Source organism: Choloepus didactylus, chromosome 3, assembly GCF_015220235.1.
Source record: "Choloepus didactylus isolate mChoDid1 chromosome 3, mChoDid1.pri, whole genome shotgun sequence".
In the NCBI taxonomy this organism is placed as follows: Eukaryota; Metazoa; Chordata; class Mammalia; order Pilosa; family Megalonychidae; genus Choloepus; species Choloepus didactylus.
Window position 1 is genome coordinate 170,739,555 of NC_051309.1, and position 144,179 is coordinate 170,883,733.

Below are 144,179 nucleotides of genomic sequence, written 5' to 3' on the forward strand. Positions count from 1 at the left end.
CTTTCTACCCTCAGAGAACTGGCATTTTAGTGGAGGAGACAAACAAGAAAACATATACAAGATAATTACCAAATGTGATAAGGATTATGAAGAGACCAAACAGGAATATGAGGAGAGAGTGACATGTACTAATTTTAGATAGGCGATGAGGAAATGCTGAGCTAACATTTGAGGTGAAGGATAAGGAAGTTCCAGATGTAGGAAGAACTTTAAAAACAGCAATCTTGATAAAATGCACAATAAATATAAAGGCCTAGAAGTGGGACTAGGTTTGACTTGTTTGAGGAGGAGAATACAGGCCACTGGGCTGAAGTGAAGTGTGTAAAGTGGTAACTGGTACAAGATTATTTGGAAAATTGGGCAGATAATGATGCTTTTATTGAAATTCTAAACTCTGGAGTATGGGAAGTTTGGAAATATTTGTGGAAGATTGGATATTTACTATTTGAAATTCTTGTAAGATATCCAAGTAGAGATGTCTAGGAAGCAGTTATTATACAATTCTGGAATTCCCAGAGAACCTGGGCTAGAAGAGATTTAGAGGTCATCTGTGTAGAGAGATGGTAACTGAAATGAACAGAGAGAATATGTAGAGTGAGAAGAGCCAGAGGGCTTACAAAAGAAATTTGAGAACTAGCAGCATTCAAGGAATGGATAGAGGAAAAGGAGCGTATCAAATGAGATGGAGAAGAAATAGCTGAAGAAGCAGAGTAGAGAAAGTCAAAAGAAGAAAAATTTTCAAGAAAGAAGAAACAGTTTACAGTATCAAGAGATGAAGAGAAGTTAAACAAGATAAAGACTTTAGAATATTGAATTCACTGGTTGCTCCTAGTTTGAGCAGTTTGGATGAAGTGGAAGACAATAGATTACAGTATGTTTGTTAAGAGTTGAATAAGGAAACAAAGACAGAATAAACACTTGAAAGTTTGGCTGTGAAGGAGTAAGAGGGAAGCTGAATGTGGAGGCTGGGGAAGAAGAAGGTTTTTTATTTTTTAATGTTAGGAAGTCGTTAGTATGTTTAACGATGGAGTCAGTACAATGTGAGAAGATAGGAAAGGGAGAAGGGAGGGCGATTGATGTCTCTGGTCCCTAAAGATATGAGCAGTGATAAGATTCAAAGCAGAGGTGATTAAATTGATTTTAGATAGAAGAAACATAGAGGAATAAATGTTTTCATTGTAACTTTGAAGGAAGAAGTATAAAAAATTTCATAGCGTAAGTAGGTTTTTTGAATGGACATTGGGGAATTTCCATTCTATGGCTTCTATTTTATTATCTCTTGAGAGTCAGTATAAAGAGGGATGCTTGCAGATTTGAGAAGAATGGAGAATGTATAGAATAACCATGGAAAAAAAGAGCAAACAAAGCAAGATTGCTGGGCATATAAAGGGCTTAGCAATTACAAATGTCATTTAAACTCTTTGGTTGGGTAATATTTCCATTGACTCAGTTTTAGAGAAAGCAGGCATTTGACTTCATCCAGGATTAGAAAACCATCAAGGGAACGTAGCAGAAGGACAATGAAGCACAATGTAGTTCAGGATAACAGTAAGAATGTGATTGTTTGAAATTTCCTACCCACAATTTATATTCCCTTTCCTGCTACCAAACTGAAATAAAACAAAACAAAATATACAAGCAACAAATAACTACCCCGTTGTGCCTAAATTTTAGCCATCCTCATACCTGGTTATGCCATCTGTGATGGTTAAGTTCATGTGTCAACTTGGCTAGGTTATGGTGTCCAGTTCTTTGGTCAAGCAAGCACTGGCTTGATGGTTACTGTGATTGTTACTGTTACTAATTTAAATGATTAGTCAGTTGATTCCATCTATGGCTGATTACATCTACAGTCAACAAAGGAGACTGCCTTCAGCAATGAGAGAAGTCTCAGACAATCAGTTGAAGGCCTTGAAGGGAGAACTGATGATTTCAGCAATCAGAAAGAACAATTTCTATCTCTAATTCAGCTAGCCAACTTCTCCTGGGGAACCCATTGAAACCTTTACTGGGGTTCCCAATTTGCTTCCCAACCTACAGAATTTGGATTTACCAATCCCTTTGGTTGTGTGAGCCAATTCCTACAACAAATCTCATAATATTTACATAGATGTATATCCTGTCAGTTCTGTTTGTCTAGAGAAACAAACCACCCACAAACTGCCATTTTCTATTATGCATTCTGCAGCACCTACTCATTGTCAATCCTGGGGATTTTGCTTTCATTGATAGTTCTTATATTCTCTGGCCTCTCTCATTTTCCCAGGACTTTGCCTATGTTCAGGTCCATATTTTTGTGTGCAGACTTTTGCAACATCCGCAAGGGTCTTCATGCTCCTTGTTTGGTCTCTCCAATCAGATTCTCCAAATGGCTTCAGAAGATCATTCTACAAAACAAATCTGATCATGTAATTTCCTTTTCTTAAAACTGTTCACAGCTTTTGTACAGTATATAAAATAATCATCATTGTAGATGAGGTCCTTCATGATCTGCCCCATGCCAACTCTTCTGGCTTCATTTTCTGTCACTCTCTCCTTTCCTCACATTACTAATTCTTTATGTTCCAGCAAAATAAAACTTCGCATAGCAATAAGAATGTTATTCCATTTACCAGGAATTCCTTTTCTCTTTGGTCAATCTGGCATATTACTCTGACAAAACCCAAATCAGACATCACCCCAATGAGAAGTAGCAACCCTTCCCTCACCCTGCCACAAGTCAGTTAATAACTCACTCCTCAGGAAGCCATGGATATCCTGTACACGGGTCTTCTGTTGTAAGATTAAATATGACTTGTATAGAGAGAAAAAGGGAAAAGGATGAGTTTATATTCTCAAGACTTATGCTTTAAGGCTATTTCAGTGGTGGCAAAAATTCTCATGTCATGAGAACAAATCATTTAGTAAGAATAATCTCTCCTCTTCCAATGTTTGATTTATTAGTTTAATACAAGATAATTAAAAGCTATTTAGGTGGAATGACCCTGTGTAATAAAATTAATATATGTTTGGTCAAGTGAAGCTGGCTGCACAGGAAGCATGGTTTCTAATGTTTAAGATCAGTCTACAATAAAGGAACAAAAAAGCAGAAAAAGGCATAAATAGAGTCCAATTATTTAAAAATCCATCATTCTTTTAAGCAAATGGAAAAAAATTAAATGGAGAATAATTAATTTTGGCCTGCCTTCTATGTACTAGAGATTTAACATAAATTAATCAGTTCAATTCTCACAATAATCATTCATGTCATTTTCATTTTACTGATAAGGACACCTGAAATTTTAAAGAAGTTAAGTAACTTAGTCAAGATTGACTCATTCATTCAACACTATTCTAGGTACTTGGACAACATAAATGGACACAAACATACAAAAATCTCTGCCTTTGAAATAAATACATTAATAAGTAAACTGCATAACATATGTTCTGGTTCGCTAATGCTTTTGTTTGCAAAATACCAGGAAATGGATTGGCTTTTATAAAGGGGGTTTATTTGGTTACAAAGTTACAGTCTTAAGGCCATAAAGTATAATAAGCACTGTGGAAAAAAGAAAAAAAAAGCAGGCTAAAGTGGATCAGAAGCCCTCAAATGGGGGGCAGGTTGAACTTTTAAATAACACCGTTCAATAAATCTTGGAAAGATGACATCTGAGAAAAAACTTGAAGATGTGAGAAAGTTAGACATGTGGCTCTCTGGAGGGAGAGCATTTTAGGCAGAGGGAAGAAGTGGAACAAACAACTTAAGGCAGGGCCATGCCTGGCATTGACTTGGAGAAACAGCAAGACCTGTGTCACTGGAGCATAGAGAGCAAGGCAGAGAGCAGAAGTCATGTTCTGGCTGCTGTGTGGAGGCAGGAAAACCAGCCAGGAAGTTACTGCAATTAGATGAGATGATAGTGGCTCAGTCCAGGTTGGTAGCAAGAGAGTGAAAAGTAGCTGGATTCTGGATACAGTTTGAGAATAAAAAGATATCCTCACAGTTTGGATGTGGTCAAGAATAACTAAAAGATTTCTGGCCTAAACATCTGGAAGGATGATGTTGTTATCAGTTGAGAAGACGGTGGATGTTGGGGAGAAGAAAAATAGTTCAATTTTGGACATGCTGTTTTAAATGCTTATTAAATATGTAAATCGAGATGTTGAGAAGGCAGTTGGATATATGAGTCCACAGTTCTAGAAAGAGATAGAGTCTGTAGAAATAAATTTTAGAATCATTAACAGGGTAATGATATTCCTGAGAGAGTGAATGTAGATAAAGAAAAAATGAGAGAAAAGTGGACCAACACTGGACAGAATTGGGGAAAATGGCTTATTTCATTTCATCATTTAGAAAGTTCCCTTTTCACAATATAATATAAAATAATACATAAGTAAGCAGACCTTATTCATAGAAAATGTTGCAAATTCTAAGTTTCACAGGTCTGGAAGAGGTCATTCAAGGTCAACTGTAATTCCTAACTTTGGACCAAAAAAATAAAAAATCCAAACAGCTAGATGTGCTGCTTTTAAGAATAACCCAAATCTCCAATATAATATTCATAATGGCACAGATACAGATAATACTAAAGAAGGTGAACAAGTCAACTTTTAGCTATTTTCAGCATAGAAGTCCTTCCAAATATATCCCTAAAGATAAAATAAAAGTTTCATGACAGGAATCTGAACATCCAATTTACTAAAACTCTTGATTTCTCAAAAACTGGGCTTAAGATTTTCTTCACTTTCTAAACTCCCTAGGTTGCATGAAATAATTCTTTTATCATTCTTCATATGACCTAGTCTCAAAAACTTACATTTATAAAACTTATATTATCAGTATAGTTATCCTTCACATATCTTTAAAATCTGAAGTCATTGCCTGATACAATTGGATCAATGCTAAGCTTAGGCAACAGAAAATCTTGTGAAGATTATAGAACATGGTTACCTACAGGGAATAGTCACCCCTTTACCATATTCTATGGGTTAAAAAAAAATCTATTAATGGATATATCTGTAGGTCCACAATACAAAGCTAACTGATGCTCAACCTGAGACCAATGCATACTCCAAGTGCTTCCTTAATCAAAAATCAATTAGATATACATGCAAGTTAGGAAAGACTAAGGCTATCTGAGCGCTGCATGACCAAAGGAAGAGGGCTTCTTCTTAAATTAAACAAGGACAACAGCAAGGAAAACGCTTTGTTACCAGAAAGCACAGACCATAGCTGTCCCAGAAACGTAAAATTCACCATCTTTTAATTTCTACTAAATTCCTTTCTAGATTTGTAACCCTAAGTAAATCTCTTAGTATCCCTGAGCTTCAGTTTCTACATCTATAACATGGGAATAATGCCGTAAAACTTTCCCAAAGGATTGTTGTGAGAGCCAAATGAGATAATGCCATTGAAAGTACTTGGAACACCGCAAAGTACTATGCAAATGTTAATTATGTGACATATTAAAATAATATTACCTGCACGTCTATGTGGTTGATAATTTTGAACAATTCAAGCTTGCTTAGAAAAGTCAGGCTTTTAGAAATTGCAATTAAGACTCAGAGAATATATGAAATGCCAAGATTCTAGATGAATGATGAAATCACAGAAACTGTGATTTTAGTCCACTTAGGTCCACGAAGGTCATCTGTCGTTCTTTTTGGTTTTTGTTGCTAGCAATCAAAAGCTGACCCTAAACAATCCGGGCTCCTTGTAAGCTTTTTTTTTATCTTCTGTACTAACACTGTTCCTTGGACCCCAACCCCACTTTTGTACCCTACAGCTCAGAAACACGTGCAATACCAGGAGGGAACGTGGTGTGACGTCCTTCCTCGCTCCGTCCGGATACCTCTTCCCTCCCCCCGACCCGTCATCCCAGCTCCCCGCCGCGCCGCCCGAAGTCCTCGCAGCTGCCGGACACGGCACGCCACGGCGCAGACTCCGCGGCCCGAGCAGGCGCGTCAGCCGAGTTCGGCGGTCGCGCGGGCGGCGGGGACACATCTGTCCCCGCTCTGCGGCCGCCGCTCCCCCCACATCCTCCGCCGGCGCGGCCGGGAACCTTCGCGTCCTCGCCTGGCGACTGCGGGCGGGGGCGCCTTCGGGTAAGTGCCGGGGGCTCCATTGAGGAGGGAGGGGCAAGAAAGGAGTAGGGGGAGGGGATTCGCGCACGCGGATAAACGCCTCTGCGGAGAGAGCAGGTCGAGGCTGGGGTGCTGGACGCGCGGGGAGCACTGCGGCGTGCCGCGGGAGAGGGGCGCGGGGCGCGGGACATCTGCAGCCACAGCGCGGGTGCGGTGGCGTCCGTACAGACGTTCGGGATGGAGGGATGGAGTGGGTTGGGGAAAATTAGAGAAAACAAGATAGGCGGGGAGGGTTCCTTGCGTTGTCTTCTTTGTGGAGATCCCCTAGTCACTGCGGCTGTTCCCTTTGAGAGATTTGGGGTGAAGACAGAGAACATAGCCTTGAATTTCTCTCTCGGTCCCCTCAAACCATTAGGACGGCTGCCCTGTTTTCCTTGGGGGAAGGATGGAAGGTGGGAGATGTACCTGCTGCTGAGGGCCAAGGTGTCTGGAAGCAGGTGACGCTGTAGGATGGGGGAAGGGAGCGTCCAATGCTATAACTTGGCCGAGGAAAGCCCACTGCTATTGCTGTTGATCTTATAAGCCCCCTCGGTTGTCTTCAGTTTAAAGGACCAGGCAAGAAGGCCTTTTGGCTTCCCTGGGTTGTATAAAGGATTAAGAGTGAGAAAAAAGAATTCCTGGCAAAAAGGGAGTGATAATAGACATAGGAAAAGCAAATTTATAAGAGTGAGATTGGAATTAAGTTAGTGTTGAGGAATATGACAGGTCTCTTACTTTGCAGAAAACAATGAAGGAGAACCAATTTATGGCTTAGGAAATGAAGAATGAAGAAGAGGTTTAAATATTCCAGTGGTATTTGACACGGTTTTTTTTTTTTTTTTTTTAATGCGTCAGACTTCGTGGCAAAAATATAATTCTTATTTGGAACATGGAAAACGTTCTTAAAATGTGGCTAAGGAGATTATTTGACTACACTCACTGTTTTTTTTTACATATAATGTTACCTAAAATTTCTAGAGTAATCTTTTTGATGATAAATGTTAGTATCGCCTAAGTGGGAAAGCTTAAAAAACTAACTTTAATATGCACCTTTTTGAGCAAATGGTAGTTTGCAAATTTAGTGTGAATAAATAAAATCATAATGAATTTAGAGTGTAAAACTCTTGGATTCTAGTTTTTTTCTTTATGTGTCATGACTTTAATCTTAGAATTTTTCCCTTTAAAATAGTTTTCCTGTTTATGAAAAAATACACATGCAGAATTCAAACAATGTAGTCAAAAAGAAAAAAAAAATATCTAGAATGTACCAGAGATAAGCATTTTAAAGCTTAAACACCCTTCCAGCTGTGTGTCTAAACTGTGCAACTCAAAATAAATTTACAGTTTTATAGAACTATAGAATCAGAAATTTTGCATAGTAACGTTTTAAACCTCATTGGGGTCTTGTTTTCTATGAGCCATTATTTAAAGTAACTTTCATTACTAAAATCACAAAAAAATCTTAGGTATGTTGTTGAACTGCAACCGTGTAAGTTTGAGCAATCAGGATTTGGTATACAAATATTCCTGCCCATTGGGTAGTGATGATCATACTGCTTAAAAGTACAGTCTATAGTTACCATTTGCTGTATCAATGTAAAAATTTTCTTTTTCTTTCTTGTAGATCGATCTTCTGAAATTTAAGTATTCAAGATGAAGTTCTTATTGGCCATTGCCTTTTTTATTTTAATTTCCTTGTGGGTTGAAGAAGCCTGTTCTAAAGAGAAGTCTTCAAAGAAAGGGAAGGGGAAAAAGAAGCAGTATCTGTGCCCATCGTACGTTCTTCATGCCTTATATTCTTATATGGAGAAATAAGTTATTGTGTTTTTTATAAAAGTAAGGTGGTTTATTAAAATACATGTCAGCAAAACTTTTCATATGAGAATATTCGCCTATTTGTGGAAAGTGGGTGAAGAGAGGTTTAGAATGTTTTAGTTAATTCCTGGTGTTAAAGTTTGACACAGTTTTGTTTGTGTCAAAGTCTTTTATAATTTTATACTTTTACAAACATAGAAAAAATTACTGTTTCTTATCCTAATTGTGCAACTTTAATTAGATACTGAGATTCCATGTTTTGAGCAATAGCATTTTAAAAAGTTGATTTTTAAATATACCTCTCAAAATGAATAGCCATTAAAAAATCAGAGAACTGAACTATGGTCTTAAGGTCTATTTAGTTTATTTTGCTACATGGTAGAAAAAATACAAATGGTATATCAGTTTTCTCTTTTAGTATTTGTTCTTTAAAGGATTTATATTAGGAATTTAGCACATTTCTCAAAAAGCATGTAATTAAATTTGATATTCATTGTAAACACAAAATCTAAATGAACTCCCCCCCCCCCCCCCCCGCCACCCAAATCTAACTAAGAGACAAAGTTCTGTGTTTTGGACTCTGTTTTTGAATAGGAAGGGTTAATATTACTGGTAAATGATACTAAGTATTATTCAATTCTTAAAGAAATTGAACAGTATATAAATAAATAACTCACAAAATGCAAGGTTTTGAGGTAACAGTGCAAAATGTGCAGTGAATCTGGTGTCAAATTAATGTGTTTTTACAGGCCACTTTAACATTAAGATTTGTTAATGCCATATTGATGATGGTTAATATATTTTTCCATCATCATCATTTTTTAAATGTAGATTATTGTAGTTTAAAGTTGTTTTGGGAGAGATATTAGGATACATTTTGGGCAATATATATTGTAAAGAAGGGATATTAGAAATGATATTTTGGATACTTATATGAATACGTGAGACTAAAAGTCTGGAGACATTATCATGATCCACATAAAATCTAGCATTCAATAAAGCTCTGTATTAAGGGATATTTCTTGATATTCAGGTTTAATAGTCCTGTTTATTCTAGTGTTGTTCAATCTGATGTCAGAGACAAATTTTTGGGTGTATGACATGCTTGCTCTGGGTTATATTCATGTGGCCCTTCTTGGCTAGTTGCCAGTGGGGTATCAGGTACCTGATAGGGTGGGTTCAGGAACAAACACAATATGCAGCTATTACAGCTCTTTCCTCTTACTCTTTTTGTGCCACAGCCATGAGATTAGCATTTTTAAGGTAACAGGGCATTGTTGAGCCTTACTCTTCCCCAAATAAAAGGGTACATATTCTTGATTCAGATCTTCTTTATATTAACCTTTTATGAGTGTTGAAAGCTGGTGTTCATGTCTTTTATTCATGGTGATTCTATGTGTAGAGTCAGGCCTTCTTTGATCAGGCAGATTTCTCTGTATGAGGATACCGATAGGCTCATGTCCTCTTTCTCCCCCATCAAATGTCAGGAAGCAGAGTTCTGAAGATGGGAACAGCAAGTTTTATAATTACAGTTTATCTTACTAGAGTCTTAGAGAATGTTCTATCCCTTTTCAGTTCAATTGCCTTATATCCAAACTGACTGTGTATATATATGTATGGTGTCTATCATTTTTAAAACAGAGTTTTTGCTTAAGTTCATTTAAGAGTGAAACAATAAAAGTTCTGTTTTGGTGAGCATGCAAGTCTTCAATTGGAAAGCCCAACATATACCTTTAAACCCATATCACCTATTTTAGTATGAATATTTCATTGAAATTTTATCTGTGAAATTTTCTATCATAGTTAGAATGTATTTTATTTTTTTTATTTATGAAAGTAGGTAAAGCTTAGATAAGATAACAATAGTTACATTAATGATGATGCAAAAAATCTAGCTTCTTTAAAGGAGAGGTAGGTGTACCTTGGAGAATTTGATTTGTATATATTTTTATTTTATTGAGAATTATTCTGATTTGATTATCACTGAATTATGAACTTCAGAAGGCATGGGTTTTCCCTGTCTGTGATTGGACCCATTATATAAAATTTCTTGGGACATCCAGAGTAAGAAGCTCTGATATAATATTGTGCTGTGAAAGAATATGCAAACTATTTGTATCTTAGAGAATGATTCAGTTTGCTCATCTTATGTACCTTGATTAAGTATTCATCTTGATTAAAAAGAATAATTGAGATTCCAGAACTCAGAAGTTAGGGAAAGACTACCATAATACTTTTCAAAATGGTGAAATTCTTGGCTAGTAACATTTTCATTTATTTAAAACTTTTTTTGAATTGAATTGATAAGGCAGTGGGGGAGTTAATGTGCATTATAAGTATAGCAAACATGAATGAAATCAAGTTTTACTGGTACAGCATTTTTCCCCCAAAGACTATAAATAAGATGAAAAATGTTAAATGTAGGAGAAATAAAAGGCTTGGGTTGCTTGACAGTCTAGCATATAATTTTGATGTTGAGCTTGAGTCATATCATAAGCATTTCCTGGCTCTCTACAGTTTTAAAAAATTCATTGTCTTGAGATTCCAAAAAAACTATAAATTTGTGCTATTATTGACTATATTTTTGACGTGTAAGTAAAACAACTGTAGCAGGTTGATAAACTACGTACCAAATTGATTTTGAACCTTATAAGAAATTTAATGTATTAATAAATAAGAAATAAACTTTAAAATGGAAAAAAAATATTTTATATAAGTCCTTGGACACAATCATCTATTTATTTTATAGCTTGAGTTTAACTTTGACTTAATCTATTGGTCTCTTCTCTGATTTTCTATACATTGTGCTTGTATGATCTTGAAAAAATCCGTGCCTGTAACTACTATTTATTCATTGTTGACTAAGTCTGTGTGTCCAGCCCATACCTCTCTGAAGAGCAGCCCAACCATACATCCAGCTTTTCAATTTGGCTATCCCATAATGAGCTCAAATTCAACCCAAAATGATAAAACCCATTCAGAACTCCTCCCCTCCTGATAGAGTTCCCTTTCTTAGCAAAAGACATCACGACTTCCCTTGCCATCTAAGCTAAAAACCTTGGGGTCACCCTAGACTTCTCTTTCTACCTTAGCTTGTGAAATTCATTCATCACCAAGACATGTAAATTCAGAGTGTTTACCATCTCTGGAATGTGTCTTTCATTGTCATTCCTATGGACACTGCTTTATTTACCACCTCCTCCCTCCACCTCCCCTGCAGTGGACTGTTAATTGGTCTCTCTGCTTCTTGTCTCCCTCCCTTCAACTCATATTCAGCAGTGACTTCGGAGTGTATTTTAAATCTTAAATCCATCATTCCAATGCTTAAAGCCCATTAAGAGGTCCATAGCTTTCTGGATAAGGTTCTGATTTCTTAGCTGAGCACACAATGGTCTTGCTGAACTGTGCTCTGATATGTCTGGCAGTATCTTCCCCATCCTAGTCCCCTCCATCCATTCCACAAATAAGTAAATCTCATTTCACATTTTCTCTTTCACACCTCTGCAGGCGTTCTTCCCTTTTTCTAAAATGCCCATCCACCCCGTTCTTTCTTTAACTCCTGCCAAGTGGTCTTGTTCAAATCCATGGCCATAACTGCCATTTATTCACTGTTGGCTCCTAACTCAATATGTCCATTTCAGATCTGTCTGATAAGCGCCACACCCATACACCCAACATTTCAATCTGACTGTCCCACAGTTACCTCAAACTTAACACAGTTTTCTCCCTTAGGAAACCTTTCCTAATCCTGGTAGTCTAGACAGTCTAATTTAGAAAATCATACTGTGTGGTGCCATGGTTCCCTAATTGCCTATCATATTAATAACACTATATGGTAATCATTGGTTGTAATTGTCTGCTTTCCCCACTAGATTGTAAGCTCCTTGAGAGCAGTGTCTTATTTGACTCAGTCACCAGACACCAACATAATGTCTGGCACAAAATATACATATAAGAAAAATTTGTTTAAAGAATGAATAAAAACCTAAGGAACTTTGGTTATCCCTTACAAGTCACTGTATCTGGATTTTATTAAGGTATTTGAAAATAACTTACATGATCCATTTGGACAATATGTATAGAAATTGTCAACATAAGGAAACACAGGAAAACTAGGTGAATTAGCAACCAGGTAATTAGTGGAACATTTTCAACCTGGAAGATGTTTCCTGGTGAGATTTTGGCCTCATCATGTTCAACATTTTATCAATGACTAAACTAAGACTATACAGAGGAAATACTCATCCAAATTGAGGACAATGGGATATTGGGACATAGAGTGTATATATAAGACAGAATTAGGATCCAGTATGATGTTGAAGGGCTAAATCTCGTAAGATTAAAATATAAATTGCAATTTGTCCAGAAATCACTTGTGCAGGTATAGGATGGGAAAAGCACGTTTGGAAAAAATATTAAATAATATTGTAACCATGATATGAAAGAACATAGATGTATAATTAGTTGAGAATGAAATTAGTGTTTTTCTTTTATCAATCTTTGTTAATTATATTACTTTACATAATAAAATTATAGTATTTAAAGCAAGGGCTACAGAGATTTCCATACTTTGCTGGTGAGAATATTTTCTGATGAGAGAAATAAGAAGAGTTGAGATAATTAAAATCATGTCATATTACGAAGAGTTGAAGGAACTTGAAAGTTGTCTTCAAATTTTTGAAAAACTGTGATGTTAATGAGAAAGTAGACTTTGTGGCTTGACAGCAAGAGTTAAAACCAGGACTAATGAGTAAGAGCTATGGGGAGGGATGTTTCTGGCTCCAGTAGAGTTCTGCCTAAATATAATTGGCTGGGAAGGGAGATAATGGAGTTCACTGAGACTGGAGGCACTCAGGCATGTGAAGTAATTACTTGGCAGGCAGGCATATTTTAGAGGAAGTTTAGTTTGAGCATTGAATAGGTGGCAATGTTTAAGGTTGTTGCAAGTTGTGGAATTTTTCAGATTCTGTGCTTCTAATGTATTGTTCCTAATCATCCAATAGCAGAATAATACAGAGAGAATAATTTTAAAACTAAAATCTCTATCCAGATATAAATAGATCTGACTTCAGTTTTGGTTCATATTCTTGAAATGCTCTACCATATAAAATGAATATATCGTGTTTTTTTGTTAATAAGGGTTTAAAAGCCATCAGTAACAGAATTTCTTCTGTTTCAATAATGATCAATTTTTTTGCATATCTTAAACCCAGAAAACCCTTTTTTTTTTTTCTTACTTAAACCAGTGGGAAGAAATATGTCAAGCTAATATTCTTTTCAAGAAATAATGATTGAAGGATGACAAATATAAATGATCTAATTCATGTTTGCCGTAATTTATAAAAAGAAGGCATAGGTATATGGATTGCTCTTGTATATTATGTATGAAACCAGAATATACTCAAATCTGCTTTCAGAATTTTTGATAAAATAGCAATGATGAAAACAAAGCAAAATAGAATTATCTCAACAAAAAATGAAACAAAACAAAGCAACATTACTTGTCATTCCTGTTTTTGCTCATAATAGATGTATAACCCTTTAAATATTGAATTTGTCTAGGCTGTAACCCTTTGACACATACTGAGCTAGTCAGCCTTCTGCCTTTTGTGGCAGACTTTTTGAGTTTTAAGAATCTGATAGTTTACAATAAGTAGACACTGATAGTTTACAATATAATAAATACAAGCTTACATATACAAGCATATGAATACATATATCTTATAAGTACATGTAAATACATATAGCTTACATATCAGTACAACCAATATGTTTCTAAATATCATTTGAAATCTTTCCTCCTATCTCCCACTTTTGGCCCACACTTGCATCTTCGGTATGGGGGAGAATAATAACAAACCTTAATTGATACTTGATCATGGTTGCTATTATTTATATTACAGTATGATCATTTTAGGATGCATTCATCCTGTCTTCCAAATTACCTTTCCTTCAGACTGTTGGCATTCTAGTTTTAAAATCATGACATAGAGAACTTTAAATTTTTTAATCTGGGTCTATGTGCTTGATGGGAAACAATATGACTTCTTCTTAGTAGTTATTTTTTCCACGAAATTAAAAAAAAAGTGCGCATGTAAAGGTGGGTTTTTGATTGTGATAACACATATATAACATAAAAGTTCCCAACTTAACTAATTTCAAGTATACAATTCATTGGTGTTAATTATATTCACAGTGTTGTGCTTACTGTTACCACCATTCTTTACCAAAATATTTCCATCACTCCAAATAGAAACTCTGTAAAATTAAGCATTAACTCCCCATACCCTACCCCATCCTGGTCTCTGGGAACCAGTTATACTTTCTGGCTCCAAGAATTTGCTTATACTAATTATTTCATACCAGTGATACCACACAGTATTTGTCCTTTGGCCAGTATATTTTTGACAATTGTGCCAAGTCCACTTAATGGGGAAAGAATAGTCTCGTCCACACATGGATATATAATGTATGTCCATATGCAATAGAATAAAGGTGGATCCCTACCTCACGTTATGTATAAAAATCAACTCAATATGAAATAAACACCTAAATATTAAAAACTCCTTTACCAATGGATGGTGGTTATGAGAAAGTGTTTTGTCTCCTTCTGAAAGGTGTCATTTAATGATAGCATGTGTACACCTCGTTTCTCTGTGGTGAGTGGATAGGAATATCATAAATAATCAAAACCATTAAATGTGTCTAAGTATTATTTTAGCCATCTCCTTCCTATTCTTATTCTTTTACCTACTATTAATTGATTGGATTGATGTTTAGTTAGCTTCTGATTTCTTACTTTCTAGTGGAAATGTTGAAGATAAACATATTGGCCAAAGAGGAAAGGCTGATTGGAAAAGGATATGGATAATCTATAAAATGGGTACACTTAAAATGGTCTATATTGTTATTACTATAACATATCTAGATCTAATTTTTAACTGATTTTTAGTCACATAATTTCCTGTTACCCATTGAACAATTCCACTTTAATGACATGCTATTATTTTGCAATCCTTTGAATTCATGATCTTTTCTTTCCAAATAATTTTCCAGGTTTTGAAATTGGAAACCTCATTATTCCAGGTACTCAAACATGACACTTAAATGGATCCTGCATTTCTTTCTCTTAAAATGATATTTGTTATGTTCAAGTTTTTATTCATCTACATTTCCTTCCACCATCACTCTCAACTTTGTTAGAGCAGGGTTTTTTTTTTTTTTATTTATTTATTTTTTTTTCTCTGCTCATTGTAGTCCATCTTAACATACTGTTTCCATTTCATCTTCCTATTCCTATGCTGAAGAACCACTGTGTCTCCTTTTTGCTTCATGGAAACAGTACAAATTATTTCCCCTGACTTTTAAGGGCCTCTCTGATTTGGTTCTACTTTCTTTCCAAACTTTTATGTGAGGCATTCTCATTTTACAAAGCTGATCTGTCCTCAGTGCCTAACTTTCCCTTGTCATTGTTTGTGCTTAGGCAGGTTAATGTTAAGAATGACAACTTCCTGCTAATACATCCAGATCTTATCAGTCCTTCAGGACTCATTTCAGATATTACCTTGCCTTTTTTAATAATTAGAAGTATCAGTTGAGAATAAATTAATATGAAGTAATAGCACACTTTGTATAATTCCTTGAGGTCTTGGACATTGATAGAAATACAATGTTTAGAAAGAAATAAGTGTTAATCTCATAGCGGTTATACATTAACTAGAACATTGTGTTACTTTCTGGTTGCCATAGTTTATGAAGGTTAGAATTATAAGGGAATTTGTTCAGAGAATTATGAACAGGATTTGAAGGAACTTGAAAGACTGTTACATATTGTTTTATTGAGGGTACTGTGGTTGTTTTCTTTGAAAAATAGAAGAATAATCATCTGACGATATTTGAGAAGTGGTAATATAAAATAAACTAGACATCCTCTGTATGACCTCAAAGAATAGAACCAAGACCAAGGAGAGATCATGGAAGAAGAGTTCAATTTTAAAAGATATAATAGAACTATCTAAAGAGAAAATGTGTTTCCTTGGGAGGCTTTGTTGCCAGAGTGATTGAACACCGCTTGTGTAGGGGACATGTAGAGAGAAATCAAGCATCACTGGAAAGTTAAATTAGAGAATTTCAAACTTTTCATCCCAAGGATTTCATTAGCCTATGACTATGATCTGAGCTAGTACTAACTCCCGTCTTCCTGATCTCCCAGAATCCTTTTTTGTCCATATCCATACTGTGTTTTGACACTTGATTAGATTTAATACTCTTTATAGGATGTCTTTTATTTTCTATACCATGAATAAATTTTTAACTCTCCAACAAAACTGTAAATACTTTCCTTTACTAGAATTTCTTTAAATTAAGCAAGATTTACCATTTAGTCATTCTATTAAATTTGACTTCTTATATCACCATTCTATTGAAAATGACTTTTTATGAAAACATGTATTTTGTTCCTTTTAAACACATCTAGTGACTTTAATTTGAGTCCTTATATAACTTGATAAGGACCACTGACTACTTTCTGTATCCTGAAACAATCCCCCCACTCCATCCACCCCAACTTTGGCTTCCAGAATTTTGCTGCCTCTTGGTTATTTTTCTGTATCTTCTGGCTGCAATTTATTAGCTACCTTCACTGGCTACTTCTTTTTTAAATCTTTCCTGAAATATTAGATTTTAACAGATATTCATCCTTGGTCTTTTTAGCTTTTTAGCTACTCATCAATTTTCCTCTAAGTAATTTCCACCTGCATCTGTAGATGCTCACACATCTTTATCGCTATGTGTAACTATTCCCCTGAGCTTCAGGTACTTATTTTCAACTTTCTACTGGACATTATAGCTCAGATGAAACATTGAATCATCAGAGTTAATGTATCCAACATATCAAACCAGCATCACCATGTGCATTCCCCAGTTCTTCACCTAGCCTTATTAATGAGAAACATCTGAGTTATCTTAAATTCATTCATGCCCTTTCATCTGTTCATCTCATCAGTTATTCATCCTGTTCATTTTTGCTCAGATGTGACTCTTGGATCTGGCATATTCTCCCCATCTCCACTGTTTTGATCTTTGTCAGGCTGTAATCATTTCATATTGAATTTGTTTTTGCAATTACTTATCTAAATTCCAGAACTCTATCCTATCTTTCTATTTTACTTCATACTGGAGAAAAGTGGTTTATTCTCAAACTGTTACTCTCAGAACCCATTTATAGTCTTGAACATTTTCAAGGATTTAAAGAATTTTAGCTTATGCTGAATTCTCATATCTGCTTCTACATTTAGTCTGTTGTGATATGTTGCCTTGGTTGAAGGATAAGAAGAAAGTCTGACTTTAGACATATAATTGGAAAAGGGAGAGGTATTTTAATAGCCGCCTCAGATGATTGTGAATATTCTTTAATGTCATGCCAAAACTCAACAAGTGGTAGTTCCTTAAAATTAGTTGCCATGTGAAATCTGAAACCACCTCAGTGAACATTTTGTTCTCTGTTGTGTTAAAATCCATTAGTCTGCCTTGCACTTTGAATGGCTCTTTTTCCCAGACATGCTTATTTAACATCATACATTGGACATTTGGAAAATATTGGTTTGCTGGGGTTTGCAGATCTTCCAAATGTTGCATTTAACTATGCAATATCAAAAATTCACATCTGTTATTATCACTACTGATATTGGGAAGTTTTCAAGTTCATGGTGGTGAATTCAAGCATTCTGAAATTCTCATTTTTGTTCAAAGGCTCAGATTTAATCACTGGCCAAAGAAACCTTTCAGTTGTTTTTCTTAAAGATACAAGCTCTCTTTGTTCACTTTTGAAAAAAATTCTGCCAGATATCCAAGACTAAATTACCATAGTGTTTCTATCAGTCATTCTTACAAATAAAAATGGTATTCCATGAAAAGTGTCTAGTTCAGCTAGCATTCACCCAAGTGTTTTTTCTTGAGACAGTCACCGTAGTTTTGGGTGCAGCAGACGTACTTTATGTATGCTTTCCATCTTTTCACACAGAATGTTAATAAGATGTGGATTCAAGTTTCAGAATTTAATAAAATTGTTTTTATTTAATACTTCTTTAAGAACATACTTAAGGAATACTTGTTTTGTGTTTTTATGTTGGTATGCTTATTTTTTACTGACTAATATGTGTTGGTGAAGAATACACTATTAGTACATTTTAGTGCTGATGTCTTGGCTTGTGCCAAGTCACCAGCTGTTTTACCCACTATTACTTTTGCACCATCAGTGAAAATGTCAACACAATGAAAATAAAGTAAATAATATATTATTATGATGATGAAAATAACTTTCATTCTGTAGACCACCCCCCAAAGGATCTTGGGAACCTTAAGGGCTGAACGGACCACATTTTGAGAATGCTGTGCTATAGTGTCAACAGGTTTGCAGTCCTCAATATATATTTCAATTGTTTACTTCTCTGGGTTATGGCCAGCCTCTTCTCTTTTCAATTCTGTTCCCCATATCCAGCATCTTCAGCTGCCATGGTGAACTCTCAGTGTTCCTGGATAGCCAGAACCCTTTGTCTCTTCTGTTGTATATGCTGAAACTGCCTCCTTGAGTTTGTCTGACAGATCTCTCCTTATCCTTCTTGCTCCAGCTCAAAAGTCAGATACTCTATGAAATCCTTCAGGCAGTTAGGTGATTTTTTGTTCTCTCAGAGCCCTTTCTTTATTACCTCTGCCAGGGACCTGTATATTTGTATTTCAATGAACAAGTCTGTCTACATGTCCATCTCCCCACAGAGTTTGTGGTTGGAACATGGTTTCATTTTTGAATTCCTGGCACCTGGCACAGAGAGCTGTCACCCAGTATGTGATGCTGAATGACTCTCAGATGTATTTATGCTTCTAGTCATAGCTTCTAGTAAAACAATCATAATTAAATTGTAAAGAAAAACATTAATAATAATGATAATTTTAAGGTGAAATGGGTTGAATTAATAGAGAGGAGAAAGGATTGGCTTTGAAATTCAGGAGAAGAATTTGTTTCTATTTCGCTCTGTCACTACCTTATTGTGTATCCTCAGACAAATCTCTTTAGGCCTTAGTGATGTGGTCTGTAAAATGAAGGCATTAAAAATATGTTTTTATAAATTTCTCAGGGTAATTGGAGGAAAAGTTTTTTCTGGAATTTTTACATGTGAAAATAGTGTTGTCTTGAGTGAGAAAACAGTTATTCTCTTCTAGAATCCTTCACTTAATAAATTTGTGACTTGAATATGCAATCATTTTACCTCTCCAAACTTAAATTTTCACATATGCAAAATGAAAATTATAATTTCTACCTATTTCACAGGGCTTCTCTGATAGTATAATTTGAAGTTGTATACAAAAGCATTCTCTAAAATGTAAAGGTTAAACAGAGTGGATTACATGTATTTGTAATAATAGAATTTTCTTTCAGGAGTTCAAAGGAATTTCACGTATTTCATATTTCTGGTCTCATTCTTCTATCATTGCTCCAGCTAATTTTTACAGATTAAAAACTTAATCATGGGAAAAGTATCTAAGTTACCTTATTACACACAGCTTTCTTCTCAGATGTAGAATGTTAAGGCCGAGGTGAAAATAACATTTGTGGCACACCTCTTTGTGACAGTGGGTACCAGATACTTGACATATGATGCATCATTTAATCCTCATGATGAATCTGTACAGCAGGGAGTGTTATTTACCCTTTACATTTGAAGAACTTGTATGTGGAGATTGTTTGTATAGTTTTCCTAAGGTCACAAATTTAGTCAGTAGTAGCTAATATCTAATCCAGGTAGGTGTTAGGCTAATTATGGGTCATGCAGCACATGCCATTCCATTCTGTTTATTTGGAAGATTAGAAAACTGAGGTCACAAGAGGTAAAGTTGCTTCCTTAAGGATACAGCCAGCTGCCTAGTGACAGAGCTGGGACTAAAACTTAGGTCTTCTAGTTACAAGTCCAAGTCTTTTTATTACATTTGCCACTGTTTATATTTACTTAGTTATTACCCTCACCAATAAGAACACATTTCTTTAGCTTGATTGTCACACTTTGTATATTTTTATCATTTTCAAGCAATATATTGGATTTAATTATAGACCGTTGCTGAAATTTAAAACTCATTGAAGTTCTTTCTAAATAACAGAATGTAACTTACTTAGCACCCAGTCTTACCATCTTCCTGTTCATGGACATATGTTCCACTACATAAAAACTAGCCATTAGTTTGATTAATAGCATTCAAATTGGATGTTAGTTACCATTAGTTTTGTGAATAAGAGCTCATTCTGAGCTACTGTTGCCAAGAAACAGGAAAAGATTTATTCGCTCTTCATACTGTATGTCTTCACAATGAGATCTATAAAGTCATACCTAAAAAGGAAGTGAAGTTCAAAACACATGGTTCCTGCTGTCTCTGCTTTCAAAGTATAAAATGCGATAGACTCATTATTCAGAGATAGAAAAATGAATTATCTTTTAAACCACTGTAACAAATTTAGGTATATTATTTACTGTCTCATATAGGATATTAAATAGAGAATTTTAGTCTTAACTAATCAATGAAATCAATATCTTTTAGTTGCTTTGCACAGTTTATATCCCTCTCTGTATATATATGTGTATGTGTGTGTACATATATTTTATATACATATATAGGTATATATACATACATAACTAAACACAAAAGTTGTTTTGTGTATATTTGTTTTTAAGTATTTTCAAGTATAATATGCATACAGAAAAGTGCACAAATCATAAGAATATAACTTAATAAATATTTACGTGTAACCATGTAACCAGCACCTGCATCTAGAAATAGAACATTACCAAAACCTTAGCAGTCCCTTCATGTCCCCTCTCAATTACTCACTGCCTTCTCCCAAAATTACCATACAGAGGATTAAGATTGACTTTTTCTGAACTGCATATAAATGGAATAAACCAGTATATATTTTTATGACTGGCTTCTTCTTATAGCTATGAGATTAATCTACAATGTTAAATGTGAGAGTAATTCACTTATTGTATTACATTACATGAACGTGTCACATTTTATTTTTCTATTTTTTTTCTATCCTACTATTGAAAGACATTTAGGTTGTTTCCAAATCAATATCAAGAAAGACTCATATTCAAAATATATAAAGAACTTTTGGAAATCATTAAGAAAAAGACATACAACCTAATTGAAAATGATGAAGAGAGGATAGCCAAATGGCCAATGAACATATGAAAAGGAGGTCAACTCTTTAGTCATCAAGGAAATGCAAATTAAAATCACAGCATGATAGTATTACATATCCCCTAGAGTAGCTAAAATGAAAAAGAAGGAAAATACCAACTCTTCATGATCATGTGGACAGCTACAACTCTCATATTGGTGGTAAAAGTTTAACTTGGCAGAAGCATTTGCTAAACCATTTGGCAGTATTTATAACACTGACATTCCATATAACCTGTGACCGTGCCTTTCGTGCATATTCATGTTTACGAGACATGTATAAGAATGTTCATAAAAGCACTATTTGTAATTGCCAGAAATATAAATCATTTCTGTAAACCTGGATGTGCTTTTTTTGATTCAGATGAGTCAAGATTTTTCAGACTACAGTAATACTTAGCATCACATGGTTAGGGAACTAGAACTTTGGCAGTGCCGATACAAATTCAGTTGGCTAGAATACGAATCATATGAAAAATGTATATTGACATTTGACACTATAATTAAAACATCCATGATAAAGAGTAAGTCCTTCTTTAGGTTATTTCTGGCAATACTGTGCATTTTCTTGCCTATCAAATTGAGGATGTGTGGTCAGTTCTTGATTATCAATGGAATGAAAGGAGTAGTCCTATACATAGCTCTAAATAAAAGACCAAACCATTAGTATTTTGAGTGCACTTGTAATTTTATATTTTAGGATTTTGGAATCCTTAATCAAGGTTCCAACTTAGAAGAAACAGAAATCTTTTTCTGACCTTTAACTGACTTACTGATTACTTGTCATCTCATGTTATAAAAGGACTCATTTAGTTCATTCAGTTATTACTTACTGAGCATCTACCATGTACCAGGCCCTGTTCTATGTTCTGGAGATACAGCTGTCAACAAAATAAAATCCCTGTCCTTAAGAAGTTTAATACCAGTAGGAGACAGAAAATAGACAATTAAACAAGTGCTGTATGCTTCCCACTATAGGCATGAGAGAAAAATGATTTTCCTTATCCTTGAACCTACACTTTGAGGGGCTCTTGTTGGAATGGTGTCTGACTCCCATTGGAGAAGTCAAAGGCATGGCTGTACTTATTGGCTACAGACATTGGTGCAAAGAGAAGAGGCCTGCAGTGGGATGGAACCATATTTTCAAGATGTCAGGGAAAAGAATGCCTGAGTAGTTACTGTGACTCAGATGTGGAGAGAGCAGGTGAGCGAGTGTGTATTCTGCCCTGGAGTTTAAAACATATGAACTTTGCCCAAAAGAGCTCAAGAAGGTGGTGGAATCTCAACTGTGAATCTGTGGAGTGGGGGTTGGGTTTGTGGTGGACTGCAGAATAATTGGGGCTGAAGTTAGAATCAGGAGTTGCCAGCTGGAGACTAGCCACAGATGGCTATTTCATAGTAATTGAAATTAGAGGTTCCTGTAGAGGGGATTTTGAGAAATCCACAAAGATATTGTAAACTAGCAAGGCAGGGGAACAGAGCAAAAGCCAGTCATGTCAAGCCCTCTGTGAACTTCCTTGTCTGAGGAAGGCCTGGCTGGAGAGGGAGGAGGTATCACTTTTTCATCAAGCTCATAGTTTTGGTTATTACTCAGTACTGTACATCTTAATTATGAAATGAGAATTTTAGTGGATCTGAAAGTGCCATGGGGGGCTTTATATTATCTGAAAGTGACTCAAAATGTTATGAGATCTGCTGGAGATTTCACCCAAATACAGAGCAGATTTGGAGGATGGTGGAGAAAAAATTCATAATTGATTCCTCCAGCTTGTAGCTCATTCAATAAAATGTTACACTGGTTTCCAAAGGCTGGTTCATAGGGAGTGAAAAATCTTATGTTTCACAATCTGTGTATCACAGATTATAAGGATGCACTTCACCTCTCAGAATGACGTTCATAGCTGTTGCCTCTGTATCTTGTAGTGAGATTTTTGTCCCGTATACATATCATTGATCAGTTGCATGCCTATGGATATTTAAATGAAGATATAATTCAAAAGAGATAGATTCCTTGTCTCTATGTTATAGTAATTTTACACATAATAAGTTTTGCAAAGAAAAGCTGCAAAGAGTAGTTAAAGCAGAAACACGTTCTAAAGATTATTAGTGGCCTTTTTTAGGCCTTGACTCATTAAATTCCTTAACAATAGCAAGTCACTTTATCCAAAGGCTGTCTAGTGTCTCTTGGAATGTTTTACTCTAAAGGCCCATGACACTTAAATTATTTGTTTCAGTTCTCAATTTCTTGTACAGCCTTTCTTAGTATCTTGTTTTAAATTTTTGGATTATAGTAACAAGGAATATACTCTCTTTTTAATTAAATTGGTACCATAAAATTTATAGTATAATAGACAGAGTACTGATTTAGAAAATAGGATGTATTAATTTACAATATGTATATATTTAAGAAATCAGGATAGTCTACATATTTGCTTAACTGAATTATGTATTGAAGACTTACAATTAGTTTTGATTTCACAACTTTTTTTCTGACTAGTTGTCTTTCTTTTTAACATAGATTTCTCTTCCTCTGCATGCAAAACAGATAGGTTAACTATGAATTGGTAATTATATCACACTAAGTGTTAGCTGCTATTTGTATATATTACCTAAACTCTTTGCATATATTACCTAATTCATTTCTGAAAACAGGCCTGTTATGAAGACTTACTTGCTCAGATTATTATCCCTGTTTACAAATCAACTAACTGAAGTACAGAGATTAAGTGTCCAAAGCCGCACTATTTAGTTAGTGTTAAACCATTGTTTCAAAGCCAGGCAGTCTGGCTCCAGCATTGGTGTGCTTAATCACTAATGGTGCCTCTCGATTTAGTTTATTGGCTCCCAAAGAAAATGTCATGCAATCAATTGGCTTAAACAATTAGAATTTATTGGATCATTGTTTCAAGGCTAAGAGGAGTCCAAAGTCACGGTGCCATCAAGGCAGTGGTTGCTCTCTGAAGACTGTGGTGTTCTGAGGCTGGTTGCTGGTGATCCTTGGTCAGCTTTTCTGTCATGTGGCAGTGCACGTGGTGCTCTCCTGAACTCTCCCTTCGCTTCATTGTTCCGCTGACTTCAGGCTTATGGCTGCTCCCTCTGTGGCTTTCTTTCACTCAGTCTGAATTTCATTTGGCTTATAAAGGATTCTAGTAATAGGATTAAGAGCAACCTCATTGAATTGGGCCAACCTTAACTGAAGTAACCTCATCAAAAGATCCTACTTGCTTACAATGGAAAAGAATTAAGTTTAAGATGGTGTTTTTTTCTGGGGTACATAGCTCCAAACCACCATGCATCTCAAGTTAGGGAAGCTACGTACTTTTTTTCTTTCAGATGAAATGGAAATCATGCCTTTTGTATGTGGTTTTGGAAGTCTCAAAGTAATATGCTGATAATTAAAAACCAAGTAAAACAAAACACCCATGTACCCAGCCTTAGAAATGGAACATGACTAATGTTGTGATTTTAACTGCACAAGGCATGTGTGTATGTATTTGTCGATAATAATTAGTATCTACTGTTCTTTTTTATAGAAAATTTTATGGTCTGTTATATACTATTGTTCATAAAGTTTTCTACTCAGGTATTATTCCCATTTTTAAAAATTTGTGGTATAATTAACATTCAGCAAAGTATATAAATCTTAACACATAATTTAGTGGCTTCTTACATTTGTATGCACCAGTGTGTTCACCACTCAGATCAAGTTACAAAATGTTATTAGTACTCCAGAAATTTTCCACATGCCATATCCCAGTCAAAACACACTTGTCCAAAATGTCAAACACTGTTCTGACTTTTATCACTTTAGAATGGTTTTGCTTGTTCTTGACCTTCATATATGTTTCGGTTTGCTAAAGCTGCTGAAATGCAATGTACTAAATATGGGATGGCTTTAAACAATTGAGATTTATTAAGTTACAAGTTACAATTTTAAACTGTGAAAATGTCCAAATCAAGGCATCAACAAGAGGATACCTTCTCTGAAGAAAGGCCATTCACATCCAGGGTTCCTCTGTCAGATAGCAAGGCACATGGCCAGCATCTACTGGTGCTTTGATCTCAGGTTTTGTTGCCTTCAGCTTCTGATTCCAGTGGCTTCCTCTCTGAGTGTCTGTGGGTTGTCTCTTAGCATTTCCAGTGTGTTTCTCTCTCTCTAAGCTCTCTCGGCTTTTCTATTCTTTATCCTCTCATGAAGGACTCCAGTAAAGGATTAAGACCCACCTTGTGTGGGCTGGTTCACAACTAAATTGAAACAACCTAATCAAAAGGTCCCACCCACAATAGGTCTGCACCCACAAGAATGGATTTGGGTACATAGCAGCTCCAAACCAGCACAATATAAATCTTAGTCATCCCAGTGTTCTAAGAGCACAGGGCTCAGGTGTAGTTCAACATTGTCATTACTATTGATGGACCTTCAGAATGTTTCAGTTTGAGGCTATTATGATTAAAGATGTCATGAAAATTCTTATATTTGTATTTTGATGGACATAAGCATTTATATCTATTGATTACATCCCCAGGAGTTAATTTGCTATATCATAGGGCTTATATATATATTTAACTTTCGAAGATATGGACAAACAATTTTCCAAAGTTTTCCTAGTATACTCACATCATCAATGTAGGAGAGTTCCAGGTCTTTCATTCTCACCAAAACTTGATATTATTTTCAGTCATTTTAATTTCACCATCTGGTTGGGGTATAATGATATCTAATTGTGGTCTTAATTTGCATTTCCCTGATGACTAATGCCGTTCATCACCTTTTCATGTGTTTTGGACTTTTCATTATCCTCTTGCAAAGTGCCTGTTCAAGTGTTTTGCCAAATTGAATTTTTATTTTTGGTTGTTTTTCTTTTTCTTTGACATTGTGGTTGTGATCCTTTATCTGATATGTGTATTACAAATCACATCTCCAGTCTTTATTATGCTTTTTCACTTTCTTAATGGTGTCTTTTAATGAACTGAAGTTCTTATTTTTAATGAAGTTCAATTTGTTAATGTTTTCTCTTAAGGTTAATGCTTTTTGTGTCCTGTTTAAGAAATCTTTCCCTCCTTCAAGATTATGAAGATAGTCTATTTTGTTTTTTTCTGGAAGCCTTGTTATATGTTTCACATTTAGATCTGTAATTCATTCTTTAAAAAAAAATTTGTATGAGGTTTATAGTAGGGCCAAGCCTCATTTTAAAAGTGTGCATATCTGATTAATGAGCACATTGATTGAAACAGCCATCCTTACTCTACTAAATTGCAATTGTGCCTTTGTTTTAAATCAGTTTCTTGATTCTGTTTTTTATTCCACTGGTCTAATGTTGCTTGCCTTGTGCCAGCAATTCACTCTTTTAATTACTGTGGCTGAATGCCTAGTAAGTTTTGTCCTCTAGCCTTGTTCTTCTTTAGGATTATCTTGGTGATTCTAGGGCCTTTGTATTCCATATAAATTTTGTCTGTTTTCATACACACAGACACAAAATGCTGGGATTATCATTGGCATAATATGGATTCAATTTTGTTTCTAATTTGTATTCAAACATTAAATACAAAAGTAAACAAGCAAGAAAAAAAAAGAAATCATGCATGGGAAAAAAAGGCAAAGCAAATATAGAACAATTGGAAATGGAAGATTTTTACTTTAACATTGGAATAGCCATCTCTCCATAAACATGGCTAGACTTGGGATAATAGTTATTTGAAGGCATACCAAATGCAGACCGTACCACTGAGTATTATTCTTTCAGGAATGAGAATTTGGGACTTTTGTATTCCTACTCTTCAGGCAATTTTTCTTCTGAATCTGGGGCTTAGCTCCGTGAGCTCTGAAACTGGAGTAATTTTCTATGTTTTGTTTACTACTATTTTCTATGACCTGGAAAACTGTCTGTCCATAGTAGCCACTCACTAAATATTTGTTGAATGAATGGATGAATCTACACGTCAGTATTTAAATTGTGTAATTGCTATTTAAGTATGAGTTCTGTGAGAAGAAATAGTTCAACTCATGAAAATTTGCATTCAAGGAACATTTTTTTCCCAAAAGCACTGCTACACTTCAAAAAGGTAGGAATGATAGATGATATTAATAATGTCACTAATCATTTGATAGCAATACTGGATACTGTATCATAATACCTTTAGAATATCCTTTCAAAATTAGTCTCAATGTATTTTTGCTTACCTTTAAGGGCCTGAATTGTTTCAAAATACAGTGAAGTTTATTTTGTTTATTATTTACTTCTAGATTTTCATGTAGGTATACAAAAAAGTGTTCTTGATTGTTAGCTTGAAACTTTTAAAGAGGAAATTAAGTCTGTCTGACTCCATCTTCCATTGCCAAGCATACAATCCTGCCTGTACTTCTGGAATGGAAGATCATCCATATTTCTAGCTTTCCCACTCATCTGGATGTTTTATAATATACTCAGGTTTACCGTTACAAACAAAGGAAAATAAAAATGTCCACACTTAACTCCATATCTGTCTCTAGTTGTCCCTCTGTCCTTTTCCTTCTCTGGAGTTTACATAGTCAGTAATTTAAAAAAAAGTTAGATGTACTTCCTCACTGCATTTCCTTACCTCCTCCTCACAGTTTTGTCCACTCCAAACTGGCTTTGGTCACTTTCTCTGCTGCAAAACAGCTTTCCCTTTAATTCAATCCCATGGAGAATTTTCATTCCTCAACTTAACTTCTCAATAGTAAACTCTTCCATGAAACATTTTTTCTCCTCGACTTTTGTTGACATTACACACTTCTGGATTTCCTCCTTCCTCTTGGGCAGTCTGTTCTTTGACTTAATTGTCTTACCTCCTTCTCTATCTGTTCATTAAACGTTAGAGTTCTTCCCATTTCAATCCCATGTCCTTTTCTCTTTTCATTGTAAACTTTCTATTCAAACACATGCTTCCTAAACTGACTGTCCATTAGAACCATCTGAGGAGTTTTTTTTTTCTTTTTTACATTTTTTATTGTGAAATATAACATATATACAGAAAAGTGATAACATTCAAAGTATGATTTAACAAGTAGAGAGCAAACTTCAAAGAATGTTATGGGTTACAGATCCACCATTTCAGTTATTTTCTTATTGTGAAATATACATACAGAAAGGTGATAATTTCAAAGTACGATTTAATGAGTAGCTGTAGAGCAAATTTCAAAGAATGTTATGGGTTATAGATCCATTTCAGTTACTTCCTTCTAGCTATTTTAATATCCTAGCAACTGAAAAACAAATTAAAAAAATAGAAAAAAAGCATTTATATAAAGATTCAGTATTTGTAATCCTTTGTTAAATCCTATCTTGTCTGTTGCTACCCCATCCTCTCATTTAATCACTTTCTCGATCTTCAGGTATGTCTAGGCAGTGACACCCTAACTTGTTCATATTATAAAGGGGTGTTGATATTATGGGAAAGGGGGATGCATCTGGTTGATGTTCTTGAAGAGGCTATTGCCTCTGGGTATTGGAACTTATATGACATAGGAACACTCTGGAGGATTTAAGTTTCTGAAAAATAAAGTTAGTGAGTGAAGCTTTTATAGAGTGTGAGGAGCTTTTAAAATCCTTTTGCCTGGAGCACATCCCAAATTAATCAAATTCAAATCTGACGGAGGTGTAAGGGGATTAGGGATCAGTATTTTGTACTGAATCCAATGTACAGCCAAGGTGAGAATCACTAGACAAAATCATGTGAATGCACAGCTTTAAATACCACATCTATATCAAAATAATGGACCTATGTGTTTCATTGTTAAATGCATAACCAGCATATGGCACAGTGATGAGTGCTCAAAAACTTTATTAACTGAATTAAAGAATGACTAAAGTAAAAAGAGACATTTAGCGTATTGGTGTTTGCATGAAGGTTAAGCTTTTGTTGTTCTTTAAAGGATCATAGTATTCAGTTGACGTTGGTTGGGTTCTCTGGGAAACAAGCTCTGAGATGGACTTTTGTGGGCAGAATGGTTTGCTCTTGGGAACAATACCTCTCAAGGGGTAAGGAAAGTAGATTCAAAAGGAAGGAGTTGAACTGTAAAGCAGTTGTCACTGAAGGCCTCAGCTGATGCCACAGGGAGCTCTGAAGCTGGGATGGTCCTTCAGAGTTGTCCTGAATTGTTGCAAGGAAGCCAGGTGCCTTTGTTTCCCCATATCAAAGTCATTACATGTGGGTTGCCTCCAGCATGAGGGCATACCTTCAGGCAAGACACCTTCTTTCTTCTGAAGTCTATCCCAGAAGAGACCCAGCTGTGAACCTTCAACAGCTGTTTTAGTTTCCTAGGCTACTTAAAGAAGATACCATGAAATGGTTAGGTTTAAACAATGGGAACTTATTAGCTTACAGTTTGAGGCCCAGAAAATGTCCAAATCAAGGCATCATCAAGGTGATGCTTTTTTCTTGATGACTGGCTGCTGGCAATCCTTGGCTCCTCTGTCACATAACAAGGCATGTGGTGGCATCTGCTGGTCTCTTCTCTTCTGGGTTTCATTGATTGCATCTTCTTGTTTCCATGGCATTCTCTTTCTCTGTATTCATTCCATTTATAATGAACTTCAGTAATAATTAAAACCCATCCTGAATGAGGTGGCTTACACCTTAACTGAAGTAGCCTCATCATAGGGTCCTACTTTGAATGAGTCCACACCCACAGGAATGGATTAAATTTAAGCACATGGTTTTCTGGGGTACATACAGCTTCAAACCACCACAGTAGCCAACATTCCCGGCAGTGGCCTCAGCTCTGAAGAGGCAACCTGGGTGGTGCAGCATCAACTACAGGTAGAATCCTAGAATCTCAACTGAATGGAATCATAGAGACCACTTAGTTTAAACCTTTCATTTTAAGACGAATATATTGAGGCTCAGAGAGTGTAGGCAATTTGCCCCGTATCATGTGGCAAGCTTACAATCTAGCTGGGGCTAGAATAGCAGTCTCTCAACTCTTAGCTAATTGTTTCTTCAATTATTCCCACACTGATACTCAACTTTATTATGTGTATGTATCATTTATCTTATCGACATTTCTGTTAGGCCAGGAGGGGAAAATTATATAGAATATATTATATATGTAAAATTGAGAAAAGATAGATAATATCCAGTTGAAGTTGGTGGGAGAGTTAGAGGCATTACTTTGGATTCTTGTTTTCTGGGTCAGGATGTAATCCTATTTCTGCATGTATGGAAAGTAATTGCAAAAATATTATGTTTGGAATGAGGTTTAAAGTTTAATTCCTTATGTCATAATGTTTGTATCTCATTAATAAGCCAATTAGGGGTAGGGAGAATGTATAATGTTTTACACTGAGAAGCATATAAATATAAAAGATATTTATGGTATTCATAGAATGACTAATTTCACATGTAATATGAAGCTGAAAATGACCAGTATATAGCCTTTGATAAGATTTGGAGATCACTCATATCCAAAATCCAGCATCTCTCCAAATAGATGCTTCTACTTTGTGAAAAATATTTTTCCTTGAACCATGGATGATGTAATTGCATAATTTGAGATAGACAAGATTTGAAAATATTCCACAGGCTCCAACAATTCCTTGAGTCCAATTGCAGGGATAAATGATATGAATGTTGTGGAACACTGTTCTTAATTATGATTCTTGGTCCATAATAATATGACAGACTTTGCCACACACATACACACATACCCATAAACACATTCTTTTCAAATAAATATAAACTAATTAAATTCAATGGATCATGTAAAAGATGTTACTGCATTCATAAACTTTCTGTTTATAGTTTAAGTTGTGAAAATATGGAATGGAAAATAAATTCAGAAACTGTCAAGAGAGGTGATAATAAATTATTCTATGGTTAGCAAAATAAAAACAAATGAAAATACTGTCTTAAAACCCCCAAATTATCTGGATTCAAAACTAACTCCTGATTTATTATCTGACTATATAAAATATTTGTCTTTGTGTTTCTGCTTATTTTTCTGTATGATTATCTACCTGTCTATCTAAAATTCCTCTGTAGGTGGTAAGGAATGTTAAACTTTTAATGAATTGCTATGTACAGACTTGTCGCAGTGTTTTCCCACAAGTGTAGGCTTAATTTATGATCAGGATGTCAGTTTGACATCATATATAGAATTTGCTTCCAGTTATGGTTGTGGATTTTGGAATAAGAGCTTATGATTGCTTCTAATGAATCTTCCAACTTCTTTCCTGCTGTTTTTTTTTTTTTTTTAAATAAACATATTGTTTTAGAACAATTTTATATTTACAAAAAAATTGCCAAGATAGTATAGAGAGTTCCCATATACCCTGCACTGTTTCCCATATTATTAACATCTTACATTGTAGGTATGGCACATTTTTTACAATTAAAACATCAATAGTAATTCATCATAATTAACTAATGTTCATACTTTATTCATAGGTCCTTAGTTTTTACCTAATGTCCTTTTTCTGTTCCTGAATCCTGTAGAGGATACCACATTGCATTCATCATGCCTCCTCAGACTCCTCTTGACTAGGATGGTTTCTCAGCCTTTTTTTTTTAAATTCAATTTTATTGAAATATATTCACATACCATACAGTCATCCAAAGTGTACAATCAACTGTTCACAGTACCATCATAACACCCCAATCTATTTTTTGAACATTTTCCTTGTACCAGAAAAAATGAAAAAAAGAATAAAAAATAAAAGTAAGAGAATACCCAAATCATCTCCTCCCACCCAATTTTTCATTTAGTTTTTTGTCCCCATTTTTTTACTCATCCATCCATACACTGGATAAAGGGAGTGTGATCCACAAGGCTTTCACAATCACACTGTCACCCTTGTAAACTACATTGCTATTCAGTCGTTCAGTCATCTCAGACTTGTTTTTGATGACCATGAAAGTTTTGAGAAGTACTGGTCAGGTACCTTGTCAAATGTCTCTCAACTGGTATTTGCCTGATGTTTGTCTCATAATTAGACTGGGCTTATGCGTTATGGGGAGGAAGACCACAGAGGTAATGTACTGTTTTCATCACATTGTATCAGATTTACATGTTATCAACATGACTTACTGTTGATGTTGAACTTGATCATGTGACTGAGGCAGTGTTTGTCAGGTTTCAACACTGTGAAGTTTACTCTTTTGCCCCCTGTTTGGGGTTGTCTCATGTCCCCCACAAAAGACATCTAACCCCCAGTCCTGTGGGTGTGAGCTCATCTTTAAATAGTATCTTCAAATATGTTATTAGTTAAGGTGAGGCCAAACTAAATGAGGGTAGACGTTAATCCATTATGACTGGAGAACTTATAAGGAGATAAATGAGCAGGGGCAGTAGGAAACCAGAAGAGGAACAGAAAGACATAGATGTGCATGGTGGAGCCAGATATCGAGCCACCACCAGAATGCTGAAGAATTTGGAGGAAGCCTGGCCTGTGGATACTTTGATGTTGGACTTCTAGTCTCCGAAACTGTGAGAACAACAAATTCCTGTTGTTTAAGCCAACCCGTTTTGTGATTTTGCCATGACAGCCCTGGACAACAAAAACAACCCCCTTTCCATGCTGTATTCTTTGGGAGGAAGTCACCATGCGCAGCCTACACTTAAGGAGTGAGGAGTATCTATATAAATTATTTGGAATTTTTCTGCACAAGAGATTTGTCTCATTTCTCCCCGTTTATTATTTATTAAATCATTTATTTGTATCAGTATGGTGTCATGGATATTTATTTTATATTTTGTGTTAAAATCCAATATGACCTTATTTATATTGTTGCTCAAATTATTCCAACTTTGGCCATTCAGAGCTCTTTCAGTTGCTTCTTGTGTCCCTTTGACATATTGCCATTGTTTTTTCTTTTTTGAGCACTTCCTTACTTTCTGTCACTACAAGATGTCTGCTCCTTTGTTTGTTTGTTTTTTTAATCTTTTTCCTCCCCTTCAGATGAGGATACCAGTTTCTTCAAAATTATCTGACTAGTAAAATGTTCTTGTAGCCATTATTTACAATTGAATTGTTTCCTTTGATATAATTCCTTTCTGAGTCCTTTTCTTGTAGTAATAAAAACGAAAGGGAATCTGTCACCTTAAGCCTTATCCAACAATGATCCTTTGCATTTTCTTCTTTGTTACTTTGGCTTGGGAAGGAGAATTAGCAGTAATCAGAACATCCACAGAGTCTGAGAATCCTTTGCTCTAGGAGGGAGAATGATTGCCTTTGTTTACATGAAGGAGAGTTTCTTAAACTGGGTTCCACAGCTCCATGAACCCTCAGAATTGTAAACTTTGTATGCATTTTTCAGGGAAGAATGTACATAGCTTTTATCAGATCCTCAGAAGTGTCTGCATCCTAAGGCAGCTCATCAATGCCACAGAGTAAACAAAAGAGAAAATTCAACCTATACATTTTATATACCTCTTCCCTTGTGTCTGCTCCTTTATACTTGCTACAGTCTGTGTCCAGCTGAAAGCTGTGCAGCCCTCACACCCAGATTATTTACATTGGCATGTGCATTCAGGTCTGAGAAGACCTTTGATCATTGTCATTGTGTTTGCAACTCTGTGGGGAAACAAAAAAATCCCTTTGGACTCAGAATCCTGATTTGAAAGAGGAGATCAAGACAATATGCTCATACACACCTGTTTTGAAATGGAACTGGCTATCTGTGTGCTGACAGTGTGGTCACCAAAGGGTCATGTTAAAATAAGAAATTGTTCTTCAGTTAATGGAAAATTGAGCTTCCCTCTTTGGAAATAAATTCCTGGATTTTTCCTTTATGCTGGAAAAGATTATAGCATACAGCTGTATAGCTTGATGCATTCCTTGCATAACTTTACTTATTAGTAATGACATTGGTTCAAGTTTAGTCAAGTGAACAAAGAGGACTGGTTTGATAGAAAGCATTATTTTCTCTAGTCATTTGATCACTTTGCCTGAGTAGAGTGAGTTATTTTCTTAAACTATTACCATATTTCTAAGAAATGCATCCTGTCATATTGGAATTATTGATAGATATCTTGAAGTAAAACAAAATAGCATAGTCAAGTGAATATAACATTGGACTGATAGACAAAATATGAAGATTCTAATATTGATATTAACATTAAGTACATGACCAATTTGACATCATTTAACCTTTTTTACTCCTTCTTATTTTGTATAAATGATAGTAACTCTCTTTCCAAATTATAGTAAAGTGCAGATACAGGAAAATATTCTACATGCAAATGGTTTTGGCTCTTTATATATCCATCTGAACTCTTAAAATAAACATATTTTAATGTGTAGAGCTGACTTTAATGTTATTATAGTATTGATGAAGCTAAACATATAATTCTAAGTTTTTAAGGTGGGAAAAATCTCTGAATTTATGCATGTCAATATTTAAATTTTAAAATATCTCTAATTTATATTACGTAAAGTTCACCTTTATTAATTAAATATTCATATTTGGTTACTTGCAGCACAGACATGAAAATATATTTTGACAAAAATAAGAAGAAAAGGGGCTAGAAGATACTTGATATATTCCCAGCCTTTTTTTTTTTTTAATCATTTTATTGAGATATATTCACATACCACGCAGTCATACAAAACAAATCGTACTTTCGATTGTTTACAGTACCATTACATAGTTGTACATTCATCACCTAAATCAATCCCTGACACCTTCATTAGCACACACACAAAAATAACAAGAATAATAATTAGAGTGAAAAAGAGCAATTGAAGTAAAAAAGAACACTGGGTACCTTTGTCTGTTTGTTTCCTTCCCCTATTTTTCTACTCATCCATCCATAAACTAGACAAAGTGGAGTGTGGTCCTTATGGCTTTCCCAATCCCATTGTCACCCCTCATAAGCTACATTTTTATACATCTGTCTTCGAGATTCATGGGTTCTGGGTTGTAGTTTGATAGTTTCAGGTATCCACCACCAGCTACCCCAATTCTTTAGAACCTAAAATGGGTTGTCTAAAGTGTGCATAAGAGTACCCACCAGAGTGACCTCTTGGCTCCTTTTGGAATCTCTCTGCCACTGAAGCTTATTTCATTTCCTTTCACATCCCCCTTTTGGTCAAGAAGATGTTCTCCATCCCACGATTCCTGGTCTACATTCCTCCCCGGGAGTCATATTCCACGTTGCCAGGGAGATTCACTCCCCTGGGTGTCTGATCCCACGTAGGGGGGAGGGCAGTGATTTCACCTTTCAAGTTGGCTTAGCCAGAGAGAGAGGGCCACATCTGAGCAACAAAGAGGCATTCAGGAGGAGACTCTTAGGCACAAATATAGGGAGGCCTAGCCTCTCCTTTGCAGCAACCGTCTTCCCAAGGGTAAAACTTATGGTAGAGGGCTCAACCCATCAAACCACCAGTCTCCTATGTCTGTGGTCATGTTAGCAACCATGGAGGTGGGGTAGGCGAATACCCCTGCATTCTCCACAGGCTCCTCAAGGGGGCACTACATCATTTTTTTTCCTTGTTTTTCTTTCTTTCTTTTTTTTTTTTTTAACTTTCCCTTCTTTTTTAAATCAACTGTATGAAAAAAAAAGTTAAAAAGAAAACAAACATACAATAAAAGAACATTTCAAAGAGACCATAACAAGGGAGTAAGAAAAAGACAACTAACCTAAGATAACTGCTTAACTTCCAACATGTTCCTACTTTACCCCAAGAAAGTTACATAATATAGCAACCTTTCTGTGAACTTGTTCCTACTATATCCATCAGAAATTAACAGACCATAGTCATTTCTGGGCATCCCCAGAACGTTAAAAAGCTTATCTGTTCTTCTTGGATTATTGTTCCCCCTTCCTTAATTACTCTCTACTGCTAGTTCCCCTACATTCTACATTATAAACCATTTGTTTTACATTTTTGAAAGTTCACATTAGTGGTAGCATATAATATTTCTCTTTTTGTGCCTGGCTTATTTCACTCAGCATTATGTCCTCAAGGTTCATCCATGTTGTCATATGTTTCATGAGATCGTTCCTTCTTACTGACGCGTAGTATTCCATCGTGTGTATATACCACATTTTATTTATCCACTCATCTGTTGAAGGACATTTGGGTTGTTTCCATCTCTTGGCAATTGTGAATAATGCTGCTATGAACATTGGCGTGCAGATATCTGTTCGTGTCACTGCTTTCCGATCTTCCGGGTATATACCGAGAAGTGCAATCGCCGGATCGAATGGTAGCTCTATATCTAGTTTTCTAAGGAACTGCCAGACTGACTTCCAGAGTGGCTGAACCATTATACAGTCCCACCAACAGTGAATAAGAGTTCCAATTTCTCCACATCCCCTTCAGCATTTGTAGTTTCCTGTTTGTTTAATGGCAGCCATTCTAACCGGTGTTAGATGGTATCTCATTGTGGTCTTAATTTGCATCTCTCTAATAGCTAGTGAAGCTGAACATTTTTTCATGTGTTTCTTGGCCATTTGTATTTCCTCTTCAGAGAACTGTCTTTTCATATCTTTTGCCCATTTTATAATTGGGCTGTCTGTACTATTGTCATTGAGTTGTAGGATTTCTTTGTATATGCAAGATATCAGTCTTTTGTCAGATACATGGTTTCCAAAAATTTTTTCCCATTGAGTTGGCTGCCTCTTTACCTTTTTGAGAAATTCCTTTGAGGTGCAGAAACTTCTAAGCTTGAGGAGTTCCCATTTATCTATTTTCTCTTTTGTTGCTTGTACTTTTGGTGTAAAGTCTAGGAAGTGGCCGCCTAATACAAGGTCTTGAAGATGTTTTCCTACATTATCTTCTAGGAGTTTTATGGTACTTTCTTTTATATTGAGATCTTTGGTCCATTTTGAGTTAATTTTTGTGTAGGGGGTGAGGTAGGGGTCCTCTTTCATTCTTTTGGATATGGATATCCAACTCTCCCAGCCCCATTTGTTGAAAAGACCATTATGGCTCAGTTCAGTGACTTTGGGGGCCTTATCAAAGATCAGTCGGCCATAGATCTGAGGGTCTATCTCTGAATTCTCAATTCGATTCCATTGATCTATATGTCTGTCTTTGTGCCAGTACCATGCTGTTTTGGCAACTGTGGCTTTATAATAAGCTTCAAAGTCAGGGAGTATAAGTCCTCCCACTTCGTTTTTCTTTTTTAGAGTGTCTTTAGCAATTTGAGGCATCTTCCCTTTCCAAATAAATTTGATAACTAGCTTTTCCAAGTCTGCAAAGTAGGTTGTTGGAATTTTGATTGGGATTGCATTGAATCTGTAGATGAGTTTGGGTAGAATTGACATCTAAATGACATTTAGCCTTCCTATCCATGAACATGGAATATTCTTCCATCTTTTAAGGTCCCCTTCTATTTCTTTTAGTAGAGTTATGTAGTTTTCTTTGTATAGGTCTTTTACATCTTTGGTTAAGTTTATTCCTAGGTACTTGATTTTTTTAGTTGCTATTGAAAATGGTATCTTTTTCTTGAGTGTCTCTTCAGTTTGTTCATTTCTAGCATATAGAAACATTACTGACTTATGTGCATTAATCTTGTATCCCGCTACTTTGCTAAATTTGTTTATTAGCTCTAGTAGCTGTATCGTCGATTTCTCAGAGTTTTCTAGATATAAGATCATATCATCTGCAAACAATGACAGTTTTACTTCTTCTTTTCCAATTTGGATGCCTTTTATTTCTTTGTCTTGCCGGATTGCCCTGGCTAGCACTTCCAGCACAATGTTGAATAACAGTGGTGACAGCGGGCATCCTTGTCTTGTGCCTGATCTTAGAGGGAAGGCTTTCAGTCTCTCACCATTGAGTACTATGCTGGCTGTGGGTTTTTCATATATGCTCTTTATCATGTTGAGGAAGTTTCCTTCAATTCCTACCTTTTGAAGTGTTTTTATCAAACTGGGATGTTGGATTTTGTCAAATGCTTTTTCAGCATCTATTGAGATGATCAATTGATTTTTCCCTTTTGAGTTTTTAATGTGTTGTAATACATTGATTGTTTTTCTTATGTTGAACCATCCTTGCATGCCTGGAATGATCCCCACTTGGTCATGGTGTATGATTTTTTTAATGTGTCTTTGGATTCGAATTGCAAGTATTTTGTTGAGGATTTTTGCATCTATATTCATTAGGGAGATTGGCCGGTAGTTTTCCTTTTTTGTAGCATCTTTGCCTGGTTTTGGTATTAGATTGATGTTAGCTTCATAAAATGAGTTAGGTAGTGTTCCATTTTCTTCAAAGTTTTGAAAGAGTTTGAGTAAGATTGGTGTCAGTTCTTTCTGGAAAGTTTGGTAGAATTCCCCTGTGAAGCCATCTGGCCCTGGGCATTTATTTGTGGGAAGATTTTTGATGACTGATTGGATCTCTTTGCTTGTGATGGGTTGGTTGAGGTCTTCTATTTCTTCTCTGGTCAGTCTAGGTTGTTCATATGTTTCCAGGAAATTGTCCATTTCTTCTACATTGTTCAGTTTATTGCCATAGAGTTGTTCATAATATCCTCTTATAATTTTTTTAATTTCTTCAGGATCTGCAGTTATGTCACCTTTTTCATTCATTATTTTGTTTATATGGGTCTTCTCTCTTTTTGATTTTGTCAGTCTAGCTAGGGGCTTGTCAATCTTGTTGATCTTCTCAAAGAACCAACTTTTGGTGATATTTATCCTCTCTATTGTTTTTTTGTTCTCTATGTCATTTATTTCTGCTTTAATCCTTGTTATTTCTCTTCTTGTACTTGGTTTAGGATTGGTTTGCTGTTCATTTTCTGGCTTCTTCAGTTGATCCATTAGTTCTTTGATTTTGGCTCTTTCTTCCTTTTTAATGTATGCATTTAGTGCTATAAATTTCCCCCTTAGCACTGCTTTTGCTGCATCCCATAGGTTTTGGTATGTTGTGTTCTCATTTTCGTTCATCTCTATATATTTAGCAATTTCTCTTGCTATTTCTTCTTTAACCCACTGATTGTTTAGGAGTGTGTCGTTTACCCTCCAGGTATTTGTGAATTTTCTAAGTCTCTGATGGTTATTGACTTCTAATTGTATTCCATTGTGGTCAGAGAATGTGCTTTGAATAATTTCAATCTTTTTAAATTTATTGAGGCTTGTTTTATGTCCCAGCATATGATCTATTCTGGAGAAAGTTCCGTGAGCACTAGAAAAGTATGTGTATCCTGGTGATTTGGGATGTAATGTCCTGTATATGTCTGTTAAATCTAATTCATTTATCAGATTGTTTAGGTTTTCCATTTCCTTATTGGTCTTCTGTCTGGTTGATCTATGTATAGGAGAGAGTGATGTGTTGAAGTCTCCCACAATTATTGTGGAAACATCAATTGCTTCCTTTAGTTTTTCCAGTGTTTCTCTCATGTATTTTGTGGCACCTTGATTGGGTGCATAGACATTTACAATTGTTATTTCTTCTTGCTGAATTGCCCCTTTTATTAGTATGTAGTGGCCTTCTTTGTCTCTCAAAACATCCCTGCATTTGAAGTCTATTTTATCTGAGATTAATATTGCTGCACCTGCTTTCTTTTGGCTGTAGCTTGCATGAAATATTTTTTTCCATCCTTTCACTTTCAGTTTCTTTGTGTCCCTTTGTCTAAGATGAGTCTCTTGTATGCAACATATTGATGGTTCATTTTTTTTTGATCCATTCTGCGAATCTATATCTTTTAATTGGGGAGTTTAATCCATTTACATTCAACGTTATAACCGTGAAGGCATTTCTTGAATCAGCCATCTTATCCTTTGTTTATGTTTGCCATATTTTTCCCCTCTCTCTATTAATATCCTTTATTGTACCCATACCAAATCTCTTTAGTACTGAACCTTTCTCCAAGTCTCTCTGTCCTTTCTTTGTTTCTCTGTCTGTAGGGCTCCCTTTAGTATCTCCAGTAGGGCAGGTCTCTTGTTAGCAAATTCTCTCAGCATTTGTTTGTCTGTGAAAAATTTAAGCTCTCCCTCAAATTTGAAGGAGAGCTTTGCTGGATAAAGTATTCTTGGCTGGAAATTTTTCTCACTCAGAATTTTAAATATATCGTGACACTGCCTTCTCGCCTCCATGGTGGCTGCTGAGTAGTCACTACTTAGTCTTATGCTGTTTCCTTTGTATGTGGTGAATTGCTTTTCTCTTGCTGCTTTCAGAACTTGCTCCTTCTCTTCTGTGTTTGACAGTGTGATCAGTATATGTCTTGGAGTGGGTTTATTTGGATTTATTCTATTTGGAGTTCGCTGAGCATTTATGATTTGTGTATTTATGTTGTTTAGAAGATTTGGGAAGTTTTCCCCAACAATTTCTTTGAATACTCTTCCTAGACCTTTACCCTTTTCTTCCCCTTCTGGGACACCAATGAGTCTTATATTTGGATGTTTCATATTATCTATCATATCCCTGAGGTCCATTTCGATTTTTTCAATTTTTTTCCCCATTCTTTCTTTTATGCTTTCATTTTCCATTCTGTCATCTTCCAGGTCACTGATTCGTTGTTCAACTTCCTCTAGTCTTGTACTATGAGTGTCCAGAATCTTTTTAATTTGGTCAACAGTTTCTTTAATTTCCATAAGATCATCCATTTTTTTATTTAGTCTTGCAATGTCTTCTTTATGCTCTTCTAGAGTCTTCTTGATTTCCTTCATATCCCGTACTATGGTCTCATTGTTCATCTTTAGTTCTTTGAGTAGCTGCTCTAGGTGCTGTGTCTCTTCTGTTCTTTTGATTTGGGTGCTTGGGCTTGGGTTATCCATATCGTCTGGTTTTTTCATATGCTTTATAATTTTCTGTTGTTTTTGACCTCGTGGCATTTGCTGAACTTGATAGGGTTCTTTTAGGGTTTGTAGACCTATTGAAGTCCTTATCTCTAATTTATCAGATCTACAGCTTCGTGGAGTACACTTTCTCTAACTAACCAGCAGGTGGCGTCCACGAGCCACCTGTTCTCCACAAGCCAGTTCTCCCCTGCTTAGCCTTTTTGGTGAGTGGGGGAGTGAGTCTTGTGGGGCCCAATTGGTGTACCAAGCTTGCGTGTGTAGTTGGTGTTGCCTGCCCTGTATGTGGAGCGTGTTTCTGGGCAGTCGGGGAGGGGGGGTGGCCCTAACAATCAAATCTCCCTGGTGATCCTAGAGTTTTAAAGCTGGTGAAATAGTCTAATCCTTCAGTTCAGTCCTGCCACAGTTTGTCTCTGCCACTGACCCACAAGTCCTTGGTATTGGCGTATGGCTCCTGAGACTTGCAAGTGGGCCCCTCTTCCAGGCTGTGCACCCCGGGTCCTCTGTTGAGGGATGACTGTGCTATGTCACAGGTGAGTGCCGTCCCCTCAGGGCAGTTCTGGGCTGCTGGGCTGTGTAGGGAGGCTCCCAGTCTGCTCAAATGATGGCTGAATGGGGCTTTGTTAATTCACACTGCTCCACCTTCCCAACTCTGAGACAATCAGCTGAGGTTGCAGGGAAGGCTAATGTCCATGCCCAGTTTTGTGGTGTGTGCCTGTTATTTGAAGCCCTTCCGTCACACTGGGTTGTCTGGGGCAGCTCTGGGCTATGGGGCTGGCGATGGGCAGGAGTGTTTCCTGTCCACCAGGATTGTGGCTGTGAGCGGACACCCCCGTTTTCTTGGGAAGTTGTGGTGTTTAGTGAATTTTCTCAGCCACTGAATTATTGCCTTTTGTCTCAGAGCTCTCTTAGTTCTGCTCTTGACTTGACGTGCCCAAATTGAAAGTCTTTGAAGCTTTCTGTATTGGGCTTTTAGAGTAATTGTTTTAGAAAAAGAAAAAAGGATTAAAAAAAAAAAAAAAAAAGGGTCCTCCTCAGAGATCTAATGCGTTATTGAAATGCTAAGAGACAAAGCAACCAGGGCCATTAAGGAAAGGTCCACAGGGCAGAGAGATCGGCTTTTCTTCGGGATTTGCATATGCGCCTTAGGGCCTGAGCTCCGCCCTTCCCCTTTCTGTGTTCACCAGAACTCTAAAAATCCTCTGCTTTTATTTTGGAGTTTTTCGTGTTGTTTTTTTTTTTTCTATGGTTGTCTCCTCTCTGCTGGGCTGGCTGCTCTCAGATTCTCTGGTGTCTGGTCTCAGTCTATCTATGGTTGGAGTCTGGATCAGTAGAATGAGTTTCCGATAAGAGCAGCTACTGCAGTTCTCCCTTCTCCTTCCCGGAGCTGACAGCCCCTCCTCCCACGGGACTGAGCCTGGCAGGGAGGGGCGCAGGTCCCCTGGCCGCAAAAACTTACAGATTTCGCTGATCTCAGCAGTTCGACATTTTCATGAGTGTTGTATGAAGTATGCCCAAAGACAGATTGCTCTGTGGTGTCCAGTCCACGCAGTTCCTGGCTTTCTACCTACTTTCCTGGAGGAGTAACTAAAACATACAGCTCACCAGTCTTCCATCTTGCCCCGCCCCCAGCCTTTTTTGATTTTCAAGAGATTTTTTCAACCAACACTGAGTTTGCATTCTTTACAAAATAGGAATGATATTAATTAATTGATTAATTAATTTACTGTGGAGAGAAATGAAAGAATATGGAGATGGCTAGAGGGATGAGTGACACTGGTAAATTGTAGAAATAGCTTGCTCATATTTTCCAGGACTAATGATTTTTAAAAATGATTGGTAAGTCTAATAAAACTCAAGACTTAGTATATATACCCCAAAGGAAATATACACTGATGATACTTAGAAGATAGATAATATTTAACTTCCAATGTGGAAGGCTTATGATGGAATGAAAAATTTAACTAGGAATTGAAAAAAACAGTCTCTATTATCATCTTTGATAAATCTCTTGACCTTGCTGTGCCTTACTTTCCTTATACACAATGTTCTCTATCACTCTGTCTTCTCACCTCCTGCTCATTTGTCCACCAATCTCAGTTTTCTCTCTCTCAAATGAAAAGGAGCTTTCTGTATTGTTAATATCTCTCCTATTTAACTACAAGGGTGTTTGTGAGTAGTAAACAAAAGAATGTAGTAGACATTATTTATGGATGATTCACCATATCCATTCCCTACCAGATGATTGATCTTTGCCAATCGCAATAGTTTCTTCCTTCTTGCCAGTTATTGTTCAGCAATGGCCAAGGCTGGGAAGTTTCTAAGGTTTAAAAAGTTCCTTCCTTCTTCCTCTGGAGGTGATGCATGGAAATGTTACCACTGTAGAGCAGGCACCCTGAGGCTGAAGTTCACTTGGAAGAGCTGGCAGATGGGAAGTGCTGGAAATAATGTGTATTTAATTAAGCAGTTATCGGGAGCTACAAAGATACGGAAGCCATGATTCCTTCAAGAATCATCCTGCCTGCATTTATTCTAGTTGGAAATATACACATAGATCTGAAGAAAAAAAGAACTACAAAATAATTGCCAAACAGTTTATGTATTAATTTGTGTTCATTAAAGTTGGTTGATAGCCAGAAGATTTTAGAAAGAGACAAAATTTAAAGCAAATATTAAAGGATAGCTTGGGTTTAGATTAGCAGAATGGGGAGTGGAAGTTACAATATTCCAGGAAAGGGGACTGATTTTGAACCAGTGAATGGAGATGGGATAAAATTTGGTAGTGAGAGGGTTAGAAGTAAATGGATTCATTGACACACATAGCTTAGAGCTGGAAGAAAGCAGTTTCCAAATGACAAAAATTAGTGTTAATTGTCATTAAGTTGTCATATTGTTACTTAGGAAGAATGTATTTATACAGTATTTTATACCAAGACACAATATAACAGCCCTTAATTGATCCAATACAAGTGTATTTTGTAATCAATCAATTCTGTTTTCCTCCCTTGAAAGAGAAAGTTTGCAGATAGGTTTGAACACCAATTTACTTCCTAATTACCAATTTTCCCGCAGACTTTCATTCTCTTTCCATTTTCCCATTGTTTGAAAAGGAATGAAAATTGACTTGAGGAGGTTATAATTTTATCTGCAATGAAAGGGAAAATCTCATTACCAATCCCTAAGTCTCTGATGCTGTGCTATTAGAATTGATAATGCTGTGACAAGCAATTTAAAAAATCTGTATAATTTCCTGCACCTTTGGGAGTTCAACTAATTGATTTTCATTTTTTTCTTTAATGTTTTGAACTCTGACAGATTTCTACTTGAAAAGACTGTATCAATTCATGGTATTTTTAGATTTTTTTTCATGAACTTCTTAGCATCTGTACTACCTCACCTATATGGGTTATCTCTTATCAGCAGATTATAAGATAATTAATTCAGAACATAATTGCCAGATAGCCAAGAGTTAGGATATCAATACAAAGCCAAGCCCCGTGCATGTAGCATGTAAGTTTGCTGTATGTAAATTAATTTCATTTACAAAATTGAGACTTTTACCACTTGAATACACAATAGACTGTGCTAAGAAGCTCTAAATATAGTTTTAATCTTCTTTGTGATTGTTGTGGATATTTGTTATGTATTAGGAAAATGATTATTGATAGATAAAACTTGCATGGTAAACCAAACCAAACCAAAGAAAAATCAGCTCAACCTTTTCAGTTGGCTTTTAAGTATGTGTGCCCTTTTTATAAGTGTTATTAAGCAACTACTAACTTAGTGAAGATTCATTGTTAATTAAAATAGCAAAGCACAGGTTTTTTTCTTATTGATAAAGCAGTGACATATATACAGAAAAGAAAAAAGTAGTTGTATTGTTTAGCTTTGTAGAGTATTTTACTATTTTAGTTGATGTGATAATAGAAGAAATTGTTTCACCATTTTTTCCTGGGGTCATATTTAAGTTAACTCAGAGGGGAGAGTATTTGCTATATATTTTTTTGGGAAAATAATTTTATAATTATCAGCATGACCATTTATTAATCCTTAAACTTACTCTCTGGTCATATTTTCTTGGAGTATTCACATACTCCATTGCTTAGACACAAGGTTAATAGGTTAATATAATATATAATTCAAATAATTTTCTTTTTCTCTCTTTGTCCTACTGTTTGCACTCCCTTGTGACTGTCTAGATTTTCAATTGCAGGCAGCTTCAGGACAAGTAAGATGTCTGCTTAATTTTATTTGAAAGAAAGTAACTTGGCATATTTTAGACAGTGTTTCATGCATTTAGTAAAATTAAATGCTACAACAATTTTTTGTTTGGTTTTATTTTTATGACAAATATCTTTTAGGCTTATGACAATATCTGCTACTGGTCATTAAATTGTATTTGAAAGGCCATATTATGGTTGTGGGTTTGTCTCAAAACAAAAGTCTTTTCTCACAGTGAAAATTATTCATTTCTGTTGCTTACTATTTCCAAATACTCATCAGGTTTTTCTTTTCTCGTACAGCCAGCAGTCAGCAGAGGACCTTGCCCGGGTGCCTGCCAACTCCACTAGCAATATCTTGAATAGGCTATTGGTCAGTTATGACCCCAGGATAAGACCAAATTTCAAAGGTTTGTTTTTTTCCCAAAAACATCTTCATTTTTTTTTGTAGTTTAAAAATTAAGTTTATCTTTATAAAAGTATGTTTTGGTGATATTCAAAACAAAAACAGAAAGGAAGTAAGATTTCAGATTCACATATAACCATCCTGTGATAATTTTCACTTCAGAGTAATTTAATATAAAAAACATTCAAAGGAAAGCAACATATTAATTCTAAGAATTTTAAATGGTTCCCATATTGAAAAATAAAACAGAGTCTTCAGTGAATTAATAAGCTAACCTCTGTAATGGCTTTTCTCAGTACTGAGTATTCTCAACTGTAGTTGTTTAAAATTTAGGCTCTGGATGCAGATCTAGCATTTATTCACAGACACTAAAATTATAATTTGCAGGAGAATAACAATATTTTCTCATTTAGGGAGACAACAATTGTGATTTCATTTAGATTCTTTTTTACTTTGTGCTGGTATTTCACATTGACAAACATTTCCTTCTACTCTTTTGCTGAATAAAGGTGGCCATATGATATTTAAAAACATGTCAACTTTGTAAATAAGAGTGACCATGTTTTAATCACAGAGTTGTGCATTCATCACTACAATCAATTTGAGAACATTCTCATTGCTCCCAAAAGAAAATCCCATACCAAGAGCCATGGATAGTACAGTTTGGATGGATTGTATGTGTTTGAATAAAACTGTTTTAAAAAAGTTATATTAAGTCCATTCAATGGACTACTACACATTTATAGAAAGAAACAAATATGATACCTGCAGGCAACATGGATTAACCTCAGATACATTTTGCTAACTGAAAAAAGCCAGAATCAAAAAACTACATACTATAGAATTCCATTTATATAATATTCTGGAAACTGCAAAACTATAATATTGGAACTTAGTAGTTGACAGAGGTTGGGAATGCAGGGAGGGGCTTACTACAAGGGACCACATGAAGAAATTTTGAGGGTGATGTTTAGAACCCATCACCAAAAAGACTGAGGTTTACCGTATGTAAATTAAGAAATAAAGCTTAAAAAAGTGACTTTGTTTTCTACAACAGAGACTATTTCTCTGCCAACAAAATATTACCATTTATCACATCTTTCAAGAACCCCGGACATAAAATAAAAATCAATAAAATAAAAATCATGAGCAGATTACATAGACTTTTTTTTTTTTTTTTGTATTATTCATGAATTAGGAAAAGCTATATAAAAAATGAAAAATCTCCTGGAAAACTGTAATCCTTGTTGCATGGTTAAGGACAATTACTAATGTATATACGATTAACATTTTAAGACTTGATATTTTTTTCCTTTACCAAAAAAAAATCTGCAGCTGCTTCTAGTCAAATGAAGTTATACAACTATGTTGTAAAAACAAGGGATTTTGTTCGTTAGTAGAACCTATTCTGTTACTTTCAACAACAGACATGGTCTGTGTTGTCACATGTCTACCATATATTGATTCTCCACCTGTTTCTCATCAGTGGTTATGTAGCTAAAAGGCGAACTGCATATTTTCCCTTTGTTACCTCAACCAGCAGCCCATAATGAGTGAAAAGAAAAAAAAAAAAGGTAATAAAAAGAAATTTGCAATATTATACCTTGGTTCTCACTCCATGAACTTTCAAATTATTTTCCAACAGGTCAGGGAAAAACCTTTAAATGCTCTGTTATGTGTCTTATTAACATTGCATTTTCACAAATTAAAAGAGTGGTTTATTATTAAGAAAATAGAGTGATAATGTTAAATAAAAGTTACTGAAGATTGCTCTACAACTAAAGGAAAAATTTTAAATATGATTAGAAAAATTTGCAAAAAGTTGAACCATATTTTTAAAATTACATCTTTAGACTAATTTACATTTTCTTAAAAATGTAGAAATAAGTAAATGCACAATTTAAAGTTTTTTGAAAAATGTGAACATATTTTTCTAAAGTTGTTACAATCTAAGAAATAAGTATTTCTACATTGAGAACATTATAAAATATAACAATTCAATTTTCATTTGTATTATGATTGCAATTTAGAAAAATAAGTCAATGCCAATTGTGAGCTTATGATTTTATATCCTATGTGGACTGGGAAAAGATGAAAATTGGATGCATGAACTATGATAATATGAATATACTTGCCAAATTTTTTACAACTATTAAATGTATCTTTGATTTTTATTCACAGGCATTCCAGTTGATGTAGTAGTCAACATTTTTATTAACAGTTTTGGATCCATTCAAGAGACAACAATGGTAAGAATACAATTAGTTTAATATTTTCGATTGTCAGAATTTTTACCAGAGGATAGTGCAAATAACATTAAAACTGAAAAATAAGGGGTAACTTTGAGGAAAAATGCATGCTCTCTCCTAGTATAAAATATCCACATTCCAAGGTATTATTAAATTGGTGATTTTGTTGCTTATGTGACTTTGCAATCCAAACTTAGTCTTAATGCTGCATTAAAACATCTAGACTTGGAAGAATTGATGTACACCCACTGAACATCTAATTGGATATTATCTGGGAAAAATTTATGCAGTGAAGACTCTTCAGCAACTGTTGTTTCTGATGTTTATATGTATGAGCATTAAAAAATATTTAATTATTCACAGGTTTTTCTTCTTCCAGTTTCCTGTGGAGGTCCTTGTATTCTCTGTTTTTTGCTAATTTTGTGATGTGTAGAGCAGAGAATTGTAAGAAAAAGGAAAATTGATTTTCACAAAATAGGGCAATAGAGCTCTTTGAAAAGACTGTGCAACAAAGGAAAAGGGAAAGGCAAGTGAAGAGTGGGAATGAGTGACAGGCAGGCCATGTTTTGATAGGAACAGAAAAGAGAGGTTTGGGGGAGTAACTGCTATCCATGATGAGTTGGACTTTAGGTACAAAGATGTCTGTAAAGTATCATTAGTAGAATTTCCGTGGTGATGTGTGATGTAATCACTCCTCTTGGCTTTTCAAAAAAACCCTCAAATAAGTCTATTTGCTTTTCAATGTTTTATATTGTAGGATTTGTGCCCTTTTTGACAAACCATGTACTCCAATGGTAATTCATTTGGGAGAATTACCAGCTTTTTTTTTTTAGATACTTATATTTTATTATGTAATAATATAACATTTGGATTTCAAGCCTGGTAATGATTGTAGCACAGTATAATTTCTCAGGGAATATTTCAGAATAGAGAAATAATGATTTAAAATATTTACTCCTTTATTCCTGGTAGCAACACAGTGTGTTATAAAATCAATTGCATATTGCATTTAATTTTTGACAACTATGGTGGTTTGGAGCTGTGTACCCCAGAAAAAGCCGTGTTCTTAAACTTGATCTATTTCTGTGGGTGTGAGCCCATTGTAAGTAGGACCTTTTGGTAAGATTACTTCAGTTAAGGTGTGGTCCAATCCAATCATGATGGGTCTTAAACCTATTACTGGAGCCCTTTATAAGCAGTATAAAGGACAAATTCAGACAGATAGAGAGAAAGCCCCGGAGGAAGCAGCCAGAAGCTGAAAATCAATGGAAAGAAGGAGAAGGGTGAGGCCAGGAAAAGCCTTCATGTGCACTGCCATGTGACAGAAAAGCTAAGGATCAAGGGTCACCAGCAGCCAGCCCCAGAACACCACAGTCTTTGGGAAGAAAACACAGCCCTGATGATACCCTGATTTGGACTTTTCCTAGCCTTAAAACTGTGAGCCAATAAATCCACCTTGTTTAATCCAACCCCTTGTCTGGTATTTGCTAGAGCAGCCAAGGAAACTAAAACAACAACTATCTTTGTATCTAATTGTGATGAGAAAGGCATTTTATTTATTTTTAATAGAAGCATGCATTTAATTTTAAGGAACTGATTTTTCTAGCCAGTATGTGAATATTTTTAGAGAATTATTTAAAAGAAAATTTGGGGATCAAATTCAAAATTCATTTCCAGTGATTTTTTAGCTCATCTAATGACATTGGCATGCACTATATATCACTAGAAGACTCCTTTAGCGACAGGTGCTTTTGTTAATTGAAAGCATGGTAAGTCTTCCTAAACATTTTACTCTGAAGAGTTAAGAGATGTCATTTTCTTAGTTGAACTTTAAGGCACTCTAGATGGTCTCTATATTTTTATCTGTACCCTTTTTATATTCCGTGAGACCACTACCTTAATCCTTAAAACCACTATCAAGATATTACTGCCTGTTGGAAACATCCCTGCTCTTTATTTTGCATTCAAGGCCATCTGTAATCTGATTCCAGAGAGTTTGGGAAAGCTATTGCAAGGATCTTTTTTCCTCATTTGAATAAAGGCTACACATGTTATATAGCCCAGTAGGTATCATTTAGGTATCTATTATTTAATAAATATTGAATCCTTCCAAGTATCAGACGTCTAAACTTCTGTAGATCTCATCAGTAGTTACTTGATTATATTGAGTTAAAAATCCTGGAGGAAAGGGAAGTTTAGTTACAAAAGAGTAAAGAACTCTTTTACAGATTACTTGAGGATGATCATTTCCAAAATTATTTCCTATTTTCTCCCGCACAGTCCCTTCAAGTAGCTAGTGGGACACATTCAACCAGTCCTCACCAAGGAGTGGAGTTTTTGCCCCTGCTGTTTAGCCTGTTCTCTGATCTCTTATCTTTTAATCAGTGCCTTTTAAAGTTGCTTGGACTCGCTTTGTGCCTCTTTTCAATCCAGATTTGTCTTTTCATCTCTATTATTGATTTGTTACTTCTGATTGTTTCTTTATTGTAATTTAACTATTATTTGTATGAATTCCTTTTATTCTCTAAAGGACTAAATTCCTTAAGTAAGGAATAATGTATTTTACTTCTTCATTTTCCATAAAATACAGAAAACAATAGTCACTTAACAGAGAACACATAAAGTATTTCTTATATTAGCTAATATTGAATGAATAAATGAACAAATAAATTCTGATATTTGCTTAGTTAAATAGAAGGAGTGGCAGAGCAAATTTAAACACAGACTAATGTGGACTACAAATTTGGTTAAACAACAAACTGAATAATGTTATTGTAGAGTGTTAATTTTGGAAATTTTGGAGGGGTTTATCTGTAGGAGCCAAATTGTTTATATTGATTATTTCTTTTGATCAAATAACCTGGATAGATACCAATACGCCCTTCACTTTGTGTCATGCAGACACAGCTTAAACGTTTAGAATCAGCAGCATAGTCATCAAATCATCCAATTATCCAACATTGTTGTGTTTTTTTTTTTGTTTTTGTTTTTTTTTTTTTTTTGCTTTCAGGAATATTTATTCATGTAACTATAAAAGAGAGTTTAGTAGACATTTCTTTTGAGGCTATCATATTTTGTAGATTTGCTTAGAATTTTGGAGGCAAATGCTCTCTCTAATGCTTTGTTGCTTAAAAGTTAGGAAAGGCAGAAGCTACTGTAGATATATAGATAACATTAAGATGTCCTCTAAGGAAAAAAATGAATCTAGAGAAAACTTGTTATTTACAACCTATAAAAAATCCAGGTCAGAAATGACAGTGATGAATCAGGAGAGCAACTCAAAGGAAAATCATGTATGGATAGGAATTATAAGAAGATATTTCTTTAAAAAAAAAAGCCCCCAAACTGAGAAGTTGGGAAAGCATAGAGTGTTAGATTTGTCTAAATACAGGATGTATGTTCAGTGGCAGCGTAATAGTGGACAGTGTGTGAGTTGTGGCATCAAACAGGCCTGTTGTTGAATTCCAGCTCTTTTGGGTACCTGCTGGTTTGCAACCTGAAAAGAATGAAAAAAATTCCTAAAGAAAGCAATAGTATTTTGCCTGGCATAGTAACTACTCAGTGATGGTAACTCTTTTGCTGTCATGTATTTGCAGTTTAATGTAATATTCTGAAATATGGACTTGTTTCACAAAAGAATCTCATCCTTAAGTTGCTAAAGAAAATTTATTAGTAGACCCATTAGACAGTTGTGGATTTCTTTATTATGAGCCCCTTGGAAATTTCCTCTACAGGGTCTGCTGGAAAGGAATTCCTAACATTTAGAAAGCTTGTTTCAATATTGTCTAACACCTTCCTCCCCAGTTCAAACCTCTCTACCTAAACTGGCAGTTGTTTGTTCCAGAAAACTCAATGTTGAATGCAGCAGACAGGTGTAGGGGACTTGGAGTGGGTCCTTCCGGTATATAAAATTATTTTTTGAAAAAAGAAGCAATCAAGTTATCAGTGTTAGCATTGTTGTCAGAAAACTTTAACTAATTCTATTAGGAAAAAAAAATCTTCCTGCTTATTTATTATTATTTTTATTTAATTTTTTAAATTAGAGAGGTGGAAGGTTTACAGAAAAATCATATAAAAAAGACAGTGCTCCTGTATACCCCACCCCATATCCTATTATTAACACTTTGCATTAGTGTGGTACATTTGTTATAATTCATAAAAGAAAAGTTTAATACCTGTACTATGAACTACAATTACATTGTTCACAGTGGGGTTTATATATTGTACAGTCCTGTTTTATCTTTTAATTTTTATTCTAGTAATATATATGTGGCCCAAAATTTCCCCTTTTAACCACATTCACATGTATAATTCAGTGGTGTTAATTACACTCAAAATGTTGTGTTACCATCATCACTATCCATTTCCAAAACTTTACCATCAACCTAAATACAAATTCTATACAAAGTGAGCATAAACATCTCATTCCGTGTCCCCAACCAGCCCTTGGTAATTTATATTCTAGATTCTAACTAGTTTGCTTATTCAAATTATTACATCTCAGTGAGATCAGACAGTGGTTGCTCTTTTACATATAACTAATTTCACAAAACATAATGTCTTCAGGGTTCATCCATATTGTCACATGAACTAGAACTTCGCTCCCTTTTACACTGAATACTGTTCCATGATATCTATATATCATATTTTGTTTATCCATTCATTGGTTGATGGTCAACTGGGTTGCTTCCATCTTTTGGCAATTGTGAATAATGCTGCTGTGAACATCGGTGTGCAATTATGTGTTTGAGTTCCTGCTTTCAATTCTTTGGGTATATACCTAATAGAGGGATTGCCAGGTCATATGGTAATTCTACATTTAGCTTTCAGAGGAACTGCCCTACTGTCTTCTATTTTACATTCCCACCATCAATGAATGAGTGCCCCTATCATATCCAACACTTGGAATTTTCTGTTTTTTTTTTTTAACAGTAGCCATTCTAGTGAGTGTAAAATGGTATCTTATTGTGGTTTTGATTTGCATTTCCCTAATAGCTAATGATGTTGAGCACCTTTTCATGTGCTTTTTAGCCATTTGCATGTCCTCTTTGGAGAAGTGTCTATTCAAATTTTTGACCATTTAAATATTTTGTTGTTTATCTTTTTTTGAGTTGCAGGATTTCTTTATATATTCAATCCAAATATTTTCTCCCATTTAATAAGTTGTCTTTTCACTTTCCTGATAAAGTCCTTTTATACACAAAAGTTTTAAATTTTGATAAAGTACCGTTTATCTAGTTTTTTCTTTTGTTATTTGCGCTTTGCGTGTAAAGTCCAAGAAAACGTTGCCTAACCCAAGATCCTGAATACGCTTCCATACATTTTCTTCTAGAATTTTTAAGGTCTTGTCTCTATATTTAGTTCTTTGATCTATTTTGAGTTAAATTTTGTATAGGATGTGAGATAAGGGTCCTCTTTCATTCTTTTGCAAATGGATATCCAGTTCTCCCACCACTATTTGTTGAAGAGCTATTCTTTCCCAGTTGAGTGGATGTGGCAGCCTTGTTGAAAATCAGTTGTCCATAAATGTGCATGTCTATTTCTGAACGCTCTGTTTGATTCTGTGGGTTGATAGGTCTGTGCTTGTACCAGTACTATGCTGTTTTGATAACTATAAATTTGTAATAAGCTTTAAAGTCAGAAAATATGAATCCTCCAACTTTGTTCTTTTTAAAGATGTTTATATTTAACATTCTAATCCATGAACACAGAGTGTGTTTTCATTTATTTAGATTTCTTTGATTTCTTTTACCAATGTTTTGTAATTTTCTGAATCAGGTCTTTTATATGCTTGGTTAAATTTATTTCTAGCTATTTGATTCTTTTAGTTGCTATTGTAAACAGAATTTTTTTCTTGATTTCCTCCTCAGCTTGCTCATTCCTAATATATAGAAACAGTACTGACTTTTGCAGGTTGTTCTTGTATCCTGACACTTTGCTGAACTCATTTATTAGCTCTAGTATCTTCGTTGTCAATTTTGGGGGGACATTCTAAATATAGGATTATGGCATCTGCAAATAGTGAAAGTTTTACTTCTTCATTTCTGATTTTGATGACTTTTCTTTCTTTTTCTAGCCTAATCATTCTAGCTAGAACTCTTAGCACAATAGATAATAGAAGTGGTAACAGTGGGCATCATTGTCTTGTTCCTGATATTAGAAGGAACGCTTTCAATCTTTCACCATTTTGTACAATGTTAGCTGTGGGTTTTTCATATAAGCCCTTTATCATGTTGAGGAAGTTTCCTTACATTACTGTCCTTCAAAGTGTTTTTATTATGAAATTATTCTGGATTTTGCCATATCCTTTTTCTGTATCAATCAATAATATCATGTGGTTTCCCCCCTTTGATTTGTTAATGTGGTATGTTACATTAATTTATTTTCTTGTGTTGAACCACCCTTGCATACCTGGAATAAAACCCACTTGATCATGGTGCATAATTCTTTTAATGTGCTGTTTATTTGCTAATATTCATTGAGGATTTTTGCATCTGTATTTATAAGAGAAATTGTTCTGTAATTTTTTCTTGTAATACCTTTTTCTTGCTTTGGTATTAGGGTGATGTTAGCGTCATAGAATAAGTTAGGTAGTGTTACCTCCTTTTCAATTTTTTGGTAGAGTTTGAGCAGGATTGTTATTAATTCTTCTAGGAAATATTGTTAGAATTCACCTGTGGAGACTTCTAGTCTTGGGCTTTTATTTGTTGAGAAGTTTTTTTTATTTTTTCAGTTGTGATACTTTATTTATAGTGAAGCATATCTCCGAGTGTGGGACAACTGCACAAGATAATGACTTTAAATCTTGAATGAAAGTGACATTAAATAACATAGAATCACATAATGAAAATGTTGTTTCCTTCTATTTTTTTTCTGGCCTGGTTAAATCAAGGAGAACATATCAATACTATTATGGTTGTAGCATCAAAACTTCCTCTTTTTCAACATAAGCTTCTGTCTCCAAACCCTTGGCAAGCCAACAGTAGCTATTTACGAAATAACATTGTTTTGTTTTTATTGTATTTGTTTTTTTTTCTGCAGATTTTATGGAGATATATTCAGGTACCACATATTCTATCCAAAGTATATAATCAGTGTCTCATAGTATCATCACCTAGTTGTACAATCATCATCAGACTCAATTTTAGACCATTTTCATTGCTCCAAAAAGAAAAATATTTGACATACATAAATAAAGAAAACCCAAACACCTCATATTCCTTATCTCCCCTATTATTGACCCTAGTATTGGTGCGATACACCTGTTACTGTTGATGAAAGAATATTCAGATATTACTATTAACTGTAGTCCATAGCTTGTAGTAGGTAAATTTTCCCCATATTCCACTCTATTATTAACTCTTTGTACAAGTGTCATACATTTGTACTAGTTCAAACAAAAACTTATTTATATTTCTAGTATTAATTGGTGACACTCATTACTCTAAACAACCCCTTTCAACCAAATTCATCTAAACACAGCACTATTACTTATAATCCTAATAACAGCTACTTTCGCCTCTATCCATTTCCAAACATTTATGTTCAACCTTGTTAAAAATTCTGTATATGCTAGGTAGCCACTTACCCTTTTCTAGCTTCTGTCTATCTCTAGGTATATTCTATATTTAAGACTCTGAGTTTATATATTCTAGTTATTTCATATTAGTGAAATCATACAATATCTGTCCTCTTTCATCTGAATTATTTCACTCAGAATTATGTCCTCAAGGTTCATCCATGTTGTTGCTTGCTTCATGACCTCATTCCTTCTTACTGCCATGTAGTATTCCATTGTATGTATGTACCATGTTTTATTTATCCACTCATCTGTTGAAGGACATTTGGGTTGTTTCCATCTCTTGGCAATTGTGAATATTGTTGCTATAAACATTGGTGTGCAGATATCTGTTCGTGTCACTGCTTTCAGATCTGGGTATATACCGAGAAGTGCAATTGCTAGATCGAAGGGTAACTCTATATCTAGTTTTCTAAGGAACTGCCAGACTGTCTTCCTGAGTGGCTGAACCATTATATAGTCCCACTGTGATGGTTAGGTTCATGTGTCAGGTGATGGTACCCAGGTATCTGGTCAAGCAAGTGCTGGCCTGTTACCACAAGGACATTTGTGGCTGGTTAGTAAACCAGAAGGCTGGTTTGTTAAATCATCAGTCAATTGGCTGCAGCTGTGACTGATGATGTCAACGAAGGGCGTGTCTTCCACAATGAGCGAATGCAGTCAGCTGGATTAAATCCAATAGCTGAAGACTTTTAAGCAAGACAGATAGAGGACCTTCACTTCTTCTTCAGCTGACCAGTGAAATGTTTCCTGTGGAGTTTGTCGAAGTTGATATTGAAACATTTACATTGACCCAAATAGGAACCCTCTAAATTTTAAGCTTCAACTTCTAATTCCTTATCCCTACCCTGTGCCCTGGTAACCTATTGTTTTAGTTTCCTAAACTGCTCAAAGTAGATATCACGAAATGTGTAGGCTTTACATCTTGAAGCTTACATTTTGGAGCTGTGAAAATGTCCAAATCTACGCATCAGGAAAATGATGCTTTCTTCCTGACACCTGGCTGCTGGTGATCCTGGACTCCTCTGTCACATGGCAAGGCAAATGCTGGCATCTACTGGTCTCTCTCTTCTCTTCTGAGTTTCTTTGCTTTCAGCTTCTGCTTCTGTGGCTTTATTTCTCTCTTTGAATATCCCATTTGTAAAGGACTCCAGTAAGAGGATTAAGACCCACCCTGGGCCACACTTTGACTGAAGTAACTTAACCAAAAGGTCCTACTTACAATAGATTTATACCCACAAGAATGGTTAAGCTTTTAGAACATGGTTTTCTGAGGTACATACAGTTTCAAACCACCACACTTATATTCTAGATTCTGACTCTGTGAGTTTGCTCATTCTAATTATTTCATATCAGTGTGTCATACTATACTTGTGCTTTTGTGTCTGGCTTATTTCACTCAGCATATCTTCAGAGTTCATCCATGTTGTCACATGTATCAGGACTTTATTCCTTTTTACAGCTGAATAATATTCCATTGTATGTAAATACCATATTATGTTTATCCATTCATTGTTTGATGGGCACTTTGGTTGCTTCCATCTTTTGTCAATAGTGAATGATGCTGCTATGAATATCAGTGTGTAAATATCTATTTGAGTCTCTGCTTTCAATTCTTTTGGGTATGTACCTAGTAGTGGGGTTTGGGCCATAGGCAATTCTATATTTAACATTCTGAGGAACCCTAAACCGTCTTCCACAGCAGCTGCACTACTTTACATTGCCACCAGCAATGCGTAAATGTCCCTATTTCTCTGCATTCTAACAGTTGTTGTTTTCTTTTTTTTTTTTTTAATAGCAGCCATTCCAATGGGTATGAAATAGTATCTCATTATGGTTTTGATTTGCATTTCTTTGATGGCTAATTGTATTGAGAATCTTTTCATGTGCTATTTATCCACTTGCATATCTTTTTTGGAGAGATGTCTGTTCAAGACTTTTGCCCATTTTTAAATTGGGTTGACTTTTTGTTGTTAAATTGAAGGATTTCTTTATATATTCTGGATATTTAAACCTTTACCCAGATATGTGATTATCAAATATTATCTCTCATTGTATAGACTGTCATTTTACTTTCATCATAAAGTCCTTTGAGGTACAAAAGATTTTAAATTTGATGAGGTCCCATATATGTGTTTTTCTTTTGTTGCTTGTGCTTTGGGTGTGATGTGTAAGAAATGATTGCCAAGCATAAGGTCATGAAGATGCTTCCCTATGTTTTCCTCTAAGAGTTTGGTAATTCTGGCTTTTATATTTAGTTCTGTGATCCACATTGAGTTTTTTCTTGTGTGTGTGTGTGTGTGTGTATGTGTGTATGTGTCAGTTGTTAGGTAGGGGTCTTCCTACTTATTTTGCAAATGGAGATCCAGTTTTCCCAGCACCATTTGTTGAAGAGTCTATTCTATCCCAATTGATTGGTTTTGCCCCCTTTTTAAGAAACCCAGTTGGCCATAAATGTTAGGGGTTGATTTCTCAGCTCTCAGTTTTATTCACTTAGTCTATGTATCTGTCCTTGTGCCAGTACTATGCTGTTATGATTAATGTGCCTTTGTTATATGTTTTAACATCAGGAAGTGTTAGTCCTCCAACTTGATTCATCCTTTTCAAGATGGCTTTGGCTATTTAGGACCCCTTACACTGTGTATAAATTTGATAATTGGCTTTTCCATTTCTGCTAAGAAAGTTGTTGGAATTTTGATTGGGATTGTGTTGAATCTATAAATCACTTTGGGAAGGATTGATATCTTAACAATATTAATCTTCCAATCCATGAATGCAGAATGTCCTTCCATTTACTTAGGTCTCCTTTGATTTCTTTCAGCAATATTTTGTAGTTTTCTTTGTACAAGTCCTTTATATCCTGGGTTAGATTTATTCCTAGATACTTGATTCTTTTAGTTGCTATTGTGAATGGATTTTTTTTCACCTGATTTCTTCTTCTCATTGTTCTTTGCTTCTGTATAGAAACACTACTGATTTGGGGATGTTCATCCCCCCCCCCCCCCGCCGACCCCCAAGTTTGTTGAATTCATTTATTACTTCTAGGAGCTTTATTGTGGACTTTTCAGGATTTTCTGTATATAGGATCATGTCATCTGCAAGTCCTGAAAATTTTACTTCTTTTCCAATTTGAATGTCTTTTATTTCTTTTTCTTGCCTAACTGCTCTGGCTAGAACTTCCAGCACAGTGTTGAATAACAGTTGTGGCAGGGGGCATCTTTGTCTTGTTCCAGATCTTAGGGGGAAAGTTTTCAGTCCTTCGCCATTAAGTAGGATGTTAGCTGTAGGTTTTTCATATATGCCCCTTATCTTCCTGGGAATGTTACCTTTTATTCCTAGTTTGCTGGATTTTTTTTTTAATCAAGAAGTTTGCTGGATTTTTTCAAATATCTTTTCTACATCAATTGAGATGATCATGTTTTTTTTTCCCCTTCTTTTTGTTAATGCGGTGTATAACAATAATTGATTTTCCTAATTTGAAACACCCTTGCATACCAGAGATAAATCCCACTTGATCATGGTGTATTATTTTTTAAATATGCTTTTGGATTCTATTTCTGAGTATTTTGTTGAGGATTTTTGCATTTATATACATGAGCTATTCCTCTATAACTTTCTTTTCTTGTGGCATCTTTGGCTTTGGTGTGAGGATATTCTTGGCCTTGTAGAATGAATTAGGGAGTGCCCCCCCTTCAATTTTTTGGAAGTGTTTGAGCAGAACTGGAATTTAGTTTTCTTGGAAGTTTTGGTAGAGTCCTCTGTGAAGCCATCTAGTCCAGGGATTTTCTTTGTTGGGAGGTTTTTCATTATTGATTCAATCTCTTTACTTTTAGGCATTGTCTCCTATGGTCTTGGGAAAGATGATTTTTTTTTGTCCCTTTCTGTCACCAATGAGCTGTCCCCAGGCTGGATCTCACTGCAGCCTATTGTGAAAGTGTGGTATGGGTGCTGGTAATGTGGAGAGAGAAATTTACTGGTCTTTACAATAATTTACCAGCCTCTTCCTCCCACTCTTCTCTGGATGCTGTACAGTGTTCTACTCACCTCTGGAGTTTCAGAATATTTGTTTCAGACATTTCCTGCCTGTTTAATAGTCCTGGTAGAAGGACTGAATCCTGAAGCTCCCTACTCTGCCATCTTCCTACAATCCTCTACAGTATTCAATCTTAATATTAAAATATCATTAATGAAAGCATCTGTCTGTAATGTCTTGTGAAATGCTTTATTGCCTTGAAGAAATGTTTTAATTTGGGTTGCAACAGATACTGAAGTTTTTTGGAAACATCCGTTTTCTAGATAATGACTACTAGTTTGCTATTTAGAATGAATAATGAGTAGTATTTGTCACTAAGTACTTTGAAAAACAATTAAATAATTTCCCACTGAGAAAAGAATTCTGTTTGGGAAGAGAATTTGTTCATTGCAAAATAAGGACAGAGCTGTAATTATTGATTAAATAATTGAAAATGAAAATAAATAAGTTCCAAAGATAGTTATCTTAATGTGGAACATTTGAAATTCTAATAACTAGCAATTATTTGGAAACACTTATAAAACATTAACCAAATAATACTAACTAATGAGCTTTTTATCTTTTAATGAATGTTGAACTGAAACTATTAATTTAAGTTGTAAACATGTAAAACATTGTTTTCTTAGACAACATGTAAGTTTACTGCCACTTGTATGGAATTATCATAATATTTTTAAATATCACTACATAAATAATAGAAAAGTATCTTTGAAGGACTTTTATGATGAAATAATAAGATACCATGAGCAACAGTGATGCATTGGCTAGAGTAGTGAGGCAGGCAATTTTCAGTGATGTTTGTTGGAATACAACTCTGATGAAATTCTGTTATTTAAAAAACTGTCCTTAAGCTTACTTGGCATATTGAGCTTACACTAAAGCAACTGAAGACACAAAGGAAAGTTCAGGAGATGCTAAAATAAACTTATTCTCACATTGTTTCAAGAGTTGTGATCTGGAAGTCTATTACTGTGAAAGAATAATTGTACGTTGAGCAGTGTAGCAAACAGGGTAAGCTATGCTATTTGCAGAATTTTTTAAAGCAAAAGCCACATATTAATCATTATTATCAGCATTATAAAGGAATAACAGTACATAAAAATATGTCTTATTAAGATCAAATACTCATCAGTGCTTATTATGGTTAGGTACTCTTCATATAAATTATATATATAATATATATAATATATATTATCATTTAATCCTCATAAAAACCTATGTTGTTCATGTGTTATTATTATTATCCACATTTTATAGATTATAAAACTTTGCCTTCTGTTCACTTATTAAATTCTCTGTAATCTTGCTTTTGATATACCACTCTGCCAAAATGTTTTTGCAGAAACCTTCAATGGCCTCCTCGTTTGCCGAAGATACTCAGTTTCCTGTACTCACACTTCTGTGGCATTATGCTTTAGACCATGACAAAGCCTTTTGCCACTTTGGTTTGATGAAATCGCTGTCTCAGGTTTTTCTTCTTTTTCCGAGTTTTCTGGCCAGCCCAGCTTTTATCTTGGCTTTGTGTTCCCACTCTTATAACTTTGAATGAACTCATTAGTGGTCTTGGTTTTAACTCCCATCTTTCCACAGATCACTCCCAAATCACTGTCTCTTGCTTGGGTTTCTTTTAGTGCTGATCTCAATTGTTTCTGCCATTTTCTGTATCTTGATATTTAACAATTCTTTTGAGTATTGGAGAAACTGCTTAAGAAACAGTGACTTCTTGCTTCCTTCTTTAATCTCGCCCTTCCCTCACATCACCAGCTGCCAGTGTTCTGCCCATTCTTCAAGACCCTTCAGAGATTCACGGTCTACAAGCCTTTTCAGGTATCTGGTGTCTGAATCAGTTATTCTCTCAATTAGTGTACCTTTTTGTTCTTATCTCCCTTAGAGACTTTACCAATTATTTCCTGACTTGTTGAATCATCACTGCCTGAGGACCTGGGTTGTAAGTTTTTATCTCTCTCAGACTGCTGACTCAGAGTTTTGACCCTAGGATGCCTTTATTCTGAGTAACTGTTGAATCAATAAACAGAAAATAAAGGCATGAATATTTAAGTTTACACAGCAAAACGGATTGTTAACTGAACTTCTTTCGCAATCCTTAAATTTAGTCTGGAACTTAATAACAGGTAGTTGTTATATTCTGTTAGTCCACAAAACAAGTTTGCCATTGTTAGTCAATTTACCTTAGACAGGTAAATCTAAATAATGGTCCAGAAATCTCAGATTTGTTTTCTAAAACTCTATTGTGTTGATCTCTGTGCTGCTAGCACCTAACATAGTATGTAGTCTAAAAATTGGTTTTTAAAAGCTTTGGAATGGTTAATAAAATTAGTGTTAATTTTGATAATTTTAAGCAACTGATTAAAATACTAGACAGCATCTTTACAGCAATAGAAAAGGAATTCGGTCAATAGTAATCGTCAATGCTAAAAATACATATAATAAATTTAGTTAACTTTTTTTGACCGTTCATTCTGGCTAGTTTTCATGCTTTAGATATAGCATCTCATGTAATTCTTACAAATAACCATGACTAATTTTGTTCTTGAGGAATCTGAGGCTCAGAGATGTTAAATAACTTGCCATAGACCATATGGCAGGAACGGAATTGAGACCCCAGATTTTTCTAACTTCCACGGTCTTCAGTTCTCAGTTAAGGTGCCAGTTCATTCAGTTAGTTTTAACCAATCCCCAGAGTCTAGATGAGATTCCCCATTGTAAACTGTTTCCCTTTACATAGCCTTTTTCTAATTGTTGATTATCAATATCTCCCACAGTTATTTTTTTAAGGGCAAGGAGTTCTCTTAGCTCTGTGCTTAGCAACCAGAGCATGGAAAGGAATATATCGTTTATAAATCATTTTTTTTTATCTTCATTTTATTGAGATATATTCACATACCACGCAGTCATACAAAACAAATCGTACTTTCGATTGTTTACAGTACCATTACATAGTTGTACATTCATCTCCTAAATCAATCCCTGATACCTTCATTAGCACACACACAAAAATAACAAGAATAATAATTAGAGTGAAAAAGAGCAATTGAAGTAAAAAAGAACACTGGGTACCTTTGTCTGTTTGTTTCCTTCCCCTATTTTTCTACTCATCCATTCATAAACTAGACAAAGTGGAGTGTGGTCCTTATGGCTTTCCCAATCCCATTGTCACCCCTTATAAGCTACATTTTTATACCACTGTCTTCGAGATTCATGGGTTATAAATCATTTTTGGATGAATGAATAAACCAACTTACTCACCTAGGGATTTCAGTGGAATTTAAATAAATGTTTTCTGAGAGTAAATGAAGCACTCTGTGGGTGCATTTCCAAGGCTGTAAAATGGAAAGGTAACTAACTGATTCATATGCCAGGTTCTATATTAATCTTTTACATTGAGTATTTTATTTAATCCTCATCATATTTGGAGATTAATATTCCTACTTTTTAAAATATTGAGAATCTGAAACTCAGAGAAGTTAAGAAACTTGTGCAGAGTCACAGAGTTTCCAAGATTCAGAGCTGAAATTTGAATCGGGGCATTTCAGAGCCCATGCTGACTCCATTATACTAGGCTTTATGCATTAGATTAAGATAATTTTTGAAAATTTATTGGTGATGGTATACAGAAGAAGGGGGTTGTACTATAAGTTAAAGTATTCTTACATCATTTCTAACTTTTCTCACAGATGAGTTTTATTTTGCCAAAGCCCCTGATGGTATGCAGGGCTTTTGTCTGCACTGAACAGTCTTCTGATGATTAAAATGTTTTGAACTTGATATATTGATAAATGGTATAAATATATTATTGGCATGTGTGGAAACATTGATTAGACTTCATAAAAGCTTTAGAAAAAATAAACTTCACATGGAGGAAAAAATATTAAAATTGCTGTAAAATTTTTAGAAGAGCAATAATATTGCTATATAATTTTAGATGAATTAGCCATACCATTGTGAAATAGGTGGAACTCAGAATAGTGCTCCCAGATGTGTGTGTATGTATGTGTGTGTGCATGTGTAGACATTTTAAGGGGGATTCAGTATAATGTAGGCTTAATTTCTTCAGTTCTAATCAAAACTTTGTAAGATGGCTTTTTAAGAAATTGTGCCAAATATACTTAAGTTAAAAAGTTTAGCATCATTTTAATTCCTGTAAGATAATATGTTGAATATTATTACAGATTATTGTTATAATGTCTTTAACAAGTAATTGCCTTCATCAGCAAACTAGTATACTTTGCAAAATGTGGTTGTTTTGGTCTGGATAAACAGTACCAATGAGGTCTCAGTATATTTCTATACATATACCTAACGTTCTTTTAAAATAATGTTAGACTGAAAAAAAACATGCCAATTCTGGAAGCCACATTGGTAGAGTTGTGTGGGAGTTGCACCCAAATAATGCTGAAAGACTCTAATGAAGTATAGGATCTTTCAACTCTTCTTTATTTTGTATCCATTCCTATTTCTATAAAGGATTTGAGATGTGCAACAATAATAACAAATGCAATGAATAAGTGAAGTAAGACTAAATGTGTGTTATGGGTTCAATTTTGTCCCCCAAAATGATTTCATCAAGTCTAGCTCATGGTCTTGTGAAAGTGATGTTATAGTTAAGATGAGGCCAAACTGAATTAGGGAGGCCTTAGTTAAATATGAGGGGTATTCTTATAAAATGGGGAGAAGAGACACAGACAAGGACAAAGCAGAGAGCACCACGAATGATAGAAAGCCATTTGGAAGCAGAGATGCATCTACAAGCCAAGGAACACCAAGGATTGCAGGAAAACTCCAGAAGCTAGAAGAGGCAGAAAGTTCATATAACTGTATAATGCAGGTCTTTATTTCATAGGGTTATAGGCCTCCTTTATTCCTTCCTTGATTCCATGCTCATTATCTTTTCTTTTCAGTGATGCTACCAAGAAGGAAGATATGTTCAGTGTCAACTTAGACAATCCTTAAGGTGTTTGAGTCTGGTACTTCAAAACTGGCTGCATATGATTTTAAAGATTTGATTTATATAGTATGTTAAAGTTTTTTTAAACGTCTAGTTTAGAGAAGCTGCAAGATGTATGTAGATTAAATCTTACTTCACTGCCTGTAGTTCAATAAATACATATTGTTATTATGTGCCTTATTGTTCTCCATTTGCTATACAGAATTTGGATATAAATACAGGATTACATGAGAGAGAAAGTAAATTCCCAAGCTTTCTAGAGTCATTGATCTTTGCTTCTGCTGTATTTTATGTTTCATACATGGATAAGGTGTGTATTTATGTCCCATAGAGATATATTAGGTCTTAAATTTAATAAGAGGTGGTCTCTCATCTCCTGTTTATTTATTTGAATTTTGATATAAATTTTATGATCTAATTAATTTTTACCATGTCAACTTTCAATGAAGAGTGTTCTATGAAATTTAAATTATTGACAACAAGGAAATTGAAGCATTGTATAATTTGTATCAGTGAACACTGGTGTGCACATTATGAGTTTGGGGGGAAATTTTTAAAAATGAAAGTTGTGAGCATGATGCCTCAAAGCTGAATGTGACCGTACATTCTAACAACCCAATAGGTGCCAGAACCCCATTTTTTACTGGCAAATATAAAATATATAAGGCTATTTAAAATGTTCCTAGGTTCACATAGTCTTAGAAAGAAGCTATATGACTTAATATAATTCAAGATTTGCCAGGTTTTACAGTTGAAGTTATTGGTGACAGGCAAATAACTGAAGTAAAATAATCACCTACTCAGTGGATTTGAAAATATTTTTCTATCCTATAGTTGGATATCTATAACATAAGACTTACCGTGTATCTACTCTGATCTGTATTGCGTAATCAAAATCTCATTTGAAAATAACAGACTTTTTCTACACTCATTTACATGTTAGAGTGGTCAAGGACATTTTTTCTTTTTCTTCTCAAGAATATTTGTAATTATATTATTTTTGTAGCCTGCTAATTAGTAAAAGACATGTAGAAATATTTTCCTTTTGTTTTTTTTAAACCTATTTTTAACTAAATTTCATTCTACTTTTTTTGGTAGAATAATGGCAATATTTAATGGTTCTCATGCTTTTCCAATACTACCTCCTAACCAACTGGAAGAATCAGTGTTTGTATAAAGGTAAAGCAATTATTGGTAAAGTTATATGCTGATATTTGAGCTGGCAAGTGTTATGGAAATGTCTGTAGGGAGTAATTAGGGAGACACAATGGACTTCTTATATTGCTGACCAGAGCTGTTGTGATACTGCTCAATATTGGAAGAACAAGATATTTGTGCTGCGAATCATTGAAACTCTTTTAATTCTGATGCTGAACACTTTCTTTAAAATAGCAAAAAAATGTGCACACACATACACTCGTATTTTTTTTCCACCCCCAGGACTATAGAGTTAACATCTTCCTGAGACAAAAATGGAATGACCCCCGGCTGAAGCTCCCTAGTGACTTCAGAGGCTCAGATGCACTGACAGTGGATCCCACAATGTACAAATGTCTGTGGAAACCTGATTTATTTTTTGCAAATGAAAAAAGTGCCAATTTTCATGACGTAACCCAGGAAAATATCCTCCTCTTTATTTTTCGGGATGGAGATGTTCTTGTCAGTATGAGGTATTCTTTGATACTTAATATTTGAATATTTATGTTTTTCTTTTAAAATGAGGTCATAGGTATTTTAAATGATTGCTAAGACTCCTGTTTCTACTTTTAGGTTGTCCATTACTCTTTCTTGCCCTTTGGACTTGACCTTGTTCCCCATGGATACACAGCGCTGCAAGATGCAACTTGAGAGCTGTATGTAAATGAAATTATAAGTGACTATGGGAATAAAAATGCTGAAATTTTTTAGGCAATATATTCCAATATCTTAGTAAACTGAATGTTTTTGATTACTAATAGTTGTTAGAGTATTTCTTTGGGGAAAATTTAGTTATTCTTTTACTGTATTAATTTGTATTAAGATAGACAAATCGTTATTGTATTAGTTTTTTATTCAGTTCATTTGATGTGGGTGTACATTTCTACCTCATTTCCAATTAGCATCCTCATTTGAATTAGTAATACAGGCAAGGTAAAGGAGAAAATGATGCTGTAATTTAAATGACTTTCTGATATTAGAAAACATATTTTCATAATAGATCATTTGGGAAACATTGAAAAATATCTCCTAAATTCTAGCAAGCACTCATTTTCTATGGATGTATAGAAAGTAAACTCCAGTTTGGAAAAGAAAAAGAAGCTATGTATTAGAAATTAAAAAAACATAAATAATATTTTTTATAAAATTGGGTTTTCTATGTTTCCAAGGTCATATCTTTTTTAGGGTTTTTGATGCACTAGATGTATCAATTCAAATTATTGTTTTTATCTGTAAAACTAATTTGCTATTATGCTTATCTTTTGAACATAAAATTAGGAAATAAACCTTGGAGAATTAGCATTATTGTTGGATCTTCAGCCTGGATACCTATATACTATAACCTATTTCTGCGGAGAGTAAAGAAGAATAATCTTGTAAAACATGTTGTATATGATTGCTAAATGATATAGCTTAAAGTTATCTAGTGGCTGTTATCTTTTTAAAATTTGCTAAAGAGGATCCTAAATTTTAACAGTGTTTATTACTTTCTAACTCTAAAATGATTTTGTGTATGTAAGTATATGTGTGTATCTCTCTATGTATGTGTTGTATATCTGTCTGTATATGTTTTTTAACAAAATTCCAACTGTGAATTTACATCCTAATTCTATTACCAGATGCATTGAAGTATTGTCTTAAAAAATGCATACTCTTTTAGAGTTGAGCAATAGATTACTATATGCTATAAAACCACATAAGATCCTTGAATTGTAGCTGCATTAAAGCTCAAAATATGTGCTCCAGGAAACTGAAATGATGCTGTAATAATGTCCATTTGAAGGATTGCTTTATTACTATTCTTAGGTCATGCAGCTCCTGTAGAACAGTTTGCAGTTATTTCTTCAAAGAAGTTTTTAAAACTTCCTTTAAATATTTCTAAGTAGCATATTGCACTAGTGTAAATGAAAATATTTAGAAAGCATCACTTATTTCTTTTTATTGATGATTATTTTGAATTCTGACATAAATGATCTACTGTATATGACACCATAAGATTTTAGCTATTTGCAAAATGTTGATTATTTAAAACTGTTCCTTCTTTAAGATTATTATCTCTAACTCTTGTGTTAATATGGTTATAAGTAGCCATTTTTTAAAAATTCAGTTTCATTGAGATATATTCACATATCATGCAGTCATCCATGGTGTACAATCAACTGTTCACAGTACCATTATATAGTTGTGCATTCATCACCCCAATCTATTTTTTGAACATTTTCCTTATACCAGAAAAAGTAAAAATAAGAATAAAAAATAAAAGTAAAAAAGAACACCCAAATCATCTCCCCCCTCCCACCCTATTTTTCATTTAGTTTTTGTTTCCATTTTTCTACTTGTCTGTCCATACACTGGTTAAAGGGAGTATGATCCACAAACCTTTCACAATCACACTGTCACCCCTTGTAAGCTACATTGTTACACAATCGTCTTCAAGAGGCAAGGCTGCTGGGTTGCAGTTTGATAGTTTCAGGTTTTTACTTCCAGCTCTTCCAATACCTTAAAACCTAAAAAGGGTTATCTGTGTAGTGCTTAAGAGTGCTCACCAGAGTGACCTTTCAACTCTGTTTGGAATCTCTCAGCCACTGAAACTTTATTTCATTTTGCATCCCCCTTTTGGTTAAGAAGGTGTTCTCAATCCCACGATGCTGGCTACAGATTCACCCTCGGGAGTCATATCCTGCGTTGCCAGGAAGATTTACACCCCTGGGAGTCAGATCCCACATAGCAGAGAGGGCAGTGAGTTCACCTGCTGAAGTGGCTTTCCTAGAGAGAGAGGGCCACATCAGAGCAAGAAAGAGGCACTCGGGGAGACTCTTAGGCACAGTTATAAGCAGATTTAGCCTCTCCTTTGCAGTAACGAGCCTCATAAGAGCAAGCCCCAAGATAGGGGGCTTGGCATACCAAGTAGTCAGTCCTCAATGTTTGTGAGAACATCAGCAACAATCCAGGTGAGGAAGTCCAACATTTCTGCATTTTCCCCCAGCTCCTCAAGGGGGCCCGGCATATATCTTTTTATTCTCTGCCCAGATTACTTTGGGATGTGTTGCTATTTCACACAATAACCTGTACAAACCTACCAGGTCTCACTTCCTATTCAAAGTTCCATGTAATTATGGTATTTGAACAAACTGTACAACCATAGATTTTTAACTCTTTACATTGTTGTAACAATAATTTCATATAAGAAAGCCCAATTTTGTCATGTTTGCTATGTTTAATATTTGGATTATTAAAATATGAAGAAAGCATTTAATAATTACCTGTATTTTAAGCCAACATTTTAATTTATTATTTATTTTTGTTTATAGTTGGTTACACAACCGATGATTTACGATTTATCTGGCAGTCAGGAGATCCTGTTCAGTTAGAAAAAATTGCCTTGCCTCAATTTGATATTAAAAAGGAAGATATTGAATATGGTAATTGTACAAAGTACTATAAAGGCACGGGTAAGTGGTATTCTTTAAATTAAACAAAACTAAGTCCTATTTAGAAGATTCACTTTCAATATTACTATATGTTAAAGATAGACTAAAAGAAAACTAGTTAAAAATAAGTTTATCTTTACATTCATCTATTAAATCTTTCACAAAATTACATTCACTAAATTTTTTTTGAATTCTATTACTAGATAGTTATGCTTTTATTAATGTAAGTCTGAGTGGCAAGAAATTTTCAAATTTTTGTTTTAGCAATGTGTATTCTCCCAGGGAGTGTTTTCATAGATGTTGTCAAGAAATTGGGCTTCTGGCAAGATTCAATTTGGGAACATACCTTATGGAAATGAACAATGTAATACAAGCATATTTATCCAGTGATTTTGGGCAGTTTTTAGCTGGTGGTGGACCCACATTCTTAATTTTAAAAAGTACTGATCTTTATGCTGTGCTGGAAAAAATAAAAATGTGAAGTATTTGGACATCAGTAAATACTCCCTTTATAATCTTTTTGTCCTACGTCACAGAAGCAGCAATTCTTGAACAAATTAACCATATTCATTAAATTACATCAAGCTTTTGCAGAGATGAAAAAACAGTACTCATTATTATTTAGTCATATTTAGTCGTAATATGTCATAATATATTAGTATTCAACGTTAAGTCTCTACTGGTAGTTACAGGTTATTGAGGGTTTTAGATACTGAATACAGTGTTATTTCACTTAGCACTACAAGTAAAAAGATGACTGAATTTTGATCATTACAGTAATTTTAATAATCAGTTCAACTTGTAAATTACTATAAAATTTTAACTCTGTATGAGGAAGTAAATCATGACAGACCTATTCAGGAATAGATATAATTAAAGTATAAGTTCATTTTAATGTTTATATTGACCTTGCAATAATAAAAATACATAGTTTGTGTAGAATTTAGAGAGATCAGATGTTTGAGTAAAACTGCTCCTATATCATGACATTATCAGGGGCCCAAATGTAATTTAAAACATTCCTGTTGTCATTAAAAATAAAAGGTAGAGTGAACACTTGCATATTTGAATGGTTTAAGCATCTGTTTTTGACCTTCAAATAATTATAAATTATATATATGTGTGTGTGTCTATATATATATATTCCTTTCTCTTATAGATCTTAGAGTTTACTAAGACAATAGAGATAATAATCAAATGCTCATGCTGGTAAAGGAATTCTCAAGTTTTTTCAAAGTAAAAACTTAGTGCTCTTAAAAATTTGACCATTAAAGGACTCAGTGAGGGAATCAGGGATACATAGCATGTTAGATATGGAAGTAACCATGTTGGTAATTCTGAGTCATCTCTGTTATTTATTTAACATGCAAAATAACTGATGCTCAGGGTCACCGAATGACTTATTGAATGTCACCAGGCAAGTTAGTGTCAGCTATGGACTGGGCTTAGTATTCCTACTCCTTTCTTTGCTCCTCACTCATATTAAGATTGATAACCATTTTTAGTGATTTTTACAGATTACCTAGCAATGAAAAAAACATTTTAAAAGTCAACAAAAGTACTCTTTTTGAATTGTGTCAGAACACATATTTAGTAAATAACATTTTGAGTGCTTGCTGTGTGTTAGGCATTGCTTTAAGTGCTTTAGTTAAGCATTTACATGAACCATCACATGAATATAAGTAAAACAGATTTTAATGCTTGGATGCTATTTAGAAATTATACAATGTAATCATCATGACAGTCCTATGAGTTGAGTAATTTTATCATCCCCACTATATTTAAAAATGAATAGTCTCTAAATTGCTTTTAGAAATTTAAATGAGACCCTATTCAAATTTCATCTGGAGGTGAAAATAAAACTGGTAATTTTATTTCTCATTCATGTAATAAAATAAAATTATGTAATGGCACTTAAAATCTTAGAGGGTATTCACTTTTTCACTTTTAAGTCCTTATTTTCAAAATTTTCATTTGAGGAAGCAACAATGAATGAAGACCGGTAGGTCCCTGGCCTTAACAGAACCTTAGTCTAGTGTGGTAAAGAAGTAACCAAATAAGCAAATTAATAGTTTACTTTAGTTCTAAGAAGGAAATAAGGAGAAGTGCTGTGGGAGAGAGTATTTGGGGTATTACTCAAGAGCTATGATAGATCAAGGATTTTTTGTGACATTTTTTATCATATCTAAGTCACTATCTCATTAGCTTCAAAACTAACATAATATTTACTGTGCATTTAGTGTCTTAGGTACTTTACCAGCATTTACATGAACCATCATATGAATATAAGTAAAACACATTTTAATGCCTGGATACTATTTAGAAATCTATTTAGAAAAGTAGGACATTCAAAATATGTAGAATGCTTAACAATATAGAATAGTGGAGAAGGTATATAGAGCAATATATAAAATGATAGCTGATACTCTTTAAAATTTGTATGGAAATGTTGACTCAGCTTAATTTTATTAAAATTATGCCTTTTTATGATTGTGAAAATTGCAAAGGTATAGAAATATATGGGGAAACAAGTATACGAAAATACTAAAATTGGAAACCTCAGTGAATACTAATAAAATAAATCCTCACAGGAAATAGAAAGTAAATTGAATTTGACCAATGAACATTTATATCAGTTAGCTGCCCACCTGTCTCTCATAAACATAACAGTACTAGGAAAAGATAAAAAAAGATCAAGAAATGTTTGTCATAAAAGTTTATGGAGCAAATCACTATAATATTAAAGCATGTATTTTACTGCTAAATGCATCCAAGTCTTATGAAGCTCCCCCAGTAGGTGCTTTCATAAAAGGGATATGGTAAAACCTGCTTCAGAACACAGGGCTCATGTTATTTAGGCTGCCATTTAAACATAGTGGAAGGAATACAGAAATTCATTTTAAAGTGAGTAACTTTATAGTAAATTTGTGATGACTGAGGCTGCCTAAAGCGACAAGTTTTTGAGGAGTACGTGTGTGTCATTCTCCCTTTCATATGCAGCAAGTGAATACAAAATTACTCCAGTAAGTGATGCTATCAAAAAGTGAGGTACTTCAGAATAGTTTTAGGAAAGACTGTAAGGCTTCTTAGTAGCAGCAGTTTGAGTTATGAAAGATCATATTTAAGAAATATTATACATGATTGTTAGGTACAGACATATATTTGTCTTTGTCTTGGCAGGAAGTTAAGATGAGTATGGGGAAGTGAAAAGGGTGGGAAAGTTTTCGTTGTTTGGCTTTTTGTGTCTTTTTAAAACTTTTGAAAAATTTAAATGCATTACTTAGTTTTAATGAATTTAAATTTAAAGACAACCTGCATTTCATTTTGGACATAACATGGAAGCATTTGGCATAATTTAGAATTTACTTTAGTTTGTATACCTCTCCTTTTTTTCTTTTCTTTTTTTTCTTTTTTAACATACTAGCCCTAATATCTTTCTAATCTCTCAGAGGCAGCAATGATTATAAATCACATTGGAAAAAGAATAGATTTCTAATCTAGGTTATTTGATAAGAGGATGTGAATAATCATTCTTTTATTCAACATTTATTAAGTCCCTATTGTGTGGAAGCACTGCTCTAGGTATTGTTACAATGAACATGAAGATTATTCTAGTGCCAGAGTATATATATTCTTTCCAATTAGAAAGAAAAGATAAACATAACATATAACCTATAAGTTAGTAAAAAGCAATATTGTCCTTTTCTCCATAATTACTTGATTTATTCACTGTTAGTTCATTCATTTATTCAACATCTTTTGGTTATGTACAGTTTGAACACAATTGAAAATATATTACATTTTTTATATTTACACATCACTTTATTTTTGTTAAATGGTAAATTACATTCTTATCTAAATTAAGCTTGGAAGGCATTAAACTTTGTATGCAAATTGCTAACAGAAAGGACTAAACCATTTAAAAAATTTTCTTGAACACCTGCAAGTGCTATGAGCATGTTTGTGCCACTATTTTCAATTTTAAGGCAGAAAAACCTGTTATGAGGCTGCCCATAATTTGTGATTAATTTTAAAGTTTCTCTTTCTCAATGGAGAGAGGTTGATGTGTCTGCAGTTCTAGAATTATGTTGTAAAGCAATTTCTGTGTTTGTCCCAGCTTGTAAAAATGAGACCCCTTTTTCTCATTCCCCAATTAGAGTATGTTGAGGGCCTGGAGTATGGAAGGGGGGGAATTGAGAGGAGTGTCAGATGATTGCTATAGGATCTTTTATCTAAATAGACTGGAATACACTTATGTCTTATTCTTGCTAATATTTGCTTCCAGTTCTTTCTTAATTTTTAGGATTTAAATATACATATGAGTTATTGTATACTGCCATCCGTTCTAGATAAGAAGTGGTACGTGTGGCTGAATATTATGCTGACAATGTATAGTTTGAGTGTTCCTTTTTAGACTTGTACTTTAATTTACTGCTTCCTATATAACTTCTTTAGATCATGTCCTGAGAGTGTCCCCAGTAATGAAAAGTTTGTCTATTGCAAATTCTTTGAATGAAGACTTTATAAAACCTAGACACTGACATAATAGAGCAGCATGTGATATCTATTTCTCAGTGTCATTCTGAAATTGTGAAAGGTCAGGTGAAACAAGTTTCATAATGTCACATTTTTAAATTACATAAGTTATATATATTGAAAGAAAAAACTTTCTTATGGAGTTTACTTTGTGAAATTGCCCCAAATGGAAGTAACATAATTTATAGATACATTATTGATTTTTGAAAATCTCTGTGGGAGAGACTCTCATTACCATTGATGTGATTGTTTCTGAAAGGCTATTACACGTGTGTGGAAGTCATCTTCACCCTACGGAGACAGGTTGGGTTTTACATGATGGGTGTCTATGCACCGACGCTGCTGATTGTGGTCCTCTCTTGGCTTTCCTTCTGGATCAACCCTGATGCGAGCGCAGCCAGAGTGCCCTTGGGTAAAGTGTTGCATGCCTCTCTCTCATGTCCAGAATTTCTTGTATCTTTGGCCTAAGTAATCAACTATTTGGAAACAATGAGTTTTTAAAATTGATGACAAGCTGTTTTTTAGGCTTCCTTCAGAATTTGATAATGAACTAGATTTTCTCAATATTTATGCATTCTTTAATTGAGTTAGATTTTTCTTTATGGGTCTTTGGGTTATTTTAAAAAGTCATACCTAATTTATCCTACCTTGTCTGTCATGAAATAATTATTATTCATGATTTTCATAGATAACTAAACTCTAAAATCCTCTCTAGTGCCAAAGTTAAAGATAAATAACTATTTTGATGGAATTCTTTCTAAATAAAGTTTCTAAATATTTCTAAATAACATTATATATTATTAAATATATAAATATTTCTAAATATTATATACTACCCCAGACTCTTAATCGTGTAATATAGGATATAATTTATATTTTAAAAATTACTTACCAATTTGTTTTTGTTAATACTCTGCAATACAGAAACACTGTTAGCCAGCCTTTTGAAAAATGTGTCTGTTTAAGAGTTAAAAAGTCTTTTCTTGAAGAAACAACCATAAGCCCTTCCTTATGGGTAAAATGAATATACTTCAGAATCAAGACATTGTGATAATAAACTTTGTTTGGGGTATTTAAAAAATTTTTATTACTATGTTTTTGCATGTTTGTGTTTTCTGAATATCACCTGGAACTCATAAGTAAACCTGTGATGTATCTGACCTCTTGGAGAATGAGTGGTTGTTGCATTTCATTTTTTTCTTTCATCAAAAAGGCCTAGGGCAAATCTCACTCCAGACTTATTGGAGGAATTAAATGAAATACAGATTTTAAAGAGTAGGAAACCAGGAAAGAAGCAATGAAAATGGAAATTTTATCTGAATAACAAATTTGGTGGTTTAAATCTAATAAAAATCAAAAGACCAAACCTTATCTTAACCAAAAATGTGGGAAATTTCATCCTAAGATTTACGTGTCTGTAATGAAGAAAATGACTACTGATAGATTAACTGATTTCTGCAGGGGATAAGAATTAACTATGTTGTATATTGTACTGGAAAAAAAAAAAGCCAAAAAACTAGATATAAATTCTCAGACCTGTCAAAATATCATGCATTTTACTTAGTCAAAGTTTTGTTTATTGGAACTATCTTACTTTCATGTAGTGACATAAATTTAAGTATGAGGCCCCCAAGAGTACTTTGGAAACACCCAATCCCTGAAATATCCTTGAAGGATTTTTCTCTGTATATCCCATACAGTGCAGGACTTCTGATGTGAGGTAGGTCCCTGAGCTGTGCCTATTTTCTAGTAGATGTGTTTTATGGTGCAGCATTGTTTCATGGTTGGAAGTAGATCTCTAGAATCAAACCTGGGTTTTAATTCCAGCTCTGTGCTTACTTGCTATGACACCTTGGATATCAAATTTAACCTCTTTAAGCCTCACTTAGCTGAAATGTTAACTGGGATGATAAAAGTACTCCAGGACTGATTGAGATAATGAGTATAAAAGCCATATTATACATTCAGGAGTTAATTCACCACATTTATGGATTATTACAGTTTTCAAAGCATTTTTACACATTTTGATTCATCCAACAAATATTTGTTGTGTGCTTACTATATACCAAGTACTGTTCAAGAAGCTGAGAATATAGTTAACAAAATAAATATTTAATAAAATAGATTTTGGAAATGTGAATCCTTACATATTCAGGAGTTAATTCGCCACATTTATAGATTATTACAGTTTGCAAAGCACTTTTACACATTTGGGTTCATTCAACAAATATTTTTGTGTGTCTACTATGTACCAAGTACTGTTCAAGAAGCTGAAAATCTAGTTAACACAATAAATACTTAATAAAATAGATTTAAAAAATCTTTAGCTTCAATGAGTTTATAGGCTTCTGGGAAGAGACACCAAATATGATAAGTAAGTCCACTGTATAATATATAAGATGGTGATATGAGCTATGGATTAAAGAAGAAAAGGATGGAAAATATAGGGCAGGGTATTTGCTTGTCAGGAAAGGCCTCAGTGAGAAGGTGAACTTGAATAAAGACATGAGGGAGGTGAAGAAAGGAACACATAGCTATCTAGGGAAGAGAGGGCCTGGAGAGTGATCATTAAGGGCAGCGTTCCAAGGCAGGAGCATGCATGGTGTATTTTGTGAACAGTGCATGGAGGCCAGGCTGGGTAGAGTGGAGTGAGTGAAAGGAGGAGAAGTAGGAGATGAGGTCAGAAAGGTAATGATGGTGAGGGATAGGCTTGTAACACCTCTCAAGGCATTCTAATTATTTTGGCTTTTATTCAGAGTGAAATATGAAGCCCTTGCAGAGTTTTAAGCATGATCCGACATATGTGTATATATATATAATCTTTTAATTGAATAATCACATGTATATGGAAAAGTGCATGAATCTTAAGTGTTTGAGTCAATGAATTTCCCAAACTGAATTCACCTTTGTAACCAGTATGCAGACTATGAAAGGGAACATTTAACAGAACCAGAATATCTTAACAGGAATGAGTTGAAACTTAAAGTCATCCCCCCCCTTTTTTTTATTAGAGCAATTGTAAGTTTATAGAAAAATCATGCAAATGGTACAGTGTTCCCATATGCCTATGCCTTACACACACAGCTTTACCTATTATTAACATTTTGTACCTTTGTTCAATTGATGAAATAATATTATTATAATTATACTATTAACTGGTTTACATTAGGGTTCACTGTTGTACAGTTCTATGTTTTTTTTAATTTTTATTTTTATTCTGCTAACTTATATACAACTTAAATTTCCCACTTTAACCACTTTCAAATATACAATTCGGTGGTGTTAGTTACATTCACAACATTGTGCTACCATCATCACCATCCATTACTGAAACTTTTGTCACTCCAAACATAAACTCTAACCAGTTAAGCCTTAACTCCTCATTTTTTTTTAACAGGATCAGTTTGATTGCTTCATTGAGAATAGACTGAAATGGGGTAAGGAGAGCAGTTAAAAGGCTATTGCAGTAACCCAGATGAAATGATCATGGTTGGGCTAAGATGGTAATAGTACTGGTGCTCATAAATATTAGATGATGGATACATATGGAAGGTAAAGAAAGGTGATTTGTTAATGCATTATGTGTGGGATATGATAAAGTAGAATTAAGGTTAACTCCAAGGTATTTTGGTCTGGAAACTAAAAGGATGAAATTGCCATGAACTGAGAGGGGAAACACAGCAAGTAAAGTGGGTTTGAAGAGGTGGGCAGACCAGGAGCTTGGCTTTGGCTATGTCATGTTTGAGATATCTGTTAGGCAGACATATCAGATGGGCAGTTGGAAATACAAGTCTGGGGCTTCTTGATGAGATCAGGGCTAGAAGCAAGAATTCAGGTTTTGTCAGAATGTAGGTGCTCTTCAAACAATGAGACTGGTTGACATCACAGAGGAGTAAATATAAATAGAGAAGAGGTCCAAGGCTGAACAGAGAATATGAGAACAGCCAGCATGAGGTGGTTTCCTAACTGCCAGCAGAGAAGGTGGTTCTAAGTGAATGGAGTGGTTAACCAAGCTGCTTATAGATCAAGTAAGTTTAGGGCTAAAGATTGACATTGAATTTAACAATATGGGGGAGACTTTGGTGTCTGTCACAAGGACAGTTTCCATGGAGTTCAAGGAAAGGATGAAAGCCTGACTAGAGTGGCTTCAAGAGAGAACTGAAGAGGAGGAATTGGAGACATCCAGCATAAACAGCACACTGGAGTGCTAACTGTAAAAAGAAAAAGTGAATGGAGAAATAGCTGAAGTGGAAAGAAGGTAGAGAGGTTTTATTGTTTGTTTTTTTACAGTGGACAAAATCATATTTTGTTTATTTGTTGATGAAAAACAACCAGTAATAAAGGAAAAATGGAAAGCTAGGGAGAAGTACAGGATCAATGTCCTAAACATGAGATTTCTGGGTTGTATGGTAAAAGTACAACAAGTGAGAGGGGATGAGACCCAGGAAGTGGAGAAAATGGCCTTTTTAGGAGCACATTGGGTTTGTTCCAGGGGTCAGCAAACTTCTTCTATATCAGGTCAGACAGTAAATATTTTAGGTTTGTGAGTCATATGGTTTCTGTTGCAACTACTCAGCTCTAAAGAAGCCATAGACAATACATAACCAAACAGGTGTGGGTGTGATTCAATAAAATTTTATTTATAAATGAAGATGATGGGCTAGATTTGGCCCACAAGCCATAGTTTGCTGCCCTATTCTTTAGTATAAGAAAGAAGGCAAAGTATATGGGTACAGGTGGAGATAGTTGGGTAGATATGGTATGGGGGCTCACAATTGTTTTTGTTTTCTCAATAAAAGAAAAACCAAGGTCATGGGTTTTAAGTGAGATGGAGTAGAGTGTTATGGGTTTGAAGAGAGTGAAAGTAGTGCTGGACAAGGGAAATACATTCTGATTGTGTGGCAGGATTGTGGACTACTTTGGGTTAATGATTATAAAGTGAGATCAATCAGCATGGTAGCATGTTTTCCTGTAGCTGTACTTACTAAAAGAAAATTAGAAGTTAGGGACATATTTATGTTTTTGAGATTTATCCATGTTGTTAATTGTATTAATGTTTGATTATATTTTACTGAAGAGTAGTGTTTTCGTATTATGGATATACCACAGTTTATTTTTCCATTCAACAATTGATGGACCTTTGGGTTGTTTCCAATTTGAAGATATTATAATAATGTTGCTATCAATATTGTGTACAAGCCTTTGCTTGGCTATATGTTTTCAATACTATTCAATGAACACCTAAACATGAGACTTCTGGGTTGTATGGTAAAAGTACATTTTACTTTTACAAAGCAGTGCCATACTGTTTTCCAGAATGATGGTACCATTTTGCAATTCTACAGGTTTTTTCACATCCTCACCAACAGGTTTTTTTCTTTTCTTTCTTTCTTTCTTTTTTTTTTTTTTTTCTGTTTTTGGCCTTATTGTGTTGACTTAGACCTCTAGTGCAACGCTGGACAGAATTGTTGAGAGATGCCTTATTCTAATTCTAGGTAGAAATAATTGAACCATACACTATTAAGTGTAATGTAGTAGTAGATTTTTCATAGACATCTTAATCAAATTGAGGGGGTTGCTTTGTATTTCTAGATTGCTGAGCATTTTTATCATGAATGACTGTTGAATTTTGTCCAAAGTTTTTTATGCATATGTTTAAATGATTACATGGTTTTCCTTCTTAATTTTATTAATATGATGAATTATACTGATTTATTGCCAAATAAACTCCACTTAGCCATGACATACCATCTCTTCTTCTTCTCCCAGTCTGTTTCACATGTCTCTACCAGATGAATTTACTTAAACATTGTTTATGTAATATCATTTTTCCCCCCAAGTTTAGTTTCTTAATATTTTCTATGAAATATGGTATAAAATCCATTAATGCCCTCTATAATTTGGCACTTTTCTTCATTTCCTCATGAAGTTCCTAATATATCATGATAAAAATTCAGGTATATAATTAAATTAATTTTAATACAGTTTGATACATTCTATGTTATTTATAAACATGAAGTGCTATGGAAACACAGAAAAATGTCAATATATTTTATCCTAAGGAATTAAGTAAGGCTTATATTTGATTGATAGGTTGACTCATAGTATTTGACTCAGAATAGAAATACTGACTTTGAAAGATGTTTTACCAAATTAATGGTATAATTAACTGTAGTTTAGGGCAATAATTGATAAGATCCTGGATTTTTACATTACTGTAAACCTCAATGTTAGAAAACATTGAGGACTGCTTTAAGTTTAAAAATATGGTACTATTAATTAGGTTTTAATTTTCCTCAAGACTCAGGACAATTATGATAATAGTAATTTAGATGCTTATCAGGTCATTACATGTCTAAGTAATATTGTTTCCATTTGCAGAAGTCTTGTTTTGCTGAAAGTCTTTCTTTTCAACAGAGTCACTTAGGCTCTCGAACACTTGAAAAACTTGACTCTTCTCAGAAGCTCTATTGCCTCTAACATGATGCAATTGATGGAATATACTTTTCATTGTATTATGTCTGATTATTAATATTAATATAGTGGTTTTACCATTTCAAAGGAAGGAAAAGTGAGCACCAACTACATCTTTAGTTATTAGGCAATGTTTCATTAATGCTCAGAGGTCGTCACATCTAAGAACAAAAACGTGTTCTCAGCCCAGTAAGTGAAATTCACAGAGCCACAGCCAACCTGTTTCCTACTTGACACAAAATGAGGCTCCCCCGACACTGAGTGGGGTGTCTCCACAGTTGGTGTGTCACTGGCAGTCTGTACCTGTTGATCAAGCCCCTCCATCTGCACCCCTGAGAAATACAAACGGAGTCAGAAAGAAGGAGAAAGGTAGGATGGGAGGCAAGCATGACGAGAAAGAAAGAGAGAGACAAATTATTGTCATCTCCTTTGGGGTTTTACAAATATTTTTAATATTACATATAGCAGAATTTCATTTCTTTCCTTGAAAAGACAGAATCATTTATTTTCCCTGAAATGATCAGGAATGTTCCCTATTTTGTCTTCTCTGTTAGATTTTTCTTACTGCGAACCTTATCAGAAAATGGCTTGATGTGTTCCATTCTTGTTCTGATTTAGTTGTTCATGTGATAATATTAAGCTCTATAACTAAAATCTGTCTAAAACATGATGAAAAATGAAATAATCTCAGAGTTTTCCAGCTAACTCAGAGATACTATAAAAGAGTTTAAATATCTTTAATGTTTAAACCAGATCCAAATTGTTGTCAAGCCTGATTTAAATTCCTTTTTATTTTAAAATATGGTAAGTATATACAAACATCTACAACCACCATCAATAATCCTTACATTAAAAGTGGACCTATTAATTCTTCTGCTCTTTGAGATTTAAAGGGATCTGGTGAATTGTACATGGTCCATTGAAGGTTACTAGGAGAAATTTAGTCAAAGAGGGATGAACGAAGAACATTTTTTAGGGGTAAAAGTAACTTTATTCTCATTTCTGTTTTTGTAGGTATCTTCTCAGTACTCAGTTTGGCATCTGAGTGTACAACCCTTGCTGCTGAACTTCCCAAAGTATCCTATGTGAAGGCACTTGATGTTTGGCTCATTGCTTGCCTTCTCTTTGGGTTTGCCTCACTGGTGGAGTATGCTGTTGTCCAGGTGATGTTGAACAACCCCAAAAGAGTAGAAGCAGAAAAAGCCAGAATTGCTAAGGCTGAGCAAGCAGATGGGAAAGGTGGAAATGCAGCTAAAAAAAATACTGTGAATGGTACAGGAACTCCTGTTCACATTAGCACTTTGCAGGTAAGAATGAATAAAATTATCCAACTAAATAATTTCTCCCATTCTCTCTGCAGCAACAGGAGAGATATACTTTTCCATGGGTGTGAAGGTTTAATAGAGTTGGTATTTACTTGTTTTTCTCTCACAGATGTAAAGGAACTGAGCACAACATACTTTTTCGGAACACAACTAAATATTCGGAACACTTAGGTCAAACACTTCTTAGGAAAAAAAATTTAACACCTTATTTAATTTCCTCAGACTTTCTACCAAGTTTAAGAATAAAACTCTGCTTTGATGGGCAACATTGAATGTGGCTATTTTTCCAGAAATACATATCTCCATATTTTTTTTCATTTGGCAAGCCTTACCTAATGGCCAGAGAACTAATAGAGAAGTACTGACCTTCTGCCAACACTGAAAATTGGGGTGAGCCCGTGATCTTGATTAAATCACCTGCCTGTTCCCCATCAGGTTAGAGAGCTTTGCATATAACTTATCAGGCAGGATGCTTATATACTGGATGCCCAGAGGGAAACAATACCTATTATGAAAAAAGCTACTCCAAACCTTCATGTACTGATTTTTGTGTGAACATAAATCTTCATTTTTCTGAGAAAAAAGCCTGGAAGTACAATTTTGGGGTCATATGATAGGTGCATGTTTAATTTTGTAAGAAACTGATAAACTGCTATACAGAGTAGCTATACCATTTTACATTCTCACCAGCAGTATGTAAATGATGTAAGTTCTCTGCGTCCCTGTCACTATTTGTTATTTTAGCCATTCTGATAGATGAGTTTTGATATCTCATTGTGGTTTTCATTTGCATTTCCTTAATGGCTAATGATGTTGAACATATTTTCATGTGTTTGTCTTCTGTATATCTCTTCAATGAAAAGTCTCTTCATGTATATTGCCCATGTCTTAATTGGATTGTTCACTTTTTACTGTTGATTTTTGAGAGTTCCTTATGTATTCTAGTCCTCTATAGAATATGTGGTATGCAAGTATTTCCTCCTATTCTGTAACTTGTCTTTTCATCATGTTAGCATGGTCTTTCACAAAGCAAAAGTTTTAAATTTTGATGAAGCCCAATTTATCAATTATTTATTTTCTAGGTCATACTTTATCAAGTCTAAGAATAATTTACCTAGAAAGATTTTCTCCTATTTTACTTCTAAAAGTTTATAGTTTTAGTTTTACATTTAAAAAATATCCATGATTCCTTTTGAATTAATTTTTATATAAGTTATGAGACTTAGGTCAAGGTTCCTTTTTTTGCCTATGTGTGTCTCCTTGTTGCAGCAGCCTTTGTTGTAAAAGGTATTATTTTCCAATTGAATTGATTTTGCACCTTTGTCAGAAGTCAATTGGGCATATTTTTGTGAGTCTGTTTCTGGGCTCTTTGTTTTATTCCACTGTTCTATGTGTCAGTCATTCCATCAACATCAATTTTGATTAATCTACCCATATAATAAGTCTTAATTCCTCAAGATTCCTCTTGATTCCTCAACTTTATTCATCTCTTTAAAAATTGTTTTAGCCATTCTAGTTCCATTGCATTTCAAATAAATTTTCAAATAAACTTGTCTATATCAACTAAAAATATTTCAGAGATTTTAATAGGAATTGCAATAAAGAATTGATGTATTTACTAGTTTGCCTTCCAATCTATGGGCCTGCATGTTTCTTCATTATTTAGATCTTTGATTTCTTTCATCAGTTTTGTGTGATTTTGAGCATACAAATCCTTTACATGTTTTATTACATTTATATTTATACATAAGTATTTAATTTTGAGTGATTGTAAATAGTATGGTATTTTAGTTTTGAAGTCCACTTGTTCATTACTTTTATATCAAAATGCAATTGATTTTTGTATGCTTATCTTATATTCTGCGACCTTGCTGAAATCACTTATTAGTTCCAGGAGTTTTTATGGTAGACTTCTTGGGATTTTATATATAGACAGTAATGTCATCTGCAAATTGGGACAGTTTTATTTCTTCCTTTCTGATCGATATGCTTTTGTTTCTTCCAGTACGGTTTTGAATAATAGTGGTAAGAATGGAAATCCTTGCCTTGTTCCTGATCATAAAAGGAAGACATTTAGTCTTTCAACATTAAGTATAATGTTAGTTGGAGATTTTTGGTAGTTGTTGTTCATCAAGTTGAGGAAGTTCCCTTCTTTTTCTATTTTACATCCTCTTGAAGGTAGAAGTAGAGGTTCTCTACTTGGTGCTGGCATGCATGATGATGGGACCAGAGTTTATTTGGTGTTTATTGTCTGCAAGATTCCTGTATTGCTGTGCTGCTCCTTTACTTTTTCCATGACTTAGAGAGATCAGGCTTTGTTGGGGCTTTTTGACCCGCACTCATGGGTATTTCTAGTTGCCAGTTTCTTCAATTCCATATCTGGAATATGTGAGGCAAAAAGAAAACCCAGGAAATCCTTCACTGTGTTATTCCTTGGGTCTTACCATCCCTAGCTTTTCTGCCTTCTTCTGTTAAACTTGCAGAGCCTTCTTGTGTTTGTTTTTTATATAATATCTGTGGTTATTCATTGTACTTTGTGGGAGGAATAGGGAACAATATGTATACTCCATCTTACTGGAAGCAGAAGTCCCATACATGCTTTTCAGGCCCTCAACATCTCATTGTACCTGTACCATGCCTACCACACTCTGATGTTCAAATTGACATAACAGTGGGCTATTCTTAACACCTATTAATGTTCCAACTGATCTATCTACTGGGCCATTCCTATTGTATTTCTGTACCAGGAACACACTGTTCCAGAGAAATCATGGCCCCTTTCCCAATATTTTCTCTCTGTCTCTGTTACCACCAACATCTTAGAAGCCAATTAGTACCTTGAAGAGCTACGGTCTGCACACCAAGGAATTGGTATTTGAAGTATACTACCTCTTTGTAAAAAAAAACTCTTGTTTCTTCTTCTGAAAAATATGCTTATTTCTGTATGCTAGAAATGGAAGGAGGATGTTTTAGTTTCCTAGGCTGCTGAAAGCACATACCATGAAATGGGTTGGCATAACAATGGTGATTTAACTTGCCATTTTGAAGCTAAGATAAAGGTCCAAATCAAGTCATCATCAAGGTAATGCTTTCTTCCCAAAGAATGGCTGCCAGTGATCCTTGACTCCTCTGTCACATGGCAGGGCAGATGCTGACATCTGCTGGTCTCTCCCTTTTCTTCCAGTTTTCATTGCTTTCAGCTTCTTGTTTTCATGGCTTTCTCTCTTTCTCTGCATTCATCTGGTTTATAAAGACTCCAGTAAGAGGATTGACACTCACCCTGGGCCATGCCTTTACTGAAGCAACCTCATCAAAAGGTCCTACTTACAATAGGTTTACACCCATAGGAATGGATTAGCTTTAAGAACATGATTTTCTGGGGTTCATATAGTTCCAAGCCACCACAAAGGAATAAGTGAGACCTTTGTATTATATGGAGGTGTTCACTCGCTTAGTTTTTAACTCCGTCCCTCCACTGACCTCTATCTTTTACCAGTTCCTCATATTTCTAGCCCACTAATCCTTCCACTCTCCAATTTGAGCTCTAAGATACCTGGAGACAGAAAGCAAGGTGTTCTTCAGAGCAGTTGCTTGATTTCCAGTGGTGTCACAGTTGGCTCTATTCTCTGTTGTGTTAAGTGGCCTTGATAAATATAGAAATTTTATAGCACAGAACACCAATGTGCAAATGATTTTGTAATCATAATTTATTCCAGTAAGTGCGATATTGATGGAAAGAGACTCATTAAAACCACCTTTTCAGAGCATTGTGAACACATTAAGATTATTTATGAATATGGACATAAAGGGTAAATAAGATCCATGAAATATTAGACTTAATTATGGTATTTCAATTTTAGTTTTCATACTTGGAAATAATTACAGAATAAATAAAAGTTCCAGTTATTTAAGAAATTATGTATTTCAATTCTCTACTTTTTATAGCTGCTAATAGAAATATACATATATGGGTTCTGAATCTGATTGACATTTTGCTGGAAAAGTCATAGAAAGATCTTTGGAGAGTCTGAGTTGACTAGAAATGTCAATAACTTATTATTCCTTAAAGACAAAAAACAATTTTCAAATAAACTGTATGCATGTAATATTTGTATCCTACTAGAGGCTTCAAAATGAGACTGAGTCCATATATACTTAGTTTTAATGTACATATCAAACTTGCATGAAATGTGAAAACTTCATAAATTATTAAGATTGTTACATATTCACATATGAAAGAAAATATAAAAATACCTATTAAAAGATTGTTACATTTATTAATTTGGTGACTGTGCTGTGGAAAATATAATTATATAATTATAGTTTTGGGTTTTAAAGTATGTATGTTTCAATGTATTTTGTTTTTCAAAAGACTACCTTTGCTAATTTGAATCAGAAGTTATGGCATTTATTTTTAGAAAAAGTATGAATAGTAATTAAAGCCTGAAAGTATAATGGAGTTTAGACAGTGGAAATTTTTTTTATTTTTTTTGAATTTTTTATTAGAGAAGTTGTGTGTTAATAGGACAATCATGTATAATATACACAGTTCTCCTATGCCCCCCTATTATTAACATCTTCCATTGGTGTGGTACATTTGTTACAATGCTGAAAGCACATTTTTTTTTTTTTTTAATTCAGTTTTATTGAAATATATTCACAAACCATACAGTCATCCATGGTATACAATCAACTGTTCACAGTATGATCATATAGTTATGCGTTCATCACCACAATCTATTTCTGAACATTTTCCTTACATCAGAAAGAATCAGAATAAGAATAAAAAATATAAGTGAAAAGAGAATACCCAAACCATCCCCCCATCCCACCCTATTTGTCATTTAGTTTTTACTCCCATTTTTCTACTGATTTTTTTTCAATTTTTTAACTTTGTTTATCAAAAAATTAAAAACAAACAGGCAAACAACAACCAAAAAAACCCCACAACATTTCAAACAAAGCAATGGATTAAGGAAAACAAATAACCTAAAATAACTACTTTGCTTCCAATATGTTCCTACCATACCCCAAGAAAATTAATAAACCATGTCCAAACAGAGGAGTAAGAAAAACAAATAATCTAAAATAACTACATTGCTTCCAACATGTTCCTACCATACCCCAAGAAAATTAACAACCCCTAAGAAAACAAAGGAATAAGAGAAAAAAAAAACCTAAAATAACTCTATTGCTTCCAACATGATCTTACTATATCCAAGAAAGTTTACAAACCATAATCATTCCTGAGCATTCCCATAACATTGAGATTACCCTCCATAGTTTATCTGTTCTTATTACATTATCATTCCCCCTCCACTAATTGGTATATCTAGGTCCCCTACATTCTACAGTATAAAACATTGTACATTTTTCACAGAATTCACATTAGTGATAACATACAATATCTCTCTTTTTGTGCCTGGCTTATTTTGCTCAGCATTATGTCTTTTTTTTTTTTTTTTTTTTTTTTAATCTTCATTTCATTGAGATATATTCATATACCACGCAGTCATACAAAACAAATCGTACTTTCGATTGTTCACAGTACCATTACATAGTTGTACATTCATCACCCAAATCAATCCCTGACACCTTCATTAGCACACACACAAAAATAACAAGAATAATAATTAGAGTGAAAAAGAGCAATTGAAGTAAAAAAGAACACTGGGTACCTTTGTCTGTTTGTTTCCTTCCCCTATTTTTCTACTCATCCATCCATAAACTAGACAAAGTGGAGTGTGGTCCTTATGGCTTTCCCAATCCCCTTGTCACCCCTCATAAGCTACATTTTTATACAACTGTCTTCGAGATTCATGGGTTCTGGGTTGTAGTTTGATAGTTTCAGATATCCACCACCAGCTACCCCAATTCTTTAGAACCTAAAAAGGGTTGTCTAAAGTGTGCGTAAGAGTGCCCACCAGAGTGACCTCTCGGCTCCTTTTGGATTCTCTCTGCCACTGAAGCTTATTTCATTTCCAGAAAGCACATTTTTATAATTACACTATTAACTAGAGTCCATGGTTTAACTTAGGGATCTCTGTGTAGTGTAGTTTCACGGATTTAAAAAAATTTTTTATTCCAGTAACATATATACAATCTAACATTTCCCTTTTAAACCACATTCAGATACAGCTGAATAATTTTCCATTGTAGATATATACCACATTTTGTTTATCCATTCAGCGGTTGATGGACATTTGTGTTGCTTCCATCTTTTGGCAATTGTGCATCATGCTGCTATGAACATCAGTGTGAAAATATTTGATTGAGTCCCTGTTTTCAATTCTTTTGGGTATATACCTAGCAGTGGGATTGCCAGGCCATAGGGAATTCTACACTTAACTTTCTGAGGAATTGCCAAGCTGTCTTCCACAGTAGCTGCACCATTTTATATTACCACCAGCAATGATTGAGTATTCCTATTTCTCTGCTTCTTCTCCAACACTTATAATTTAAAATTTTTTTAAATAGTAGCCTCTCTAATGGTTGTGGAATGGTATTTCATTGTGGTTTTGATTTGCATTGCTCTGATGGTTAATAATATTGAGCATCTTTTGGTGTCTTTTTGGCCATTTATATATCTTCTTTGGAGAGATGTATATTCAATTCCTTTGCCCTTTTTTTTTAACTTTTAAAATTCATTTTTTTAATATTCATTTTATTGAGATATATTCACATACCACTCAGTCATACAAAACAAATGGTACATTCGATTGTTCACAGTACCATTACATAGTTGTACATTCATCACCCAAATCAATCCCTGACACCTTCATTACCACATACACAAAAATAACAAGAATAATAATTAAAGTGAAAAAGAGCAATTAAAGTGAAAAAGAACACTGGGTGCCTTTGTCTGTCTGTTTGTTTCCTTCCCCCATTTTTCTACTCATCCATCCATAAACTAGACAAAGGGGAGTGTGGTCCTTATGGCTTTCCCAATCCCATTGTCACCCCTTATAAGCTACATTTTTATACAATCGTCTTCAAGATTCACGGGTTCTGGGTTGTAGTTTGATAGTTTCAGGTGTCTACCACAAGCCACCCCAAATTTCATTAGAACCTAAAAAGGGTTGTCTATATTGTGCGTAAGAGTGCCCACCAGAGTGACCTCTCGGCTCGTTTTGGAATCTCTCTGCTACCGAAGCTTAATTCATTTCCTTTCACTTCCCCCTTCTTTGCCCATTTTTTAAACAATTGTCTTGTTTGTCATTTTGTTGTTAAGTTGTAGGATTGCTTTGTATATTCTGGATATTAATCCTTTATTGGATATGTGGTTTCTAAATACATTCTTCCACTGTTGAGATTGTCTATCTAATTTCATGATATAGTCTTTCGAGGCACAAAAGTTTTTAATTTAAAGAGGTCCCATTTATCTATTTTTTTTTTCTTTTGTTGCTTCTGCTTTAGGTATAAAGTCTAAGAAAGCATTGCCTAACACAAGGTCCTGAAGATGCTTCCCTACGTTCTTCTAGGAATTTGATAGCTCTGATTCTAATATTTAGATTTTTGATCAATTTTGCGTTGATTTTTGTATAAGGTGTGACATGGGGCTTCTCCTCCTTTCTTAGACATATGGAGATCCAGTTTTTCCAGGACCATTGTTGAAGAGGCTATTCTTTCCCTATTGAGTGGCCTTTGTGCCCTCATCAAAAATCAGTTGGCCATAAAAATGAGGGTCGATTTCTATTCTCTAAGTTGGATTCCATTAGTCTATATGTGTGTTCTTATGCCTGTACCATGCTGTTTGCTTACTGTGGCTTTGTAATAAATCTTAAGATCAGGTGTGAGTCCCCCAACTTCATTCTTCTTTTTCAAGATGAGTTTGGCTATTTGGAGCCTCTTACCTTTCCACATAAATTTGATGATTGGCTTTTCCTTTTCTGCAAAGAAGGTTGTTGAAATGTTTATTGGGATTGCACTAAATCTATAAATCACTTTGGGTAGGGCTGACAATATTTAGTCTTCCAACTGATGAACATGTACTGTCATTCTATTTAGTTAGGTTTTCTTTTATTTCTTTTAGCACTATTTTGTAGTTTTTCTGTGTACGGGTCCCTTATGTCCTGGCTTAGATTTATTCCTAGATATCTGATTCTTTTAATTGCTATTATAAATGGGTCATATTCTTGGTTTCTTCTTTGAATTAGTCATTGCTTGTGTATACAAACACTACTGAATTTTGGGTATTGATTTTGTCCTTCCACTTGGCTGTATTTATTAGCTCTAGGGGTTTTATTGTGGAGTTTTCACAATTTTCTGCATATAGGTTCGTGTCATCTGCAAATGGGAAAACTTTACTTCTTCCTTGCCAATTTGGATGACTTTTATTTCTTTTTCTTGCCATATTGCTCTAACAAAGACTTCCAGCAATGTTAAATAGCAGTAGTGGGCATCCTATTTTTTCTTCATGATCTTAGAAAGCTTTCATTCTTTCACTTTTAAGTAGGATGTCAGCTGTGGGCTTTTCGTATATGCCCTTTGTCATGTTGAGGAAATTTCCTTCTATTCTTAGTGTTCAAAGTGTTTTTATTAAGAAAGCGTGCTGTATTTTATCACATGCTTTTTCTGCATTAATTGAGATGATCATGTGGTTTTCTTCCCTTCTTTCTATTAATGTGTTGTAATACATTAATTGATTTTCTTATGTTGAACCAATCATGCATACCAGAGATAAACCCCTCTTTATCATTTTAACATGCTGTTGGATTTGGTTTGCTGGTGTTTTGTTGAGGATTTTTGCTTCTGTATCCATAAGGGATATTGGTCTGTAGTTTTCTTTTCTTATGGTATCTTTATCCAGCTTTGGTCTGAGGGTGATGCTGGCCTTGTAGAATGAGTTCTGTTATGTTCTTTCCTCTTCAATTTTTTTTGGAAGAATTTGAGCAGTATTGGAGTTAATTCTTCTTGGAATGCTTGGTAGAATTCCTCGGTGAAACCATCTAGTCCGAGGCTTTTCCTTGGGAGGTTTTGGTTACTGATTTAATCTCTTTACTAGTAATTGGTTTATTGTGATCTATTTCTTCTTGAATCAGTGTAACTAGCTTGTATATTTCTAAGAATTTGTCCATTTCATCTAGATTATCTAGTTCATTGGCATACAGTTGTTCATGGTATCCTCTTGTTGTCTTTTTTATTTTAGCAGGTCGGTATATTAATGTCCTCCTTCCATTTCATGCATTTGTTATTTGTATCCTTTGTATTCTTTGTCAATCTAGCTAAAGCTTTGTCAATTTCACTGATCTTTCAAAGAACCAACTTTTGGTTTTGTTGATTCCTCTGTTGTTTTTGTTTGTTTGTTTTGGATTTCATTTATTCCACTCTAGTCTTTCTGATTTCCTTCCTTCTGCTCACTTTGGGTTTAGTTTGGTCTTCTTTTTCTAGTTCTTTCAATTTTGAGGTTAGGTCTGTGATTTGAATTCTTTTGTCTTTTTAAATATAAGCCTTTAGGGCTATAAATTTCCCTTTCAGAACTGCCTTTGCTGATCATATAAGTTTTCATATATTGTATTTTAATTTTCATTTGCCTCATATATTTCCTAAATTTGCGTCTGATTTCCTCTTTAACCCTTTGGTTGTTTGCAACTATGTTGTTTAATTTCCACATAGTTGTGAATTATCCATTTCTCCCTCTGTCACTTGTTTCTAACTTCATTCTGTTTTCATCAGAGAATACACATTGTATGATTTCAATATTTTTTAATTTATTAAGACTTCATTTGTGACCCAACATATGGTCTGTCATGGAGAATGATCTATGAGCACTTGAGAAGAAAGTATAATTTGTTTTCATTGGGTGCAGTGTTCTATATATGTCTGTTGGGTCTAGTTGGCTTAGTGTATCATTCAAGTTTTGTACTTCCTTATTGATTTTCTGACTCTGTTCCATCCACTATTTAAAGTGGCATGTTAAAATCTCCTTCTGTTAATGTAAAACTATCAGTTTCTCCCTTTAAGTCTGTCAGTATTTGCGTCATGTATTTTGGGGCTCTGCTGTTAGGTTCATATATATTTATAATTGTTACATATTCCTGTTGGTGGCCCCATTATCAGTATATAATGACGATCTTTGTCCCTCTTAACTGTTTTTAACTTAAAGTCTTTTTCATCTAATGTTAGTATAGCTGCCCCAGCTCACTTTTGGTTACTATGTACATGGTATATCTTTTTCCATCCTTTTGTTCTCACCCTACATGTATCTTTGACTTTAAGGTGAGTCTCTTGCAGACAGCATAAGTTGAGTCATACTTTTTTTTATCCATTCTGCCAATCTCTGCCTTTTGACTGGAGAGTTTAATCCATATACATCTAAAGTTACCACTAACAATACAGGACTTTCTTTTGCCATTTTGACATTTAGCCTTTGTAAATCTTATAACTCTTTATATTCATCTCCATTAAAGCCTACTACTTTTATTTATTTGCTTTTTTGTGTTGTACCATATTGAGTGCCTTCCCACTTTTTTCTGGATGTATTTTTTCATCTGTTTTCCTTGTGATTACCCTGGGGTTAAAATTTAAATATTCAGCATTTCCTCAGGGTTGAAAGAAACCCTTAACTAAAGAGCTGCATTTGCTGGGCCATCCAGGAAAACTCAGCTTTGGGGAGCTGTACCTTGAAGTCTCCACTACCTCCACCCCTGTCCCAGGAGGGTTGAAACAATAGCTGTGCCTGCCCTTGTCTGGGCAGGGTTGAAACTACAGCTGCCCTCAGAGCCAGGAGCCAGCTATCCAAATTCGCTAATCAAAAGCCATGGTCAATGATTGGCCGTGCCCACTCCTGTTCATGGGGAAGAGGATTTTTACCTTCCTTTCTGTCACCAGCTGCTAGCCTGTGTCGACCTGCTGTGAGAGTGGGGATTGGGCACTGGTAGCCACTGCTCAGAGAGAATAATTTATGGTTCTTTACTGTAATTATCTTTCTCTTCCTTACACTCTTCCGTGGGTGCTGTACAGTGTTCTTTTGGCCTTTGGAGTTTCAAAATAGTTGTTTCAGACAGTTCCTTCCTGTTTAATAGTTATTTTGGTGGGAGGACTGAGTCCTGGAGCTCCCTTCTCCACTGTCTTTCCCAGAAGTCTCCCCCACCCCCACTTACTAGGAGGAGTTTTAATAAATTTAATGTCTAATAATTTAGTACAGTGAATTTATAGCTTTTTGGAGTGCCTATTCATGTTATTGCTTTAACTTTAAGGAAATTATTCTCTTATTGAAACATTTATAGTATTTAAATAATCTCTCTGAATAACCAAAACATCCTGTCTCCATTTTGAATAAACTGTATAGATAAAATCTAAAATTATGCAAGTGACTGGCAGAAGTAAAGAATATGGTTATGTAACCAAAATTTTAGAATGTTTGTGTGTTTATGTGTGGCTTAGGCTATAATAGCATAGAAATTTGGCCACTTGTTCAGTTACTTAGAGATACTAACCCACACCTAAAGCCACATATGAAATATGATTTATAGTAAATATCTTTCTATAGTAAATGCATTTGGCCTTGTTTGTGAACAAATAAAATTAAGTGACAGGGAGTTCTTCTATAGGAGTTACTAGAGTATGCCTTTGTTTTGAGAAGTGTCTAAAGCACAGTTAGTGCACCTGAGTCCTTGAGGAATTCTAAGGAGAGAAAACAAGAATAGGATACCTACTGAGTCCCAGATTTTAAATATTTTTATGAGAGTCTAATGATAATCCAAAGATTTAATGATGTAGTGTCTGTTCTCAACATCTGTTCCAATCAAGGTGGTGATTTACTCTTTATAAAGTTCACAGATACATGCTGAGACTATGCATTCCTCAAAAAGCACCAGAAAACTGGAGCTTAAAATGTGGTCTCTTCTTCTGTTTGTAACAATTATAGGGTGGTGCTTGCATGGGTACATGCAAATGTGTGTGTGTGTGTGTGGAGAGAAAGAGAGACAGACAGACAGCACCTGAGTGCTGAAAGTGGTCTTTTTAAAATTCAGTTTGGGGAATTTAAGTGGGGAGGGGAGTGGAGGTCTGGAAGTAAATTTTAAAAGTATATGATCTTCCTAAAGTCACATTTAAAGAATTTAGATTTTACTTGCTTCCATGTTTCCATTGTTCTGTCAACCCCTTAACCAGTTCCCTTTTTTTTCACTAGACTGTATTGAAATATGTATCTGAATGTGATTAAAATGGGAAATGTTAGATTGTACATATGGTAACAGAATTTTTTTTTTAATACATGGAACACAAACAGTTAACTCTAAGTTAAACCACAGACTCTAGTTAATAGTACAATTATAAAAATGTGTTATCAATTGTAACAAATGTTCCACCCCAATGTAAGGTGGTATAAGGGAATCCTGTATTTTATGCCTGATTGTTCTGTAAACCCACAACCTCTCTAATAAAGAAAAAAAACCTATAAAAATTTGTTCTCAAACCTTGTTATATAGGTAACATATTAGAGCCCTAAATGTCCAGGCAACCCTGATGGCTCAATCAGTTGATTATTATTTCTGTTAGTTCTTTGAAGCATAATTGTGGAAAACAGCAATTAAAAAAAATCCATTTGAAGAGATGTGTTTTACAAAGAGAAAAATTCTAAATATACTCTGTTGTTAATTATTTTATTCTCAGGTTGGTGAGACCAGGTGCAAAAAGGTTTGTACTTCTAAGTCTGATCTAAGATCTAATGACTTCAGCATTGTTGGAAGCTTGCCGAGAGATTTTGAATTATCCAATTATGACTGCTATGGAAAACCCATTGAAGTCAACAATGGACTTGGGAAATCTCAGACAAAGAACACCAAGAAGCCACCTCCTGCCAAACCCGTTATTCCAACAGCAGCAAAGCGAATTGATCTTTATGCAAGAGCATTGTTTCCTTTCTGCTTCTTGTTCTTCAATGTTATATATTGGTCTATATATTTATAATAAATCCTTTCCATTTATATAAAATAAAATCCCATTTCATTTCATAAAAACCAACCTGACCAACCCCATTCATAAATGGCAATCTGTGAAAATTTTTGCATTTTCTTAGCAATATATTGCATTTGGATGCCATTTGATTGTAATAAAAATGTGGCATCTTAATTTTGAGTGGCAGCATGACCCTGTGATGTCTGTGCTCTAATAATGCATATACATATATAGCATACATATTGCTTTAGGAATAAATGAAGGACAAGCGTACTACATAATAAAAATCCAAACAACTATCTTCAGTTAGTGTAAACTGCAAATACTTCAGATAATTCTGATAATAAAATGATGTGCACGCTGAGTCTTGTTATGGTCACCATTCTAATGTATGCAGTGTTTCAGATTTCCTTCCTTGTAACTTTCAGAGAAAGCCGTCTTATTCTTGTATAATTTTAGGTGGTATTATCACAGATTAAACTAAGTCATATTACATGTTGTTTAAACTTTGTAAGTAGAAAAATATCAGTTATAATTATGTGGGCTCTGTGGAGAAATAAAGTTCAGAGAATGACTAATTGGTAAAATCAGCTCATTATAAAGTGTGCTTGTGTTGTCAAAATGCCAAATAATAAAAACACTGTAAGCATTTTTTACACAAAGGGAAATACTAGATTTACATAAATGCATACTGAATCTTGGCTTCTGATAAAGTAAAAATAAAGGATAGATGCATTGATTAAACATATAAGAGAAAGGAAAAATCAACTTAATCCACCTTAAAATCTAAATATATTTTCATAGATTTCATTTTGTTGATACAGAGTACACAAAAGCATAGTGCCTTAAGAAGAGTAATAAATATTTTAAATTGTAATATGGTAATAGATGTGTGATTTCATACCATTTTTAAGACATCAAGAAGAAAATATTCTATTACTAAAAGTAACTTAAGTTACAAAAAATATCCCTAATCATTAAAGGATTTTTAACTTCATTTTATTAAAATAGTTACATTTTTTGTAAGTATAATTTAAATCTTTTTCTCTGAATCCACTTATTTCTTTTTTTCATATTTATTTACTATTTTGGGATTAGTTACAAAACATTTAAAGGATAAGTAAATAATAATTTTTTGTTCTTTTTACCTAGGAGGAATCAAAAGAATAAAGTTAGATTTCACTTCTATGGGTATTTTCTTTCCTGCTAAAATTCTAGATAACTGAGATTTACTTATTTGATCTTGTTCCAAAGTGAAAATAAGCATTTTCTAGTTTATGAGACCCCCATTTCCTAATCGATATTATGGCCAATACATCTTTTTGTTTCTGCCACAGATGTAATTAGAACTATCAATAAGTCACATAATGTAAATGTAAAGAACAAATAAGCATATTTACAAAATTTGGAGGGTTTTATTGTAGCTGAGCATTTGTATGGCCAATTCAATAATAAAATGTGTTCAAAAATACTGTTTCTGCAAATTGCCATATGTGATTCAATGCTATTCGATTTATTGAAGACTTTTTGTTTAATTTTTTAGAGGCTCACTGCTCACTAAGTTTTGAAATAGTATATAATCTAATCTTCTGCAGTGCTTCACCTCCCTCTAGTTAAAGAAACATAGCCATCTAAATAGTTTTAAAATGCCACAAGTGATGCAATTGTTGGGTTTCAATAGCTTGTCAATGACAAAAGGGGCACAGGGCAATAATATTTTAATGGATAAAAAGGTCTTTAATAGGACTTTGATCATTTAAAATTTTCATTTGTAATAATTTTATTTTTTTAGAATCTGTCTTCTTTGTCTTGGCAAAGTCCCGTCATATCAGGAAGTCTGATCTAGATTCAGAATTTGAAGTGTAACTATCCCATATGGGAGACAGGTCTCATCCTATAGGAATTTATTTGTAGAAAATAATGTGAATGGATTCCTTTTGTATACTATAATATTGTAGCTTCTTAAGATTAATTTTAATACCCAATTATATATAAATAACTACCCCAGGATTAGGTGTGTGCATATATCTACAAGTCAAACACTGGAAAATGATCGTAGCAAAGAAGCACAACGTGTCTAACAGTTTGTTTGAAATTCTCTTAAGAGTTAATTCACTTAACCCCAGAGTAGTTCTGATCTGTGTACTTTAATTGTGATGTATTTCCAAGCAGCCTGCAGTATGTCTAACTTGGATGGTGTGCTGATACCTCAAATTCAATGTCTCCAAAATAAAAATTATCATCTTCTCACAAATCAGTACATTCTCTTGCATTTTTCTTTTTCTGGTAAAGTCATCACTATTTCAGTCACCCATACTAAATCTTCCTTCCTTTTGCACACTCTGCATCCTTTCAAGTACCAAGTCCTATAAATTCTCCTCTTTACGTGTACCACCTCCTTTCCATTCCTGCTGATACCATCCTAATTCAGTTTCCCAGTCTTAATCAGACTATTACAGCAGTCTATAATCTCACTCTACTGTAACCCAATTTAATTCTGAACTAACCTTGTGATTTTCAATTTTTTTAAAATTACACAAATAGTACCTGAGTATGTTGGTGGATTATATAACAAACAGATATACTTAGACTAAGCACTTCAAGTTCCTATCATCAAACTGTTCTCTGTCTTCCCCAGAGGTCAACACTGTTTTGTGTTCCTCCAGATCTGTTCTAGGCATTTACAAACTCTATCAATTTATAAATATAAAAGATAATTTAACATATGGGATTTAACATAAGTGGGATTTTACCATACGTATAGTTGTGCAATTTTTTTTCATTTAATATGTCTTGGAGATCTTTCCATGTATCGACATACTGGATGTCCATAAATCTGCTGCCTCCCATTATTTTACAGCAGGAATGTACCATAGTTTAACATCTTTTCTAATAGGGATTTAGGTTGCTTTCTTTCTAATACAAAATAATATGCAATAAACATCTTTGGGCACTTATGTGTATATTTCTATAGGCAGATGCCCAGGAGTGGAGTTGCTTAATTGAGAGGCATAAACCTGTTAGATTCTGATAGGTTCTCCCAAATTTTCTTCCAAAACACTCCTAATGTAGACTTTCAGCAAGATTGCAGATGTGCCCAAGCTCAATAACACATGCTTTATTATTCTCCTCCATTCTATGTGTGCATTTATGTGTGTGTGTGTGACATTTTTAGTGCATTTAAAATATGATTAAAATGAAATTGCAGATAGGATTTCCCTTTAAATCTAAACAATTTAGTGTGTATTTCCCAAAAAAACCAAGGACATTTTCTTTCATAACCACAGTAGTACAATGTATTCGTATTAGGAAATTAACTTTGATAAAATTAACTTGGATACTGCTAGAGACCTTATTCAAATTTTGCCAGTTGTCTTGCTATTTTTTTAATGATTCCAATCCAATCCAGGATCATGTTTCATTTAATTATCATGACTTTAATTTCTTTAAAATGGAGCTGTGATTATGTCATTATCCTGCAAACAGGCTCAGCATCCTTTATTGCCCAGTGAATTAAGTAAAATAATCCTCTTTGTAACACATAAAACTATCTCTATTAAAAATTGTTATGCATTAAAAAATTAACTTATACCTCACATCACTCCTCTACTCATACCCTAAACTCCAACCAAACTAATTTTGTGTATCACATTTATTGGTGATTAAATATTAATTTCAGCAGGTTCCTTTCCTTTTAAATAAGTGGTTAATTTTATTTTTCACTATTTCTTTTACATGGAATTGTCTTGGATGTCAAGTTTCTGTGAATATTTATTTTTATTCAACATTAAGTGTTTTTTAGGCGTATGCTTCCATCTCTGCCAAATAATGAAGTTAAAATATTTCTATTACATATACAGTGCTCAAATTAAGCTGCTCTAAAAACAACTCAATTTATCATCTATTATATTATTGAAAAATGTCATTTTGCATAAAGAGTTGGATATAAAATTTTAAAGTACCCAGCCTAAAATCAGAAATAGTTTGAAATATTTTTCCGTAATCTTTACTTGAGACTTTCTAATGGAATATATTATTACATTGCTTTAGAACAGCAGGTTTATTCAAGTTATGTTTTAAAATTAAATATATATATATAAATAGTATATCGATAATTTTGCATTCACTCCTTTCCTTTTTCTTTTTTATTTTAATTAGGGAAGTTGTAGGTTTACAGAAAAATCATGCAGAAAGTACAGCGTTCCCATAACCTCCCTCCCATTACACATGCAGCTTTCCTTATTAACACTTTATGTTAGTGTGGTACTTTTTTACAATTGATGATACAATATTATTATAATTATACTAACATCTGTAGCCCATACTTGGCACTACACTTTTTCTTTTTAATGAGCCTATAATTAACCTTTTATGAGGTTAGGGTCAAGATCTTTTAAAGTATCAGCCAATTGCTAGTGTAAGAATACAGACTTTCATGTGATTTATATTAGTAGAAAATACGGATATCATATTCAAGGTTAGTTAAACTCTTAATGCTGACATTTTTATATTTTAATATCTTTTGTGCTCTTTCTACCTATATATAAAAATGTATATTATACACATATGAGTATAAATAATATATTTTTATTGTGTTCTTAACTATCAAGAACAGTTAGAATATTCACTCCTATAAGTATTTTTAAATTCCTTAAATCTCACAATCAAAACAGTCCTTTCTAAGCCCTCTCAGAGTAAAATACTAAACAAAAAATTAAGTCAGTAAATGTTTATTGGCCACTTAGTATGTTAAAGACCCTATATTGGCCAAAAACTGTAAAGATGAATAATGCATAGCCTGCACCCTCAAATGACATACAGTTAGTAGTGTGAGAAGGAAAGATATGACAAATTTACAGATTACTGTAACACAATCAGAATGTAATGCCTATTATTTAAAAAACCATAATAAGGTGGAACAAAATCGCTTGTCTAAAAAAAAAGACACATTTTGAAGAATACATGATAAATATTTTAATATAGTTAAAGGTCATTTTACAACATGTCAGTATTTTGGAGCTAGAAGTTAACGAAAGTAAGAAAATATAAATTGTAAAGTACAGATACATTGCAATAAAAATTCTTTAAGTGCTATTTGAATTTTCTTGGTTAATATTGCCAAGGAAATAATGAGCAGTAAAGCAAGTTTTCCTTAGTTGATGATGTAATGCACTTTAGCTAATGTTTGTTTCTTAACTAAAACTCCCATCTGAAATAGTTTTCGGTAAATCCCAATTTGCAGCCTGAGGCATCTGCAGTTCAATTAATATTGACAGTGAAGTGGCCATAAAGAGGGCAGAGCCCTCCACGTTTAAGCAAGAACTGCAGTGGAACTACAAGTCCTTAACCAATTATCTCATCGAATAGGAATTTTATTAGTCAATTAGCATTGCCTCGCCCTATGCCACTGATGACACAAAGCAGAAATCCCTTTTGTGAAATGGTAAACAAGGCAAATTATTTTAGCTTTTGAAAAAGTTCAGCCCATGGCACATTCTTTTAAGTGTTTGTAAGAGTTGGAAATATTAGCAGGAGGAAAATGGCATTTAACAATAGTAAACACTTGGTTTGCTTCTCTTTGAGGACTACACCCTCATCCCATTTAGTTTTAGGAATCCGTTCATTAAAATGTGCATCTGGCACAGAATTGCAGCACCATATCTGCTTGCTTTGCTAATAAAGTCCAGTGTTTTTACAAGTCTAAGTCAGAATCTGCAGGTTTGTCAGTTTCAAAGTTGATCTTTAACTTATTAACTGAGAGAATATTATATGGAACTTATTAAGAGGGAATACCTAATAAATTCTGCCTTGGACTATTATAAAGCCTCTTTCTGAAGCAGCTGCACTTTTCTGGTTCATTCATTTGTATACTCAAAAGCTCTTTCATTCAAATGTCACTATGCTTCTGAGTCCACTGGCATTTAGAAGCTTTCAAATTTTTAGATGGATTGATTTAAATGTCCAAATAAAAATTTGAAATGTATGTAGACATGCATCATATCACAATAATTTGAAGTTATCAACCAAGTCAAAAGCCAATATCATCTATCTCTCTATATTAGAGGGTAGTAGAGAGACCTTTGGGTTGGAAGTGGTAGTGCCTAGGTTCTAGTTCTGGTTTGCCATTTCAAACCAAGCAAACCCTGCCCAAGAATCTTTCTTTTTCTTAGTTAACCTATTTTAAAAGAGTGAATAAAAGCAATATAAGAATTATCCTTTACAATTTACAAGTCTGCATTTTATATTGGTCAAAAGCAAAGATTTGAAATCAGATAGATTATGCTAGCTACCCACCTACTATTTGTATGAATCTGGACAAATTGCCTAACATCTGTGAGCCTCAGTTTCCTCATTGATAAAATGTGGATAATAATGACAACCTCCTAACACTATTGTGAGCATTTAGTATAATAATATATGTGAAGTGCACAGCAGAATTCCCAGCACATAATGAATGTGTTATTAATTCTGAATTGTGTCCCCAAAAGATATGCTCAAGTCCTTATCCCAGTCCAGTGAATGCGACTTTATTTGCAGAAAGAGTATTTACAGATGTTATTGGTTGAGATGAGGCAAACTGGATTAGGGTGGGCCTTAACCCAGTAGGGCTGGTTGTGCTGAAAAGAAGTAATAATTGGATACACAGAGAGAAGAGGAGAAGTGTCTCGAGAAGATTGAGGAGGAAAATGCCATGTATTGCTGGCACGGCACACCAGAAGCTAGACGAGCCATGGAACACCTTCTCCTCTATAGGTTGAAGAGGATGCATGGACCTGCCAATCCTTGATTTCAGATTTCTAGCCTCCAGATCTGTGAGACAATAAATTACTGTTGTTTTGAGTCATCGAGTTTGTGATATTTGTTTTGGCAGTCCCAGGAAACTAAGACAGTGTGCAAAAAACTATGGGTATTATCACCTAGTTTTACCTTTTTTTTACTACTATTGCTACTACTACTATTTATAGCACTAAAACAGACATGTTTTCATTTTGCAAGTTTTCTTTTTGGTTTCAATGAAATAATGGTGCTTGGCTAAGAAACACACTGGCATTCTGACAATAGATCCATATTACTTCTGCTCTTTTGGTATCTTAGCATCTATAATCATTGGTATCAACTTAGAATATAAAATAATTTAAGGAGAGGAACATTAGAAGGAACTATAAATTATATATTAAAATAATCTTGGAATGAGTAAAGAAGTCCTTGGAATTTCTAATTGGAGGTCCACGATTAAAAAATTAGGTTGTAGGTGATGAAATATAGTAAAGCAAAAAATTCAGAATCTACATTTTAAGGATCATATTTTATATTTTTTCTATTAAAAATGAAAATATGTGAGAATATTTTAGATTCTTTTAAAGAAAGAAGAAGAATTTCCTATATATGCAATGCAGATGGATTTCAATGTCTTATAATATGTGCATACATTATTACTAAATGATAATTAATACTCATGATGATTAGCATGGAAAATTGTATGGCTGAAGTTCTTTCTGAAACATGGAGGGAATATTAAATTATCTTAATAGTATTGTAGTGTTAATATGTTTTATTGTATTCTAATTCTTTGAAGGTCAGTAATCCAACTACTGAACATAATGGTTATTCTCAATTTATCAAAATACCCAATTAACCTAATTCTGTATAAAAGATACCATGGTGCATTCCAAACTCATACTTAAAATGTATGAGGCTAACTCTGATTAATCAAATCATATTTGACTTCTCCTTAAAGCAATATAACTTACATTATAGCCATAATGTATATTCATTTTTTCAATAACATTTGTTAAACACTTGACAGATGACAAGTATTATGCTGGACAGATACTAAAGTAAAATTAATCTACTAGATCAGTGAGTCTAAACTAGGGAAGTATATCCTTTGATGGAGGGGACATGTGGAGAGGTTATCAAAACTTCAAGAGTAGAAAAAGAATGGGTAGTTTAAAATACTGCAACACTTTCCCCATTATTGAAATTTTAATCTAAATATTCAGGGTCTTTAAAGGGCTTTTGGAAACCTTCAAACTTTCTTTTTTTGAGACACACTGTGTAGGACAATTAATGAAAAATGATTCCATCCCCCAATTTGGAAGCATTATTAATGAAGCATGTCATTAAAAATGTATTTGCTGTTGCAATGAATTCAATATCATCCAGACAAGAAGGTGGAATTCAATTACTTCAGGTAAAGAGAATAAAAACAAAAATGGATATTTTTCTTGTGCTATTGAAAATATTCTTGTAATTTGATCTAATGTTAACATTAGTCTCTTCAGATCTTTGAGGGATAGGTCAGTATATATATTTTTAACATATAAATGGAATATATTTACTTCCCTGCTTTGTTTTATAATCTTCATAGTGTGATTATGGTTGGGTAAGTGAATATATTATATATGTGTGTGTGTGTGTGTGTGTGTGCCTATTGTACATATAAGTTTAATAGCATTAGTTGGTGTTTTATTTGCAACTGACATACTGTATTTTTTATCTTGCCCTTTTTAAGTCCTACAGCATGTCTATTTTATGTGTATGTGGAACAATTTCACATTAAGGTTACATTAGAAGCTCTTTGAGAAAATGCCTACTCAAAGATCAAATAAAATAGCTGTGTGCTAATTGATACGAACCAGATGGCCCAAGAGAAAAACTTAGTTTCAACAGATTGTTCCATTTATTTATTTGTGTTTTTATTCATTTAAAAACACTTCCTTTCTTGTATATACCCCAGGCTCATTCTTTCCCACCTCATAAAAAGAACTATAGCCTCCCGAGCCCCATCATCCCGTACATCAAGAATACTCCTGTTCCCTGCATGCAAAGTAGTGCTTTGGAAACACATCCACTTGCCTTCCCACTCACCTAGTCTAATTCTTTTGGATGTACACAGAATTCAGGTTGACTCTAACTCCTTCCACAGAGGCTGATTCACTTCTGCCCTGCATGGGGTTCTGGAACAAGCAGACTATCCTGTTGTTAGGGTATATATTCATGACCTGTCATCTTTGATCACAGCCCCAAATCCCAACCCTTCTTGTCTGTTCGTTGTTCCACTCCCATGATCCAGCCTTCCTCTCATTCCCTCCCTTCCATATGTTGTCCTCTATACCCTTTCAAATGCCTATGCCATTGTAAACCAAAGCTTCACATCCTTAAACTTGCTAATGTATTCCATCCCCTCCTCTCCCTTGCCTAGAGAGGTTTGTTTAAATATTCGATTTAAGTATCAAACTGTCTAATTCAAGTGGCCCCAGTTTTGAGGCTAGATGACCATTTTTCTTTTTCCCTAATAATGTTAAGAGACTTGACTTTATGCCAAGTGCCCCTTTCTTGAACTATCTTTCTATATTATGCTTTTAACTGATTTGAGTGTGTGAGTGTGTTTTTGTAAGTGTGTGTGATGGGTTGGAGTGGAAAAAATGGTAAAAGAAGGATAATAATTACCCATATTCCAACACTGAGGATTAAATCATTAACTTTTTGGCATATTTAATTTCATTTTTGCATACTTTTACTTTTTTTATTAATTAGTAATATGTGAGTGCATTGTCTTAATTTATTTTAAAGTAGAACCTTACAGATAAAGCTGAAATCATCATCACAATTCCTTGTCTTGATCTCCTCCATTCATACTTAGTAGCATCCATGATTATCAGCTTCCTTGTATTTTTCCAAAACATTAAAAAATACTTTGTAGAAAAATATGCAAATATTAGTGTTTCAAAATTAATATTTTAGCAACATTAGTTTTCTGAGAGCTAGTCTTATAGCTATACAGATTATTCCATTATATACATTTATCACATCTTATTTAATTAAGAATATTTATGTTGTTTTGCACTTTTCATTATTTAAAACAATTTGCAGTGACAAACAGATTTATCTGTATCTACTAGTACTTATATGAGAGTGATTCCATAGGGTAGATGTCTACAAGTAGAATCCCTCTGTTAAAGTACATGCATATTATTGATTTTAATAAATACTACAAAATTTTTCTATAGGGTAAGCATATTGATTCACAGTTCTATGAAGAATGTATGTGAGAACTCAATGTACGCCTTCTCTCCCATAAGCAACATAGTCAGAATTTAATGTTTAGAAATGTTGCCAAGCTGAAATGATGAAAATACATATTGTCTTAATTTGCAGCTATTGAGAGAATTATATTGTGTTTCTCCTTTAACCTATCAAGCAGTTACTGGTCTTAAAATATTTTCTACTTTGAAGTAATACCTAAATTTCTGGGAGAAGCTATGTTTGTTCATGATATATTTTTTTAGTATAATCCTTTTATATTCAATATATGCTTTTAACAGTTATTTAAATTGCTGTATCTGTTATTTAGAAGTGAAATTGGCCAATAACATCATTTTCTTGCATCATTGTCTTGTTTATGCATCAAGGTTGCACTAGTCTCATAAAAATAATTGGGTAATTTTCTATTTCTTACAAAACTCTGGAAGAGATTACATAAACTTGGAATTAGTAGTGCTTTGAGTTTTCTGAAAGTCCCATAAAACAGTTTGGGCCTTGTGTTGTTGAGGGTAGATTGGAGGAACATTTATAACCCTGTGCTCATTAAAAAGAAAAAAAAAAAGGTCTATTTAGGCATTTTTCTTCTTGGGCCAATTTTGGTCCTTTATATTTTTTCTAGAATATTATCAATTTTGTTTAGATTATTAAGTATTGGCTTCACATTATTCATGAATATTCTTCTGTGGCACCTAAAATCTCTATTATAATCTGTATTATGTCACTTTTCATCTTAGTGTTATTGACTCATGACTTCTCTTTTCTTAATCCCACTTATAGAGGTTTTCTACTTTATTTTTCTTAGAAAGGAACCAACTTTTCTTTCATGATCAACCCTGATTTGTTGTGTGTGCATGTACTACTTCATTCATTTCTCCTGTTATCTTCATTTCTTCCTTTCTTCTATTTTCATTGGGTTAATTTTGTTGTTCTTAACTTTGCGACTGAAATACTTAGTCCATGTTTTTCCAACTATTCTTGTTATCCAACAAAGGTATAAATTCCATTGTTAAATACTGGTATATGTTACAAATTTTTATAGGTATTTTTGTTGAAGTTTAGTTATAAGTGCTTTGTAAATTTAATTTTATATATTCTGTAACCCAGAATTATTTAGTAATGTGGTTTTTCCTTTCAAAATTCATGAAACGTTTTTGGCTATCATTTTGCTACTGACATTATTTTTGGTATCATTTTGTTTTTGATTTCTTATTTTACTGTATATGGTTGATGAACATAATCTGTGAGAAAAATTCTTAAAAATTGGTGTTTGGCATTTTTTCCTCATAGTTCTGTTAGATTTGGCTATACATATTTTGAGGTTTTCTGTGTATTTTTTTATATTTACATATTATTGCAGGCATACAAGTTTGTGGAAGATTGAATTATGTGCCCTATTTTAGACATGTTCTTAATCTTAATCGTCATTCCTGTAGATGTAAATCCATTAAAAACAGGATCTCTCAAAGATGTTATTTTAAATTAAGGTGTGGCCCAACTGAATGAGGTTGGGTCTTATTCTTGGTTAGTAGAGGCCTGATAATGAGAAAGAAACCAGAAGCCAGAGTCAGAGAAAGCCAGGGGGAGGAACTGAAAGCTGGAAGTCAATGGAACCCAAAAGAGAGAGGAGGGGACATCTTCATGTGGGGTGAGGCAGGGACCCAAGCCAAGGAACACCAAGGATCACTGGCAGCCAGTGCCAGAATGTTATAGGCCTTGGGGAGAAAGCACCACCTTGCTGACACCTGGATTTTGGATCTCTCCTAGCCTCAAAACTGTGAACCAATAAGTTCCTCTTGTTTAGATCAACCCGTTTGTGATATTTGACACAGCAGCCTGAAAAACCAAGACAGATTTCAAGACTGACACGAATTCTGTTGGATTATTGCATTTGTTTGTATGATTTTGGCTGCTTAGTCCAACTTTATTTCTTTCCCCTTTAATTCCAGTTTTCTATTTTGCCTAATGCTAATATTGTCACATAACTTTCTTTTTGCTGCCATTGTTATCTTTTTGGTGTTTTGCGCTAAGTATGTCCTTTGTGAACTGTAGATAACTATGTTATGAGAGTTACTTTAAAACCGAATTTGAATCCAGGCCTACTCATAAGGAAACACTATACAAAGTCAAATTGAGAGCCGTTCTACAGAAGACTTGCTCAATAAACTTCAAAATGTCAAGATCATGAATAACAAGGAAACTCACTGACTGGAGGAGACTAAGAAGACATGATGACTAAATATAAGGTGGCATTCTGGCTTGGATCAGGGAACAGAAAAAGGAAATTACTGAAAATACTGGGGAAATCAGAATAAAGTCTGTAATTTAGTTAATATTGCACAGATATTAATTTCTTAGTTTTAATAAATGTACCATGGTTATGTAAGACGTTAACATTAGAGGAAGCTGGATGAATGGTATTTAGGCATTCTGGATTTTCTCTGCCACTCTTCCATAAAGCAAACATTATTTCAAATAAAATGTTAAAAATATAACCTAAGTGTCTCTATTAATAGGTGTGTCTAACCAACTCTTTTATACGTACTATTTTTAGTAAAATATTTGAACCTACTTCTGCCATTTTATATATGGTGCTCTTAATCATATTTTCTCACTCTTTTCCTTTTTCTCTCTCTACTATTTTCTGTTGCTTTGGTCAATTTTTCTTGATTTTTTTTTTTCTCTACTGAATGAAAATGTCTATATTATATTCCTTTTTTGTGTAAAAATTTTGATAATTATATTTTAATTTCTTCCTACATCATCTAAATGTCTTTAATGTTCCTCTTAATTCTCTGAACAAAGCAAAAATTATTGCCTTCTTTCAACACTTCTACCTTTCCCAACTCTGACATTACAGTTGTCATTCATTTCCATTTTAGATTACTGTTAGACATATAAATTTTTATTACTGAGATCAATACTTATTTAGATTTGTCAATATATTTTACTGATTTATATGTTTATCCTTACCTAGTGTCCTACTCTTACTTGTTTATTCTTATTGGAATATATTATTTAGAAGTTTTTTTCTTGATTATGATATACTTTCTGAGTTCGTCTGTATCTGAAAAGGTCTGTTTCTCTTTTATTTTAAATGACTGTTTAACCGAGTATAGTATTTTACATTTAAAGTTATTTTTCCCCTAACCTTTCTGATGAAGTATCTGATATCAGTCTGGTCTCTCTTTTTTGTAGGTATTTTGCTTTTTTATCACTAATAACTTTTGGATATTTTTTTTCTTTGATATTCTAAATCTTTCTAAATCTTTGCTATATTAGTCCTTCTCAACACTTAGTGGATTTCTAAATCTGAGAGATCTCTTTTGTCTTCATTTGGGGAAAATTTTAGCTATTATCCTTTATATTACAGCTTCACCAACATTTTTTTTCCTACTCCCTCCTTCTGAAAGTCTTATAATCCTTTTAATCTCACAACTTTTCAAATTTGTTTTCCATTTATTTACCTCTTTGTGCTAAATTCAGAGTAATTTCCTGGAAGATCCTTCTTTGAGTCACAATAATTTAGTTGTCTATTGGTAAAATCTGATGCTAGACTTTGGGTTTGAATACTAGCTTTTCTACTTCCTGGCCTTGGCCTTGTGCAAATTATTTAACCATCTTTTCCTTTGTATCCTCAAATGTAAAATGTGATTTCAAATATTTCCTAATTTATAGGATCACTGTGAAAGTTAAATAAGTTAATATACAAAATACAGTTATAAGTACTTGGCACATATGCACAGATTATGTAGTATTATTATTAATACAATTTTAATTGGTGTCCAGCTACTACTCATGTGAACTATTGGGTTTTCAATTTTATTTACTATTTCCTTTGATATTTCTAATTGCTCTTGTTTTCATAACTGCTTGTCCTTTCTTTCATAGTTGCTATTTGTTCAACAAATATTTATTAAGCTTCATCTACTGGAGGCTGAGAAAGGACAAAGTTCTAGATTGTCAAATCAGATCCATTAGAATCAGAGATCTTATTCAGCATCAAGGTATACTAATAATTTCAATGCTAAAAGTAATCCCAAATCACAGAGGTTCAGGACTCTCAAAATTGTTCCTTTCTCGATGCATTAGGGTGCTTACTTGATGAGCTTTTACATTTGAGTTCTCTAAATGAAGTATGTGGTCCAATAAATTATATGGTCCAATAAATTAAATGTCATGAAACATTTCTTTTTTATACCCCAATAGTTGCCTAACTTATGTTACATTTTCCAGGGAGCCATGGAATCCATATATTCAGGTCTGTTTGACATGTTTAATCCTAGACAGACCATGTACATCCTGCTAAAAGCATTCCACAGGTAAGGACTCTTGCTGGTAATTGCCATTAATTTGTTTGCCAAGAAGTTTGCCATACCATGTTTACAAAGAGATTTGATCAAGTGATCTTTCTTTCCCTAATATCCACCATAATGTGAGAGAAACTATCATAGACCTGCTGCCTACCTTTTTCTTCTCAGTCCACCATCTGACCTTGATCAAGATCTCCTTGACACTTCTCAAGAAGTTTTCATAATTTTTCATGTTTCATTTTGTGGATTATTTTACACTAAATAATAAGTCCCCTCACCCCCTTGATCACCAGGATTTGAACCATTTAATGGTAGAAGGAATTATCTCTACAAAGCATGTTAACTGTGACATATCTTTCCATAGTTCTTTTATATGTTTTTATCAGCTCAAATACTCTTTTAACTCCAGCATCTGTATTTATTTGAACTTTTAAAAAACATATGTTAAAAGTGTTTTTATTATTTTAAAGGACAAATTTATTTCTTTTTTTCTGGACAATAAGTTTTGAAAGTTATTGGACCATGGTCAAATTTGCCTCTCAAAATATTTTACCATACTGAAGGTCATCATCTACAATAAATCTGGTTTTCATACAATTCTACCTATAAACTTACAAATTGTTGTTACCCATAGAGCTCAGGCAGAGAAATTAAAGGAATATTTGACACACCATTTATAAGTAAATATTACAGTATCATTCTCCATTCTTTCTTAACAAAAACCGTGTTTTATAATGTGCATATAGACCCAGAAACTAAGGTGGTTACTAGAGGCCTGTGTTCAGTAACCTGTGAATTCTATCTGGCTTGTGAACATAAGCATGTCACATTTATCATAGTATATGTTTTTATAGAACCTGGCTTCAAGGTGTTGTTGCATGACACTGCCTATCTTTTCCTGCTAGGCACAATATGTCATGGTCCCTTTATTTCATTAATCCTAACCAGTTGACTCATGGGAAGGATAATATCTTTCCTAGTCATAGTACTGGGCCATTAGAGAACAACAATAAAGGCCACTGGTCCTGCAAGAGCTGGCTCTACTGTAGGCTCACCACAGTATTCTCATAAATTTACCTCACTAATTTGACCCACTAACACTCCTGGAACTAAACTTTAAGGATATAAGATTCCATAGTGATTAGAATATCTAAAAGTCCTTCTTGGGTGAGGGTACAAGCCCTCTCTCATTGTGGACAGGTATGGCGTTCCATTAGAGTCATTATTCAATTAGTCATGCTTCTAGAGCCTAAAAACAGTAAACTGAAAAGTAGCTGGGGTTGACTATAAATAAACTGAGTAATCAGAGTGCTCCATGTTACCTCTTTTCCCAAAAATTTCCAGGTAGTGTCTATTGGCAAACATCATATATCAGCAGAAGTCTAATTCCACTTGTCCAGAGAAAACAGGTTCAGAGGTTTCTTCCAACATTATTGACTAACCAGTGCCTGATCTGAGAGCAACTGCTGAGAATATTATTCCATTGTTCTTTGGCACTTTGGGGGAAATAGCATGACTCCATTCTTTCCTGAGATTGTGACCACTTGTGAGTGCCTTTTCCGTTTGCTATTATTTACCCTGTTTCCATTTACTACTCCACCTTTCTGGTTAAAATGTCTTATTTACCCATAAGGCAGCCAATAGCAGCAATCTTGCTAACTTCTTCTTAATCCCACCCTCAGGCAGACATAGTAGGATATGACAGGTAAAGGATCACAGGATTGTTCCTACCATTTGGTAATAGTGGCACATTTCACAGTTAGCCCTAATTTGGCTACATAGAGGTGGAGCTATGACCCATCTTAATATAACTTTATGAATACATGGTGTCAAATTTAATAGTATGGCTATTGTGTTTTTGATATTATAATCACCTTTCTTTGGTATATATAAGTGTAAACACAGCAATAGACCTGGATAAGGCAAAATAAAAAAAAACGTTAGTTGAGAAAAGTATAAAGCTGTGTAATTGTTTTCTTCATCATCCCTAGAAGCCTTTTTAGTGGAGTCCCTGCCTTACTTCTCCTCTTAGTCAATATGAGGAACAATAATTTAAACATCTAGGCTAAACTTCCAAGGTTTTACCATTGCCTTTATTGAATAAAAAGTATTTTAATTTCCCATTCCAATTTTTAGTGACTACTGTTTTGAAGAGGATAAGGAACATGGTAGATACATATACTATTATGTTTCGTACTCCATTTTTGTTCATTAATAGCAGTAAAACACATACTTGCATCAGAAGACATATATTCAGGTGGTCTGAAATGATGGAAAATTTGCTCTTCCAGGCTTTTGTTTTCTCCAAGATTGTTTCTGATGGAGGAAAAGAGAAGTCCAGAATAAGATCTGTGTCAATCCTAGTTAAAACCCATTTTTAGCACAAGGTCTAAAGTAATCAGTTTTGCAGATATTGATTCCTTTCTTGTGCTCCTTGGTTGTAGTTTCTTATCACAGTCATTTAATCAAGTGTAAAAGCACATGACAACTGTCAGCCCATGAGTGCATGCCTTGAGTTCCTACCTGCCCTATTATTCATAAATCCATAAGCTCACTCTGGTATCTAATTAGGCTAATACCCTTTTTTACTTGTAGTTTTTTTATGTGTGGGCATCTGCATGACAAAACTCAATTTTCCCTCTAAATTCCCATAGAGAATTCTATAACTTAATGCTCCTTTCAGGGTATATTTATTGTTCAGTTGTCTAGGTCCCATTTTCTTGACCATACAGCAAGGCTTTTGGCTACTGCCCAAGAGTCTGAATATTCACATACCCTTCAGAGATCCAGATCCTAATTCTTCTTCCATTTTAAATAAACAATTCTCAGCTGTGCCCATTATGTGAACTTGCCTTTGCTCTCTGTCATCAAGGTTTTACCAACTGCTAGGCAAGTTGTGGCTAATTTCCAAACATCAGTATGGTCCTGAAATTGGGAACCCCCACACGTGATCAGGAAGTCTACTTTCCTCAAATGGGAGAAAATAAGGTTGAAACTACACAGTAATGGGGGCACGGAGTTCCTCAGAGGTATCTATCATAAGATCTATGGGCAGTGGGACAATTTGCTCCTTTTTGTGGTATCCTTCACTGAGCCCTTCCCCACCCTCATGCTGCTCTTAAAAACATCACTTCCACTGTGTGAATGAAATTTTGAGATGATCTGTTCCTTTTAGAGGGCTTTGCTAACATCATCTAAGTGATGGATGATATTTCCGGTCTTAGATTTATCTGACCCCTTCTAAGGTGGGTGAAGTTTGGATTAACATACAATAACAAGGCACCAATTTTCTTTCAAATAAGCTAGAATTAGCAGCAAAAGCCTAAAACCTGAAAGGCCTCTGCTGTGTAGCCTTACTCAAGTTTTTGTAAAAGTTCTAATCTTTGTATTTTCTGGTGGCAGATCTTTCTGATATAATTTAAATAGTTGGGTCATAAGGGATCAGTAGGGCTGCTTGTGATACCACTCTGTAACTCTTTTCATGCTTTTTCAGTCTCAGAGCCCAGTTCAACTTCAGATTTCTTTCTGGTGACTCTGTCATTAGGGGCCAATAGGATTTCTAGAAGAGCAAACTGATTTTACCAGAATCAACCCCAAAAATCCTGCAAGTCACTGAACTCCTTGCTAATTCCAAAGACCAGGCTGGACCTGAATTTAACAGCCAGCCTCTGTCAGCCATGAGGGTAAGCACATTCCTTAACTACATATGAGATTTCCTTCTCTGAGGAAACAACTAACATGATGTCATCAGTTTAGGGGACCAGCTTATTCATGAAGGTTTTCAACTCTCACTTCAACATAATATTGCAATATACTAGTTAATTAAAATTTATCTGTGGCAAAACCAAAAATCTATGCTGCATTCTAATCTAGGAAAATACAGATTGCTCCTGGCTGGACTCCAAAATTGGAATTGAAAATGAAAGGCCTTAGCCAGGTTCATAGCAGCTTTCAAATCCCTCTTTTTCTGTTCCATTCCTATATAGTCTTTACTTTTTCAGATAAACTGAATGAACCAGAGGATTCACCATGTTTAATCCTTAATAATCTAATGTTAATCTTCAAGAACTGTCTGGCTTGCATACTGGCTAGACAGGACTGGTAAAAAGGGGAGTTAGAGGGAATAAAAACTCTAACTTCAATCATTTCTTTAATCAGAGAAGTGATCTTTTATTGCCCTTCTGGATTTTTATATCATTTAATGATGTTACTGAGGAGAGCTCAGTTAATTCCAAAGTTCCTGTCCATCATTACGAGATTTAAAATTGGGTCAAAGGCAGAGTTGGTTGATAATCTTTGTAAAAGTATCCCTGCATCTCATGGACATGTAATATCTATCCCAATTATGCATATAAATAAAGATGATGTGGCCATAAAATAATCAACTCAGCTGTACTTTGTAGTTTGTAGCTTTACCCCTTCCTTGTTTTCCTTCACTAAGCATTTCCACACCCTCACAGTTTTAACCTTAAGCCATTCAGAGCACCATCCTTCTTCCCCACAGGGATTACCATATGTTGAACACCGGGCAGAGAGACTTCAGCATTTGTGTGCTGAGTGACATCTTGATCCAGAAATTTTATTTCATCGTTTAACTTCTTTTCCTCATTGCATATATTGAACTGCTTACTCATTCATTAAAGAATTTGATAAGTTGTATTGCACAAATTGGTTACTGTTGGTCTTCCCCAACTATGATATTAGGAAATAATCACTAAAAATTTCATAAGAACAGGGACTACATCTGACATTTTTACCACTGTATCTCCAACATCAGTTGCCTAGCACAGATGAGGAATTCAACTAATATGTGATGAATGAATTAATGATGAGAAATTGTAGAAAGGAGCATGTGTGAGAACTGACCCTTGCAGTGGATCGCATAAACAACTCAGAAATTGAGAATGCTATCTTATTCCTCAGTACTGTGAGTTTATTGTGCATTTATTTATAGAACAGCTTATCACATATGGTTTTAGTAGTGAGTCATATCTAATTGAAGTCCTTGGATTGTCGCTTACTAGTTCTGGGTTGCTTAAACTTTCAGGGTCCCGTTTACTCTGTTATAAAATGATGTTATACCTAACACTATTGTGGTTAAATATTTAAACATTCAGTGCCTGGCACATAGTAGGCTTTTTAAAAAACCAGCTCTTTCAAAACTTTCAGCATACAATGTTTTCCTTTTTATATATTGTGAGGCCAAATTGAGTAAGTTAGTATTACCCCTATAAGTAATAGAATTATATCCAATAATGTGAACACAAAACTGTATACCTGAATAAAATCTAGGTTAGGAATGATAAGTAAAAGACTGGCAATCATCCTGTTATTCTACTAGGGGATTTTAAGATTAATAATCAAGATTTGCTTTTCATATTCCTTTTACATCTTATAAAATAATTTTGAAACTTTGCTACATTTGAAAAGATGCTTTGAAATTTTAATGACCAAGTACACAAAATAGTAAATAGAAAAACACCATCTAAAGACTGCCAAGGATGTGATTCCCTGCAATGTGATTATCTTCTTTAGACCCAAATTCTCTTGCTAACCTATGGAGAAACTGGAGATGTATAATATTTTTATTGGTTTCCTAGTTGCTGAAATAAATACCATTCAATGGGTTAGCTCAATAATAGGAATTTATGAGTGCATGATTTCAGAGGTTAGACAGCTAGATTCCTCCCAGGACTAGTATCTTCTGGCTAGCTGGTAATCTTTGTGATTCCTTCTGTTTTCTATCACATGGCAATGGATGTGGTAGCATCTTCTTCTTTCTCTTCAGTTCCCACTGACTTTCAGCTTCTGGCTGCTCCCTGTGGATTCTTCTTCTGTGTCCAATTTCTTTGCTTATAACAGCTTCAGCCATATTGGATTAAGGCCCACAATAATTCAGTTTGGACACACCTTTACTAATAATATCTAAAGAAACCTATTTACAAATGAGTTCACACCCACAGGACTAGAGGTTTAGACCTGAATATGTTTTTTGTGGGAAACCTGATTCAATTCCTAACAGTCTGCCCTCTGGACCCAAAAAAGAATGTTCTTCTCATTTGTAAAATACATTCATTCCACTATAGCATCCCCAAAGCCTTAAGTCATTTCAGTAACAGTGCTAAGTACAAAGTCTCAACGAAATCAGTTATGGGTGGCATGGTCCATCCTGGGACAAATTTCCTTTGTGGACCTGTGAAACCCAGAAAACAAGCTATCTGCTTCCAATATACAGTAGTGGAACAGGCATAGGATAAACATTCTGATTCCAGCAGGAAGGAAAATAGTGGTCATGTGTCCCCAAAAAGTCTTAAACCCAACAGGGCAAACTCCACTAGATTTTAATATCTGAAAGTCATCAGTGACTTGATTCTTTATCTTCCTGCCTGATGGAGCAGTAGCCCCACCCTTTCCAAGCACTTTGCTCAGAAGCCATGCTATCTCTGCACTGGGGTGAAGGCCCCACCCTCTGAGTGTCAGAATGGTGACCAGGATCTCTATGAACATAAGAACCAGGCCCCACCATTTCAGAGCATTAGAGTAGTGGCACTCTGTCTGACATTTACAAGTCCCCCCTCCCACCCCTCACCAAGTGCCTGGGCAGATGCCCTTCTCTTTCCAAGCACTAGGGTAGGCCCACTCTTTCCACACATGTGCCTAATCTCTTGGCTGAAAATTTTTTGGTCCAGATTTTTGCTTCAATTGTTCTGCCTTTGAAGTCATTCTTCCTTCAATTGGTCCCTTTCCTGTCCTTTCAGTCAGGAATGGCAGTGATTCTGCTCATACAAATTTTGCAAAAATATTGCAGGTTTTGCATGTAGTTCCAGAGGGTCCAGATCATCAGATAATAGAGCATTCCAAAGGTACTGCTTCCACTGAAACGGTTGACTGCATCCATGTTCAGCCACAATCTCTTTAGCAAAGGGCTGTTCAGTTAAACCCTAATATGGTGCTTTGTTTTCTGGAGACTCACTTCCTGGAAGCTCAAGAAGGCCCCTGATATAGCCACTCTGGCTCCAGCCTCAGAGCATACTATCGGATAGGCCAAGAATTTTCCAAATTTTTAATTGCTAGTTTCCCTGTGCTTAACACTTTAATCATCAGTTTATTTCTTTTGTCTGTCATTTCACTCTAAGCTACAAGGAGAAACCAGGATGCGTCTTCCACACTTAGCTTGGAAATCTCCTCAGCTAAATATCAAAGTTCATCTCTTTCAAGTTTTCCTTCCATTCAGCATCAGAACTCAATTTCACCAATCTCTCAGCCACTTTAGAAAAGAGATCACCTTTCTTCCAATTTCCAACGACACAGTCATCATTTCCTTCTACCACCTCACCAAATAAACTTTTAACAACTGTGGTGGCTTGGGATTATGTATCCCAGAAAAACAATCATCATCTGCTCCCGTGAGTATAAACCCATTGGAAATAGGAACTTTGCCTGAGGTTTTTTAGATAAAGTGTGACCCAATTTAATCAGGATGGATCTTAATCCAATTACTGAAGGCTTTTAATGTAAGGCCACATAGAAAGAAACCATGGGGAGCAGTTAGTTGTTGCAAGTCAGTGAAACATGGAAAAAAAAGGAAAAGACACCACCATATACATCGTCATGTGATAGAAAAACCAGGAACCCCAAAGAGTGCCTGCCAGCCAGCAGATACCATCCCCAAGAGGACTCAAACCTTCTAGCCTCTGAAACTGTGAGTCAATAAATTCCTGTTTTTAAGCTAACCCATTGTATGGTACTAGTTTTAGTAGCTAGGAAATGAATACAGTTTTTGGTATGGAAAGTGAGGTGCTGCTACTACAAATACTGAAACATGAATAAGTGGCTTTGGTATGGGGTAGAGGCTGGAAGAATTGTGAGAATGGGTAAGAACTATAGATAATGCTTTTGCCATCTTAGAGAATCAATAATTAATTATGAACAGAATGTTAGAAATATGGAGGTTAAAGGTAATTCCAGTGAGGTTTTAGAAGGAAATGATGAACAAGTTACTGGAAACTGGAAGAACGGCAATCTTTCTTTGAGAGTGCCAGAGAACTTGGCAAAATTGAGCTCTGTTGTTGGATGAAAGGCAGAATTTGAAAGCAATGACCTTGAATGTATAGCTGAGGAGATTTCCAAGCTAAGTGCAGAAGGTGCAGCCTGGATTCTCCTTGCAGCTTATAGTAAAATGTGAGAAGAAAGGGATAAGCTGAGAATTAAATTCTTAAGGACAAAAGAACAAGCAATTGATGATTTTGAAAATTCTAGTCATATCCAGATATTGTGCTCTGAGACTAAGGCCAGAAGTGGTTCTAGCAGGGACCTCCTTGAGCTTTTAGGAAGTGAATTTCCAGAGAACAGGATTCCATATGAGGGTTTAACTTGATATCTCTTTGCAAAAGAAAGTGTGGGTGGGACAGAAGAAGATGGTGACATGGAGAGGGGTGGAAGCTAGTTTGTCCCCCTGGAATGGCTAATAAACAACCAGGATCAACTAGTAAATAATCTGGAATAACTGTGGGGGGACAAATGTGACTGTCCACTCATCATACACCAGCCTGAATTGGGAGGAATGCCAGAGATCACAGCATAAAATCTGTAAGTAAAAACTGTGGATCCAAGCTGGGAGCCCTCTCCCTTCATGGCCTGAACTGCAAAGCCTCACAGTGCTGGAAAGTAGGTTTCTCTGAGTAAGCAAGTATAGCTCAGCTCAGCTCCAACTGGGGTTTTCATTAACAAGTGTGGTCTGCTCAATACAAGATATGAATCCTAAACAAGCAGACAGAGGCTTTGGTGACAACTGACTTTGGAGAGCCAGAGGGTGGCCATGGACTGGCCCTGAAGGGGGCTTTCTGTCCCTTTTTTGGCTCAGTGGAGAAAGCCTCAGTCATTTAAGTTCCCAGTGCTCTGACACAGACAAGGGTGGAGATAGCACAGGCAGAGACCATTCAAATGCTAATGACCTCTCCCTAGGGGGTCTGTCTTCCCCAAGAGGAAAGAGGTGGAGTCTAGCTCTACTACCCACCTTCCATTCAAAACCAAACCCCAGAGCCTGAGGGAAAACACCCATGGGCCACACCTCCTTACACCAGTCTGGAGCTACAGGCTGACAGGCGCCACCTGCTGGGCAGAAAATCACAGTGACTTGAGGCCTCACAGGGTGTACCAATTTTCTAAGACATACCCTCAGGGACACTGGATACTGAATATTTCTTCCTACTGGGACCTGAGCCTGTTTTGGTCTGGGAAAACCTGATTGGGGTAACCGAGGAAACCAGATGCCTAGACAACAGAAAACTACAACCTACACTACGAAAAATGAAGTCATGGCCCAGTCAAAGGAACAAACTTACCACTTCAACTGAGATACAGGAATTTAAGCAACTAATACTAAATCAATTCAAAAAGTTTAGGGAAGATATGTGAAAAGAGATGAAATATATAATGAAAACACTGGGCATACATAAGGTAGAAATCAAAAGTTCAAAAAAACAACTGGCGGAATCTATGGAAATGAAAGGCACAACACAAGAGATGAAAGACGCAATGGAAACATACAACAGCAGATCTCAAGAGGGAGAAGAAAGCACTCAGGAACTGGAGAACAAGACACCTGAAATCCTACACACAAAAGAGCAGATAGAGAAAAGAATGGAAAAATTTGAGCAACATCTCTGGGAACTTAAGGACAAAACAAAAAGCAGGAATGTACATGTCATGGGTGTCCCAGAAAGAGAAGAGAAGGGAAAAGGGGCAGAAACAATAATAGAGGAAATAATCAATGAAAATTTCCCATCTCTTATGAAAGACATAAAATTATGGATCCAAGAAGTGCAGCATACACCAAACAGAATAGATCTGAATAGGCCTATGCCAAGAAACTTAATAATCAGATTATCAAACATCAGAGATATAGAAACCTGAAAGTAGCAAGAGAAAAGAGATCCATCACATACAAAGAAAGCTTGATAAGACTATGTGTGGATTTCTCAATAGAAACCATGGAGGCAAGAAGGAAGTGGGGTGATATATTTAAAATACTAAAAGAGAAAAACTGCCAACCAAGAATCTTATATCCAGCAAAACTGTCCTTCAAATTTGTGGGAGAGCTTAAAATATTCTCTGAGAAACAGACAACGACAGAGTTTGTGAACAAGATACATGCTCTATAGGAAATACCAAAGGAAGCACTGCAGACAGAAAGGAAAAGATGGAGTGAGAGTCTTGAAAAACAATTTTGGGAGATGGTAGCACAGCAATGTAAGTACATTGAACAAAGATGAGTGTGAATGTGGTTGAAAGAGGAAGGTTAGGACCATGCAGGACACCAGAATGAAAGATGAAAGATAAAGAATGGGACTGTATAACTCGGTGAAACCTAGGGTGCTCAATTATTGCAATAAAAGGTACAAATATGTTTTAACAAATGAATGTCAACATTGCAAGGTGTTAAAAAATAGGGTGGTATTTGGAAAATACAATCAATGCAAACTAGAGACTATAATTAACAGAAACATTGTATTATGCTTTCTGTAATGTAACAAAGCAATTCACCAAAGCTAAATGCATACGGGGGGCAGAATAGGGGAAGGGTATGGGACTCCTGGCATTGGTGGTGTTGTCTGACCCTTTTTCTACTTTAGATTAATGTTATCTTTCCTTTTGTTGCTTTCTAGCTGTCATGTTTTTTCATTGTTTTCTCTCTCTTTTTTCTTTTTCTTTTGTCTCTCTACCTTCTTTGACTTTTCCTCCTTCTTTGAGAAAGAAATGGAGATACCCTTATATAGATAGTGGTGATGGTGCTGAAAACATAAATACATGACTATAGAGGGAACCAATGATTGTTTACTTAGGACGGAATGTATGGTGTGTGAACAAAGCTCTTAAGAAACTGGGTTGATGAAGAAACCTTGAGGGCACTATATGAGTGAAATAAGACAGACACATAAAGACAAATATTGCAGGGTCTTACTTGTATGAACTAATTATAATATGCAAACTCATAGACATGAATATAAGTTACGAGGATATAGAATGAGGCTAAAGAATGGGGAGCAGTTGTTTATTATGAGCAGAAAGTTCAAGTAGGGTGAACTTAAATGTTTGGAGATGGACAAAGGTGATGGTAGCATGTTGTGAGAATAGCTAACAGTGCTGAATGGTGTGTGAAGGTGGTGGAAAGGGTAAGCTCAGAGTCATGTATGTCACCAGAAGGGAAGTTGGAGGTTAAAAGATGGGAAAGTATAAAACAGTGAACCTTGTGGTGGACAATGTCCGTGATTAACTGTACAAATATTAGAAATCTCTCTCACAAAGTAGAACAAATGTATGACACTATAACTAGAAGTTAATAATAGAGGGGCATATATGGAAAAAATATATACCTATTGCAAACTATATACTACAGTTAGTAGTATTTTAACATTCTTTCATCAACAGTAACAAATGTTTTATACCAAAACTATGAATCAATAATGTAGGCGGGGGGTGGTTAGGGGTACAGGAGGATTTGAGTTTCCTTTTTTTGTCTTTATTTATTTTCTGGAGCAATGAAAGTGTTCTAAAAATTGAAAAAAATTAATTGTGGTGATATGATAGTACCATGGGCAACTGATTGTACACTTTGGATCTTTAGATAGTTGTATGTGAATAATCTCAATAAATATTAAAAAAAAAAGAAAGTGTGGCTGAATATGGAAGCAGTCAACCATTTCAGTGGTAGCCAGTCTTGGAAATGCAATTACCAGGAAGAATCTGTGGAAAGTTCTATTGTCTGATGGTTTGGACCCCCTTGAACTATGTGCAAAGCTGACAAGGATTTTGCAAAATTCATATGAATAGAACCACTGGCAACTTTGACTGAAGGGTTCCGAAAAAGGACAAATTGAAGGAGGAATGACTTCAAGGGCAGAATCATGAAAGAAAAATCTGGGCTGCAGAGATTCTCAGGCCAAGAAAACATGCCTACCCATAGAAAGGGTGGGTCTACCCTTGCTATTAGATAGGGTAGACCTTGTGCTCTGTTGCTTGGAAGGGCAAGCTTTGCACTACATTTTGGAGGAAGACTGCCACCACCCCAGTGCTTGGAGAGGGTGGTGACTTCACTCAGTGTTCAGAGAGAGCATGATCACTTTTCAAGCACTTAGAAGGTGTGAGGTTGCTGCTTCATCAAGCCAGGAGGACAAAACATAGATCTATAGATAATTCTCAGACTCCATTAAATCTAATGGAGTTTTCCCTGCTAGGTTTAGGACTTGTTGGGGACCTGTAATTCCTGTTTTCCTTCTGGTTTCTCCCTTCTAGAATAGGAATGTTTACCCTATGCCTATATGTATTGGAAATAGATAACTTTTATCCTAGGTTTTACATGTCTATAAACAGAGGAATTTGCCCGAAGGACCAACTGCACCCAGAACTGATTATGTGAGACTTGGATTTAGCATTGTTCAAAAATGGCTTAAGGCTTGTGGGATGCTGCGATAGAATGAATGAATTTTGCATTTGGGAATAACATGTATTTAGGGGTCCAAAGGGTTATGTACCCCAGAAAAAGATATTCTTCATATTAGTCCATTCTTTGGGTGTGAACCCAATATAAATGGGATGTTTTGAAGAGGTTGCTTTAGTTAAGCTGTGGCTCAAATCGATCAAGATGAGTATTAATCCTATTACTGGAGGTCTTATAGAGAAGGCCAAAGAGAGAGAACCATTGGGAATAACATGAAGCTGGAATTCAAAAGAACCTGTGAGAAAAGAAGACTATACCATGTGCATTGCCATGTGACAGAAAATCCAGGAACTCCAAAGACTGCCAGCTAGTCAGAAGATACCTATCCTGGGAAGAAGCAAGATTTTTAGCCTTTGAAACTGTTAGTCAATAAATTCCTATTGTTAAGCCAATTTGTATTGTATTATTTTTGTTTTAGCAGTTAAACTACTACAAGACCTTATTTCTACCAATGGTATGTTCAAAACAATCTAGGCTTTTTCTATCAAGGATCTCACAATTTTTCTTTCCTCTATAGAATCTAATTCCAAAGCTCTTTCCACATTGTCATGGCAGCACCCCTCTTTCCAAAACCAAAAATGTTATTAGTTTCCTAGATGCTAAACAAATACCATACTATGAGTTGAATTAAGAACAGGAATTTATTGATGCATGGTTTCAGAGGCTAGAAGGCTTTCTTTCCCCTGGGATTGGTATCTTCCTGGCTGGCAGTCATTGGAGTTTCTTGACTTTTCCATCATGTGACAAATGCATATGGTGGCATCTTCCCCTTTCCTTCCAGGTTCCATTGAATTCCAGATCTGGTTCCTTCATATGGCTTCTCTTTTCCATGTCCAATTTCCTTTGCTTATAAATATTTCGGACATATTGGATTAAGGCCCATCCTAATTCAGTTTGGGCACACCTTAACTATAACACCGTTACAGGTCCTATTTACAAAGGGGTTCACACCCACGGGACCATGTGTTGAGACATGAACGTGTGTTTTGTAGGGGACATGATTCAATCCACAACAATGTTTCTATAGTTAACTTTAGCCTTCTGCCATTGCTTTGTCTTTATCATAACTCGAAGTAGGCAGCTTGGTTTCTGTAGATGTCTGCATTTACAGAAAAAATGTTATTTGAGGCAGACAGATATTTCTGTGCTATGGCTACTTTATACATACCTATTTGCTTTCTCAGTGACTCTAAAAGCTTCTTTGAAGCCAAGGGTTCTAAAGGTAGCCCTTACTTGAGTCTGTGATTAATGTATTTATCTTGAAATAATAAATTGTATCTTCATCTCAGTTTTTTTTTTATGTTAGAGGGGGTTTTAATGCTTACAGAGACATTTCAGCTAAGAAATTCTACCTCCCAAATTTAGAAGGAAATCACTTTAATATTTGGAAACATGATATTTTAATTCTTCATGTCACTTGAGTAGTACTGATCAAAGGGTAATTTAAAATAAAGGCTTTCATTTTCACCCACAAGTATAAGAAAGGCATAGGGAAGGTCATGGTACCCCTATTTTGCTAAATCAAATAGAATCTTACTCTATGACTTCTTAGCAAAGATGGTAAGAAATTCAATTTGTCATATTTTGAGGGATATTTCCCCTTCCTTGGGTCACACAAAAAACTGTGGAGCATAGTTATACATAAAAAATTGAAGAAAGAACTTTTTTTCCTGTACACTAAGTTGTTGCCAAATGCTAATTTTCTGAGCCATATAATCATTCAGATGTGAACCAGTCCAACCTTCCTTGTGATGCATTAGCATAGATTCCCCTGGCTAAGTACCAAGGCCATGGTTCTTAGGATTCTCCATCTCTCCAAGTCTCTACATGCCACCCCTCATAGTTCTATCAGCTCTCAGTTACTTCCATATTTCTCCATGTTTTGTGAGGAAATCCACCTCACACCCGCTCTACCACCTTCATGAAAATGAAATCAAAACTAAAGTAAAGAAAACACCTATCACTGGCCTTCATCTCAGAGAAAGTTTCTACTGGGCTAGGCCCTTTCACCTTAATTATGCTACTAATTCCAGAACCATACCTTTCCATTTGTGACAATGTAATTCAAAGTCTCCTATATCTGGCCCAAAGGCAAGAGATTCTTTCTGCCTCTGGGACTCAAATCCATTTCAAACGGGCGAGTGAGAGAAGGAAAATAGCTCTCATTCTTTAAGATCCTTTTATAAGAGGGAGAACAAACCATAAATTATTTATCTCTATAAATTATCTTGCCCTAATGGTACTAGAATTTCTTGTCACTAAGATACAGGCTGTAATGCATTCCAGTGGAAAAGAATGTTAATGGCACATCTGACAGGCTTTTGTGTATAATCTGACAGGCATTTTTCTAAACTTAATAAAGAATTGTAATATCATGTAAGTTTATAATTAACTTTCCAAAACTTAAAGTGGTTGGTGAGATTTATTTGCGTTCTTTGCCTCCCTCCCCACTTATTTCAGTAAGTAGCTTTGATCCATGGATGATATATAATGTACTCTAACTTGAAGTTTTGCTTTAATATCATCATCTGAAAAAAAATTGGGGTTGCAATTTTAACACATTCTTCCATATATGATATAGGGTGGCAAAAACCTGTCATTGGTAGTACACCGGTATACTGTTATTTCAATGCTGAAAAACCTAAAGAAAAGAAGCAAAAAGCAACAAAACAACCACAAAAACAAAAGCCTTGTTGTCTCTTATGCTCTAATATAAGGAAATGTCGATTATTTTAATTTTTCAAACAGCTATTGAGTCCTTAGGTATTTTAACACAGTCACATTAAACAACCTAATTATTGTTGCCTAAAAGGAGAATGCTGAACAGTGATGATTATGGGCTAAAAATTCTTTTATAGAACTCATTAGCAGTATCCAGAGACAGCAATATTTATGATGTTATAAAACTGCTGAAAAAAAGAGGTGGAGGATATTTAGTATAGTTAAGAGTTTATTTGGATCACAAACCACCTTCAGGCTGTTGAAATTCTTTCAGGTGTTATATGTAGCAGCACATGATAGTATTCCAAGTGAGCCTGCATGGTTACAAGAATTATGCAATGTTCAAGGAATCTTTTCCTCATGTAAACCCTGGTAGACATACTTATCTGTCTGCTTAGCATCCCTTTGTCATTCTTCCCCATTTTTCACAGCACCCATACACTCCATTAACTTCCAACAATAGTGTCAGGTCCTGGTTGGGCTAAACCAATCACATTTCCTCTTCCTTGGACATGGGCATTGGTTTAGAGGTGGCCATTTAACCCAGCCAAGTCAAATAGGATAAATCTTAGGACATCTTCTTGGACTGCTGCAATCAAAGCGTTTTCTCTTCAACTGGACTGAACCAAGAAGTTTGTAACATCAATGACTCCAACTATAAGAAGAACAAACCTTAACCTTAGTCTAAAGCTGATTCAAAGAAAAGCTGAGTGATTGATTTTTCCAAATCCTGCTATAACTCTGGAAATATACTCCTATGAGTCAATATTTTTATTTCATTGTAAAAACAATTGGAGCTGGAATTTTTATTATTATTTCCATAAAAGTTCAAGGACCACCACATGACCACCAAATTACTCTTGTTAGAAAATGAAACTCTTATTCCTTCCTGCCTCATATAGATATAATAAGAACTATAGTATTACCATATTTAAATGGATTGATTTTTTTTTAAGTATTCAGTTTCCAATAGTTATGTAATACATTTTCCCCCTTGAGAAGCATATTCACTAAAATGTATGACAGGGTTGTAGGTATTCCCCTGAATATCCAAAATTCATATGTTAACTTTTCTCTGCAGTCTGTTGATGCAGATGTGAAACTCAACCTCCACAGCAAGGTTTCACTGAAGATTAGGACAAGGAAGAGTGGTTATATCCAAGCAACACAACTTACCATTGAATGTTATATCTCCATTTATTAAATAAGTACTTTTTGTCCTACTTCCCAGGAATTTCTGGCTACCTTCTCTATAGGATCCGGACTCCTGCTGTGCAATGTGGTCCCCAAATGTCATTCAAAACTCTCTTCATTTCTTTGCTTCTCTGTTTTCTGGACAAAACATATCAGGTTTCTTTTTGTTTATAAACATGGTATAATGAACTTCTTTATGTTTCTTCTTAGCTATAGATTCACCTTGGTGTATGCAAGGTCTCACACTTCTGTAGCTCCAAACTGCAGAGGTTGTAAGATGGAAAACTTTTCTACTTTGTTTTGCCACAGATACCTGCAGAAAAGAGAATTTACTTTCTTTATCATTTGAATCATACCCTATCTCCTTAGAGAGGAATAATTTTAAATGAGTTTAGCCTTTCAATACAATCGTCTGTCTTTCCCACCAGAATATGGGCTCTCTGAAGGTAAAACCTACCATATTAAACTTGACTTCTCAAGTACTGAGCACATAAATGATCAATAAATATTTTTTGAATGGATGATAATGTAACAAAACAGAAATAAAAATTAAGAAGAGGATTGTGGAAAGATAGCAGAGTATGTAGATCCAGGAATCAGTACCTATACCAAAACAACTACTGAACTGGCAGGAACTGTTTGAATCAACCACACTGAAACTCTAGAGACTAGGGGAAACCTGTGCGGCATCCAAGGAGGAGAGAGAGGAAGAGACTGACAACTGTGATGAAGTCCAGTGAGCTTCACCCTCCATGCATCAGCTGCCATTCTTCCCCCAGCCTTGTGGCTGAGTAGTGGGGACTGGAGCTCTTGTTCTTGGCTTAGTTTGCTGGTGCCAGGGTGGGACATACAGAACTAGTCCTCCAAACTCCAAGGAGGTGGTATCTAATCCAAGATATTTACCTTTGATCAGCTACTTCAGATTACTGGGTGACCATTGTTTGAACACCCCTGGGGCAAAGGTGGCAAAGGAATTTTAAAGACAGTAACTTTGGATGTTTGAAGCTGTATGTACAGCAGAAAAATGGGGAGAGACCTAACCTATTCACGGTATTTGTTTAAGCAGCCTAGGAAACTAAAACAGTAACCTTCCTCAAAACTATGGAAAGCAGTTAAAGGGCTATATTAACCAGGCAAACACACTTTACAAAGCCATAGAGGAAGCTTCTGGTGCCCTTGATGACTTGTCTTCCACACCCTCTCAAAGATGGGTGAAGGCAGCTTGTGCTCCCATTGTGGGTCCCTGGCTCTGTTCTAGAAGAGCAGAGTAGCCCTGTGTGCATACTTGGGTGTATACATCTCAGTGTAAATCTATAATTTGGAAGTCTGAGAGACTGAGCTGGGGAGACATGTCTCAGGTTTGTCCTCTCAGACAGACCAAATATTGGAAGGCTGATTATTAAGATGTCAATCCTACCCAAAGCAATTTATAGACTCAACACAATCCCAATCGAAATTCCAAAACCTTCTTTGCAGAAATGGAAAAGCCAATCATCAAATATATATAGAAGGGTAAGGGGCTCCTAATAGAGACAGCCATCTCAAAAAAGATGTATAAAGTTAGAGGACTTGCAGTTCTTAATCTTAAAACTTATTACAAATCCACAGTAATCAAAAGACCATGGTATTGGCACAAGGGCAGACATATAGACCAGTAAAACTGAATTAGGAACTCAGAAATCAACCCTCACATTTATGGCAAATTCAGTTTGGACAAGCGGGCAAAGACCACTCAATTGGGAAAAAATATGCTCTTCAACAAATGGTGCTGGATTTCAATTTGCAAAAAGTAGTAGGATAATCCCTACCTAACACTTTATGTAAAAATCAACTCAAAGAGCATCAAAGACCAAAATATAAGAGGAAGAAACTATCAAACTCCTAGAAGAAAATATAGGGAAGCATATTCAGGATCCTGTGTTTGGCAATGGATTCCTAAACTTTACAAGCAAAAAAAAAAAAAAAAAAAAAAAATGAAAAATAGATGAAAGGGATCTCATCAAAATTAAAAACATTTTCACCTCAAATGACTTTATTATGAAAGTAAAATGACAATCTACACCATGGGAGAAAATATTTGGAAACCACATGCCTGATAAAGGTTTAATATCCAGAATATATAAAGAAATCCTTCAACTTAACAACTAAAATATAAACAATACAATAAAAAGATCAAAAGACTTGAAAAGAGATCTCTATAAAGAAGATATACAAATGACCAGAAAGCACATGAAAGGATGCCCAACATCATTAGCCAACAGAGACATGCAAATCAAAACCACAAGGAGATACCATTTCATACCCATTGTAATGTCTTTTATTAAAAATAAAACAGAAAATTACAGGTGTTGAAGAGGATGCAGAGAACTAGGAATACTCATTCATTGCTGTTGGCAATGTAAAATGGTGCATCTGCTGTGGAAGACAGTTTGGTGGTTTCTGAGAAAGTTAAGTAGAGGATTACCACATGACCCTGCAATCCAACTACTAGATATATATTCAGAGGAATCTGAAGCAGGGACTCAAACAAATATTTGCACACCAATATCCATAGTGGAATTATTCATAATTGCCAAATTTGGAAGGAACCCAAATGTTCATCAACTAATGAATGGAGAAACACAATGTGGCATATACATAAAATGGAATATTATTCAGCCATAAAAAGTAATGGAGTCCTATTGCATATGACAACATGGATGAAACTTGAAGACATCCTGTTGAGTGAAATAAGCCAACAAAAAGATGAATATTTTATTACCTCACCGGATATGAAATAATTAAAATAAGCAAACTTATAGACTCAGAATCTAGAATATAAGTTACTAGGGGATGATGTGGGGATAAGGAATGAATTTAAGGCTTAAAATTTATAGGGTTGTTTTTTGAAATGATGGAAATATTTTCATGTATGCATGTATCTATGCATTTTTTTATTAGAGAAATTGTGAGTTTACAAAACAATAATGCATAAAATACAGAATTCATGTATATCAGCCCACCAACAACACCTTGAATTGGTGTAGAACATTTGTTACTATTGAGGATAGCACCTTTTAAAAGAAATTGTGCTTTTGTGACAGTTGTTACATTTGTTACAAATGATTAAAGATTATTAAAATGATTCTATCTATTTCCCATTATTTACATTAGGAATTTTTTTTCACATATACCACCCTATTATTACCACCTTTTATTAGTATCATATATTTGTTAAAATTCATGAAGGAACAGTCTTATGATTGTACTATTACCTATGGTCCATTGTCTACAATAGGGTTAACTGTGTCTATGTTTTATCTTCTAATTTTTATTTTAGTAATATATACATCCTGAAGTATTCTCTTTTAACCACATTCACCTATACAGTTCAGTGCTGTTGATTATACTCACGTTAATGTACTTCTATCACCACAATCCATTTCCAAACTTTCACCATCAGCCTAAATAGAAATCTGTACAGTGGTACGTCTGTACTTGACTGCTTTGAGACTCATCAAATTTCTATGCAATACATTTTGACATGAAAGGTTTATCCTGGTACTCGTCATTTGTTTGGTTCTCTATGTGTTGGTTGCCTCATGACTTGCTATTCTTTCCAGCCAAAACAAAGGGTAACACATTAGTCATGCAGTAGCTCTTGCCCTGTGCACATCCTATTGCAGTCTTATTTTAGCTTCTGTGGTCAGTTTTTGTATTTTTGTGCTTTTTTTTTCTCATCATGGGTCCTAAGAAAATGAGCAGTGATCACACTGAGCAGAGAAGAAAATTACTTTGCATCACCATTGAGCAAAAAAAGGAAATAATAGGCAAATGTGAGAGCAGTATTCACATTACTGATCTTGCTAGGGAATATAGTATGTCTAGAACAATGGTCTCCATCATTATTAGGGATAAAGAAGTGATTTAAAAAAAGGCTTATGTTGAGGAGTTAGTGGAGGAGCATCACGAAGAGCTCAGCATTGAGGAGCTGCAGGAACCACAGAAGGAAAAGCAACAAGAGGTGGCTGAAGAGAATTCCTCAGATGAGGAAGAGATAAGGGAGGATGTCCCCAGTTCCTTGATAAAAGAAATGTGTGCAAAATGGGCAGAAGTTCAAAATTTTGTGGAGAAGTGCCTTCCAGACAAAGCTCTGATAAGCAGAAATGTGAATTTATTGAATGACAAAACAATTTCACATTTTTGAGAAATTCTGAAAAGAAGACAGAAGCAGTCCTTACTGGATACGTTTTTAGTGAAGGTGACAAAGAGTGTGTCAGAACTTGCAGTGCAAGTTGAAAAGAGGCAGAAAAGAGAAAGAACATCAAGTGCCTGATGTTCTATTGGAGGGGGCTCTCCTTCCAAGCATCACTCCATGTATCTCTCCTCCTCACCACTCTCCTCCCACCATCCCATTAGGCCATGGACTTTTCTCAGTACAGGTAAAGTGAAGTTTAATTTCATTTAATCTAAGTATCTATTAATTTATAGGTTTATTTATCATGTAAAGTAATGATATATGACCGTATCTTTTTACATTTTGCCTTAAAAATATCATTGTCTTTGGTTTGGGAACACATTAAATTTATTTACATTATTCCTTATGGGAAAAATTTGTTTGGTGCTTATCATTTTTGGTACTCATTGTGCCTCCTGGAATTAATTAATGATGAATACTGAGGCACCACTGAATATGGTAAACATCAACTCCCCATTCTCTAACCCAAATCTATTTCTGGTAACCTATATTCTAGATTCTAACTCTATGAGTTTGCTTATTATAATTAGTTCATAACAGTGAAATCATACATTATTTGTTCTTTTGTATCTGGATTATTTCACTCAATAAAATGTCCTTCAGGTTCATCCATGTTGTAAGCATCATGACTTCATTCCTTTTTCTGCCTCAACAACATTCCCTTGTATGTATATGCTACATTTGTTTATCCATTCATCAGTTGATGGACACTTCAGTTGCTTCCATCTTTTGTCAAATGTGAGTAATGCTACTATGAACATTGGTGTGCAAATATCTGTTTGAGTCCCTGCTTTCAGTTCCGGGTATACACTCAGTAACAGGATTGCCAGATCATATTGTAATACGCTTAGCTTCCCAAGGAACTTCCAAACTGTCTTCCACAGTGGCTGCACCATTTTACATTCCCACCAGCAATGAATGAGTGTTCCTGTTTCTCCAAATCCTCTCCAACAATGGTAGTTTTCTGTTTTTTTAAATAGTGGCCATTCTAGTAGGTGTGAGATGATATCTCATTATGGTTTTGATTTGCATTTCCCTAATAGCTAGCAATGTTGAACATATTTTCTTGTACTTTTTATTCATTTGTAGTTTCTCTTTGGAGAATGTCTATTTTAGTCTGTTGTCTTTTTATTGTTGAGTTGTAGGATTTCCTTATATAATCTGGATATTAAAACCTTATTGGAGGAGAGGACCTAAGATGGTGGCTAGGAGAGACAGGACAAAAATATACCTCCATGAAAAATACAAGATAAAAGCCAGAAAGTGACCCAGAACACTAGTTCCAGTGATGCACCGGCTGGACAAGGTCTGCTAAATCCACAGGGACTGTGCACTTGGTGAAACTGGGAGTCTGCATTCTGAAATGAGTGAGTAAGCTGGCTGAATGTCTGGCAGCCACACTGTGGTGTGGGGAAACCTTGGGTTGGTGTTTGGAGGCAGACTAGTTCTTTTTTAAAAAACCCAAAAGTGGCTGCAGATATGGCAGCGAGAACCACACAATGAAGTGTGGCAGGAATGGGCTGTGAGAATGCCTCAATATCTGGTGTGGAAGATAGCCTTTCATGCACCAGCTGCTAATTTTCTCAGAGCAAGGCAGGCAGAGGTGAGCCAAAAGGGGAAGACAACCATGCCCCTTGCAGCCATCTTCCCGGTGGGCTGGGAATGCTCCTGCCCGACACTGGAGCCACAGCCCAGAGCTGCGTGAAAAAACCCAGTGTGACAGGAAGTGTTTCCAACACCACATGCACATGCCACAATATCAGGAGTGGACATGAGCCTTTCATGCACCCACAGCTAATAGTCCCAGAGCTGGGAAGGCAGAACTGTGTGAAAAAGGGGAAATTAATGTGCCCCATACAGCCATTCTTATAGCAGGCTGGGAAGGCACCTACACAGCCAGGCAGCCCAGAACTTCCCTTGAGGGATGGTGTGCACTTGTGATGTAGCAAAACCTTCCCTCAGCAGAGGCCCTAGGAGGGAACAGCTTGGAAGAGGGACACACTCGGAAATCCCAGGGACCATACGCCAATACCAAGGACTTGTGGGTCAGCAGCAAAGACAATCTCTGGTGAGACTGAAATGGAGGTTTAGACTCTTGCAACAGCCTTAAATCTCCAGGAACACCTGGGAGGTTTGATTATTAAAGCTACCTTCCCTCCCTAACTGCTCAGACACACCCCACATTCAGGGTGGACAACACCAACAACACACCCAAACTTGGTGCACCAATTAGACCCCACAAGAATCAGACACCCACACACCACAATGACAAAGTTGAGGAGAACTGACTTGAGGGGAATAGGTTACTCGTGAACATCCGTCTACTGGTTAGAGAAAGTGTACTCCACCAAGCTGTAGATCTCACAAATTAGAGATTAGGCTTTGAATAATCCTACATATCCTAAAAGAACCCTATCAAGTAAAGCAAATGCCAAGAGGCCAAAAGAACAGAAAACTGTAAAGCATATGAAAAAAATCAGATGATATGGATAATCCAAACCCAAACACCCAAATCAAAAAGATCAGAGGAGACACAGTACTTGGAGCAATTAATCAAACAACTAAAGACAAACAATAAGAGCATGGCACAGGATATAAAGGACATGAGGAAGACCCTAGAAGAGCATAAAGAAGAAATTGCAAGAGTAAATTAAAAAAAAAAGGTGATGTTATGGAAGTAAAAGAAACTGTTGACCAAATTAAAAAGATTCTGGATACTCATAGTACAAGACTAGAGGAAGCTGAACAATGAATCAGCAACCTCGAGGGCCACAGAACAGAAAATGAAAGAACAAAAGAAAGAATGAGATTGAAAAAATCAAAATGGACCTCAGAGATGGGATAGATAAAATAAAACATCTAAATTTAAGACTTATTGGTGTCCCAGAAGGGGAAGAGAACGATAAAGGTCTAGAAAGAGTATTGAAAGAAATTGTTGGAGAAAACTTCCCAAAACTTCTACACAATATAAATACACAAAGCATAAATGCCCAGTGAACTCCAAATAGAATAAATTCAAATAAACCGACTCCAAGACCTATTCTGATCAGACTGTCAAATACTGAGAAGGAGCAAGTTCTGAAAGCAGCAAGAGAAAAGCAATTCACCACATACAAAGGAAACAACATAAGACTAAGTAGTGACTACTCAGTGGCCACCACGGAGGTGAGAAGGCAATGGCATGACATATTTAAAATTCTGAGAGAGAAAAATTTCCAACCAAGAACACTTCATCCAGCAAAACTCTCCTTCAAATTTGAGGGAGAGCTTAAATTTTTCACAAACAAATGCTGAGAGATTTTGCTAATCAAAGACCTGCCCTACTTCAGATACTAAACAGAGCCCTACCAACAGAGAAACAAAGAAAGGAGAGAGAGATATGGAGAAAGGTTCAGTACTAAAGAGAGTCAATATTCATTGATTAAAGGACAATAAGACAGAGAGGGAAAAAATACACCTGACAAACAAGCCAAAGGATAGGATGGCTGATTCAAGAAATGCCTTCACAGTAATAATGTTGCATGAAAATAGATTAAACTCTCCAATTAAAAGATACAGATTGGCAGAATGGATCAAAAAAATAGGAACCATCAATATGTTGCATACAAGAGACTCATCTTAGACACAGGAGGGACACAAAGAAATTGAAAGTGAAAGGATGGGAAAAGCTATTTCATGCAAGCTACAGCCAAAAGAAAGCAGGAGTAGTGACATTAATCTCAGATAAAACAGACTTTAAATGAAAGGATGTTATGAGAGACAAAGAAGGCCACTACAAACTAATAAAAGGGACAACTCAACAAGAAGAGAAAACAATCATAAATGTTTATGCACCCAATCATGGTGCCACAAAATACATGAGACAAACACTGGCAAAACTAAAGAAAGCAATGGATGTTTCCACAATAACTGTGGGAGACTTCAACACATCACTCTCTCCTATAGACAGATCAACCAGACAGAAGACCAATAAGGAAACTGAAAACCTAAACAATTGGATAAATGAATTTGATTTAAGGGACATATATAGAACATTACATCCCAAATCACCAGGATACACATTCTTCTCTAGTGCTCACGGAACTTTCTCCAGAATAGACCATATGCTGGGACGTAAAACAAGCCTCAATAAACTTAAAAAAATTGAAATTATTCAAAGCACATTCTCTGACCACAATGGAATACAATTAGAAGTCAATAACCATCAGAGACTTAGAAAATTCACAAACACCTGGAGGTTAAACAACACATTCCTAAAATTAATGGTTTATAATGTTGAATGTAGGGGGAACTAGCGATAGAGAGCAATTGGTGAAGGGGAAACAATAACCCAATAAGAACAGATAAGCTATCGTGGGTGAGTTTAACGTTCTGGGAATCCCCAGGAATGACTATGATTTGTTAATTTCTGGAGGGTGTGGTGGAAACAAGTTCACAGAAATGTTGCTATATTGGGTTATTTTCTTGGGGTAGAGTAGGAGCATGTTGGACTCCCTTGTTATGGTTTGTTTGAAATTTTTTTTATTGTATTTTTTAAAATTTTTTTTGATATAGTTGATTAAAAAAAGAGTTAATTGAAAAAAAAATGAAAAAATATGCAGAACCCCCTTGAGGAGCTGGTGGAGAATGCAGGGGTGTTGTGCTCCCCACCTCAATGGTTGCTGATGTGCTCACAGACATAGGGGACTGGTGGTTTGATGGGCTGAGCCCTCTACCACAGGACTTGCCCTTGGAAAGATTGTTGCTACAAAGGAGAGGCTAGGCCTCCCTATAATTGTGCCTAAGAGCCTCCTCCCAAATGCCTTTGTTGCTCAGATGTGGCCCTCTCTCTCTAACTAAGCCAACTTTGCGGTTGAAATCACTGCTTTCCCCCCTACATGGGATCTGACACCCAAGGGAGTGAATCCCCCTGGCAACATGGAATATGACTCCCGGGAAGGAATCTAGACCTGGCATTGTGAGATAGAGAGCATCTTCTTGACCAAAAAGGGGATGTGAAAGGAATTGAAATAAGTTTCAGCATCAGAGAGATTCTAAAAGGAGCCAAGAGGTCACTGTGGTGGGCACTCTTACTCACAATATAGACAACACTTTTTTAGGTTCTAATGAATTGTAATGGTTAGCAGTAAATACCTGAAACTATCAAACTACAACCCAGGACCCATGAATCTTGAAGACGATTGTATAAAAATGTAGCTTATGAGGGGTGACAATGTGATTGGGAAAGTCATATGGGTCACACTCCCCTTTGTCCAGTGTATGGATGGATGAGTAGAAAAATGGGGGAAAAAAAAGGGGGCACCCAGTGTTCTTTTTTACTTTAATTGTTCTTTCTCACTTTAATTTTTATTCTTATTATTTTTGTTTGTGTGGTAATGAAAATGTTCAAAATTTAATTTTGGTGATAAATGCACAACTATATAATGGTATTGTGAACAGCTGAATGTATGTTTTGTTTCGTATGACTGAATGGTATGTGAATATATCTCAATAAATGTGAATGAAAAAAAAAAAAAACAAAAACCTTGTTGGAACCCAAAGTGCAAGCAATGAAAGAAGAAATAGATAAATGGGATCTCCTCAAAAGTAAACACTTTTGTACATCAAAGGAGTTTGTCAGGGAAGTAAAAATGGGAACCACATATCAGATAAGCATTTAATATCCAGAATATATAAAGAGATCTTACAACTCAGCAACAAAAAGACAAACAACCCAATTAAAAATTGGGCAAAAGACATGAACAGACACTCATCTGAAGAGGAAATATGAATGGCTCAAAAACATAAGAAAAGATGTTCAACTTCAGTGGCTATTAGGGAAATGCAAACCACCACCACAATGAGATATCATCTCACACCTACTAGAAAGGCCAGAAAATTACAAGTGCTGGAGACGATGTGGAGAAAGAGGCATACTTATTTACTATTGGTGGGAATGTAGAATGGTGCAGCCACTCTGGAAGGCAGTGTGGTGGTTCCTCAGGAAACTGAGTATAGAATTGACATACGATCCTGCAATTCCATTAAGGGTATATACTCAGAGGAATTGAAAGCTAGGGCATGAATGGACATTTGTAAACCTATGTTTATAGCAGCATTATTCACAATTGCCAAGAGATGGAAACAGCTCAATTGTCCATCAACAGACTAGTGGATAAACAAACTGTGGTATATACATATGATGGAGTATTGCTCATTTGTAAGAAAGAATAAAGCCACAGACCATATAACAATATGGATGAACCTTGAGGACATTATATTGAGCGAAATTAGTCAAAAAAGAGGGCAAGTACTGTATGGTCTCACTAATATGAACTAATATTAATTAGCAAACCTTAAGAGATAAAGCAGAGAACACAGGTTAAGAAAAAAAGCAGAGAACACAGGTTAGCAGGATATAGAAAGAGGTTAGAGATCAGGCATTTGATGCTGAAGGAGTATAGAATATACAGCAGGGATGGTTATATAGAACCAGAAATGGATTGCACAATACTGTGTGATGGTAGCACAATATTGTAAGTACGTTGAAAAAAGATGACTGTGACTAAAGTTGAAAGAGGAAGGCTAGGACATGTATGACACAAGAAGGAAAGATAGAAGATAAAGACTGGGACTGTATAACAGTGAAATTTAGAGTGGTCAGTGATGGTGATTAAATGTACAAGTATAAAAATGTTTTTACACATGGGAGGACAAATGAATGTCAACTTTGCAAGGTATTGAGAATAGAATGGTATTGGGGAAAACAAAATCAAGGAAAACTGGAGTGTATAGTTCGGAGTATCATCGTAATATGCTTCCATTGATTGTAACAAAGGCAATATACTTAAGCTAAATGTCTATAAGACAGGGATATAAGGGAGGGGTGTGGGATTCTTGGTGTTGTTGTCTGACCTGTTATTTTACTTTATTTTTATTTATTTTTATCTTTTTTATTATTCTTATTTTAATTTTTTCAGAGTAATAAATGTGTTCAAGGGCTGATTGTGGTAATGAATGCACAAATATATGATGATACTCTGAAAAACTTATTGTACCATGGATGATTGTAGGGTACATAAATATATCTCTATAAAATTTCAGGGGGAAAAATAAACAGATGAATACTAGTGCTGGAGAAAACATGGAGAAAGGGAGGTACCTATTCATTGTTGCTGGGGAAGAAGAATGGTACAGCCCATCTGGAGGGCAGTGTGGTGGTGGCCATAAGATCCTGCAACCTCATTACTGGGTATATACTTGAAAGGACTGAGAGCATTTTTACAAATGGACTTCTGCACAATGGTATTTATGATGGCAGTATTCATGATTTGCAATGGATGAAGGTGGCCTAAGGGTACATCGACTGGTGAACTGCAGCGTATGCGTACAATAGAATATTGAGCAGCTGCAAGAAGGAATGAAGCTGTGAGACGCACAACTAGGTGAATGGATCTTGAGGACAGCATTTTGAGTGAAGCATGCCAGAAATGAAAAGACAAACATTTTAACACCTCACTAATATGGACTAACTATTCTGTGTAAACTCTGAGAATTGAATCTTAGAGCACAGGTTATTAGGGGAAGGTTTATTGTAAAGGCCCCTAGATTGTAAACTATTATAGCAGTGTGTCTATTCCTAAATTGTAATGGTTGTCTCTAAATTCTGAAATGCTGAGCTCTTTGTGTTTAATCTGATCTGTCCCTAGAATTTTGAGTACCTGTGTGACACCTGAGATTCAGAGCTAGAGTTTGGCAGTTATTAATGTCAGTATTATCCTATAAAGCAACTGTTTAAGATGCTGAAAAAGAGTTCAGAATTCAATTAGAGGTATGAATGAAATGAATCTGGTTAGGAATAAGGCAAGTCAGACTAAAGAATAAAGAATGATATGGACTGTGTTTTAAAACTTCAAATTTTGTGTGAGACCAAAGGAAGGTATGTTTATTTGGTGCAAAATCTATATTTTCTGTAGCACACTAGGTAATTTAACTTGGATGATCATTTTACACAAAAACCATAAATACATGGAACTTTGAATAGGGAGTGAGATCTAGTTGGTTTGTACAGGTTAGTGTGAAACCCCCATATAGCCCAAAGTAATTTGAGCAGAGACTAAAAATGTATTTGCCAAGCCTCTCTGAGGGACTTGTGTAAAATGTAGAAATATTAAACTTTCCCACATGGGGAATTGCTAATATTCTCACAAGCACTGGTGACTGCCAATTTGAAAACCTGAGCCCTCGATTTTGGGGCTTGCCTTAATGGGGCTTATTGCTGCAAAGGAGAGGCTAAGCCTACTTATAATTGTGCCTAAGATTCACCCCCAGAGAACCTCTTGTGCTGAGATGTGGCCTCTCTCTATAAGCCAACTCGGCATGTAAACTCACTACCCCCTCCTCCCCCCACTACATGGTACATGACTCCCAGAGTTGTAAATCTCCCTGACAATGTGGGACATGACTCTTGGGGATAAACCTGGACCCAGCATTGTGGGATTGAGAAAGACTTCTTGACCAAAATGGGGCAAAGAAATGAAACAAAGTTTCAGTGGCTGAGAGATTTCAGATAGGTTCAAGAGGTCATTCTGGAGGTTATTTTTTTTTTTTTTTTTTGCATTATATGGAGATCCCATTTTAGTTTTTAGTGTATTGGAATAGCTAGAAGGAAATATCTGAAACAGTTGAGCTGCAATCCCACTAGCCTTGATTTTTGAAGACTATTGTATAACTATGTAGCTTACATGGTGTGAATGTGCGATTGTGAAAACCTTGTGGCTCACACTCCCTTTATCCAGTGTATGGACCGATGAGTAGAAAAATGGGAACAAAACTTAAATGAATAATGGGGAGGGGGATGGAGGATGGGATGTTTTTGAGTGTTCTTCTTTACTTGTCTTTTTATTCTTTTTAAGATTTTTTGTTATTTTAATTTTTTTGGAGTAATGAAAATGTTCAAAAATTGATTTTGGTGATGAATGCACACTATGATAGTATTATGAACAATTGATTGTACACTGTGGATGATTGCAGGGTATGTGGAAATATCTCAATAAAACTGAATTAAAAAAGAACCTTATTGGATATGTGTTTTCCAAATATTTTCTTCCATTGTGTAGGTTGCCTTTTCACTTTCTTGATTAAGTCCTTTTTTTAGCAATATTATTGAGATATAGTCACACATCATAAAATTCATCCAAAATGTACAATGACTTTTAGTATAATCAGAGTTGTGCATTCATCACCACAATCAATTTTAGAACAATTTCATTACTCCAAAGAGAAAAATCCTTACCCCTTAGCAGTCCCCTCTCAATCCCTCTATCCTTCCCTATCCCTGCATAACAACTAATGTAATTCTGTCCCTACAATTTTATTTATATTTACATTTTATGACTAGAATAATACAATCTGTAGTACTTTTATGTCATTTCTTTTACTTAGCTTATTTATTTTTATTACTTTTAAATTATAGAGCTTTTAGTTTTATAGAAAATTCATTCATTTTAATTTTCTTTTTTTCTAACAGTTTTATTCACACACCATACAATCCATCTTAAGTGTGCAATCAATGGCTGTTGGCATAATCACATAAATATGCATTCACCACCACAATCAATATGAGAACATTCCCATTTCTTTTGAAAAAAAATCCCATAGCCCTTACATTCCCCTATTATTGACATTTAGCTTTGTTATAGTGCCTTTGTTATAATTAATGAAAGAATGTTACAATATTACTGTTAACTATAGGCCTTAGTTTGCATTAATTGTATTTCTTCCTATATACCACCCTATTATTAACAATTTATAATAGTGAAGTACATTTGTTCTAGGTCATGTAAGAATTTTCCCATATTTGTACAATTAACTACTGTCATCATCCATTTTAAGTTTCATTAACTTATACAGTCCTAGTTTTTATCCTCTAGCTTTCCTTCTGGTGACATATATGACCCTATCTTTCCTCTTTCAACCATGCTCACACTCAACTTTGTTAATTACACTTACAATATTGTGCTACCATCACAGAGTATTGTGTTATCCATTTTCAAACATTTGCAATCAACCTTAATAAACATTTGGTACTCCTTAAGCATTGATTGCCTAATCTCTACTTCCTTTCTATCTTCAGATAACCTATGCTCTCAAATTTAACTCTCAGAGTTTGCTCATTATAGTCAGTTTATATTAGTGAAACCATAAAATTTTTGTCCTTTTGTTTCTGGTTACTTCACTCAACATAAAGTCCTTTAGTTTAATTCATGCTGTTGCATGCACCATGACTCTATTACTTTTTACAATTGAGTAATATTCTGTCATATGTATATGCCAGTTTGTTTATCTATTCATCATTTGATAGATATTCAGGCTGTTTCCATTTATTGGCAATCATGAATAATGCTGCTATAAACATCAGTGTGGAAATGTCTACTCATGTCCCTGCTTTCAGTTCTGCCAAATATATACCTAGTAACAGGATTGCCAGATCATATGGCAATTTTATACTTAATTTCCTGAGGAACTGCTAAACTGCCTTCCAGAGTGACGGCACCATTCTACATTTCAATCAACACTTCCCCCTTCTCCAACACTGGTAGTTTTCTATTTTTTTAAAATTGTTTCATTGTAGTAGGTGTGGAATGATATCTCATTGTAGTTTGGATTTGCATTTCCCTAATAGCTAGCAATGTTGAGCATAGTTTCTTGTGCTTTTTAGCTATTTGTAGTTCCTCTTTGGAGAAATGTCTATTTTGGGTATTTTGCCCATTTGTTAATTGGGTTGTTCATCTTTTTATCATTGAGTTGTAGGATTTCTTTATATATTCTGGATTTTAAAACCTTATTGGTTATGTATTTTCCAAATATTTTCTTCCATTGTGTAGGCTGACTTTTTACTTTCCTACAAAGTCCTTTTTTAGCAGTTTTATGATAGATAGTCACATATCATACAATCCATCCAAAGTACAATCAATGGCTTTTAGTATAATCAGAGTTGTGCATTCATTATCAAAATCAATTTTAGAACAATTTCATTACTCCAAGAAGAAAAACACCTTACCCATTAGCAGTTACCTCTCAATCCCTTTATCCTTCCCCAGCCTTACATAATCACTAATCTAATTCTGTCCCTACAATTTTATTTATGTTTACACTTTATATAAATGGAATACTACAATCTCTAGTACTTTATGTCTTATTTCTTTCACTTAGCATAATATTTAAAAATTTTTGTTATTAATGTTTTTTTAAATTAGAGAGGTTTTAGGTTTATAGAAAAGTCATGCCTTTTAATTTTCTTGACAAAGTCATTTGAAGTACAATGTTTTTTTTTTTTTAATTTTGAGGAGTTCTTGTTTATTATTTCTTTCATTGCTTTTGCTTTTGGAGTAAAATATCTATGAAAACATTGCTTTCCACAAGATATTGAGTACACTTCCCTACATTTTCTTGTAGGAATTTTATGGTTCTGGATTTTATATTTAGGTCTTTGATCCATTTTGAGTTAATTTTTGTATAACATGTGACATAGTGGTCCTCTTCCATTCTTTTGCATATGGATATCCAGTCCTCTCAGCATGGTTCATTGAAGAGACTGTTTTTTGGTCCCAATTGAGTGGACTTGGCAGCCTCGTCAAAAATCAATTGGCCATAGATGTGAGGGTCTATTTCTGAACTCTCTCTTTGATTACATTGACCTCTCTCTCTCTCTCCCATATATATACTTGTGCCAGTATCAAGCTGTTCTGATCACTGTAACTTTGTAATAAGCTTTAAAGTCAGAAAGTATGAGTCTTCATTCTTCATTCTTCTTTTTCAAGATGGTTTTGGATATTTGGGACCCCTTAACCTTCCAAATAAATTTGATAATTGACTTTTCCATTTCTTCAAAGTAAGCTGTTGGAATTTTGATTGAGATTGCATTGAATCTGTAAATCAACTTGAGTAAAATTGTCATCTTAATGATATATATATAGTCTTACAGCCGTGAACATGGAATGTCCCTCCATTTATTTAGGTCTTCTTTGATTTCTTTAGCTATGGTTTGCAGTTTTATGTGTAGAGGTCCTTTACATCCTTGGTTAAATTTATTCCTAGATATTTGATTCGTTTAGTTCTTACTGTAAATTGACTTTTTTTCTTGACTTCCTCCTCAGATTGCTCATTGCTGAAGTAGTGTATAGACACACTACTGAATTTTGCTTGTTGATCTTGTATCCCACCACTTTGCTGAACTTGTTCATTAATTCAGGTAGCTTTTCTGTAGATTTTTCAGGACTTACTTTATATAGGATTATGTCATTTGCAAATAGTGAAAGTTTTACTTCTTCCTGTCAATTTAGATGTCTTTTATTTCTTTTTCTTGCTTAACTGCTCTAGCTAGAAGTTCTAGCACAATGACAAATACCAGTGGTGACAGTGGGTATCCTTGTCTTGTTCCCAATCTTATAGAGAAAGTTTTCAGTGTTTTGCCATTGAGTATAACATTAGCTATGTTTTTTTTCACATACGCTCTTTATCATGTTGAAACAATTTCTTTCTGTTCCTATTTTTCAAGGTGTTTTTTTTTTTTTATTAAGAATGGGTGCTGGATTTTGTCAAATGCCTTTTCTACATCAATCAAGATGATCATGTGGATCCTTTGATTTGTTAATGTGGTGTATTACATTAATTGATTTTCTTATGTTTAATCACCCTTGCATACCTGGGACAAAAAACCACTTGGTCATGATGTATAATTCTTTTAATGGGCTATTACATTGACTATGCAAGTATTTTGTTGTGGATTTTTGCATCTATTTTCATTAGAGAAGTTGGTCTGTAACTTTCTTTTCTTGTAGTATCTTTATCTGGCTTTGGTATTAAGGTGATGCTGGCTTCATAGAATGAGTTAAGTTGTGTTCCTTCCTCCTTAATTTTTTGGAAAAGTTTCAGCAGGATAGGTATTATTTCTTCTTGGAATGATTGGTAATATTCACGCATTGGTCCTGGGCTTTTATTGTTGAGAAATTTTGATGACTGATTCAATCTCTTTACTTGAAATTTGTCTGTTAATATCTTCTATTTCTTCTAGAGTCATTGAGGTTGTTTGTGTGTTGTTAGGAATTTGTCAATTTCATCTAAGTTGTCTGTTTTCAGCATACAGTTTTTCACAGTATTCTCTTATGATCCTTTTTATCTATGTCCCCCCTCTCATTTTTAATTTTATTTATTTGCATCTTCTCTTTTTTCCTTTGACAATCTATTTAAGTGTTTGTCTGTTTTATTGATCTTACAAAAGAACCAATTTTTGGTTCTGTCAATTCTCTCAATAGATTTTTTTATTCTCAATTTCATTTATTTCTTCTCTAATCCTTGTTGTTTCTTTCCCTTTGCTTGCTTTGGGATTAGTTTAGTGTTCTTTTCCTAGTTCCTACAGTTGTGCGATTAGATCTTTGGTTTTAGCTCATTCTTATTTTTTTAATGTAGGTGTTTAGACCTATAAATTTCCCTTTCATCACTGCTTTGCTGCAACCCATAAGTTTTGGTACACTGTGCCCTCATTTTCTTTCATCTTGAGATATTTACTGATTTCTTTTGCAATTTTGTCTTTGATCCACAGATTATTTAAGAGTTTGTTGTTTAACTTCCATATATTTGTGAATTTGTTTTGGCTTCTAACTTCATTCCATTGTGACCAGAGAAAGTGCTTTGCATAATTTCAATCTTTTTTAAATTTATTGATCCTTAAATTGTGACCATCTGAACCTGAGAAGAATGTATACTCTTCTGTTTAGGGGTGCAATATTCTGTATATGTCTATTTGGTCTATTTCATTTATCATATTATTCAAGTTCTCTGTATCTTTATTGATCCTCTGTAAATGAATAATAGGAGGGTATAAGATGTTTTTGGTGTTCTTTTTTAACTGTAATTTTATTGAAATATATTCACAACCATACAATCATCCAAAGTGTACAATTGTTCACAGTATCATCTAGTTGTGCATTCATCATCAAATCAAATTTTTGAAAATTTTCATTACCCTGAAAAATAAAAAAAGGTAAGAATAAAAATAAAAGTAAAAAAAGAACACCAAAATATATCACACCCCTCCTCTTCACATTATTCATTTTTTTTTGCCACCAGTTTTCTACTTATTTGTTCATACACTGTGTAAAGGGAGTGTGAGCCACAAGGTTTTCACAATCACATGGTCACACCATATAAGCTGTATCATTATCCAATCATCTTCAAGAATCAAGGAATTGGATTGCAGTTCAATGGTTTCAGGTATTTCCTTCTAGCTTTTCTAATACACTTAAATCTAAAAAGGGTATCTATATAGTGCATAAAAGTTACGTCCAGAATGACCCATTGACTCCATTTGAAATCCCTCAGCCAATGAAACTTTATTTGCTTCATTTCTCTTTCCCCTTTTGGTCAAGAAGGCTTTCTCAATCCTATGAATCTGGGTCCAGGCTCATCCCCATGAGTCATGTCCCATGTTGCCAGGGAGACTTACATCCCTGGGAGTCATGTTCAGTAGTTTATCTGTAGAGTTGGCTTAGAGAGAGAGGCCACATCTAAGCAACCAAAGAGGTTCTCTGGGGGTGACCCTCAGGCACAATCATAAGAAGGCTGTGTCTCTCTTTTGCAGTAACAAGCTTCATAAGGGCAAGCCTCAAGATAAAGGGCTCAGCCTACTAAACTGGTAGTCCCCGATGCTTGCAAGAACATCAGGAAGTCCCCAGGTGGGGAATTTTAATATTTCCACATTTTCCCACAGTCCCTCAAAGGAGCTTTGCTAATACATTTTTACTCTGGGATGTATCAGGGCTTCACACTAACCTGTACAAACCAACCAGATCTCACTCACTGCTCATATTTTCCATTCTTTTCCCTATCTGCTTTTTTGTGTATGCAGGATTTCAGATGTCCTGTCCTCTAGTTCATGAATCCTTTCCTCTGCCTCTTCAAATCTGCTGCTGTATGTAGGTGTTTTGGTGGAAGGACTGACTCCTGAAGCTTCCTACTCTGCCATCTTCC

General features: G+C 34.9%; 1 protein-coding gene and 1 long non-coding RNA gene across 2 annotated transcripts in view; one reads left to right on the top strand and one right to left on the bottom strand.

Moving 5' to 3' along the window:
- Positions 1-5,884: 5,884 nt before the first annotated feature.
- Positions 5,885-96,422, top strand: GLRB (glycine receptor beta). Its single transcript, XM_037830896.1, has 10 exons — positions 5,885-6,081; positions 7,724-7,874; positions 45,367-45,473; positions 47,651-47,718; positions 65,737-65,966; positions 66,067-66,149; positions 68,805-68,945; positions 73,720-73,872; positions 80,949-81,241; positions 93,878-96,422. The coding sequence occupies exons 2-10, from the start codon at positions 7,753-7,755 to the stop codon at positions 94,172-94,174; spliced, it is 1,494 nt and encodes a 497-aa protein (XP_037686824.1). The 5' UTR covers positions 5,885-6,081; positions 7,724-7,752; the 3' UTR covers positions 94,175-96,422.
- Positions 96,423-110,683: 14,261 nt separating this feature from the next.
- Positions 110,684-144,179, bottom strand: part of LOC119529969 — a 53,030-nt gene continuing 19,534 nt past the window's right edge. The window contains exons 2-3 of the long non-coding RNA XR_005215983.1: positions 124,916-125,246; positions 110,684-110,835 (exon numbers count right to left, since the gene is read on the bottom strand). This is a non-coding gene — a long non-coding RNA (uncharacterized LOC119529969). The remainder of the gene's footprint in view (positions 110,836-124,915; positions 125,247-144,179) is intronic.

Excerpts from the sequence above, each read along its gene's own strand:
- GLRB (XM_037830896.1), top strand. The coding sequence starts at position 7,753 with ATGAAGTTCTTATTGGCCATTGCCTTTTTTATTTTAATTTCCTTGTGG. Across the intron at positions 45,474-47,650 it reads GATAAGACCAAATTTCAAAG|GCATTCCAGTTGATGTAGTA; the intron begins GTTTGTTTTTTT and ends TTTTATTCACAG. Across the intron at positions 73,873-80,948 it reads CGCAGCCAGAGTGCCCTTGG|GTATCTTCTCAGTACTCAGT; the intron begins GTAAAGTGTTGC and ends CTGTTTTTGTAG.